Source organism: Calypte anna, chromosome 2 (genome assembly GCF_003957555.1).
Source record: "Calypte anna isolate BGI_N300 chromosome 2, bCalAnn1_v1.p, whole genome shotgun sequence".
Classification (NCBI taxonomy): Eukaryota; Metazoa; Chordata; class Aves; order Apodiformes; family Trochilidae; genus Calypte; species Calypte anna.
The window spans coordinates 31,741,273-31,871,500 of record NC_044245.1 but is presented as its reverse complement, the minus strand read 5'-3'; the positions used below and the strand labels follow the sequence as shown (position 1 = coordinate 31,871,500).

At 38.3% G+C, this 130,228-nt stretch overlaps 1 protein-coding gene across 1 annotated transcript; it reads right to left on the bottom strand.

Moving 5' to 3' along the window:
• Nucleotides 1–8,655: 8,655 nt before the first annotated feature.
• On the bottom strand, nt 8,656–103,989 carry DNAH11 (dynein axonemal heavy chain 11). The gene is given in 43 exon segments (XM_030444624.1): nt 8,656–8,763; nt 9,457–9,684; nt 17,099–17,163; nt 17,166–17,262; nt 18,594–18,631; nt 18,634–18,691; nt 18,693–18,799; nt 22,674–22,679; nt 24,578–24,672; nt 25,933–26,198; nt 28,926–28,990; nt 28,993–29,061; nt 48,979–49,117; nt 64,190–64,353; nt 66,673–66,684; nt 67,457–67,580; nt 74,062–74,153; nt 74,199–74,223; nt 75,313–75,378; nt 75,380–75,503; nt 75,505–75,557; nt 76,002–76,105; nt 78,168–78,230; nt 78,233–78,297; nt 78,565–78,692; nt 88,913–88,957; nt 88,959–89,057; nt 90,125–90,195; nt 90,198–90,251; nt 90,820–90,858; nt 90,861–90,948; nt 91,613–91,690; nt 93,134–93,344; nt 93,474–93,550; nt 95,601–95,736; nt 99,075–99,200; nt 99,978–100,035; nt 100,332–100,428; nt 100,548–100,591; nt 100,594–100,691; nt 101,397–101,443; nt 101,445–101,558; nt 103,981–103,989. Coding segments are annotated over 43 exon segments (3,852 nt in total).
• Nucleotides 103,990–130,228: the final 26,239 nt, after the last annotated feature.

Here is a 130,228-nt window from a genome sequence, read left to right as displayed (position 1 = left end):
CTACTTCAGTCAATGTGTCTGGCACAGCATCACAGAAGAGTGTGGTTTGTAGTATTTCCATGTGAGGAGAAAACGTTAACTACCCCTTTGTTTGGAGAACAATAAAAAGCACACTGGCATCATAAAGAATAGATACTTGTTTCCAAAAAAGCAATAAAAAGCCTGAAGTTGCATAGAAGAATAACAATACTGTTAATAAAAAAGTCACTCGCCTTCAGACTGAGGTCTGACTTCATGAGATGAACTACTGATCTCTGAATGGAGGAGGTTCATTCTCTCACACTCTGGAAGCAAACAAAGGCACAGGGGCTCCAGGCTGTGCTCTTCTGCCTGATTTCTGCCATGTTAAACTCCTCGGGAACCACCTCCAGAATATCATCCAGGATGTTCTTAGCCTTTCCAGGTTAATACAGTCATTAGATATGACACACAGGGGTGAAGGGATGCCATCCAGAGGGGGCTGTGACAGGCTGAAGAGGTGGGCCCGTGCCAACCTCATGAAGTTCAACAAGACCAAGTGTAAGGTCCTGCATCTGGGTTGAGGCAATCCCAAGAACTGATACCCTGAAAATTCTATGATTCTATATCACTGTGATCAACTCCTCTGCTTCCAAGTTTGAATGCTTCTCTAAGTGAGTGAAAAAATACAATTTTCTTAGGCAGATAAAAAAACAGAGAGGGTCCCCTACTTTTGCCATCTCTGGCAACAGTATTGAGAGAAACGACTGAAAAGCAGCTAACACTTTGTAGCTTTTATTTAGCTTTAGATTTTCAAGTAACACTGACCCCCAAAGCCCACCAACACATCATCCCTGATCTTGGGATACTGCTGTTACAAGGATGTACCCTGAGAGTGCCTTCTTTTCTTGTCAAGTGTGGTTGATAGCTTGTATTCCTATAGTACCTAAAAGCTTCCCTCACCTTCTCCACCATCGACGTCCCTTCCTGTCTCTGGCATTAGGCAAAATCATGCACACACGTCTCACCTCCAAAAGAGCCTCTTTCCCTCCCTGAAGGCCAGGTCTGGAACTGAGAAAGAACACAACCAAAGAACAATTTGTAACATCACTAATGTGCAGGAACAAAAAACACATCAATGCAGCTCAGGTTCAGCCTTAGCTTTGGCAGAATTAATGATGAATGTTGTATAGAATTGTTCACATTCCCTAAAGTGGACAGGAAAAAAATGTGAAAAGCACAAGCTTTTCACAACCTGAGAATGCAGTGTGGGTTGGCTGCTTGCATGCAGAGCTCTCATAGCCCTGTGAAAAGCTCCACTGTTTGATGGTGATAAGGAAAAAAACCCAACCCAATAGTGCCCAGAGGAAAGGAAGGGAGTAAAGAAGAGACTTGCAGCTCATCACAGGGAAATTAAGTTAACTGGTAAGAACAGTTTTGGGGGCATCGGGACATTTTCTCAGGTCCTTTCTCAGAAAGGAAGGTGCAGAAGGCAGAAGGGTCTGACAACAGAACAGCTGAGATTTCCAATTACATTTTCCTTTCCTGCTCATCATTTATTAATTTAATCTATTAAGCACAGCATCAGTGTTGTTCCATGCTTAAGCCCCAGGCTTTTAAATTTTTCTGGAGTCAGTTTGACTGTACAAAGATATCTGGATATCTGAGATACTTTGTGAGCAGAAATACAGTGCCCTAGTTAACTCTGTATTAAGTGAGAAAGCTTATCTTTGTATTAGGGTTGGTCACTTCAGCCCAGCATCTGATACAGCATTATTGATAATGGCTGTCACCAGTTCTCAAAAACATTCTTCTGCAGCTACAGAACTTTGTTCCACTGTATCAGAACATATAGGTACCTTGTTCACAGTTTTCAGACAGTTACCAAACTATGTTTAGCACAGTTATTATTTGCACACATTCGCATTTTCTGCAGTATTAAAATATTGTTGCTGCTTCCTTCATGAGGATGCTCTGAGTTTATTTTGAGGCCTATTACTATGGAGGCAAGTGTATTCTAAGTATCAAATTTCTGCATGCCCTCAGCAGACACGCAAAGATTATTATGCCATCCTGCAGATGAGAGTCTGAGACACACAGGACATTAGGTCTTGGCCAGCTAAATACTGAACCAGATACTATTAATTGTACCATTCCTATAGAACAGGCAGGCCCTATTTCTGTAAGGATATTAAAGATAAGATTCTGGACTTGTGAGTAGGTCAAGAATTAAATAGTTAGACAGAGGGCTTTGTGAGATCTACTCTTGGTGGGCTGCCCTTCCTCTGCTGACAGGAGAGAATAAATACTAGCAATCACACTTATTTTCCAGACTCCTCCAGCTTCTTCACTATGAACACTTCAATAGATTAAAAATGTTTCTCTGAGCTTATTGTCATAGAACTGTCTGGGACTTAAACCAGACTTGCAAGTTGTTCTTGATGAAAAGTATTTCTGTCTCTAAGTGGCACTTTTCACAGGGAGCCATTTCTTCATAATGCAGAGTCCACTCCTCAAAAATCACAATAAAATTTAACAGCTTTTGGCATTTGGAACGGTCAACAACAAGCTGCTGCTCACAATAACACCAGCAAGCACTTATTTCTCAAGTAATTTTTCTTCTGCAACCAGCCATTTACCTGTGCCTGAAGCTGCATGACTAACCTCACCCACAATATGCAATGTCCTAAGACACCACTTTGAAGTAGTGCTGAGGTTTTGAAAAAAGCTCTGTTACTCATCTCAAGTGGAAGATCAATTATGACAAACAATCTGTACTTACCAGTCTATCTGCTGGCACTTAAAATGGGTTTTACTCTATTCTTGGGAGTCACATGCACAGAGGGAAGCTGTGGGTTACGGGGGTTCATAGAAGGCACTCGCCACTGTCTGTCCTTGTGATAGATCCCTGGCAAGGTATAGTAAAGCTGACATATAGTGGCTTATTCTAATGCTCCTTTTGCATTAGAATATAAATTAATTAATTTAAAGATGAAAGAACTCATCAGCAATGCGAATAGGTAAACGAGAAGGTAATCTCAGGGAACACAAAGCAACAGCCCTGATGAAAGATGCTGACATCCTGTTTGCATTCACTTGGCTGTCAGTCAATGAATGATTTTCTGTTTTTGCTGGCAATTTTGGGCTCTAAAATTTTCCAATTATGGCAAAAGCTTGAATAGATATCTCACTGTTTAAAATACCAGCAGACTTACGCTCAGGGTTGGTTCCCTAAACTTTCGAAAGGCCATACAAATAGCAGTGATTCTCCTCAGGTTTCACCACCTATACTTATGTTACAATTATTTGAATGAAAGTTCAGGCTTGTGAAGGTTAATGGACTGCCTAAACTGGAAGCAGTAATTCTTTGCTTCTCCCTAGGCTAGAGGCAGAGCTGGAGCCAGCAGGATGAGCTTCCTATCATGCCCCAGCGACCTCAGCTGTCATTTGGAGAAATCAGCCTCCACGGAGGTTAGGAGTACAGTGGTGTTTAGCCTTTCCATCTCCATGGCAACTTACTCTTGGGCATCTTCTTCTGAGCTGTTACTTCCAATTGCCTTCATCTGAGTGTGGCTCTTTGACATATGAAAACCCAGTTGTTAGGGTCTGAGGAGACACCAGCAAGCTCATCTCACTCATGACCGAAAGGCAGACTTCAGCCACATTGCCAAGGGTGGAAAGTGCACTTTCTCCAAGTTAGTCAGGCTTCACAAACGGCCTGATCACATGTAACATGCTATTTTTATTTTTTATTTCCCTCCCAAATAAGCTCTTTACCTTTGAACAATGAAAAATAACAAGTCTGGAAAGGGCACTTGAAAAATCTCGTCTGTTTTTAGTAAATTGGGTACAGAAAATTCTCTAAAGTGACTAGTTCAGTAGCTTAGGAGAAGAAGCCAGTTACTTTTAAAAAAAATTTTTTATACACACACACACACACACACACACACACACACACACACACACACTCTACAATTCAGTAATGGTGTAAAGTGTACCATGTGAGCCTTAGGTCATGCTGTCTTCCTCATCCCTTATACAGAGCTTTTAAGAGAAAAGCATATTTTCACAATGCCACATGATATAAGAGAACATAACTCATTAAGAAGTGCATGCATTTTCCCATGCAGGTCTTTAAAAAACACAGTCCTCGTGAGTGACAGCAAGCTAACCCACTGTGCCTTTCTTGGAGGAGAAATAGAAAACTTGTATCTGATTGCAGTCTTTTATGTCTTCTCACTAGGAAACATTTAGTAAGTGAAAATCAGCATTATTTGAATTTGGGATGTATTCAAGAACTTTGGTAAAAATTGAGTTAATATTAATCCCATTACTACCACATTAGATTAGCAGTATGTTTATTGTAGACCTCTAGTCAAAATGCCACTGTTACAGCATGTGATTCACAGCTTTTATTTGAGGAACTGCTGTCTTCTTTCTGTGTTACTTGGCTTCACAGAGTTTGAAGCTTCTTTTTTGCTACCCTTTGGTTTGCAAAATATGCCAGTTTGTGATGGAAGCCTTTCCAGACAGGAACCTTTGCGCCTTTGGGGGCAGTATTTGCCTTCCAGGAGTTCAAGTAAAACTTAATTATAGGCTTTAAATATTGCATGATGTGACAGAATGGAACAAGTAAAATAGCTGCAGCTATTCCAGCCTTCTCACTACAAGTTTATTTCAATTTGAATATGTTGAATACATCTTTCTTTTAAAATAGCTAAAAGTGCAGGTGATGAGAAGTCTGAAGAGAGAGTACCTGTGAAAAATATCAACAATTTGGATCTAGAATGAAACATTTGTGCAGTTAGAATAAACCTGCACTTCTCTTTGAACAGAAGCACATTTAATGGTTCTCTAATTTCATATACATTTATCTCAAGAAATGGCTTTTTCCTTTGTCTTTTAGAAGAGCATATCAGTATTCTAACTCCATACAAGCTTATTCAGCCACACACTTCCAGGGACACTGACTACACTGTGATAATAATTCTTGTGATATTAAGGCAACATTTTTGCTAAGTGTGAGAAAACTCAGCAGTTTGCATTGGAAATATTTTGGGCTGTTGGCTTTGCATCATTGCCATTGTATTCTGTTGAAAACTGGTCTTTTGTATTCAGAAAAACCACTGAGCCATTGCTCAGGATGGATATGGTGAGGATGGAGCCCACATCCCCTTCACATCATTGAACAATAACTCCATGAACACACGTATGGGGATCAGAAGGCAGAGGAGAAGAGCAGGACAATGAGGCAGGATCAGGCATCCTGCATTTCACCCGAGGACACCCTGACTATCACATTTGTGCTGTAGTTTGTCTTAGCAGCAGGAAAATGGGCTAAGTCAAACTGCAGTGCAAGAATCATAGAATCATAGAATCATAGAATCATAGAATCATAGAATCATAGAATCGGCTGGGTTGGAAGGGACCTCAGAGATCATCAAGTCCAACCCATGAACCACCGTTGCAGTTGCTAGACTATGGCACTGAGTGCCACATCCAGTCTCTTTTTAAATATCTCCAGGGACGGAGAATCCACCACTTCAGAAGATTAAATACTCACAGGGAACCACCATGAACAGGCACAAATGATTATGGAGTCAGGGCAGCTTCCACTAGTGGATGGACTAGCTTAGGTTTCCCAGTTTGTTCATTCTCTTGGATCCCTAATTGTCTTAAACAAAGTTGGCCCCAAAGAGCACTCAATTGGGAGATTATATATATATATATGTATACATACATATATATATATATATATATGCCTACACACACACACAAAGTCATATACATGTATCTACATATTTCAAATCACATTTTAAGAAAAACAGTGTCTCTTTTCTCTCTCCAATATCTATGTAAAAAAAATGCTTCTAAAGCCACAGGGTAATGAATCACTAACTAATATAATGAGAAGGGCCAATAAGCAATATTACCAAGAGGAGAGGAGAAATAATTTTCATTCTTACAGACCTTTCTAGTCCTCCCTGCCATCAGAATCCTCCTTCTCATTAATTATAAAAATTAATTATACAGCTTATGAATTGTGGTTTGAAAAGAACAGAACTTAAAGCAGCAAGATTTATTAGCAAAAAACCTACGGGCTGGAATAAGCTGATTTTATAGACTTGTTTTCTAAATGGGAAGTATTATTAAATCATCACTATAAAATTAAGCAATTATTTCACTATGACACTGAGTACCACAGAAAGGAAAAGCAGTTTCATGTCCTATTAGATAAATAAAGGTGAGTAGGGGGTAAAAAGAAAAAAGGACAATTAATTTTGAAGTGTAAATGCAAGTTGGGACATACGGAGAAAATAATATCATCGAGGGGTTACATTTCCCTCTCTTTTTTTTTCTTTATAAATATCCATTAAATTTCTTTAAATTGCTGATAGTACCTATTCAGTACATCTTTTATCATTCAGCAATAAAAATTATTGCTATTATTCAGGCATTTTGGATACCAAATTTACACAAATGACCTTAACTGAGTATTTAAACTATACAAGTATGAAATATGCTGTAACTCAAAAATAAAATCACTCATCTACCCTTAACTTTGACTCAAGGGGAACATTGCTGAGAAAGTCACAACAAGGTGGCATCCTTAATACATAATAATGACACATGCAGGAAACGCACCATTATTTATATATGTGACGTGCTGTAAATTGCTTCCATCATCAGAACTAATTGTAGTGATTATTAATGCAGTGTTATGAACTGTCAGAATTGCTGTATGTAATTACATTTGTGCAAATGCTTCATTACCTGCCTAATGAATTTGGCATATATGCACATGTAAACCACTGTTTTTGTTAACATAATGAAGGGCATTTTTTTCCCCCCTTAGCTACTGATGTGGAACTGGATTGACCTATATTACAAAGTTCAAGCATCCACTGCCAGGAAAAAAAACAACAAAAAAAAAACCCAACAAAAAACCCAAACAAAAACCAACACCCCTTTTGATCTATTTTATTTTCATACTCAGCAACAGTATCCTATAATACTAGCTACTTCGATAGCAGCTTCAGAGTAGAACTGTGTCTCCCTTACTCACTATGAACAGCTGAGGGAGTCAAAATGATCTTGGTGTGTGTTTACCTGCCCACTACTTCTTACCTTCCTATAGGTCTCTGAAGAGTTGCAGTGGGCTTGGATGCAAATGATGAGATCTCCAGCACTGAAGCTTCCCAGATGCAGCAGTGATCCAGAAATGCAAGTGTGTAAATATCATGGATTAAAAAAGGATGCTGTTAAATTCCCTTTCTCTGGTACACAGTTCAAGGGTATCCTATTGAAATAAAAAAGAAACACATTTATCTAGTTAAAAGCCAGCAGACTTACTGATTGCTCTGCTTGCCTTATCTGCCAAAAGGGAAGCCTGGAGTTTGAAGGAGAATGAGAAACAGGTTGCTTAGTGCTGAGTGACTCTCAGGCAGTATTTTTTGCAATAGTTCCCAGAAGCAAAAGTGTTGATGATAATCTTTTTATTTCCAAATGCCTTTTAGAAAACAGAACTATTGTGCTACTGAAACCAATAAAAATAGAGACTTTAGAACTCTATAAATATTACTCAAACAACTGTACTAGTTTCTCAGCACAAATCAGTTTATTCCAAATAGAAAATTCTCCAGTTAAACATCTACTAAAAAACCATATTATTGCTTCAAATACTTGGAAGTGAAGTTAATATTTTTTCTTTTGCATCTGTTGTTTATAGTATTAGTAAAGAATCTTAGCAAAATGAGATTCTGCCCAGATGTTCAGGTGTTTTTTAAATTACTAAGGCAAACTATAGGCCATTTTCCTACATAACATGTAGAAATTAATTCTTGGTTCTCTGCCAGTTTTCTATATTCTTTTTTTAGTTTAAGAAGTAATTGACATAATAAAATTACTTCTGATACCCATAAAAACATGGATGTGTGGAAGGAACTTCAGAGAGATATATTCTTTGCTGTCATAAGGAAATGGGTCATCCTGAACTGACCAACAGGTAGCAAAGTCTGAGCAATGGTGAAGGATTTTATATCTGACAAAAAACTCTCCTTAAGTCAGAATCCTGAAAAAAACACAACACAAGCTTCTACCTCAAGAAAAATACCAAAAAATTAAATTGATTCCACCTGGATTAGGCATAGTTTGATTTTCTTATTTCAATCCTTTTTTTTCCCCAGAAAATTAAAATACTTTAATAAGAAATGTATTGAAGACAACATCTTCTCAGCAATCTGCAGTAAGCTTCAAACACCTACAGCTCAAAATAATGGAGGAAAAAAAAAGTTTCTAAAGTATCAGGTTTAGAAATTAGCTAATTAAAATATATACTATATATATTTCTCAAGCAGTACAGAGTCTGAAGTTGGACAACAATGCCCTCAAACTGCCTTTGATAAATATTTTGTCTAGCTTTTTCAGCTTTCCATTTAAAACATGTTATAAAAAAATAATGCTGCATATGTAGTTGCCCCTTTAGCCACTGTCCTTTTCTCACAAGAATTTTTCTGATTCACCTCATACCATTAAAACAGATCTATCTATAGCCAAGCTAGCTTTGACATGGCTCCTGTAGCGCATGGCTCTTTTTCTGGGCTTTGGTTAACAGAGTTACTTTTAAAAGCAACTCTTACCCTTTTCACCTCCAAGCCCTGAGTTCAAATAAATTCATGCTAAAACATTGCTGGAAGGCTAAAGTGTAGAGTTGTGGTTGCCTTTATCATGGTCTGCTTTGCGGACATGATTTACAGCTGCAGGGAAGTTGACTTGCACCAAGCTTGAAGATGTGTTGACAAGTTCCTCAGGGTAGAAGACTGGGATAATCAAGGATTCAAAGGGAAGGAGGTTACACATCTCTGGTGACACCCATATTTCTCACCTTCTCTTTCTCATACTTCTTCCCACCCACCAAATAGCCTCACAGAACCTCACGCAGGGAAAGAGTGAAAGACAAAGCAAACGTGTGTAACCCTTACTCCTTAGTTTCTTTCCTTACATGTAAATACAGGAATCTATACACAGGGTACTAAGCCATTGTCTGAACATCTTTGGTATGTAAATCCATTCTGTAGGAGAATGGACACATGGTCAAACCAAATTCAGAGCTGAGCAAAGTTAGTGAGTACCATGAGTTAAATGAATGAGCTCTGACTCAAGATAATGGAGAGTTATTTTCAGAAGACTGCACAGCTGGGTAAAGCTGGTGCAATAAATGCAATCTATGTAAGCATACCTATGCATGTCTGTAGCTAGATATTTAATAACACAAGTGTGTATATTTTTGTCACATTTCCTCCTGCTCAACATGGATGAAAACCATGGAGGCAGCACAGGGCACAGAGAGCTGGCACCCTGAAGCTGCCAGGTTAGTTCGGATGCACAGAGATCCCAAGGTTCTGCTCTCTTACAAAATACTCAACGTTACAACTTCTCCTCACTGGTGAAAGAGTAATAAAAACAAAGTAATTAAAGAGAAGTACACCTTGCTTTTACCTGGTGAAAACTGTAGAGTGAAGCATTTAAATTAGCAAGTATCACTGTAGGAGGTTCACTGATAATTTTAATCAAGCTTCTTAGTATTCCTTGAGGAGTGATGTGGTCTTCTGGGGTTGGATCTGGTTCAGCACTAATAAAGATGTGGAAATCAGGCTGGCTTTCTTCACTGTAATGCTTGAGGAGTTTTTCCAAAATTCCTAGCCACTTGGCTACTAGATGAATATTCTGTTGAAAAACAGACAATATGTTTATTGTGAGAAAACAAATAAATAAGACATTGCTATTGTGTCTTTATAATAAAAATAGATAAGTTATTTAATTCAAAGCACCACTTTATTGCTAAATAAAATAATAAAATGAAAATAAACTTCGAGATTCTTAGCTACTGTGTAATTTCTTGATATCAGTTGCAATAATTGAGGTTTACCATTCGTCCTTAAAGTCTCAGGCCTTGATTCTGAAGGTAAAAAAAGTATTATAAACTCAGGATTCAGTGATCTGGGGTTTTTACCTTAAGTACAGATATGCAAAACTCAGCAGAGAATTTGGACTGAACTTAAAATCCCTGTAGAACTGGAACCTAAGACAAACCACATCCACTGCATACCAGAAGCAAGATTGAAGAAGTGCAAAAAAGAAAAATGTTAAAAAGAAAAAGCTGTTCTACTACTGAAAACATATGTTTGACGACACTTAGGAGAGTTATTGTCTCTATTTAACATGTGAAAGAGTGGAAAGTCATTGATAGAGAAATTAGTTCTAACTGAACAAACAGTACCTGCCTCCAAAGCACCTAGTGGTGAAATAGAGGAATAAGAGGAGAAAAGTTTACAGTGTGTCCGGGGTACAGCTTACTTCACCTTTTCTTTAGCTCACACTTCACTGTTTTCTTACAGAACTAGCATTTCAACTCAAACTACAGCTCAGCCCTCCAGCATCTTTCTGCTGCTGACTGTGCTGCATCCACCCCCATGCAAAGACAGAGGAAATGTAACTCCATGCACCTGCCAAAGAATGTGATGTGTCAGTCACACTCTGCCTGCTGCATCACCTTATCAGGGCACTTGCTGAGGACATTCCCAAATTGTCCCTCAACATGTGTACCAAGAAAGAGGGTGACAGAAAGAGAAGGATACTTTAATATCACACTATGTGGTAGCAGGCTGGCGGTGCCTGCATTTTCATATAGGCTAAATCCATCTGCTACAGCCTTAGTATAATAACCAAATAACTGTTTGATATAACAGATGTCTGAGTTTGAGGAACTAAGGTAAGTGTGGCACAGGAATAAAGCCTGGTACCAAAAAAAATTTCACGTCAGTCTTAAAACCTCTATGCCAATTGGTTTTGCTTGCATTTTTGAGGCTTAGTTATTTCGCAACATGCTTGTCCTGTCTCTTCCTCTGCCAACTTCTGGACTTCCCTCAGCTTTACCTGCAGTAGGAGTTTTGAACGAAGAGCTTGCCATGTCTCTGAGGACTGTAAAAAATTTCCTACTTGCTTCAAGAGCATAGGTCTGAGGCAAAAGCAATTTTTCAAGCATTTCCCAGCTTGGTTGGAATAGCAGAGTTTTTAAAATATGTAATCATAATACACCTAGCCTCCAACAATAGGCATAATAAAGTCATTCATCGCTTTCCTCCAGGACTTTTTTTTCATTGTAAATATAAATAAATATATATAAAGTCTGAAGCTTGAGAAGCAAACTCTACTTGGCTCAGCATTATTTCAGAATTGGCCCAAAATCTTTACTTATTCCCCTTTCAGACTTTATACAATGCTTCACTACCAAAATTCTCCACAGCAAAATTGTCACCTCCCTCAGAAGGCAGACAATAATGGGATGGAAAATGGAGCAGGTCTGAAACACCAGAAGCCTGTCATTTGTTCCCATGCCTTCAGATACACAAAAATGCTTATTTAAGGTCTCTGCCATCTCCCCTTTTCTTGTCCTGTACCTAGAACAGCTGAGAACTCCAAAATGCCCTGGGAAACCAGTTAATCTTTTTCCTTCATAACATTTCTATACTTTCTAGCAGAAAATTTTTGTTCAGTCTGGAGAGGAGACCCCAGGGAGACCCTATGGTGGCATTACAGTACCGAAAGGGGGAGCACAAGAAAGTTGAGGAGGAACTGTTCCCACGGGTGTGTAAGATGAGGAGCAATGATCTTATTGTAGAGCAGGGTAGATTTAGATGGGCTATTAGGAAGAAGTTCCTTGCTTCTGGAACAGGAGAAACACTGGAATAGGTTACCCAGAGATGTGGTGGAGGCTCCATTTCTGGAGACATTCAAGGTCAGGTTTGACAGGGCTTTGAGCAACCTGAGTCTCGATGCGCAATACATCATGGATGGACTAGGTGACCTCTAAAGGTCTCTTCCAACCCAATACATTCCATGAGTCTATGATTCTAAAAGCAGGGTTATTTTCAGACTAGTGTGACCAGCTTACTCATGGAAAACCTGGATAAAGAACACTTCCAGTTTCAGTGTCAATGAAGGGGTCTGTTCATGTGTGTTCACACAGGGTCTAGCACACCAAAGACCCTGACTAATCCCATGGGGATTTTATTCCAGCAGCAGAGTCTAGCCCATCCCTTCATTTGTTGCCAGCAGACTGTTTGGCAGCCAAATGGTGCTGAGGTTAAAATCAGAAGAGGGAATTGCCCCATCTCCATGACTTCCTTAATATCAAGGTCTGGAACATGCATTTCTTGTACGGCTTCAGGGCCGAGGGGTTGTTCCAAATACCCATTGGCTACTTTAGCACAAAACAATGTGAGGGGAGCACCTTCTTTCAGTAGAATTAACAATTGCAGTGCTTCTATCTGCTCTGCCATTGCACCAGGACTGGCAGCTTACCAGGGTATCTCACAGATTTTTATGTCCCTTGCAGTTGTCAGTCCACAACAACGCTGGCGAAAGCTGTGGCTGCTATCTGGGAAGAGCAGGACTCCAGGGCTAATTATACAACTTCCCAAGGGGGAGTTAGACCTGTTTTATTCAAGTCTCCATTATGGCCCATGGTAAGAAACAGGAGCTCTTAATTACGTCAGAAAAGTGTACCCCTGAGGGCAGTCCTACCTACCAAGAGGCTTTCTGTTTTCTCTCTCCTGTTCCTCTTGGGAGGGTGAGAACAGTGTTCAGCAGAACATGACATAGGCTCTGTTAATACCATGTGTACCCTGTTACAGTCAAAAGCAAAAAGGAACAGTATTACTCACTGTTTGAATCTTTTGCTGTCATCTAATGCCAATTTTGTTTGTCTTCCAGGAATATCCTTCCAGCTGAGGAGACAGTCTCCAGTGGAGGGGATGCTTGATAATCACGTGCAGAAGAACCCAATGGCCATCTCTGACAGCCTTCTTGAATGCCTCCTCTGCATCATCTCCTCCCCTTGTCCTCAAGTATGTGATGTTTTGCAAACTTCCAGAATCTACAGTGGAACTACAGCTTTTTCCCTGTTAAAGAAATAATCGGGGAAGGGTGAGTGACAGAGGGGGAGGAGATAGGAAAATTAGCAGAGAAGAAAGGAAAAAGAATTATAATGCCCCCATTAATTTCACTATCACTTGTCCAATGCATATTACTTCTTCTGAAGCACTTCACCAAACCCTTACAATTTCAACAAGCGAAATTGCGAGCTCTCAACAGTGGCCTTATTGCTGGTATTAGAAAAAGCCTGCAGAAATCTGTTCTCTTGGTTTTAAGATAATGAACCTTTTGACATTTTGATAGATGCTCAGCATTGTTACTGAGCTTTAGAAACTCTTACAGGGGGTACAGAGCAATTCGCTTATGAAAAAGAGAGCAACATGTGGTAGATATCACATCAGTTTTTTAACTGATTGGTTCAGTGGGTAAATGCACAAGCCTCTCACCTTGTGAGGCCTGAGTTTAAATTGAGCACAGTGAGGTCACAGCTGTATTAACCTGGTATTCTCACTATTGTCTGTGGGGAATAGTAATCGTAAGTATAAAGCCATGGAGCCTTATACAATTGAATATAGTTTGTATAATGACCATTATTTAGTCACAGGGGGCACAAGATTACATGAGCATGGAGAAAATTGCCCTCTGGCCCTCATCTCGTCAAAAGGTAGAGAACAGCACAAAGGAAACCTGCATTATGCCAAGCAGAGGAATGTTTGGTCTAAAAATGTCTTCATCCTGTAGTGCTTATGGCCTTACACTTTTCATCCACCCCATTTACCACGACTATGCTGGGGGTGGCAGAAACTTTAGAATTTGAATCTTCTGCTGAAAAAAACCTGCCCAACTTTCCCACAGTATTGCACACTCCATTGCAGTGACACACGACTGCAGAAGGTTTTGTTCTGTTCAGTAAAAACACACCCACACACATTTATTTGCATGGGCACACACATATACAAGCGTATAAATGTATATTGATTTATTTGCATTTCTAGCCCTGATGCTCCATTTCACTTTCAAGATCAATTTTTTTTTTTTTTTTTCCCTAATGGGAGGACAACTGAGTGATCCTTGCACCAGAAGCAAACAAGAGGCTTACCTGGTGTCCCAATATGTTAGAGTGGGTCTGTTCCTGAAGAAAGAATGAAAACCATAGGATTGCCTGTGACTGCTCTCTTAATAGAATTTCAGATTCTGGCTGATCTGGTTGATCATCTAATTTGGAAGTTATTTGCCTGCCTCTTAAGATGCTAATACATACAAGCCACACACACTTGTACCAAAAGATATATGTCAGATTTCATACCTCCATACGTCATTCTGTCCAGACAGAATACTCTCAGTATGGTTAATTTATGAAGACACCTTTTTTTTTTTCCTTTTTTTTTTAAATTTTCCTGAAAACAAAAAGCAGGACAGCTTTTCCTTTTGCGGACATTTGGAGTCCACCCACTTCCTCCACCTCTTGGTGGATCCTTTGGTATCTTTACCTTACTCCCTGAACACATCCATCACTGCTATAGCCTGGAAACATAGTAAAGACATAAATACAGACAATGTACCTTCTGTGTGAATACTAAAATTGGAAGACAAATACTGATTATGCAAAAAACTACAGTTTATTGGTTATGTAAAACAACATAGTTTAACTAATTATAAGGGATTCAGGACCTTGCCTTACTATAATAAATGACATTTAAATACACACACATACACACACACAATATAATTGATAGACGTTTTCTTTGGTCAGTATTGCCAAACTGGAAGCCTTATATGGGACATCTATTAAGTAAGGAGTGGCATGAAGATAAAAATTATCTTTCTAGGGGAGTGGAAAAATTATGGTAAAATAGAATTTCCTCTAAAAGTGCAGTACATAATGTCTAAGGAAAAATATATATACTCAGGAGTAAAGGTGACTCCTCTTTGAAAGCATCAATGGTTGTACTGAAAATTACAGTGGACTGTGTGACTTTATCTGAAGTTATCTACTGGTAGCATGCCTCCGAAGGAAAAAAAAAAAAAAAAAGATTTAGAACTGAAAAGCAGTTTTCTCAACTCACCCTAATGGCACTCCATGACAGGGTAGTTCAGGGGTCAACAGAACTCCTGTAAGTGCATTCAGCTCTGCATAGGAGAAGGAAATCCAGGTGAAGTAGTTCTATTTCTTTACTTAGAATCTTGACAGCATAAAAAAAATTAAGGTCATCAGACTTGCTTCAGAGCCACTTCTGCCTTATTCACCGCCCAAAGCATTATTCAGTAGGAAGCTCAAAGCAACAATAATTCCTATGGCTGCATTTTTTGAAACTGTGCTATAATGTTCTCATTAAATTTTACAATATTTATTTGAAATCTCTTGCACATGGAGCAATATTCTTAGTTATTTATCACTGAAGGGTGTGAAAAATTTTTGCAAAACCATTCCTACACACAGAGATGAATTTTCCTTTACCTATTAGAGACACTTTGAAAACCAAACAACACAGTCATCAATCAACAAACACATTTTGCAGAAAATATAACTTCTGTTCATTTATGTACTAACAGAGAAATACACTCGAATTTTAAGATGAGCTAACCAACAACTGTGTTTGTGTGGTTTTTATTGTTTTGGTTTGGTTTTTGTTTGTTTTTTTTTTTTTTTTTTTAGCTTGTAGAAACATAAACCAACATAAAAATATCTTGCATACTTAAGTTAAGCTTAACTCAGTGCCATGGTCTAGCAACTGCTCCGGTGGGTCAAGGGTTGGACTAGATGATCTCTGAGGTCCCTTCCAACCCGGCTAATTCTATGATTCTATGATACATAAACTAGGCCACAAATTATTTTATACTAATACCACTGAAAAGGTACAGATTTCTGAATTTCATCTAATTACCTCTATGTATCCTTTTTATTGCTTGGAAGATAGAGAGAAGGAACAATAGTGCATAGCTGTCTCCATCAGACCACAAGATGACCTAAAGCTTCTTCAGACCACAAGCTGACCTAAAGATTTGGGAAAGTTGCAAATCCTGAGTGGCTTTTGTTGGTTTTAGGGTGGGAATTTTTTTTTTTTATTTTACATTGAAACAGTTCTGGCACATGAGCTGAATGTATACTGAAGAAAACTTAGGTTATATGAGGCTTTTTTTCTAGTCCTTTTATAACTTTAGTCACTTGCAGTGACATGCCTTTGCCATGATACCATATAGTTTCTCTTCTTTCTGATGCAAATTCATCTTTCTCCTTCTATTAAAAGCCTTCTCTCTTTCAGTCTAAAAATGTATTTAACAAAGCAGAAGATTATTTTCCCCTTTACTCCAGTTTCTGTCTAATCTGTAATTGTGATAGAGCTTATTTTTTGGTTGCACTACAGATTTCTATCCTTCATAATCCATTCCAGTACCACTGCTATAAAATGTTCAGAACACAGTGCTAAAAGACAAGGTGATGTGCACAAACCCAACTGCTCCATGATGCAAAGAAATCATCACTAGTTTTCCTTCCCCCCTTTTTATTTGTCTTCCAGACATCTCTCTCTACTTTTAACTCCCATTTGTATGCTGTGTGGAGTGATACTTTTTCCTATCCTCCCCCAAATCAGATTCCTCAATTCATAATTTTTTACCTTCTTCCCAAATTGTTGGCTTCTATTTTAATTCCTCCTCTATTATTGATCACCTCTGTATACAACCTGGAATAAGACTGCTTAAGTGAGAGGTTCTGCCAGTTGAGTTAAGTCAGAAAGCAGAAGGGTATTGCCATTTCCAGCCCTCACCCCTTGTTTGCCAAAAGTGTCCTCAAAAGCCCCTTGGCAGAAGGGGCCTTAGAAGCCTACAGTCAGAAACTGATTAGCAAATGTTTAAGGTCAGGAAACTTCTTTTCTTAGACAAACATTATGGAACAACTTCTTTCTGCAGCAATATGCCTGTTCACTTTAGCAAACATGGCAATTGTACATGAATACATTTGTTCCCATTTCATGCTGATACTTCTTTTGTAACAAGTAAGTCAAGACCTAAATCAAAAGGAAAAAAATGACTGTGACAACCCCTCACCACAGGTAGGGAACTGTGAATACATAGGTGGATAGCACATGCTGGACAGACAGGAAATGGACCATTCTAGCTCACAGAAGTACATCACTAAAAATAATTAATAATACATATTTTACAGGTGATATCAAGCTGCTGCAAACAATCTAACAGTTATTACCTTGCATTGCATTTCTGCTGCAGTTGACTTTGTTGATTTCAGTTTCTCTACAAGTTCACTGTCACCAAAAAAGTTCCCTGGGCAGCTAACAGGCTGAGCAGTACGTCCTCCTCCAGCTGCCTGAGCAAAGTCGTGAATCAGTTCTGTTTCTTGGCCAGGACTGACTAACAGAGGGAATGAGAACACTGTATTTAAACAACCACAGCAAAAAATACTGTTTCATAGCATTTGTGAGCTACATTATCTATTTAATTACATTAGTTGATTTAATTTATATTTCTGAAAAAGACAGTTTACCTTCTGTCCCTGTGCACTAAAACTAAGGTTCTGGGACATTCAGAGCAAGAAGGTCAAGGGAACCATGGACCAGAGCTTTATCTCTCTCCAAGCCTCCTTCCTCCTCAGGCTACACGAAAGGATTGGGATCTCGGCAGAGGTGGCACAGGGCAATCCATGTGGCAGGTGAGAAAACCAACAGTAGCACAAAGTTGGAGAATCTCACTGTGGCAATAAGCAGTGTGGGAAAGCACGACTGCAGTCTGCACTGCTGGACTGTCCTTCTGGCAGTGAAAGCCCTTGACTAGTCTTATGGGGGGCTCTCCATCACAATCTGACCCTTTTACCAAAAAAACCTGGGTGTTGGAAGCATACAGCCCCATGTGGAGCAATGTGCAGATGCAGAGGGAAACAGCCAGCTGTTTTCAGGTCATGCTCCTAAGTATATTGCTTTAATTCTTCAAGGGCAGTTAAACCCTCTGATCCAGTTTGCCCTTGCGTGAAGCAGGGTTACCTCAAAGAGGCTCAGCAAATCTTTGCAGGTGAAGATATTAAATTACATGGGATAACTGGAATGACACACTAGAGAAATAGGAAGTATTCTTATTTTTCATTTCATGCCTCCAAGTATTTTTTCATTTTTTAGCTTACAGATCACAGTCTTTCTCAAAGCCTTTCTATAACCTATACATTATCTATACCTTTCTATAACTTTCTATAGAAGTGTTTTTCTTTGTAAGTTAGTACAGACTGTTATGACTGCAGCAGCCACACAACTGCATCTCTGCAGGAATAAATTATGATTTATTAACCAAATGTCGCAGGTCCTAACAGTGTCATCACATCCTCCTATGGACTGGCATGAAATTTTATTCACACTTATTGGCTCAAGATCACTGAAGCACAAAACACTGCAGACAGCTTCAATCCTGCACTGTAAATTAAATGCAATGCACAGAGCAAACTAAGCAGTACAGAGAAGTGTGGGAATAAAATCACAAGAAATTTATTTTCCAGCAGAGCTTTGGGTCAAGCCCAACCCTCTGGGAACATGGAATTGAGCAAATAGTAGAAGAACCTTCTACAGGTTGCAGAATCTGACCCTTAAAATCTTTCTAATGGATGGGTTACTAGCAATTACTGTACAGCAAAGAGGCATATTAATGCTAGCCTTAAAAGCTCAGAATGGGCAATGAACAGACAAAAATACAGTTTTTACCTTATGTTTTTCTAAATCTGACCTTTCAGCACTAACAATTCAGCCTACAGTTGGTTTTCCAGCCAGCCCCTGGTGCCAGTGAAATTAATGAGGGTGGTATTGAGCCTGCAGCTCTGGGCTGTAGTGAGAGTCAGGCAGTGGAGTGTTAAAGATGAGATGGAAATTCTTGTGGAATTCACATTCCTTGTTTTCAAGCTTGATATATTCTGTGAAGGTGTAAAATACAAAAAAATGGGGATCTCACTGAATTAAAAAACCAAACATAATGTCTTAGACTGCAAAAAATAGGTACTACATGTTTTTGAGAGCATAGGAAATGGATACAAACCAAGGATTATGTGCCTGCAGTTAAGAATTAAAATAAAGATGAAAACACCCAAATTATATGAAGAATACACAGAGAATTTCTCAATTAGCACAGTTTCGTTTGTATATTCAGCAGACACCAGTAGATTATTCACTGCTGTTCTGAAGAGAGTGGCTTAGGGTTAAATATCTAGCTTCATTACCACAACTCAGGAAAGCTTCCAAACAACCCTTAATGAAATAACTGTTAGTTCTTACAATAATTTTCTGAAATATAGCTCACTTTCCCATCTTCTGAAGCAGCCTAGCAGTAAATCCTAAAAAAACAATCTGATGTATACAGTTATAACAAACTGATAGGAGAGGAGAAGAGGGAGAAGTGATGGTCAATGAAATAAAAATAATTTTTGGAGGTAACATACTAAATGTTATGTTCCAAATCAATTATTTGCTGGGTGAAAGAATGAGTCATACTAGGTTTACCTTTTATTTACTGAATAAGATCCCTTGCTGGAGAGATGTCATTTTCTGATCCCTTCAACAAGAGGTGCAAACCCTACAGCAAACATACCCATAGAGCAACACTGCTACTGCTGAAAGTGCCATTTTGAAGCCCAACCATGAGACAACATAAAGTTAACCTTCCTACTTCTATAAACACACACACAAAAAATAAAATAGAAGGACTGCTTATGGACAACAGTGTGTTCTGTGCACCTGGTCTGGTGTGAGCAGGTGGCACAACTTCATCATCTACTTGGACAGTGAGCAGTACACTGGTCCTTAGCCACCACCTGCCACACACCAACTCAAGTATTTTCTCTACAGCAATGGCTTTGATTGTTCTCTGCCAAGAAAGGAGATCCAAACATAAGTAACAAAAATCTGTTTTAAAAAAGTCGGACAGCAGAACATTTCTACAATGGAACACAGGTAGACACAAATTCTTTTCACAAAATTCAACTTGACATTGGCTAAGTCAAAGCAAAGTGATTGCAATAGTATATTAACACCTAAATATTAACACTTAAAACACAATTCACAGGAGTCACATCACAACATGTATAAAACAAATATTTTCTGCACAATTTTTGACATCTTTTTCTTCCTAGGATACCATAGTGAACCGGCAGAGTCAGGAAGGCACATTTCAGCTCTTAACATCCTTGCCTGCTTCTGTCATGACCCTAGCTGGAAAACACAGGCTAAATGAAAAGGTCTGCTGCAAGGACTTCTGCATTTCTACAAGGATCAGGAAGAAATGACAGTAACTAATGATTTCCTCCAAGTAAATTCTTAAAAATAACCTAAAAATAAAGATATTTCTAGTGCTGGGACACCCATGACTGCAAAACTCAGAAGCTGACATGTATGTTGGACACTACTGCAACATAAACTACCAGAGATGAGTTTTCATGGCTTATGCTTATATAATAAATAATGAAATAACTTAGCCATACAGTCATGTCATTCAGTTCAGCAACATGAATTTCAGTTCCAAAACTGTGGTCTCTGCACAGTTTTCAAAACTGGCTTCCGCTGGAGGGAATAAAACAGCACAGCTTCACACAGAGAGCAATTTTGCTCTGCTTTCAATACACACACAGAGGCAAAAAATAGAAGTAGGGATCTGACAAAAGACAACTTTTTAAGTTTGATTTGTCAGTGGAAAAAAACTCTGCTAAGGGAGTCACACTGTATTTCAGGTCTATGTGGCAATATAATAAGCTTTAGCATTCTGGATTCAAGTACTCAGTTTATGGGTTTTCAGATCACAGGAGCAATAAATTACCAATTTCTGTGATTATCATCTATGAAAGGCAAAAACTACATAATGACTCAGTGGGTTTTATTACTGCAGCTATTCTAGGTTTTCTGTTAATTACAGATCTGGGAAAAATAAATGTTTTGTTATTGCTCTCACACGGTTCAAGGGCTATAAGCAACAACGATAAACACAGAGGTGGGGAAACCCAGTAGAATTGCTTCATTTTTTTCAATGAAATCTATCTGTTTAAAGGTTAATTCTGGATTCTGAAGAAATGTAGCAGATATAAGTCCTGTTTATGGAACTCCAGGACAGAAGGGATAGGAAAAAAAAAAAGATTACCAAAGAAACTGCTAAAGACAAGTTCTCCTTTTGGTAGGTCTGGGGTTTTTTTGTTTGTTTGTTTTTTGCTTGTTTTATTTCTGCATAATCTCCTATTCCACCAGCAAAGACATATAAACCAAAATGAATTAATGGGCCTTTCTACCCAGGAACAGATAGAGCATCTTCCCTGTGAGCTGCAGGTCATATGTTATTTTAGAACATACAAAGTAAAAAAGAGATTGTTCTCCGTTGGTTCTTTCCTGTTGAGATTCTCACAGCTCTTGAAATAAAGTTGATTAAAGGATACAGAAGAACTTTTAAGATCCTGGATAAAGCCTGAGAAATAATTGAACTTGAGCAAAACAAATACAAAAATAAATACGTCCCAGAAGCTAATATGAATACTAAATTCTCAGGTCTTAAACATCTAGGAATACTACAACAGCTGATCTGACCTGTCAAATGTGAGTTACTGGCACAAAGAATACTTCTTCCTTACGTCTGCTGCCTGAGGTAACAATGCCCTCGAGTTTCAGAGAGAGGAGCTGAAAGACATGTTTCTGAGTACAGGAACATGACTTCACATCGTGAAAAGGTTCAAGAATTTATGCAAAAACTTTCCTTAGCAGATATTTTTATGCAACTCAAAATTAAAAAGTGTACCCTTCAGAGCAGATGTTCTTCAAAATGTGCCGTGAGTTTAAATGGCAGAAAGTGGGATATTTTCCTGTAGCTAAATGTTTTGGATCAGCTCAACATGAATGAAAAGAAGTGATAAATTATTGGACAGGAAAGGAAAGGCAAACAATATTTTTCAGTGTTAAGAATGACGGATGAACACATTTTCCTAAGGAGCCTTCTTTGAGGTCCTGCTGCTTAAAATGAAATGCTTCTGGAATCCACTTGCAAACCCCAACAAGTAATGGAGAGAATGAAATTGAATAAATCAGGTGAAAACAAGTGCAGAATGGAGCTGTTATTAGTCAATCTCAGTAGGCAAACTGTGCAAGTTGGTCAAACTAATTCAATAGGAAAAGCACTGCCTTAAAAGTTGCCCAGCTGGTGAAATGTTCAAGGCAAGGCAAGCTTCTGACTGTGGAGAATCCAAGCAAATTGTCTTGCTATTTCATTAATAATAGTCATGCATCACAAGAATGGAAACTTGTTCATACAAGCTACACTTACACATAAATCAAATTTCAAGACATCTTAAAGAATCTTGTAACAACCTAATCTTGCAACTGAAGACACATGACTACTGCTTTGTTAACGTGCAAAGGATTTGAGCAGGTGTAACAACTCACATGAATGCAAATAGAGGCCTTACAAACAATGAATTTATTCCTCTGTCATCCATGAATCAAAATGACATTGTTCTATTCCAGTTAATGCTTGTATCTGGAGATCTCCAGAACAGTAGGTTTGGGGAAACAGGATAGGAAGCACAGATTAAAGTAAAATATTAAAGCTTACCCATATCAGCCTATTCAAGGACATTACTATCCCTGCAGGTGTAAAAAAAAAAAACCCTGTAGATGTGGCACTTAAGGAATGGTTTAGTTGGCATGGTGGTGTTGGGTTGATGGTTGGACTTGAGGATCTTGGGTCTTTTCCAACCTTAATGATTCTGTGATCACTCTTCTTAGAGCAGGCAAGGTCCAAAATCCAATAGCTTATAAGACTGCCACCTCTTTTCTTTTGTGCCTTGATTTACGTGCTTCAGAAAATCTAAATATGTGCATTTCGAAACACTTTTGCATACACTGGCAATAAGCTGAACCCAAATTTAACTTACATTTTTTTTTCTTGGGTCTTTCAGGTCTACATAAAGCTAGGAACTACCAGGGATAAGTTTGGGAAATTATTTTATTCTCTTTTGTCTTTCTTTTCTACCAATTCTCAAAACAACTATCCTAACATATTTTAATAAAAATCTTAATATTTTAGAGAAATTTGGAACATAAGGTCACAGCCTAAAGTGCATTTAGACCCTCTGAGCACACCTGGAGCTCCAAAATTGAAATTAAAAAAATACTCAGGCTGGAACATCTAAAACTTGCTAGGCTTCTAAACACATATTGAGGCACTTAAGCAAATCTGATTTTCAGAGACAACAAGCACCTGTAGTTCACTCTGGAATGACCCACATTTTGAGGAAAATATAAATTTATACATACATTTCAAGTTCTCTGAAGCTGAGAGTTTGTTTTGCAGGCTTCAATCATAAGCAACACCAGAAGCTGCTGCTCTTACAGAATATCCAAGAGTACCACACAAAACCAAGCTTGGCAAACAAACACTTTTATGAAGCTGCTTCACAGATCAGCAAGTTCTCTAATATGAAGGCCAGTAAATTTGCTTCGGATGGAGTACAAGTTGATAAATCTTCCTCACTACACTTTCTGTCGATTGATATGATAAGATATATTTTACTTAAAATTAGGATTGTCTGAAGCTCAGTGGATTTAATTATTTGTAATTATCCAGTTGTTGTCAGTATGTGGCCATTTTATGACAGTGGTATCTACAGTGTGGGTCAGGTTCAACTGTATATCTTTTCAAACACAGAATTAATGTACTATTGATGAAACCATTACTAGAACCAAATTAAAGTCTGGGCTGATGTATTGGTCCACAGGGTGCTGTCAGACATGAAAGGAGTAATTAGTATTCATTACTTCATACTCTGCAACATTCCAATTATTAATGAACTTCAACTGCTGGACTATACCATATCTATCACAAATACCTTTCTAGTCTTTCTTTATTAGGAAAAAAAAATTCAAAGTGTCTGACACAACTACTAAAATAAACAAATATTAAAAATGAACCAAGAACGAAGAAAACTTCTTATTGTGAAATAAAGGGGTAAATATAATACCAGTGTCCCAAAAAGGAGACCTGCTGCATCTTCACTGAGACACAGAATGTTAGGTCATTCAATGCTTGTTAAATATTCACCAGAATATTCTGTATTTTAATAGTTTCATATTTTTGTGTTTCTGTCGGTTCAAACTAGAACACGTGGATAGCTCTGTGATGCTGCATGGAAGCCTTTTCTAAGTAAATGCAAAATTATATTGCTTTGACCCTTGTCCTTTTCAATCCAACTTCTTCCAACAGTTTTACATCGTTCTATCTCATGCCTTAAGTCTTGTCAGGCTGTGCAATTTCTGATCTCACTTTCAGACCACTGTAATCGTAATTTTCAGTAGAGTTTTCACTATAGATTCTAAAAACTAAGTTATATGATGCCACTCTGAAATACTTCCAATGCTATTTTAGAAAAACACAACAAAAAGGAATAATTTCAGGATCTCACCGTGCGGGGCAAAAGCATGTTTTCCAGGAGCACCATATATGCAAGGAGATTTCCAATTGTATTTTGAGTCCAATTTGCAAACTGAGAAGAGAATTTTGTTATCTGGCCAAATACTAGCATTTTATTACCCCATCAACACCAGTTTTTAGCCATTGCATTTAAAAAAGGAATAACTTCATGAAGGATTAAGAAGTAAAATGTGGTCATCAAAGCAATATAGATCCAGTTGTCACAGAAAAAATCTGATTACTCAAGTATACTTACTTTTTCTTATTAATCTTCCAAGCAGACGATCAAGTACGGGAACAATAAACTGACCAATGTTTTTGATTACTCCAGTCTCTCCACAAGCCAAAGCTCTTCAGAAACTTAACATGAAAAATTAAAAAAATACCCCCAAATAGTAGACAAATATAGGTCAGCAAAAGATTTCTTCTACATACTAGAATTTAGTTTTTCTAAAAGAGCATGATTAAATAATGCAAAACTGTTCACAAAGAATTTCCAAGTGGTTAAGAACTCAACAGGTTTGAGTTCAGTATCTTCACATCTATGCTCTTGCTAATCCTGATATTAAACAAAAAATATATTGCTTCTTACAGACAGCTCTGAGGAACTAACCTCACATAGAACACTTCGGAATTGTGGTGAAGAAGTTGGGGAGCATGTATATCTTTTAGGTTTTGTTATGGTTTTAATAATACACTTTTGTTTTATAGCTTTTGGTATATCCTCATCTACACTATAAATGCTTTCTTGCCAGCACTGCATCTTGGAAGAATTCTGTTTCAACATGCATAAAGAAGAGAGTAGACAATCATGCAAGGGTAAGTTAGCAGACAACATGGCTTCATGCAGAAGTATCTGCAGGGTACAAATGAAAATGGCATTTATTTGTGAGGGTTGGAAAAAGAAAAAAAATAAATCAGGGCAGGTGAAGCAAAAAAATAAGTCAGACCAGATAAATTATTAGCACTCATGTTAGAAAATTATGAACACACGTTTAAAAATGTGGCATTGCTGTGACCGTTAACTCTGCTATGCAATTGTGTGTTATTTTTGGAATTCAGTAAAATAAACTTTGATAGTCCTTTGAAATGGAGCAGTTAATCACACCTAGGTGTGTCCCTTAATCCAAGTAAACATGAAAAAGAATATGAAGAGACCAAATACATGCAAGTGCTGTCAATTTACACATAATTCAGTAACAGTGACAAGAATTTAAAACATGGTTATCAGGAAAAGGCTTGAAAATTGGCTTTTGCCTTGAGTACTGCATATTGGATTGAATCTTTGCCTCTGTAAGGTCCAGATGCCATGTTCTGCTGACTAAACTGTATAGTATAAGCAAGGTTATATCATCAGGATTTGCACCTTAACTCTTGAAAAAGTGATTTGCCACAAGAAGTGCACCTCAACTTCCATTTAATTTCCTCCTCCACACTTTAAAAAATGGTAACATAAGCACAAAAAAGGTCCTCTTCCAAACGGCATTTAAATGGAAAATGATGCTTTGAATAAGTAAGCAGAAGTGATGTAAAACTTCAAGTCTTTGAGTAAGCCTATTCCAACAAACCCCAGTCCCTTATGAGAACTGGGGGAACTGCAGAGCAGTCAACATACAAACCAGTTCTTCTGCATGCACATACCCTTTCTGTCCTAGATGGATGACTTTAAGGTCAGCTCCGTATTTATTCTTTATCCATTTAATTCTCAGTTGCCAAGGATCCATCATCAGAGGCCAGCACTTGCAGTTTGTTAAAATAGTGGCATTTTCTGTTGACACTCTGCCACCAGGCAATCCCTCCTTACTCCATGCTGCAATTGTAGCATCATCTGTCAGTGCAGCAATTGGGTCCAGGCCCTTCATCACAGGAATGGGAACCTTTGAATCAGAGTGGAATATAATCATCCAGCAAGGTTACCAAGCAGCAAGCCATGACTCAATGAAATGCACAACGGGGCTGAGAGAAATGAAGCCTTTCTAGGCAGAAAACTACAGAGGATCCCTGAGTCTCAGATGCAAAAGACTATACTAGGAAATGGGATGAGAAGTGGCTTGTTATATTTTATCATAGATTATATGTTATATATGTTTATCACATTCATTTAAGGCATTTTCTTCATAAAAAGTGTTTATAGTTCAATAAAGTTAACCCCGCCCCAACCATATATTATAATTTTCATTGTACACAGATAAGTATTTAAGGTATCAAGAAGGTATTTTGGGGACACAAATCAGTATTTATCTACACAAAAATGATAATCTTATTAATATAGCTCAGCTCTATGCTAACAAAGTCAAAAGCCAGAGAATGGGCCCATCTCCAGGGGCAGAGGCAGCCTTGGAGCTCCCAGCAAGGCACCAGCTGTGGCAATGCTCTCTCATCTGAGTGCTCCCTTGCTAAGAAGGAAGCTGCCACCCCCACGTACTGGAGAGCATCCCCCAGGCAGCCACACTTGCTGGACATTAACTTGTTTCAGGAATTGACAAGGCATGAAATAAAGAAGAAACTGAACACCTGAAATCAGTGCTTCCCAAATGGGTGGGATAGGGTGGATGGGAATGGGTGGAATGCCTAACACAACACAACAGAGGAAGAGACAGTGAATAAATAAGTTATTTGGAAAATAAGGTGGCTCGTAGAAGGATAAAACATGATCTATACTGGAAGCTTGAAATTAAATTTTTCCTAGCTGAAGCAAAGGGCAAACCCCTATCAGTTCTTTCATGATGTTACCCCAGGCTTTCTTATTTGTGTTTTATAAATTGAAGTCTAAACCCATAAGTTAAAGTACAGCCTCATCAGTATTTAGACTGAACTATCTTCTACCTCATTCTGAGTGTTTAAAAACTCTTCCATCAAACTCTTCCTCCTCTTGAGACATGTGTGGTCTTTAGTGTTGACTTGAAGACTTGAGATACTTCTGAAAGTGCAAACCAAACTGTAAAGTCATGCAAATCTGTTTGTTTTTTATAAGGAAAATCATTACACGTATTTAAGTTAAACCAAATTTGCATGATTATTATTATTAATAGCAATGGCACCATATCTCTAGTGCAGTTTCTGGGGAAAAATATCATAGTTACCATATTATTACAAAATACATACCACCTGGAAATTTTCTAACCTCTAACTACAGAGCCCAAAGTAAACCTAACTTTTGATGAATTTACTGAAAATACAAGCATGAAAGGACCAGCAGGCATACACTCCCCCTTGCAAGCATGCAATGTATTTATCTCCTATGTGCAACACAATTACCTAAATATAGCAGGAGACTGAAAATATGATTTATCTCTGGAGTGTAAGGCAAGCAATACAGTAATTTCCATGAGCTGAAACACTCCCTTGTGGAAAACACTAGTACTGAACTATTATCAGGATTTCTAATACAACTTTTTAATATAGATACATCTACTGCCCCTGTATCTGCACAAAACTGATACTTGTTCCTGATAAAGGGGGTTATTAATAAACATTTATTTTTAACATCACTTCCCAAAGGCATTTCTCTATTTTCCACTCTTCCCTACTTGCAGAAAAACAATCAAAACTGAAATTAGGTATTTCATCTCACTCCTGCTCAGTGAAAGCATCTTAAAAAGTTACAGTATGGATTCTTTTTATTTACAAAAATCTTCAATCCATTTCAGAGGATACCTAGAAGAGTAAAGAATTACATTTTTTATCAGGGTTCCACTACTGAAAACAAATATGTAGGGATAATTTTTCTACCTATCAGCATTACACTGCAAGGTAGAAAGAGGTTTTTGAGAAATAACTTGATCTGCAGACAAGTTTTTGTGGAAAAGCTCAAGGAGATGTTCCAGGCAAAAACAAAGCTCCACAAAATTGGTGTCTGTTAAACTCTCGCACAAAGCAAATGTCTACAAAAATATGTTCCAACAGTTCTGAATGCTGACCTTGGAAAAATTGGTTTTGGCTTTAACTGTATTTATAGTGTCCTCAGGCAGCTCATCTCACCTGCTGTGCCTTAGCTTTGTGATTTAAAATGGATAAGAGTTCCACACATTACATATTTCAGAGAACAAACTGTATTAGTCATGATATAATGATGTGATCTGTGGCACGTGAGAAATAGGAAAGAAGTAGGAAGAGGTGAGGAACATCTGCAACCATCTAAAGCTTTACAAGGAAGGATGGAAAAAGCTTTGCAGAGACAACTCTAAGGGATAGAGATTCTTTGCATTTATTGAGTGCTATCATAGTTTCCTCTGTGTACAGAGAGATGGGGATTATCATAATTATATGCTCTTCCTGGAGATGAAAAACTAATCAGAATAGGTGGCTCTATACAGCTCTATCACTATCACAGCAATTCCTGTTACACTGATGTCACAAAAGACAGGATTTGGCATTGAGATTGGGAAAGGAAGGGATTTTCTTCTGCCAAAGAAAACTTAACCTCTCCCATTTCCCTCAACATCTGAGGAAAGCTTGTGTGTGTGCACAGACACACACTGGAAAACAAATACCAGCAAAGAATCAGTTTTAAATACACATCTGTACTTCAATTTTTTAAAGGACAGCAATTTTAATAAATCAGGCATTTCGTTGGGAATCCCATTTTGTACTGTAAATTTTACCTTTTGTGTCTTCAGAAAAGGAATCCAGAAATGTTCCATCAGTTTCTGCTAAGAACATTTTGTGTTCCAAAGTAAGACGCAAATGCTGCTGTTGATAAGACATCACCACATAAAGTTTTCTTTTGTGCTTTTTGTGCTTTTCAACAGACTGCATCTTCAACAAATCTTTTCAGACTGCAAAGCAAAATGAGATGATGTTATCTTCTGAATAACTCAGAAGCATTGGAATGTTTAATCTCCACATTAAAATACAGAAGCACACAGAAGTGCATCAGGAAAGCCCACTGTCTGTTTTAAAAGTTGAAATGGTGACTAAAGATTTTCAGAGAAATGAAAATATCTTCTCTAAAGAAAGTTAATCTTGAAGATACGGATCAACTGGTCATCTCATTTCCAATCAGAATTTATGACGCTATAAAAACCAGACCAGCAACATTTGGCACATTATTCTTTAATTGTTCTGTGTATACAACTCCCAGCAATGGAATGAACATATGCACGAATGTATGCTCAAATAGGTTCAGCTGGGAAAGGAAGGTAAAAATTGATCATCCACCAGATTCATCTTCAAACTGCTGAAATTCTAGATAGCAAACTGGAACAGGCTGCCATAACTTTTCTTCCTTGTTTCTACTGTTTGTAATAGCAAGGATAAAATAAAAGTTGTTTCACAGTTTGTTCACTTGCATCAGGGAAACCTCAGAAAATCACTCACCAGTGAGCAGAGGGATAGATGCAAAGAAAGGGCCAGTATGAAACAAGGAAAGCACACTGCTGAACAACCTACAATGACTGTCCCTTATCCACTGCCCATACAGGCATTTAGATTTCAGAGCAATGAGATTAATCAAAACATATTTTTCCAGCCCTCTACATAATGTAATCAAAGTAAAAGAAAATCACTGAATAGAAAGTATCCTCTGTACTTCAAATAATTTAATGTAAAATGCTTGCATTTTGCTAGTGCTAGCTGCTTGAAATCTTAAAAGAATACTATTATTAAAATGTATAAAATCAGTACCAAAACAACTCACTCTCACTTAAAAAGTACATCTTTATGTGAGCAAAAAAACCCCACAAAATAATTGCTACATTTTATATTCATGAAGTATTTTCCACCTATATTTTTTCAGAAGAGTCAGAAATATTTACTGAAATGGTTAAACATCTTATTCTTCAAAGATAGACACAATTCTACAGCAACAAAATACTTGAACTCTTGTTACAAAACAGGAATATAAAAATTCCATTTAGAAAATGGAAGTACATTTCATCAAAGTACTGTGATAGAAGAGTTGCATGAAAATGTTCCACAGTGTAAATGATGGAACTCAGTGTGAGAAGGCCTACAAAATCCCAGTTACATTCACCAGAGATTCCCAACACGTGACAAGTAAGGGACTATTCTTGTTGAAAGCTCTAACAGTAATCCTTGCAATGTAGCAGTTTTGTTTTGAAGTATTTTAGACATCCACTTTTGCCTACAGAAGTCATTGGATTAATCTATAAACCATTAACTGAAGGCAACAAGACAATAAATCCATTCATTTACACGAGGGCTTTTTGATTTATCCATTCTCTCTTCTTGTTGTCACTGACTGGTAAGTCATAAACAATAAAGAGCACCCACCTCATTCTCCAAAATAGCTTTGAAATTTGAAGATTTACTAAACACAGAATGATTGTCTATTTAAATCTTCAGTAATTTTACCATACCCCCCAAGCACCATAAATCACTAGTGACATTGGCTAACAAGGCTTTAAGAGTTGGAACATGCAGTGTAATAAATTTCCAGACAGTTAAAAATCACTATAATTTTATTCTAATGCATTATAGATTGCCTGTAATGTCATCCTGGCTGGGGTGACCCATTTCTAATTTTGAACAGCTGTTCAGCTCGGGAGTTAGTTAATGATTAAATATAAATTGCCTGATTTATTAGTCTGAATGGTTGAGCTTCCAGGTCAATGCTATATAGACAAAATCATCAGTCTTGATGCTTTTCAGAAGTTAACTGTCTCCTGCTCTAGTCAAAAAGAATTTATAAGCCAAATAAAAGACTTGACGTTCTCAATTAATCCTTTAAAATATTTTCCTTCTTAACTTAGAAAATAAGTTCACTAATAAAAACTCAAATCTGGGAGAAAAAGCTTATCATAAGTATGAATAAACCTGGAAATGCAAGATTTGGAGACTACCTATGAACACAGGCCATTGACTTCCCCAGAGCTTCTAAAGGCTCTGAAGGTCTGCAGGTGACAGTCTGAGGTATCAGTGACTGTCTGATGTACCTTGAGTCAAACAAAATTCTTATTTTCAGAGAGTAACACTAACTTCAGTATTTTTCTACTATAGAAAAAATTATGTAGTTTACACTTATAGGCGTATGAACTCCTGAGTCAGGTCTCAAAACCAGCTATGTTTTGGTTGCACTGGGATTTATTTTTATTAGGTCAATACACTTACAATATTTTTTTTTCCAATCTGATTTAATCTTGATTGCCAGCCTTTGCTGAGAGATTTGCAGAAATGAAAGTATTCACTCCCTGATCCTAGAAACAAGGTCACAGAGATTTTATGGAATCCAACTTAAAAAATATCTATTCAAACTGCCCTAGGAACTCAGAGTAGTGTAAATATTCTTTGTACTTCCAATTTTCTGTTATTTACATTTATTTGTCAAAAAGGAATGATTAAAATTCCAGATGACAAATTGAGACAGAATGATTTCTGTAAAGACCTAGAAGAGACCACGCAGCAAGGCTGTGCCTGATGTGAATGGTTACTGACCATTAAATAGGCATGTGTTAGCTTTAAAGATGTTTGTCAGCAAATAAACCTAATAATCACATTGAAATATATATAATTTAAACATAAATACATTTTATTCTTATTTAAAAATTAATACTTTCTGCAAAACATAAAAAACCCCCAAAAGCAAATAACGAATATCTGATTGGTGCCTTCCACTTATTTCCAATCAAAAGTGCAATGGGGGCAGATGCAGGGTGACTCCATCCTGACCTAGAGGATTATTCAGTCTTTCTGCTCATTAAGTAGAGGCTGCCCAAGCTGTCACAATGTGTTCACAGTTGTGTATAAATGTGGTGACTTTGTTATCGAGACTTCTCTCTAGCAATCATGCCAATATCAGTTGCTAAAAAACCCCACATAAGCTTTAGGAAATGCAATTGTTGTTCAGCACATTTTACCTCTTAGGATTTCATTGTGACTTTATTTGTGAGTTTGTTGTTGTTGTTGTTTTTTTTTTCTTTAAATTATTTGTAATCAGGGTCATCTTTTCACCTCCTTTTCACCTCCCTAGACTTTTTCCTCACTCAGTCCTCAAAAATTTAAGTTTAACCTCAACAGAACCTTTCAACTATTTCGAAACTCACACTAGGATGAACACTCAGGCAAAAGCTTCTTACCTTAAGTCCCAGCTGTTGGCCAGCTCAATATTTTTATTTGGCTAAGGGCTGGGTTTGGGGTTTTTTTGGTGCATGTTATTTGGGTTTTGGTGTGGGTTTTTTTGTTTGTTTGGTTTGTTTTTTATTGTTTTTTTTTTTTTTAATTTTTAAATTTGTAATGACAGTAATTGTAGACAGTGCCTTTAAGCCTGATGATACAAACTTTAGAGGAAAGGTTTTGTTGTATCCTATTGTTTCTACAGCTTCTGGCACAACATCAGCTGGGGCTGTTCAGCCTAAAGAAGAGGCGGCTCAGGGGAGACCTCATCACTGTCTACAACTACCTGAAAGGAGGGTGTAGTTGGGTGGGGAGATGACTTTTGCGAGACAACTTTCAACAAGACAAAAGGGCATGGACTTAAGTTGTGCCGGGGGAGGTTTAGGTTGGATATTAGAAAGAATTTCTTTACGGAGAGAGTGATCCAGCATTGGAATGGGCTGCCCAGTGAAGTAGTGGATTCTCTGTCCCTGGAGATATTTAAAAAGAGACTGGATGTGGCACTCAGTGCCATAGTCTAAGGGTTGGACTTGATGATCTCTGAGGTCCCTTCCAACCCAGCCAATTCTATGATTCTATGATTCTATGATCAGTACGCTAACTAACAATTTAGAACAAGATCATCCCTAGACTCTCTTACCAAATATCAAGTTAAATGGTGGCAATTAGATGCTTGAAGATGGTAACAGGAGGAGAAATGTTTCTGCTTGATGATGATGAACTGTACTGTAATGGTCAGATCTGGAGGTTCCATAGAAAAGTGCAAGTTTCTTGTGCTAGATTCAGTAACAAACATCCTAGGACACTTTATTATGTCCTATGCATTCTGCACCATTTACCATTGTAACAGAGAGAAAAAAAAAGTGCAAGAACAGATTTCTTTTTTATTTTATTTTGTTCATGAGCTAGGTGGCTGAAGAAAATCAGCAATTTGCTCTTGGGCAGACAGGATAGTTTCACTGCTGGAAGAGAGCAGGCAGATCTCCTTCATGCTGATCCACACCTTTACAGCAGATATTTAACCACACTTTCATGCACTCTGCTCAAAAGGCAAAAACATGCACTCTCTCTGCTTTCACAGATTTTATGCTGAATGAACCTCAGCTCAGTAGCAGCCAGTGCCCACCCCAAGTGAGCCCCTTCAAATTTTTGTCCTAGACTGCTCTGACCCTTTTTTTCCTTCAGTCTCCATCACTCCAGCCATATAAATGGTAATTTGATGAGTTACAGCATTTTCTCCAGATTCTCTTAACTGAGCAGCTAGGGTGATGAGATTTTTAGACAAAATCATGTTAAATGATTCCCTTATGTCTCTTAAGATAGAAGACAAGCGATGGGAAACAAATTAGGCCCTATATATTCCATGAGGAAATGGTTATGGACCTGCTCCATAAGCTAGACACTCACAAGTCTATGGGGCCAGATGGTTTACAGCCAAGAGTCCAAAGAGAGTTGGCAGATGTGGTTGCCAAACCTCTCTCCATCATCCTTCAGAAGTCCTGGCTAACTGGGGATGTCTCATCGGACTGGAGACTGGCAGATGTGACGCTCATCTTCAAGAAAGGCTGGAAAGAGGATCCCAGTAACTACAGACCTGTCAGTCTCACCTCCGTGCCAGGTGACAGTCAGCTCAATTTGAGCCATCAATGTGCCAGGGTGGCCAAGAAGGCCAATGGCATTCTGGCTTGTATCAGAAATTGTGTGACCAGCAGGAGTAGGGAAATTATCCTGCCCCTGTACTTGGCACTGGTGAGACTCCACCTCGAGTACTGTGTTCGGTTTTGGGCACCTCAATAGAAAAAGGACGTTGAGGTGTTGGAGCAAGTCCAAAGAAGGGTAACAAAGCTGGTGAAGGGTTTGGAAAACATTCCCTGTGAGGAGTAACTGAGGGTGTTGGGGCTGCTTAGTCTGGGGAAATGGAGGCTGAGGGGAGATCTTATCACTCTTTAAAGATTCCTGAAAGGAGGCTGTAGTGAGAGGGGGGTTCATCTCTTGTCACTGGTGATAGATGAAAGGAAAAGGGGAAATGGCTTCAAGTTGCATCAGGAGAGATTTAAGTTGGGTATCAGGAGAAACTTCTTTACAGAAAGGACTGTTAAGCACTGAAACAGGCTCCTCAGGGAGGTGGTTGAGTCTCCATCCCTGAATGTGTTTAAAAATTTGGATGTAGTTCTTGGGGACATGGTTTAGCAGTGGGTCATCAGAAATAGGGTAAGAAGGCTAGGAGGAGGTTGGACTCAATGATTTTGAAGGTTTTTTTCAGCCTGAGCAATTCTATGATTCTAAATTGTTTCTCTTAACACTTCCTTAACTAAAACAACTGGAAGACACTTGGATGAGGAGCTATCTTGTTGAAGATACAACACCCTGTTTTTCTGGAACAGTTTATTAAATGCAGTGAGAATCAAGAATAGTTGGCTAACAAAAGCATGGTACACTCTCCCCTCCCCCAGGTTTCTTCTGGTTTTAAAAATAAAAATTCCAGACTACTGCAGTTGTTCATCAAAAAGAAGCAAAATGAAGAAAACCACTCAAAATGTGTTTATCTCTCTTTTCTCTTTCAGTAAGAAGAGAAACACTTTCTGCTCTACACTACTTTACTCTACTCTAATCAGAATTCTTCCCAGTTCAGCAAACTAAGAACTAATGAAAAGAAAGGTGTTAAAAAATCCAGAAAGTTGAGTAATGAAATCTAAGAAATTAACACACTGAAAAGTACTATCTTTGCAAATAATCACGAGAGGCAAATGTTGAATACAAGAACAGGGCCATTTTGAAACAAGACAAGACAAGGCAAGACAACAGAGGATGCAGCAACCAAATTGCCTGAAACTCTTTTGCTTCACTAGAGTAACTAGAGAACGAAGAGCAGTGAGTTACATGCTTAAGAACAAATTTCCCTTATTTCAGATTTAATAAGGGAAGAACTGCAACAAGAGCAAAGAGTACAGATCTCTGCAAAGGCTCGGTGGTTTTTCAGGATCATGCATATAGAGCTCAACTGCCAAGTTTAGTGCTTGAATTCGTGGTGTGCAATCAGGAAATTAAAAAAAATGTATATGAATTAAACATAAGGACTGTAAAAGGAAGGGGGAAAAGTTTGAATAAATAAAGTTGGCTTGCTTTCTTAGGGATAATGAGGCAGTCAATCCACTTTTTAGTGGTGATTATCTTAAATTAAGAGACTAACGAGGACTTCTGCTCATAAGGGCGTCTTGCACAGATGTCCTGTGGTAAAATTTCATCAGTCTAGCATGCAAGGGATAAGAGGAATGGACACAGGAACAGCTTTCTAGGTTTATTTTGTTTTGGTTCAGTTTTGTTTTTTTAAGATTTATTTGTGGGCATCTCAAGTCTGCCTAGATGATAACATAGACCTAACCCTAGTTCAGGTGCAGCCATCCATCAAAGCCTCCAGGCTCAGGTAGTAAAGATGGCAAGAACATTCCTCTCAGATGAGAGGAAATGTCAGGAATGCCCCCAAAAATCTGTTGGGTTTTTTTGGTACCTGATAGTCTCCTCTATCAGAGCACTTCCTACCTCATGACTTGCAAATGGGAAAGCTGTCACTGCAAAACATGCTATTCCCTTTTGCCATTCTTTCCTAAAATGTACCATGTATACAGTAGGTTTACATATTATACCCCAGTAGTCTAAATTCTAAAATTCTAAGGGATAACTCACATGTTTTAAAAACGCTAGATATTGAGAAAGTTAGTGCCAGGGAACCATGCTCCATGTCTGTTTGTTTGTTTTTTGGTGTTTTGTTTGTTTTGGTTTTGCATATAATAGACATGATTGTAATATATATGTGAACATCAAATCATCAAATCATAATTTTCATATTTTAGCAGATAACTGTAGTTTCTTTAAGGATTGAAATCTGATTGAATTATTTTGCTCAAAATACTTAAAAAATAATTCTGATTGTGAAGAAACAATTTTTTTTAACTTCCTAACCTAATCTTCTTTCTACTTAGTTTAAATATATAGCAATCTGTTTGTCTGAATGAACAAATGAATGTGATCATATAGTACACTTTAACATGCAGGAAAGGATCAGTAGGCATCATAATCCACATAGATTTTTATCCTCTATAAGCCATTGTAAATGTTTAAAATTACATACTCTATCAATATTAGTACCAGTCTGTATATATTTGACACTTTAAAAATGACCATGACATTATTCATTACAATATTGCCTGTGTTTGTTTAGAATTTAATTTCTCATTTAAAGATACATTCTCATTTGAAGATACATGAGAAGGGAAAGGAGGTTAGTTCAAGTGTGTTGTCTAGGCTGAAGATGGATTATTGATTACAAACAGCTGCACCGATTATCATCACAAAACTGCCAGCCACAAAAACCTCCATATGAAAAATATGTACCTCTCTCCCTCTCCCTCTCTTTGCCAATAGAAAGAAGCTGAATTATGAGTCAGGGAGCACAGAATATCTGTGAATGCCAAAGGAGAGAACACTAACAACTGATACTCTGCTTTCAAGTCTATTCTTTAGAAAATTAGACAGAGGAAGATGGGAAAGAGACAGGAAAATAAATGACCAGATGGCAAAAGGGCAAGATGGGAACTGAAGGATAGCTGGGCAGCTAAATGTATGAATTGATACTTGAATAATGATAAAAACTCTTAATGCCACCTTAAAGGCAGTTAAAAGAGACCAGACAGAAGAGTAACAGCTTCATTGCTCTTATTGAATTTGTTTAGCTTCATATTAAGAGGATTTCTTCAGGCTACCATTCAGGAATGTTTTACAGAATACCTCTCTCTTCTTTTCTGCTTGATTTCATGCAGCTTTAGATTAATTTTCACTGGAGTGCCTTCTTCTTGTGGGCTCTATGTACTAGTCTTGTGCAAATTCAGAAGAAAATAGGCTCTTCAGAAGATAACTGATAGGGCTGCACAGCACCTGTACTACTCTTGAAGAAGAGGTGGTGGGCATGCTGAAAACTTCCCCCAGACTGGATCCAGTCATCAGGCATCCCAATCAGAAGCATAAAAGGATATCCATATATCAAGAGTTACTTTCTTTCAACATTATAGGACTTCGTTTTTTATGGGCTATGGATGCATACAACTCCAATAAGGAGCAAGAGCTTCTTAGAGGTGGATGGGGTACAGAAGGTTATCACCTGCGAAGGTAAATAAAACACAGGCACTTGGCACGAAGAAGTGTCTGCATTTTTTTTTTTTCCCTGAAGAGATACAAGTTTGCCTTCTTTTTCTACTGCCTTACAAACTGACACAGTTCATTACATTTAAAAGGCCTGACAAGAGCCAGCTGGAACAGGTTACACTTAGCAGGGGTACACATCACAAAATACTGAATGTAAAAATTAAATGAAGTAAAGGAAGAAGTTTTCATGGTTGGAAGAGTGGAGCTGATGAAACTTTACTAGCTGTAAAACTCCCAGGAAAAGTAAAAGATTTACTTAAAGGTGACATTTATACAGCACTACATTCTAGCTTTAAGAATGGGTGCCAGCAGAAAGTCAGTGTTTCACTCTGAATTTACATCTTCTCCTAAGCTAAACCTGGTTAATGCTGCTGCTGTACCTAACAGTCTTTCCAGACATCACATTGAACATCATGCCCTTTAATGTGTGGATTAATTCAAGTTTCCAGCTGAGAAATTCAAGTTAATTTTAAATGTAAGATTGAACAGCACGTTTCAGGATCATTGAACAGGGATGAAAATCTACAAAGTTATTCACTGTTGACCATGTTGTGCATGTTCAGACAGAGAAAAAACCCTAAGCCTTGAAACCTAAACAGAGGCTCTGTGAATTGCCAGCTGTAACTATGGTTAAAGCAAAACCAAACAAAGTGGTGGGTTTAATGGAATTATTGAGTGTTTCTTCTGTTAAAAAACAGAGACAGGAAAGGATCCTGTGTACCCACCAATCTGGGATTCTATGATACCTATTGGAGAATCAAGAATTACAGCTACATCTCATTAAAAAAGTCTCACAGGTTGATCAGCTACACTATGAATCAGTTATAAACATAGGATTGTCCCATCTTGCATGTAGCAAGAAGCCTGGCTGAACATGCAGAATGGATTTTTAAAGTGGTTAGGAAAAATATTCATAATAAATGACAATGTGACAACTGTTGGGCTAAAACAGGAAACAGAAAGAACTGCAACTTCACCTGTGGTACAGAATTCTTCCTGCTAGGAACTGAGCATAGCTGAGAGAAAGAAAAAGTACTGCTGCTAATGACTTCCAGAAAAATGCATGAGGAAATAAAAGGGGAAGTAAATAAATATAAAAAGAGAAGGCTAGATTCAAAGTTGGAGGCTTACTGAACTGCAAGATCACCTAAAACAGGAAAAGGTTCTTTGAGATACTGACAGGTGAGGAACAGATGCATTAGTGCTCTTTTCTGAGGAACACATTAAAAAAATAAAAGATTCCATGAGTTTCAAGGGGTGTCTGCTGTGTATTTGTCCAAAAATTAAGTATTTATACTTAAAAACATGCATCACTATAGACGTGCAAAATAAAAACCAAAGATTCTTCAGTAAAGCTATCTCTGAGTGTAATACAAACTTCACTAGGAAAGATGCACTTTGATCTGAATGGGCAACTCCAAGGTCACAAGGCTAACACTGTGTCATATGGAGGCAAAATATTTCCTGTAACAGCTGATGGGACTTTTGAGGGAAAAAGGGGACCAGAATAGGAAAAGAGAGAGTAAAAGCTATCTTTATTTACCCATTTAATCTGCATCACCTTTAGAACATAAAAAGCTGGTACTACAACATCAGAAGGGTTAGCAGGAAATTGCTGAAATAATTAAATTCTGAGATACTGTAACTCACAGGTTTCTGAGACTTTCAGTAAAAGTGAATATCTGCCTTTTCTTTTAAATTGGTAGTTTAAGAGAAAATAGTGGGAATAATCTCATTTTATATTTGCTCAGCCTGTATTTATTTCTTGATGTCTTAAGCTGTGAGATTTCAAGTCTAAATAGTACCAACAAAAAAGTCTGAAGCCAAGTGAAAGCCTTCTAAATCAAATTAATGCCATGCCTTTCAAACCACTCAAAGCCTTCTTTGATAAGTCAGGGTAATTAGTTTGCAGTGGAGAAACTCTTTCTATCCACCATCTTCCAAGACATCAGTCTTTGTCTGCTTTATGAATGCTTTGTATTGCAATTGCTCCATTAAATGAACACTTAATAAACAACAAATAACCCCTCTCAAAAGTTCAACAGACACTTGGTGGTAAGCACAGTCTTTGACTCAACCATTAACTCAAAAGCCATTTGTCAGTAAAAGACTGTAATCAAAGTTTCCACTTCTATGTGTATGTGTGTATGTGCTTGGAAGTCTCTCAAAAAAATCAAAGGAGATTTGATGTCAATTGTATGCTGTGTTTAATGACAAATATAAACACAGATGACCATAAGTTTACAAAGCTCCTTCTTGAAGCTATCCCTTTATTCCAAGAGGTCATTACTCATATACACACTTGGCATATATTACTTGTAAAAAGACAGCCAGTTTTTTATATAAACTGTTAATTCAGTTTACTGATCTGTTGGTTATATATAATGTGCTTGGATGGCTTTGAGGAAATTGAGTCATAACATAAACATAACATAAACAGCTTCATATCCTGCCACCAAAACTATGGAATACTCTTCAATAGGTGTGTGGGTAAAATAGTGATAACTCTTACTGAAAACTTATCTTTAATACTTGAACTGAGAAGTAATAAAATTAATAAAAAGAAAAAACATAAAATAAATAAATAAATTTTAAAATAAACCTAATAAAATTAAATAAGCTCAAGATATTAAGAAGAATGCTTATTAATCAAGCAGTACTTACAAGTGTCTTTTCCTGGTGGCTTCTAGTTTTTCTGTGGCTTCTGCTAATTCAGCATTTGCCTAGGCCAAAGCACATTTTGGCTCTTCAATACACCTTGAAAAGGGCATAGAACGTAGGTATATTAGACAAAGAGGTGGTTTCATGCTCACCAAAAAACCCTGCAAATTACTCCTGATGAAAGGCTTCCAGATAAACCTAGTAATCTCTCATTATGGGTATTTTTTTCGAGCCATCTTTCTACACAATGGTAAGACATGCAGAGATCTCTTTCAATATCTAAAGACTTAAGGAGATTCGACTATAGTTTACATAAGGATATCATAAGCAGAACTGAATGTATCTTCAGTGGCTCTCCTGAATAGAAATAAAATAAATAAATAAAATAAATAAATAAATAAAATTAATTTATATGTAGCTCTTTCATGGTTTTAGAACACAGGTAGAAATCAGACAGGCATTAAGCTTGACAAGCTTTCAAGTAAAATTGAATTGTTTTTTACTATTTTGAAGCAAAATTATAAACTGCTGTCATAGTTGGATGAATGGAAGAATCTTACTGCCAGGTGGTCCAGGGAATCACAAGTAGTAAGCTCTATCTCACACTCCAGACAGCCTGGCTCAGATAGACATTTCAAGTGAAATGTATATCTGGAAAAGAATATTTCCCAGCTGTTGCATCGTAATGACAATTGAAAGGTCCTGGACAAGCTCATCTTTTTTAGCATTCTCTTATGAATAAAAAAGTCCTCTATAATACTGACACTCAGGCAGGTTTGTGTCCAGTTCTAGAGTCCATCTGTTCTGCATGGTGAGAATTAGCATCTCCTGTTTATACCACCATACCTTAGAAGAGTCAAGTGAGTTTTGCAGTGCTATGACTTCCACAGGGCAGTCACTGCTCCCTTCAGCCAAGCCCCCATAAGCTCTGTGCTAACACATGCAGCTCCTCAAGAGTGAAGCCTTGGATGGAGTGAGGATAATGGGATAAAGAGCCAGGGACACAGGGATGTGCTGGCAAATCAGCTATTTACAATCATTAGAAGTTAAGAGACTTCTCAGTGACTTAGGACCTCATACTGTACCCGCTGTTTCTACTAAAGCAGCAGTTTCACCTCTGGGTAGCTGAATCACAATTATTCTCATTGCTCTAGAGAGAAAATTTGGTATAGGAAGTTCCTTTCTTCCCTGCTGCTCTGAATCATGAATGAACCCTGCATGTTGCTCTGCCCTTTTAAGTACAATAGCACAAGAGGTGGAAACCTGCTGACTTAGCCCCCTTTGTGGAGAAAACACACTGAGACTAAAAGCTGTGAATAGGAAACACAATAGCTTTGGATTGGTGTACCAGGAATCACTTCTGTTTATACTTATGGACAAAGAATCCTTATAACAACTGGGTATTCTCCACCATCCTCTGCTGTGCAGTTCTGTGAACTAAAAGTAAGAAAGAGGTACTGAGGCTTTAGCTACTAAAAACTTTTCAAATTCTCTTCTTCACAGACTGCTGATTCTGACCTCAACACCTTTGCCTTATTCTTATTTTCATGTTAAATATACATGCAGTAAAACTGATGAAAAAAAAAATGTTTTACCTTTGCCTTACTAAAGAAAATATGGCACTTCCACACAATATTGGTGGCTCTCAACAGGTGAAGATGAAACAAGATGGGTCTCTCAAAGACCAGTTCAGCATATCTAAGACTAAACATCTTGGGTTAATTAACTGAATATTGCTTAACACAGCCTCCTCTCCTTTAGGGTGATGAAGGACAAGATACTACTTCAACAATGGTGTGAGAGAACAACATGACAGCTTTATAAAATTTCTGTTGAGTTCCCTGAGACTGTAATAAATTACATGCTTCTTCTAATGGGTACTGCATTAACAGATTTTATGTGATGTGCAATTTCTTTCTCGCATAGGATACTACAACATGAAATAAGGTAAGTAATCCTTTCTTTGTCACCTTGATACCCAAGGAATATATATATATATATATATATATTGTCTCCCTCGAGATCAGCTTTAAATATGTCTTGCTGAAAATTTGATAGCATGAAGACTGTCCTTCTAGTTGATGTACCTACCTCTCAGGATATGCCAAGCATGTCTCTATGGATGTGAAATATCACCTATCTCTACAGATGCTTTTGAAAAAAGAAGCCTGTAAGCTTGTGAAGACAAATCAAATAGTAAATACTCTGGGTTGCCAACAGGAACCTAGAGATCACCATGTGAGTTAAAAAAATTTAGAAGGACTTCTGTTTAGGACTCTATATAATACTGTAGGATGCAAAGGTCAGAGATTTAGTAATGCACAATAGAAGACCAGGTAAGAGATCTGTACGAAAAAGCTGGGGAATATCAGGGCAGCCAGTTACATCTGAGGAGTTATCAAACACAGGGAAGAACTCAATAGTTTGTGCCATTTCAGTAGGTAAGATGCAAGCATGTAATGATTTATGTTCAGATGCAGAACCAGGAGCTAAACAGGAGATGTACGGGATGAGGTTCAACAAGGCCAAGTGCCGGGTCCTGCACTTTGGCCACAACAACCCCATGCAGCGCTACAGGCTGGGCACAGAGTGGCTGGAGAGCAGCCAGGCAGAAAGGGACCTGGGAGTCTGCATCGACAAGAAACTGAACATGAGCCAGCAGTGTGCCCAGGTGGCCAAGAAGACCAATGGCATCCTGGCCTGTATCAAAAACAGCATCACCGGCAGGTCCAGGGAGGTGATTCTGCCCCTGTACTCAGCGCTGGTTAGGCCACACCTCGAGTACTGTGTCCAGTTCTGGGCCCCTCAGTTTAAGAAGGATGTAGAGGTCCTGGAACAGGTCCAAAGGAGGGCAACCAGGCTGGTGAAGGGACTCGAGCACAGGCCCTATGAGGAGAGGCTGAGAGAGCTGGGGCTGTTCAGCCTGAAGAAGAGGAGGCTCAGGGGAGACCTCATTGCTGCCTACAACTACCTGAAAGGAGGCTGTAGCGAGGTGGGAACTGGACTCTTTTCACAGACAACCTTCAACAAGACAAGAAGACACAGTCTTAAGTTGTGCCAGGGGAGGTTTAGGTTAGATATTAGAAAGAATTTCTTCATGGAGAGGGTGATTAGGCTATGGAATGGACTGCCCGGAGAGGTGGTAGATTCTCCATCCCTGGAGACATTTAAAAAAAGACTGGATGTGGCACTCAGTGCCATGGTCTAGCAACTGCTCCGGTGGGTCAAGGGTTGGACTAGATGATCTCTGAGGTCCCTTCCAACCCGGCTAATTCTATGATTCTATGATTCTAAGTGAAAAATTTTTACTCACTCATTCTACCCTTTTATAGGGCTCCCTTTTAGAAAAATTAGAGAAAATACCAGGGAGGTTGTGGTGAGTTCTCCTGATGCACTAAGGGTTTCCCTGATCAGTAAAATTTCACTGTGCTTTTAGGCTATAGGTAAATAGATCAGATTCATCAAACCAGCCTCCATCTGTTGGCAAATTTGCCTTTTTCTTTTAATTCCTCAGTTCCAAGTGTCAATCTCAACAAGGGAGAGAAAAGGAAAAGAGGAAAAATACTAAAGGAAATGAAAACACTGCACTTAATTTCAGGTTTGGAAATTTAACAGGTAACAGTTTAAGCAGATTTGTCAAAATTTATTTAGGTTTTCCAAGGGCTTGGATCAGTGAATTTACCTAAGTTATTACCAGTTCCAAGTGAAGCCTCCACAACTTTGTGCAACGATTCAATTATCTCTTCAAAAGCTGATTCTGATTTCAGTGGTGCAAACTTAACTGGTACAGCAACCCCGGAAGGTGTTATGTGTCATCTGCAATTGCACATCTGGAAGATTATCATACACAGTTTTAAAATACATTGCTTGGGGTGAAGCCAGTTATACTTGATTCATCTTTATCCTTTGTACCTCATGCTCATCTCACAGGCTTGTTTCCTCCCAGGTACTGCTTTAATAAGGTCTAATTACAGAGAAAGAGAATATTACAGTGATCAGGATGTTAATACCTGGATCAAGCACTGTGCATTGGTAGTAACAAACCTCTGTAAGAATTTAATGTCCTCACAAAACCTGTTTCCACAATTGTTAGGGGCCACTTTCTATCTGTGTGCTTATCACATGGGACACGCAGACACTGTCTGTGGTAAGATTAAAATTCAGTATGCATTACATCACAAATTATAAGGAACTAATGACATTAAATATTTCCCCCACCTCCTGTGAAAGAGAAGAGCAGAACAGAGCTGGTGTAGCTTTAGGATGAAATTTCCAATGTTCATTGGTTTCTACCTAAGTTTTAAATTGAAAACTGCATACTCAGTTGCAGTTCAGGTTTGGTTTGTATTTTTTTCTCGTATGGTTCGAGACCCATGTTACCAAAATTAACTTCAAAGAGTTTAGAACAGCCAAGATGTTCCTTCTGTTAAAGTTTTATAGAACAAGATAATTCTTTTAAGGAATGAAAAAATTACACAGAGCAGGGTGCAGATCCCTTAGGACAGTGTTTCTGAAGTGTTTCCTTGCACAAAGAGATGAAGGAGCTTTTCCCCCTTGTCTCCAGAAGTATGGTCCCCTTCACATCAATAACTTCTATGCTATAGACCCATTCAATGGTGGGCAAATTGTTGGAAAAGCTGGAAGCAGTGTGCTCTTAGCAATCAGCCCATGAGTAGAGTGGCTCAAGTATTCCATGTAAACTAAGAGAGCACTTCCTCTGAGGGAGGGGTAAATCACAAAAGTTGGTCAGTCAGGATCCATCTTTCCTAATTCTTACCTAGTGTCACGGTTCCCCATATACCAACAACCCTACTCTGCATGATTTCTTCCTTTTAAGGGGTAGATCCCATTACAAAAGGCAGTGGCATATGTATCTTCATCTGCAAACCACTCTGGCTGGCATCACTCAGAGGAAACAAACTGCCATTAAAATAAGAGCAGTGTTACTGCCAGACAACTGAAAACCATAGTGGTGTCATTTTCATAGTCAGACCCTTGCTGACTACTGTACAGATATGTAGCTCTGCCACATTTATGGGGCATCCAGACTGACCCCACCTTTCCTGATGAGCCTGATCTAAAGTGACTTTCACTCTCAACCTTTTTTCCAGATGATGTTTCACTCTTAAGACAGTCTACACAAGGTATTTATTGGCTTAATACTGTAAAACTCAGAAAATCCTTATAAACTTATAATCCTTATAAACTCCAGTTTGAAATTTATATAAGAGAAAACAAAGATCATTTTTAAATTTTTTTTTTTGTACGTTTTTGGTTTTTTGTTTGTTTGTGGTTTTTTGGTAACATGAAAATAGAGGATCAATATAAAGAATTCAGCAGCACCTTATGAAATAGTTTTAAATTAACGTAGCACAAAATGGCATTTTCATTTCCAATAAAAACATTTCAGACATGCAATAAAGTCATGAACAGGGGAATACGGTAATCATTAGTGTCGTGCACTGAACTTCATCCCTGAAACAAAGTGGCCCAAAGATGTGATTAACCTGTGATAATCACTCTGTGTGTTTCACCTAGTTGCTTAATGAAGTAATTAGAATTGTGTTAAGGGTGTATTTTGATTATCCAAATCCATCAGAAACATATGGAGCCAATAGAGAAAAAGCATCACTGAAAAGGGTTGGTAGGATGTCGAGCTCGTATATCCAATTTGTGCAAGTTTAATCAGTTGCACTATTTGGATTTTAAACTTCATATGAAATGTTGAAATTTTATATCAGATCTGGATCAACAAAAGGCTGAAATCTGTAATAAACATAATCCAGAGAAGTATAAAGGTCCTGATCAGGCCTCTCTTTAAATCAGTGTCAAAAATCACTTTTCTCTCAGTTAAATTAGAATGAGTCAAAAGGTCATTAGAAAGTACTAAATATCACCTAATAAGAAGAAATCTTTAAGAAATTAAACAGAAGATAATGAAAAAACATTTTCATTGCTCAGACAGTATAGTCTTCTCTGTTGATCAGAATCTGAAAACTGGTTACAAAGTTCTTGGCAACTTGAAGTTTCCATAGCTCAGAATCAGCCATTAACAACTATTACAAGTCTATTAAATTTTTTCCCTGCAGTATTGATAAATGACACAATGTACATCAAATTTCATAGCAATATGCCAGAGCTGAATGTACCCTTTGGACTTGAAAGAAGTAGGAACATTACATTTTACAGCATTCCATACTGCTGGTGTTTTATTTCAAGAACCACTTTTGTAACAGTAAATGAAAATTTAGGAGTTCAGATGAAATGGTGTATTCTTATTCACTGTATGGTGAGGACAAATGCATGTAAATGTCTGTTTCCAACAGGTATGTTGTTTACTAATGCTAAAGAGGCTGAACTGAGAGTAAAAAGAAGAATACTCAACACTGATGACACATATTATTAGAAATGCTGTTACAATCTTGAAATTCAAGGTTTACACCTTGTAATATTGCAAAACACTGGCATGAACTTCTGTATCAATTGAGTTGTTCAATTTACCTACAGTCTCAAAGCCTTTAGAAATCTGAAGTGCTCCAAGATGACTCTCTGACCTTTACTGTATTACAAATAGGTCTGATTCTCAAGATCCACATCCATTAAATGCTTGAATGAGCTCAGTATTTATTGTTCTTTCATCTCATTAAAACAGCTAAAAGGTTGGGAAAAGGCGTAATGTAAAGAAAGGTCAAGTGGCAATCACGGTGTGCAATGCTATTACATGTGTAAGTATAATAATTCTTTAGACTTCAGGCTCCCTAGAGAGGAAGTTGTTCAAAACTGTTCACCTAAAAAGGTTTATTTTGTGCTAAATATAGCTCAACAGCACTAAGTGGGGAATTAGACTGACCTTTTACTCCTCTGCGTCTGCAATAGCCTTTTCGTGGCTCACTTTCTCAGTCTGAAATCCTATCTCAGCAATCAAAGCTTCAGCATCTTGACTTCTCAGTTGCAGTTCTGCCTCTTGAGAAGCAAGTTTGGATTCTACCTACAAAGCAAAAGGTAATGCATTATTCAGAAGCAGGGGTCATTTGGTGTGGTTCTGGGAAGATTACACCACATGAATGCCAGAAAGCTGAACTGAAAACCAAATTCATGTTTTGTGGGTCTCAGTGTTGTCTTTTCCTTGGTTTACTTTGGTTCCATTTGCCAGCATTTGGTTTGTATGTCACAGAATTTTGTTGACATGAAGAAGTTAATAAGAACAGCCTCCCTGCAGCTCTCCTGAGATGCTCAGATGTCTGCCCAGCTGCTGAGGTTGTGTTTGTAACCAGGTGTCCCAGCAGTGCTGCAGCACCTAGCAAAGATGCAAATATAAAAGCAAAAGGAGAGTATGGAAAACACGCAGCAGTCGCTCTGAGCAGATAATTCTGGCAGATGTTTTCTGAAAGGTTAAGACAAATATTAGAGGGATTAAACTCTTATCACGTGGGAGGTCTTGAGAGCTCTTCTTCTTTGGTGGGGCCCCAAAATCTTACAGAACCTACAAAACCTACCTTTAAAAAATGTGATCATTTTGAAAGGAGAAGACAAAGCTGTAACACAGAGTTGTAACAGATGATTGCAAAGATCTCAACTCTCTCCACTCACTTTATTTTTCAATTTATTTAAGCTGCCTTTATTTATTCTGACTTTATGTCCTTTTCTTCCTGAAAAACTAAAGGGTGCTGCTTTTGATATTCTTCTGTAGAGCTCCAGAATACAGGATGAAAATGGCTGAGTGCTGAAATACCTGATGAGGTAGGAGCTGTGTCTGCTAGCACAGCCTGTGGCACTTGAAACTGCCAAATTATCTTGTGGCCTTCATCAAATTGGAATTTGGAAAAAAAGAGCATTTTAATAATTTACGAGCTAGAGATACCTTATTAAAAATGAGCTTTAAAAAAGCACTCCCCCTCGTCTGTTCACCACTTCTTTTTGCGGGTATTTAGCTTGAAAAGTGGGAGTAAACCAACCAGTTCTAATGGTTAATCTCATGCAGTGGCACGAAGGTGTAACATAATGCAACGACTGGAGCTGAGTGTTTCATTTGCAGTTTTTATATAAAACACAAAGACTTTTTATTTTTAATAAAGAAATTGTTGGATTTATGGCTTCTCTTCAGCATCTGCAAAGGGGATTATGGAACATGTGGCAAGGGGGAGGGAAGGGGATAGTATGATGGGGGAAAGGCTTCCATGCAGCTTTCCATCCCTTCTGTCACTATGGATTGGCCAGCCACAAATGAACTGCAGGCAGGGGCACTGACAGGGGACTGGGTGGCACTACCCTCACAAGGAGCAGACCACGACTGATGCAAAGGCACCACACTTGTTCCTCCTGCCTCCATTACCCCTCAGCTGCTCTTTGTCAAGGCATGAAATCCCCATTATCAGAACTGCCTCTTTTCTCTACCATGGTCTAGCTTTTGATGTGGCACTTGCTTCCCCCCTCCAAACCTTTGACTGTGGCCATATTCCATTCTTCCTCTCTCCAGACTTTCTCCTTGCTCAAATGGATGGAGTCCTCTTTCCAAAGACAGCTAAAGAGCTCCAAGAGCTTCTACATGAAACAAATCCCAGTTTCCAAAATCAGGCAATTTCAGTGAAACACAAAAATGCCACCCACAACTAGTCAGTCTAATGAAAAGGAGCTGCAATAACTCTGTTACATTGGTAATAAACCCAGGATTATTATTAAAAAAAAAAAAAAAGGAAATAAAAGGTTGTAACTTTCACATTTTACCTGGAAAGCTGCCTTCAGCTTCTGCAGACCATTCATCAAGTGCTCCAGCATCTCCTTGCTTTTCTTCTCTAGGAGAATCATATAAAGAGTCATTTGCTCTAGAAAACTCTTTGGAGTGGTGTAACTTTATCTCCTCTCTCTACAATTGTAGTTGGCATTCAGTATATTCACACTGGTGTGGGCATAAGCCATAAAATTGTCAATAGAACCCTGGATGAGTGGCTGGACATACCCAAGGAACAAGAAAAAAAATAAACACATGAGCAAATAGATGTTTCAAAAAGTAAGCATATCTGTATAAGAAAGAAAAGTTTATGTTTCTCAGGGTGGCTCATTCACAAAATTATTCTTCAGTCTACCCTAAACAAAATTTTTTCAGCATGTAAAAAACATTAAAGCAAAATAAGCCTTCCCCAACTTTTTTTGCATATAAATTAATTAATTCTGTGCTTGCATTAAGTCTCGGTGCACAGAAGCTTAGTGCATCTACAATTTTTCATATTTTTAAAATAAATTTTCCCAAAAGCTAAAAACAGAATTAAATAAGTCACTATACTGACTGCTATCTGTAGAATTAATACTATATGGATTTTCTATTTCACTGCTGACAATCCAGTTTAAGAAAAGTCCTACATAGCTTAAAGATATACAATAGAGTGGTTACTTCAATCACACCAACTCACAAACCTCACATTTCGTCAAATTGATATTTGGAGTGAAATGCATTTATGCCATTAAAGTTTCAGATTGGAAAGAACTCAACTCCATGATTTAGATTTCTGAAGCTGCACCAGTCCCTGCTGACCTGTGCTGCCAAAATCAGCACTGAACTAACATAAAGTGTTCTGGGGACAGGATTAGAGCTCTGTGGAGTGCTTCTGAAAGCTGAATCTCTACATACTGTAAAATGGCAGAAACCCAGCAACATTTCTGAGATCTAACAGCTTCAAGGGGTAGTTGATCAGAAAAGTGGTTACGACTTAACAGAGTTCAGAGTCACTCCCAGCAGTGACAGGTAACACTCTTTCCTTCATTTTCTGCCACCCAGGCATCAGACCAGAAAGTGGAACTTCAGCTCTGAAGAAATCTCAGCACACTGCAGAAGAGACCCCGGAGTGGCCCTGTGGCCCCTGGGGGCAGCACAGCACTGCCTGCGTGGGAAGTCTCTCAAAATGCAGCCTTGAGACTGAAAAATGCTTTTCACATACTGTCTGATAGTACTGTCTGATACTGTCTGATAAACAAAACAAGCTAGGAATATTTAAAACAGCCCCAGATGGTCATTTAGTCATGTATTTCTGAGAAGACAGCAGAGGTGAGATATATTTCTCTATTCACTTCTCAAAGCAAGGAGAGAGGTTGAATCAGGACTGAAGCTCAAAGGTCCTTTTTCTAATTGTTTTGAAAACAGAACCAGAAAATTCAATATACTGCTATGCTACTTTGAATTAGACTGTACTTGAGATACTTGGGATATACTATACATGGTATAAAGGTGAAATAAGAAACAACCAAAATTAATTTTCACTTGTTTTAAAGGACCTTTTCTACCTATATTACTAGAATATACTCATATATATGTGTAAGTAAAAGTACTGTATGCAAAATGGTTGCACATGGTGATCTTAGAAGTCTTTTCTAGCCATGAGAATTCTGTGATTCTCTGAAAATTAACAGGGAAATACTAAGGAAACCTATTTAGCTCCACCATTGTAACTAACTTCCATTTTGTCCTCTATGACTTCCAGCATACTTAACTTTATAATTTGTGGAGTCACATCTCCCTCATTTTAATGATTATTTATTGCATTCTGTACAAGACGAACCTAGTTCAATTAATCAAGGGAAGCCTAAAAATCAATTAATATGAATTAAATGAGCTACACCAACTCTTTGGAAAGTCACACATAATTTACCAAAGCATTGTCAATAATGCTTAGGGAACTTTGGGAAAATTGCTCACGAGTGGCTGTTGATGCAGTTAAATGCTTTAAGCCTACATCATTAATATTACAATCAGGTTGATGCAGAAAGACTTGCCATTTTTCTCAGTGAGAAACCTCATTATTTTCTTGTGACTTTTAAAAGCTAGTTTAGAAGAATACTCATTTCACTTATGACTACAAAGACAGAAATTAAAACAAGGACTGAACAAAGAATGATTTGCATTTAGGGAAAGCAGAAATAAATTGCTTTACAAATTAAAAAAAAAACAAACAACCAAAACAGCAGAACATCATTAGTTGAGGCAAAACCAGCATAAATTCATCTTAAAAATAAAATTGCTTGTAAAAGCAATGCTAGTCAGCAGGAATGGACATTTTATGCAGATTTGAGCAGTGCTTGGCTTCCAACTGAACCATGTTTCAGCCTTTTGCTCCTTTTTTTTCATCGTTTGTGACAGACATGCACCCTGCAGTACAGCTCTTCCTCACGGAAGACAGACTCCTTACACATGATCCTGAGGAGAGGTCTCAGCAGCCCTGAAAAGCCCTCTAACAACAATTTCATTTGTAAATCAGCCAGGGAAGAAGTGGGTTCCGGTAGAGCTGGAAGTGGCCCGAGACAACTTGTCTCAATGGGGCAAAATAACTATTGTTATCAAGCTTAACAAAATGGCACAGCATGGGAGACACGCCGAGCCAGAGAGCAGCTGGTTGTAATTCACACTGGTTTTCAGAAAACACTAATCGTTCCCCAACAGACCTCTTTGAGGATTGGTCTTCCCTGCATTTTCAATTTGTCACTTGCTCTTATGATAAGGTCAGCAGTGACAGCACTTCCTGACATTAACAGCTGTGGCTTTTAAAAGGGTCATTGTGGAACTACTAATTGCAGTAATTTCATTAGCATAAATTATTTATTCTGCCATTCATTTATCTCCAGAGTTTTGTTTTTTTGTTTTTTTGTTTTTTTAATACTACATTGTACTTTTCAATATATGCCCATTCCGGGTAGGCAAAGGAAATCATTATTGCTAATTTAGCCTTCTTTATAAAAAAAAAAAAAAAAATCAGAGAAAAAAGAGTTGATACAGCAGCAAAATCTGACTTAACTACAGTTCACTAGAAAGCATAAAGTATCTTGAAGCCAGAAATGAAGATTAGTCTGGTAAAATCAAACCCCTTCAATTGCCCTAAAGACAACTGAGCAATAAGCCTATATACAATCTGAAAGAAAATACAAGGTTGAAGCCTGTTCATTCTCATGCAGAGCAAAACCGACCAGTGTTATTGAACCTGCATCCCAGAGGCAGTTATCAAAACTGAGAATAAAATCAAGCCAGTGTTTGTCTGAAGGAAGCGGCAACTGGGAATTGGGCATGGGGAGAAGTGGAGAGCGTAAAAAGTCAGGGGATAAAGCAAAAAGTTAGTTCAGGCTTCCTCTTTTCCATGACATGTGTTGTAAAATGCTCTGGAGCACAATAAACTAAGATTATATTTTATTTATTTTAAGCATGCTCAACAGCAAGTGCTGTTTGGTGATGAGCACCAGAGGACCAGCATACAAGACAGGAACAGCAAAATAGAGAAAGGAGACAGCAGAGATGTACACACTGCTGTTACCTTCAAAGGGATGGATTAAACAATCCCTACGTTTTTCATTCTGTGCTCAGTGTTGATATGTGAAACCAGCTGAAAGTAAGGAAGGGAGATTGTGTCATATTAAATTTGGAGATAGAGGATGCATTTCAAAATACTATAGACTGTGTTTGATACCAAATGAGGTGTTTTTGTAAGTTTGTTAGGCTCAGTATATGGATTTCAGAATCACTGCACACCGTTCATTGGCTGTGCTCTCTTTACATGTAAGTTTAGCAATTTGAGTGCTGAAACAGAAGAGGGCTCTTTTCCTTTCTTTTCTCCCAAGAAATCTGAACTGATTAAATTTCTGATACTCCATTTCTCTCCAAATACCTCTGAACTGCGTCTTGTCCATAACCTGCACATTGCCCAATGTTCTGTTATTCTGAATGAAAAAGGGCTCATGGGACTTATTTTCAACTGGTACCATAATTATGGAAGATCACTTGGTCTTTCTGTTCAGAGGCATTCACACAGGGCAGAAGGGATGCTCACATCATCCTTCATAGCACGTACAGCTCACTATGTCTCTGCTAAACTTAATCTGCTCCCATTCTTGCCCTGAATAAACTGTGCCTTCCAGAAAGGTACCAATACTTGGTTTGAAGATAAAGAGATGGAGAGTCTATGACTTCCTACTCAACTCTCTGTGATCACTGTGATTTTTTTAAATTGGCTTTTCTCTCTGTTTCAACTCTGAAAATTTACAGGTTGTTTCTTTGTTTTGTTGGTTTTTGTTAGTTTTGTTCTTTGTTTGTTTGTTTGTTTGTTAAAGCAATGTAGATATGATGTCAAGCCAGTACTGAACTTTTGACAGGAAAAAAAGATCATTAGCTTAACTTCAAGCTATCCAAATTAAAAATAACCTGCAACATTTTTGTATTATGATGAACAAAAAATAAAATATATTTATATCAATTACTTTCACTGTATTTTTGGAAACTCTGAAAAAGAACAACTAGTAGCTAAGTGTTGATGATGCCAAAATAATAATTTAATTATAGACCTGGCACTTCTCATCATAGGGGACAGCCTGATTACAGTATGTTCCAGGAGTCTGGGCATATCGGAACCCCTACTAAGAACAAACCAAATGTCTTTCCTGAAGTACCTAAGATGGAGCAAATGAAGTGATATATTAACACACCAGCAGTAGAGATGAGAGAAGACCACACTCCATAAATATTCATAGGAAAGGGGCTGGCAAACTGCAGCTCAGATTCCCTCATCTCCAAGGTTGTCCTTTTCCACCCAGGCCCACTCATTCTTTTGATATCCTCGCACACCTCTTCAACCCTCCTGTCCCCTCTCCCTTTATCAACCATTTTTCTGTGTTGATTCTCCTTTCACTTCTCCTCAGACTCTTCGCTGTACACCTTTCCTACCTTTTTGGGTTCAGTTCGGCTTCTCTTCTGCCCCCTCTTCCCCCCCAGTAACACTGTCATACTTTCTCTGTTATTTCTATGTCCCTGTTCTGGGTGCATTTTTCCCATCACTTTCAAATCGTTCCCTTGTCTCCTCCTAGTATTTTTTGTAGCCTACTGTCTTGTTTGTTTGTCCTGTTATTGGCTGCACATACTGACATGACTCAGGCACTCAGTACTGCTTTACATATATTAACCCATAATCCATAAAGTCTCGTGTTAGTTTACTAGTTGTCATTGATTTCACTTGCTTGCAACTGAAGAGGAAAGATATTTACCAGGAGCAATTATCACCACTGTCCAAAAGAGACTCGTTGACAGGTCCTTGGATCAGTGAAATCTTTCCTAAATATCTACATAAGGTATTACACAGGAACATAATCCTTGAATAAAATACATAAGTAAAACGCAAAACAGTTTCAGTATTGAGAGCCTAAATTCTGATGAGCAGATGCATTTGCAAAGGAAAAAGATACAGTTAGTTAAGGATCTGAAAAGAAGTAATAATTAAGTAAAAGCCATATAATCCCAGCAGTTCCTTTCAAATAAATGTGAATCTGCCGATTTATTGGCATCACCTTAAAAATTAACACAAGAGGATATCACACCCCCACAGCCCATCAGACAACCAAAAGCAATCCTCATTACACTTCAGATCTCTTACGAGATGTTAAAATAAAGCGGAAGGTGCTGACTGAACACGTCCATGCCACAGAGCAGCAAAAACACCTCCCTCGCAGCCCTTTAGGAGGCATCCGCACGCCGCCGGAGCTGCAGCCGGCGAGGGTCCCGCTGCCACAGCCCCGCAGCCCGGGGATGCCCGCGGCGCCCGCACCGCCCCGGGGAGGGGAAGTGCCCCTGGGGAACCCTGGCGGCAGCAGCAGCCCCAGGCATCCCTGCAGACTGCCCCAGCCCCCTCGGCTTCATGTCCTGACGGTGTATTTTGTGTGGGTTTGAATGGAGGTGCTACCCTTGACTACAAACCTGAGTTCTCTTCTTGGACATTCCCCAATTCCTCAGGCTCTCATGATTATAATCCCCGATGTAAATAAAGGGCCCCAAATATATAATAGCACTCCAAACTGAAACTACTACCAGTCCAGTTGCTGAAAGAAAGTAATTTTTTCTAGTTTTATGTGAATTATTATTCTACTAGCAAATATGTGAGCAGACTCACTGCTAGCACAACAGTGTTGCCCTCCACTGAATGGGACAACAGAAACAGCTTGTTAAAACTCTTAGAAGAATAAGACAACGTTCCTTTTCTCTAAAAGGAAATCAGAAATGTGTGTGATTTTTTTTTTTTCTGAAAGAAATCATACTTGAGGTCAATCAGAAACAAAAAAAGAAAATAATTGCCATTAAAACCCTGAATGCATTTGGCATGTGTTTACAGAAGAAATTTTCACCTGCTTGGCTGCAGAACAGAAGGAAAATTCTTCTTTAGTTAGCTTGGATTGTGTCCTGCAATAGTTCAGCTTCACTTGCTACAGTACTGGTGAATATATTTAACCATATAGGAAAAGGTTAAACAAATTCTGTTTCTGTAAGATCCTAGCAAGGCTAGAATCAAAGGACTCTGCAAAGACAGTGCTATGAATTGCATGCCTCTCTTTCTGTCACCGTGCTGTACAGCTCTCCAACCTCTGCTAAGGGATCTGAGCGTTGACATGCCATAAAAATCCAGCTTCTAGCAGGGCCAAGCTTGAACAACACTGAAGGCAACAAGTATGCAAAGAAGGACTAGAAAGAGCATTGTTATTTCCAGCTTATTCAGTTATTGATCTTTCAATGATCTCTGTTGCTTTCTTGGAAGACTGACGAGCTTGGAACTCTGTACCTCAACCCCCTTGGCTTCCCCAATGAACCTCCTGCTGACAGAGTGCAGGGCCTCCCGCGGCAGCTCCTGGAACCAGTGCCTGGAAACAGTCAAAAGCTGGGGGGATAACTACGGCTGGGAACTTCCCAGCTCACTCTCACAGCGTGGCACTGGTGGGAGAGAAACACAGAACCAGCTGCAGAGAGGAAGGAGGAAAAAAGAGAGAGAAAAGAATCACATGGCAAATTGACGTGACCAAAGAAAGCCACGCAACACTCCATGGCCCAGCTGAGGCTCCAAACTAAATTTGGCAGCTATTGAACTTCATCAGCTTCCTTAAGCAAATAGAGTTGTTGTGGGGGTTTTTTTGTTGTTGTTGTTGTTGTTGTTGTTGTTGTATTTTTTTTTCACTGTACAAACACAGCATGCTTGCAGCTTCCTTCCTGTCTCTTCACACTGGTATCAGTTACTCGGTTTGATGGCTGTAAATTATAACTCAGCCACAGGCAGTGGCTGGCACACAGACAACCAGAAGGCACATGTTCAGCTGGTCATGGTGACACAATCCCCCTTTTTAAGTTGCTAAATCTATTCAGGTCACTTCCTGCCATTTTAATACGCACTGCAACCCTCTTAAAAGAATGGAAAGAAAAGGAGGTCTGGATCTTGGTTCCTACGTGAAATTTTAGGGACTACTCTTTACAAAAGGGTTGGATGAACAAAGGCAAGATAAAATATTCCAAGAAATATCTGTGACTGGATGTTAATACCACCCAAAGCAACTCATCTTTGGGAAAGAAAAATTATTTCTAGTATCTCAGTTGTATCTGTGGACCTGCTTCTCGCAGTCCACAGGGCTGCTTTTTTGGCCACTGGGTTTGCTTTTGGTTAATTTGCAAAATGACAGACATCAGGCTGCTAGGAATGAGCTACTCTTGCTGTACAGGACTTCTCAAACCATGTGACATCAATGCAGCTAATTCCAATAGAAAATATCCAAATGGTATCAGATCAGATTACCACTTCCCCAGCAGCCACAGAGCCCAGTTAGGCATGCTAGAGAAGTGACAGGTTCATTCTGCCTCTGGGGTAACTGGGAACCAACATCACCTATTAAGAGAAAACTGGATGAAAAATGAAGAGGAGCAGAAAGTTGAAAGAAAAGAAGGAAAAAAGGGATCAAGAAAGAAGGAGGTTAGCTGGGACAATACTTCACTGGATTTTAAAGCAATCAGAGGAGAGAAGAGAAGAAAAAAAGTGATGAGTAGATAGTAGCAGCAAAGCTTCATAGAATCATAGAACAGCTTGGGTTGGAAGGGACCTTAAGGAACATCTAGTTCCAACCCCCCTTAATGGGCAGGGACACCTTCCACTAGATCAGGTTGCTCAAGGCCCAATCCAACCTGGCTTTGAACACTTCCAGGGAGGGGGCAGCCACAACTTCCTTGGGCAACCAGTGTCTCATCATCCTCTCAGGAAAGATTTTTCTCCCCTAATGTCTAACCTCCATCTCCTCTCTTCAAGTTTTAAGCCATTTCCTCTTTCCTCTCCCTACACACCCATGTAAAAAGCCATACCCCAGCTTTCTTATAGGTGCCTTTCAGACATTGGAAGGTTTCTATAGGTAACCTTAGAGCATCCTTCTCTGTAGGCTGAGCAACCCCTATTTCTTCAGCCTGTCTTCATAAGGAAAGTGCTCTGATTATTCTAATAGTTCTTCTCTGGACACGTTCAAGCAGCTCTGTGTCCTTCTTATGTTAGAACAGGACACAATACTCCAGGTGGGGTCTCACAAGAGCAGAGTAGAGGGGGAGAATCATTTCCCTTGACCAGCTGCCTATGCTTCTTTTGCTGTAGCCTGGGACACCATTGGCTTTCTGGGCTGCAAGTGCACATTGATGGTTCACCTTAAGCTTCTGGTCCACTCCACCCCCTCACACCCACCCAAGGCCTTCTCTTCAGGGCTGTCCACAGTCCTATTTCCTCCCAACCTCTATTTGTGCATGGGATTGCCTCGACCCAGGTGCTGAACCTTGCACTTGGCCTTGCTGAACTCCATGCAGTTTGCACAAGCCCACTTCTCAAGCCTGTCAAGGTCCCTCTGGATGGCATCCATTCCCTCCTGTGTGTCGGCTTCACTAAACAGTTTGGTGTCATCAGCAAACTTGCTGAGGGTGCATTCAATTCCACTGTCCATGTTGCCCACAAAGATGTTAAATAGCATTGGTCTGAGTACTGATCCTTAAGGAACACAACTCATCACATATCTCCATTTGGACACTGTGATCACAACTCTTTGGGTACAACCAGCCAGCCAGTTCCCTATCCACAGAGTGGCCCATCCATCAAATCTGTATCATTCCAGTTTAGAGATCAGAAGGTCATGCTGGACAGTGTCGAATGCTTTGCACAGGTCCAAGTAGATGATGTCTTTTGCTCTGCCTTTGTCCACTGAGACTGTGACCCCATCATAAAAGGCCACCAAATTAGTCAGGCAGGACTTGCCCTTAGTGAAGCTGTGTTGGCTTCACCCCTCTGCATGCCTGAGCAGTGCCTTCAGAAGGATCTGCTCCATCTGCTCCGTGACCTTGCCAGACACAGAGGTGAGACTGACTGAGCTGCTATGGTGTCTGGAAAGAATACATGGAAAATGGAAACTTATCTCTGTTTCTAAAAATCTCTGCACTGGAAAGCACAAGACAAAAATTTCTGCAATTAACCTTTGGTAAAAAGCAAAGGTGAGTAAGTTTCAGTAGAACCAAGCCAAAACAAGAAAATCTTCTACCAGTATTCCAAAAATCCTCTCAAAGAGAAACAGGTTCCTGGGACTGTTATGCATTTTTCAAAGCTTGGATTTGATGCTGAACCACATGGTATATCCTTTTTTATTCTCACTCTTTCTAGCAAAATCAATCACGACTTAGCCTCTGGTCACAAGCATTGTTCAGTCTGCATCTCACAAAAAAATTCTTTCTCATGGCTGCACAAGCCACATGGGATTTTGAGATTATTGAAGGCTTCAGATCAATGACAACATCTTCAGACATATGGGTGTGATACCATGAAGCATAACAGCAAGAAGAGCAAAGTAGTCCCTTCTCTTGGGAGCCATGGTGGAAACAGAGAAGATAAAAAGGGAAAAGTGAGAAATGATTGTAAAGAAAAAAATACCTGAAAGGGGCAAGAGGAAGAAGCAAGTAAGGCAAACAGAAACAATGGTAGTCTCCCACATTATGAAAGACAGGAAGAAAAATGAAGCAGACTATAATACTACATGGGGCATAAAATAGAGAAGAATTCACTAAGATCTTTACTGGTGAGTGAACCAGAAATGTTTAATAAATCAGAGCCCCCAAGCCCATGCTTTAGGCTGCTCTGTGAATTAACTGCATGTTGCACCATTTTTTCTTTCTTTTTTATATCTAAATAGAGGGTGTTCACTAGTACCTATTGCATTTCCAACATGCTTACCTGGTTCCCAGAGCTACAAGATCTCACAGTGCACTTTTTCCAATTCATTGAATGGGATGTAGAGAACTATTTCATGTTAAAACAGAGTTTTGAATACCTGTAGTTATTCAGGTCCTCCTACAGATACAGTTTATTGTCAAATAGAGAAAAATACCCCTTTTACATGAACCTTTTAGGAACCTTTCTTCTAACCACAGGCAAAATTGCACATTTGTCTAGGAAGTACTTGAGAATGTGTCAGAAAGAGAAACCACTGGTTTTAAATGTGAACTTTGTCTCCTGCACAGTGCACGGTTCTCAGAACTGCAAGAAGGTAATTTTTCTCCCCCAGCTTCAAGCATCTGGCCAGAAATCTAGACACCCTTGCAGAAACACCAGGTTGTCCAGTGATGTTATGCAGAGAGGAAAGTTGGTCTAAGGTACAGAAGACAATGTCATCTACTTTGCGTGGGTTCAGCATGAAGAGGCAAATGGCAGAAATGTCCATGTAGAAATCCATTCTATCCAATTGAAAAAAATTACACTAAAACTGTACAAAGACCACTGAAAGAGCAATGTTGATACATGGGGCACTTCATTTTCTCCTCTCTTCTTCCTCTAGAAGCCATCTGCTGAGATCTGCATGCTATCCCTGTCACAGCAGCAGCAGTAATGGAGAGCCCAGTGCTATCTGTCCCTGCTTTGATGTGCTTCTCACAAGTGCCCTTGCTACAACAGCAGTGCCAAATGGAATCTATCACACCTCCAAAGCTGAAAACCATACACAGTCTCCCTAGAAGTTTCATCTTCCACACCCTCCTACACTGGTCACATTGCTCATATCTGGGCTTAACTCTCTAAGTACAGGACTGCAAGAAGAGTCCAAATCAAGGCCTTGGATCATCTGTCAAACACAACTCAGAATTTAGTGTTTTCTATGGTCTTGTCCTCTAAGTAATATTTTATCCTCCCTAAATATTAAGCAATTGATTTTACAGAATGATTACTATTTAAGGCCTATTTATATCAATCTTATGCTGAACTTTAGGGAAGAAAGAGCTTTCTCTATCCAATGTCATTTGTTAGGGGTGATTTTAAAGAACTACAATTATCTATAAGGAGCTACATTAATTTATATGAACTGTGGATCCCTAAGAAAACAGCACTGACCTTTCAGAACTATTTACTTTTAACTTCATCCTACCATCTAAATTCTGGATTTACTGAGCTTTATCCATATTCTCTCCTTACCCTTGGCTGCCCCCCCCCCCCCAAATATTTCTGAAAGTTTTAGAGTACATGATGGTGGTATGTTCTAATTTTAATTCTAATCTCATGTTTATTCAGCACAGTACTACTGGAGTTAATGTGGATAACTACAGGACACAGAAGCCTCTCAGCTGTTAACTTCCATAACAAATGAGTATGGAAGAGGAGCTGAACAGTGATGAGTGCAGACAGACAGGAAAGCGATGGCTGAAGCATCAGCACATCTAGCACAAATCACTACACAAGGTAAAGGAGGCCTAGTGAAAGTCTTTGCAAAAAGTGCTAGACACACACTACTCCTATCAGGATTATTTGACTGGAAAGCCCCACCAATAAAAAGGAAATATACCTGAGTAAGCATCCTGCACTCAGCTATCATAACCCTGAGAACAGCTACTTTAAAGCCAGGTGAACTTAACACACATGAAATATAGATGCAACAATCTTTTGCTTGCAATGCAGACATATTTAAATAGCTAGCTGTTATATCACAAGTCCAGATTACAAAGCAAAAGGTAACACTGAAAACAACTGAGAGGGATTAGGTGAGAAGATCTGCAAAAACTAACAAGCAAGAGAACAGCAGCAGATGCGAGTTCTAAAAGCCTTGCAGAAAATGAAGAGAAACAATTAAATCCAGTTTAAAGGTAGCAATAGGTAAAACTACTTACCTACACAAAGACTGTGTAGATTATCACGTCAGGATGAAGTTTAAAAGAAGAATTTTTTAATAAAATACTTTTTTGGATAGCTAGTTCTAGAAATGAAATTTAAACAACTATTCAAAATTTCCACTACTTCTCTCTAAAACACAAAGTTACAGCTGAGTGATTTTTACTAAATGGTATTGTAAAACAAGAAATTCCAGGGTGGCCCTAACAATAATTTAACATCCTGGTTAGATAACCATGTCTTTTAAAATTATTTTTTGGTAGGTAATAGAAAGTAGGATACGTCATATACTTGAAAAAGTAGTCATAGAAAACAGACAACCAGATCCTCACCATGGCATAAACTTTCTCTCTCCTTTAGCTTTAGTGAAGCTTGATAAAATCACACCAGGCAAGGATTTGATGTAGCATGTTTTCAGGGTTCATTTGCATTCCTGCCAGTGAATTCCCAGTATGATAAAGGACCCTGTGCAATGCTTGCTTTGTACACAGAATAATGAAGATGCCATGTGATCTGATAATGAGAGCCGTGAGGAAAAATGAGCGATTATTACTGACTACATTTTGATCAAACTTTGCTTAAGCAAGGAGACCATATTTTCAAAATATTCATCTTCTACTCAGGCCATAAATGTCAGTAGGAAATGCTCCATGTAAGAAATGCTTTATTTCTTACAAGACAACCAAGATATAAATATTGTAGGGAGTGTATTCCATATAGTCATAGAAAAACTTTGGAAGTTCTCCAAGATAGATCTGTCCCTTTTTTGAAAGTAATGTGGACTTAGAGGTACTATGCAGGACTCTTCCATCTGACATTTTTAAGACTTAACTTTACACAACTGAGTAACCAAGACAATCAGTGGGAATGAAAGAAGTGGTATAATGTGAAATTAATATCAACTTCCACGTAGCGTTCATCACTCATAAGAACATAAAAAACCCTCTTTTCTCAGTTGTCCCAACTGAGCCTCACACTCACATCTGACTCTCACTACAGATGTGTCTTTCACACTATATTTTTCAGCTCAACCTCCTCCTGCTTACGCCAGATGTCTCAGCTCTCTAGGTTCACTGAATGCTTCAAGTAGAACAAGACAGACAACAGTGTATCCTCATAAAAATGAATTAAAGAGCATCTTGGCACATGCTTGACCAGTGATCTGACAGGGCCCATTCTATTTAAGTGTTAGCATGCTCACTGGCATGGTTTTCCCATGTGAACCAAGGCACTGGAACAGGAGCAAGGAGCTGTACAAACCAGGAATCATTCCTAACGAGCTTGTCAATGACGCTGTCGCTTTGTGAGCAGATCAAAGGAAAAGCTGAGCCACGGAGGTCCCAGCCATGTCATGTCACTAGTCCTCAGGACCACAAAATATGCCTCATAAATTTACTAATGAAGACGTATCCTTAAATAAAATTGCCTGTCTACAAACTCAGGAAGAGATGGCTGACATCCAGATGAGAAAAGCCTGAAGCTTTTCATAGAGAAAAAGGAACTCTGTAAGAGCCTGCCAACTGCAGCAGCAGCTGTTTTGTGTGCTACAGCACTTAGAAATCCTTGATAGCTTCTTGGCTGTCTCATAGAATAACTGAGCCTTCATTCAGTGGGAGGGCAGTAACTGTGTCAGTCTGTCCCTGATCCACCTGTTTTTCCTCAGTGGTTGTTGGTTGTTGAGTTCTGAGATTAGTCAGGAGTTGAGATTGATTAGGTGACAGACGGTAGGATCATTTGGACCTGTATTTCCCATTGAATCAGACAAATATAATCACATCTAGTGTCAAGATTAGTTTAATATAGAACCAGAAATAATAAAAACATTAATTTTTTTGGCTGGGAGTAAAGCAGTCGGTCTGATAGGCACATGTATTTATGTCCTCAAAGAAAAAAAACAAACCAAACCGAAACACTAGAGCTGGTCAAAAGCTGAGCTGTGATGGTGTTGCACAGGTTTCTCTTGGGTTCACAAATAGAAGAGATGTTCTGCCAGTGGAGAAAGAGACCACAAGGAAATTTATAACATGTCCTGATGAAAGAGAACTTGGAAATTATTTAAAAAGAAAGTAACAGTACTAATATGGACGAAATTGCCTATGGTGATGCAAGGCATCCACCCTGCCTATGTTTGATGTTAATTCTGGCTGAAACATGAAATCACTTTTCTGCTGAGTTCCTTAAGATATGGGGAGACACTTAAATGCTGTTAGGGCTATGCAAGGAGGAGGCCGTTATAAGGACATATTGACTAAAGTAGTCCAGCCAAGTCTACCTATTGAGAGGAAAATGGAGAAACAGTACTCCCCTAAGACCAGCAGACTTAGTTCTGGGACTTCACAATGGCCTCTGAGGTACTGTAACCACTGAAACATGAGGAAAATACAAAAGGAGAAAACTTGCTCAAGAAATGTCAGCAAGTATCTGTAGTAGAGATCCACAGTTCATAAGGAAAAGTGGCTGCACAGGAACTAACACAGATCCAGTTCAGAAGAAAAGCCACATAAGACATATGGCTTCAGAATACATAGTAATGTGTATGAGCATTAAGGAAACTGATATGAGCTAGTAGGAAACGTAGAATTTGGAAAACATGCCATGATGAAATTCTGTAAAGAGTGTGTTTACCTGGTGTTCCCATTTTTGGAAAATGTTGAAAGGTTGCCACAACCAAAAGAACAAAATAAAATCAGATGGAACTCAAAAGATAGCAGGGCTGATTAATCATGCTTCTTCTGCCCCTTACTTTTGTAAAAAAATGTGGTAATGTGCAGAGTATTGAAGAGAGGCTACTGAACAGACATGTGGGATACTGAAAACCTGGGGAGCTCCAGTAAATCACTGTGAGCCTTAGAAACTTCTCAGCCTGTGCAGTGCTATGTCTTAGCACTTCCCATTCACAATGCCTGGCCATCAGCTTTCTATGCTTAAGCAGCATTCTTCCTTTTGAATTTATTTCATCATTCATCACAAAAGCTTTTGAAATCCTCTGGTACCATATACATCCTTGCATGAACTTCATCTGCAGGCCCATGTTTTCTGATGGTGTCATCCACTGTCTTTAGCTGGCATGCTTCCACCTCATACTGATACAAATTTGCATCTCGCTCCATGAAATGTTCTCCATACCTTAACAGCAGAACTGATTGCAAGTTCCAGACTGAAAGAAACAGAAACAAAACCAATACAAACCCAAAGGGCTACGGTGGTTCAAGGAATTGCACTGTACAGTCTGGGTTCCTAAGGTACAGCTTCATCATCATAAACAGAACTGTAGGGTATAAGATGATGTGAGCACAATGGAAAAGTGGCTTAATGTACAATGTTGGTCTTTTAAAATGAAATTGAAAAATAAGATTATATCACTTCACTAAGCTTTAACACACTGAAACTGTGTAAGTTCTGCCTTTTGTTCTCTTTCACACTTTATTAGTCTTTTATTCTTCAAATCTAGGCAAAGTAGGAGGTGATAGGTCACCCAGCACTAACTAAAAGTCCATACAAATATCTGCCAGTGTGTTAACTCATGAAATTTATGTCTCCTTCAGCAGTATAATGTCTCTACTTTGCTTCCCTGAAACTTGAATAGATATTTCCTGCTCTTGCCTCCAGAGTGCTAATTTGCACAGTGGGGGACTGGTGAAGTGGTTGCAAGGCAAAAGGCATTTGAAAGCTGTCTTTCAAAAAGCCCTTTAAAAAAAAAAAAAAAAAGAATAAATTGTTGGAGGGATAAGGAAAACACAATGGGAAAGAAATGAAGAAGAAAATGGAGATATTAGACATCATAATTTTTTCCCTGTTCTTTTTAAAAAAAACTGTACACAAGTGAAATAGTCATGAAACAGAGATAAGTAGCATGGACTAGAAGTATATATACAGAAAAGAAGTATCACTATTGTAATTCTTACTGAAGTCTGGTTCCTGTGCAAGTCTCCACTGGCCTTTAAGCTATAGAAGAAATCTGTGGAAGGACAGCATTGATGGTAACAGAATTAGAGGTAGGGGCAACATCAGCAAAACTAAAGCAGAATAGAAAAGAGAGAAGATGAGGGGGAAAAAAAAAAGAAAGTGGTATGTTATAACGTGTAAGAATTTGAAAAAATCTCATAACCAAATAAGAACCATCTTTAGCTCAGCAGTGGTTAAATACTTATCATAGAATCATAGAATTGGCTGGGTTGGAAGGGACCTCAGAGATCATCGAGTCCAACCCTTGAACCACCGTTGCGGTTGCTAGACCATGGCACTGAGTGCCACATCCAGTCTCTTTTTAAATATCTCCAGGGACGGAGAATCCACCACTTCAGTGGGCAACCCATTCCAATGACGGATCACTCTTTCCGTAAAGAAATTCTTTCTAATATCTAACCTAAACTTCCCCTGGCACAACTTAAGTCCATGCCCTCTTGTCTTGTTGAAAGTCGTTTGGTAAAAGAGCCCAACCCCCACCTGGCTACACCAGAAGCAGAAAAAAAAAACCCTGCAAAGAGGACTACAGTGGAATAATCTGCTACGGGAATGCTCTTCTCATCCCAACTCAAACAGATCAATCTAATATGGGGCATATATTCCTTTCAAAACACTCTCTCTCTAAAGGGCTAAGGGTTTTCAAACTTTTAATTTTATCAGCTACAGACATGCTTCAGATGATGTATAAAATTGAAGCCTGCTTAAACCAGAGGTTCCTCAAGATTCCACTCCAGAACTGGTGTTCCCAAATTCTGCTTTCCAACTTTCAGATGAGAACTACAGTCAACCTCAACAACTTTATTTTTAAAATAGAATTCTAAGAGAGATACTTGTTAAAATAGTGGCATCTCAGTAACATGTATTGTGAAACAGCTTTTGACCTGAAACCAGCTACATGGATGTTTTATTTTCCCAGTTTTAAATGGCCTAGGAAAAGTAGAAAAAAATTCTGTGAACTTTTAATCATTTGCACAAACATGTCAGAACTGACTACAGATAGACAATTACCAAATGTTTAGTTAGGGAACTTACTTCCAACTGCACACTGCATCACTCACTCCCCATCAGCCTCTCACTTCTCCCTGAAACAAACTGCTACATTCAAAACCTAAATCCATGGAAATAAGACACAGAGCAGCTCCATGACTGTCCTGTGAACAAGCAAGAAGCCAGTAGCCATGCCTGGGGGTAACACTTTATGCGTATCAAGCTTCTGCACAGAGAAGGCTATTGCAGGGATAACACAAGAAAGGAAAATTCAGTATCATGTTTTGGGCAAGACATCTTTCCAGAGAAGTGTGCCAGCATATGCAGGGTTATGAGACAAGTGAAAGTAACTGCAAACAGTTTGGTACTTTTTCCCCCCCTGAGGGATACCTTACTTTTAACTGCAGCCGTGCTCTATTGAAGAGAAACCTCCAGCAGCTTTCTCTGGTGCCCACCAGACCAAGGGTTTGGACTTTTCTAACTCCTGTAATCATGCTCTCCACATCTTCACCACTAAACATACCTGGAACCTCTCCTGTGAAAAGACAAAGGGATAGTTAGAAGAAGCCTCATACAACATGACATGAGAAAAAATCTTCTGCAGAGCACACTGGGTTTTAGGCACGTAACTAGAGCTATGATATGATGATAAATCAAGTAACAAACGAGCTACCTCCCGTTTCCCACACCTTTTCACCTATAAAAATTCTTTTGATAAAGGACAGAGAAAAAACTTATTTTAGAAAGAGAAAAATATTCACCCTGATAAGAGGCTCACTCATAAATTATGCATCCCTCCATATTTTGGGTTTTCTTGTTTTTACAGGCTGCTAGAAAATTGTTTTCCAGTCTGGTTGCAAATATAAATAGTAATTTAAAAAAATATCTTTCAAGATGCTCTCCAGCTGCTCACTGTGGCATTATTCCCATTTTTCTTCCACCCTGCCTCCAGATCCCTCCATTCAGAGTCCAGACTCTCTAATTTCAAAATATGGGTGAAACTGCAGTTTGTGCAGTCACAAAGGTATTGCTTGAAGTCAGTGAAATGATCCCAAAGCAAACATGTCATTAAGTCATAGTGAGATTCCCATCTCCCCACAAATGAACACACTTAGCAATTATTTCCTCAGTGGGCAATGCCTTCTTGATGAAGTTGGACTGTGCTCACGTTTGATGGGTTGACTTGGCCTCCCTAAAGGCTCCCCCTACAAATATCTGAAAGAGAAATAACTTCTTTAAAGTTCAATGAAACCACAATCATTTGTCATCAGAAAAAGATCTTTCAAGAAATGTGTTGGTCTAATCACCTGATGCCAACAAGTCATTAATCAGCATAAGAGAGCGTTCATCTGGAACCTGGGCATCTGTCAGCATAAATACTGTGGGCATGTTCTTGGCACAGGTCTTCATGTACAAACTTGTGAGATCTACCTGTAAGGAAAGGAACCAATCACTCATATTCTGCTAAAACATTGATACAGAAAAAAATGTGAGATGCTCATTAGTGGATGGCAATGCATCGCTGACTTCTCACTCTTTTAATTTGATTTACATACTGTTGATTTTCTGCATAAAATCCAAAAGGAAAAGTAATTTGCCTCCATTTTCCATATCAAACACTGAGGTCTTGACATGATCTAGTGCTAAAGATCAAAACAGACTACTCATTAAGGAAATCCCCCATAAATGTACTAAAAAAGAGTTACTGCAGCCACTAAAGTCCCCATCAAGAACAATCGTAACTATACCAGTAATGTCTGGAAGTTACACTGATGAGTCCTACCTATTTTAAACTGTTATTTCTTCAAGGATTTTTTTTTTTTCCTTCCCAAAGCAGATTTGTTTTTGAGAGCTTTCTCACATAAAAAAAAGACTGAGAGCACTGGTGCACTGTTAACCTTTGCTGTCACACATGGGTGGCCCAGAAAGAGATGTGGCACGGAACCATTGTGCTGGCAGTGGTACAAATATGGAATACTTTTTGGCACTGGGTTCCAGAAAAAAAAAATCAAACCCACATCAATTGCATTTGAGTATGGTCGCACTGAAACACAGATGAAGGTCAGTGCTACCTGATATGAACAAGTTGCCACACAACCTAGCAGAAGGCAAATCTTCATGGGCTTGTTGAAAAGAGGCTTAGAGGTTTCCAGACTTGGAAACAGCATGGGGAATATGACCACTTGAGCCCACATGTTACACTTTGCCCATTTACTCAGAGAAGGAGGGCACAGGAAGAACAAGGAGGACACCACGTATGACACTGCAGACCACACAGCACTTTTCTGAAACAGAACACCATGCACATCCCTGATCATAGAATCATAGAATTGGCTGGGTTGGAAGGGACCTCAGAGATCATCAAGTCCAGCCCTTGGTCCACTACTGCTGAAGTTACCAGACCATGACACTGAGTGCCACATCCAGTCTCTTTTTAAATATCTCCACGGATGGAGAATCCACTACTTCACTGGGCAGCCCATTCCAATGCCTGATCACCCTCTCCGTAAAGAAATTCTTTCTAATATCCAACCTAAACCTCCCCCGGCACAACTTAAGACCGTGCCCTCTTGTCTTCCTGAGAGTTGCCTGGAAAAAGAGACCAACCCCCACTTGGCTCCAACCTCCTTTCAGGGAGTTGTAGAGAGTGATGACGTCTCCTCTGAACCTCCTCTTCTCCAGACTGAACAGCCCCAGCTCCCTCAGCCTCTCCTCATAGGATCTGTGCTCGAGTCCCTTCACCAGCCTAGTTGCCCTCCTTTGGACCTGCTCCAGGACCTCAATATCCTTCCTGAAGTGAGAGGCCTAGAACTGGACACAGTACTCGAGGTGTGGCCTCACCAGGGCTGAGTACAGGGGCAGAATCACTTCCTTGGACCTGCTGGCCACGCTGTTCCTGATACAGGCCAGGATGCCATTGGCGTCCTTGGCTACCTGGGCACACTGCTGGCTCATGTTCAGCTTCCTGTCAATCCAGACTCCCAGGTCCCTTTCTGCCTGGCTGCTCTCCAACCAACTCTGTCCCCAGCCTGTAGCGCTGCATGGGGTTGTTGTGGCCAAAGTGCAGGACCCGGCACTTGGCCTTGTTGAACCTCATCCCGTTGGAATCAGCCCAACTCTCCAGTCTGTCCAGGTCCCTCTGCAGAGCCCTCCTGCCTTCCAGCTGATCCACACTCGCCCCCAGCTTAGTGTCATCTGCAAACTTGCTGATGATGGATGCCTCAGGCTGCACAGTTTGGCCACAGCCCAGGGCTAATAGAAGGGCTTTTTTGGGACCACCAGTCACCAAGTTTGTCCATAATCAGGTCCTGATTTACTTTTGTCTGAGACTCAGACTTATTGTCCACATAGAGTGGAAAAGAAGAAGAAAACATTCCCTTCTTACCTGTTTTTTCAGACAAGAGAGGGCTCAGCTTTACAATGTCCTGAAGTCTGTAACCCTGACAGAGCACTTCACTCATCAATATTCCTTATCTTTGCATATAACCAGGTCAAAGGATTAAATGACTTGCATCCAACAATGACAAAATTTTTCCTGGTGGTCACTCACATCAGTTTTATTCCACTAAATCAAAACATGTCCATTGATGTGCAAAGATTTGTAACAGCTAACTTCTGGTATTAGAACTACAGTCACATGCTTGTAATGTGTCAAGTAGCTGGCTTGGAAAAAGTGGAGAAAGTACAAAAATTCTGCGAAGCATATAAACACTAAATACTAAAATACTAAAATACTTTTTGACACTAAAATACTTTTTGAACATCCAATTTTCATAAATAAAGAAAATTAAAGGTACAGCTGGAAACCACAAGAACCACAGAGGTTGTTAAAGTAAATTGCACTGCTTTGCCTGTGAGTAGGGCAACAACAAAACAACACATTCTTTAAGGAGTGAACTCAACAGACTCAGATAATATCTATTCATTTACCCTCGGGTCCTGTATCCCAGTCTTTTGTGATTTGGAAAATCTCCAGGGAGCAGATGTCTGCTGCCAGCCTCAACAAGCTTTGTTTTCCACTTCAGCTTAGTCCAATCAGAAGTGCATAACCCCTTGGGGCTTCTAGGATACCACTGATCCAGCACCTGATGACAAAACCCAATAACATAACACTTCAACAACCTCATTAGCCAAGTTTCTCAGTTTCTTTTTATTGCACCAGGGGTTTTGTTTGTTTGTTTGTTTGGTTTTTTTCTTTTATTTCTTTCTTCTCTTGTGGTAATGTGCTCCTAAACCCTAAAGGCACATTATCATCACATCAGCCATTTTGTTACTTTCCAATATTTGAGCAAGCATAAAGAAAAGCTGCTTTCCTTGGTCAAATACTGAAGGTCTACACTGACCACTACAATGTTCAAATCTGTCTGGTTGCTCCTTCTTTACATTGAGCTCCTCCAAAACATAATTCCAAAAGCCTGATGGTCCCTGACTGGACTCCAAATAAAGATCTAATTAACCTGAAGGGAGGTTGGCTGCACCTAGCATCATATGAGTATTTAATGTCTGGCAGTTTGCATCTCAAACACTGAAGGATGATGAATCATTTCATGAAAAATATGCACCAAATTTTAACTTTCTAATGGAATATCTAGCCCAGACTGTTTAAGATATGCTTTTATTTGCTAACTATGAGATACTGCAGGATGAATGAGACTAGATGAGAATCTTGCCCAAAAATTGGACAAGTCTTAGTTGCTAGAATTTTCAAATGTAAGCATGGAGGTAATTCTTTCCAAAAAATCTGTTTGAGGCACTAAAAGCAATCTCATGCAATTGGTATTTTAATCACTTATATAAGCATCTAAAATTATTTTTAAAATGTCTTTTTAAAAAAATCCTATGCAGATTATAAGGGATTACAGCCTAATATCAGCAGATCAGATCTTAGAGACAGCACGTTACACATTTTGCTTCATTTTTCTTCCATGTATCAATAAAAAAAACCCAGGCAGCAACATCCTCATTCTTTTTATGTCTGACACCAATAAAAAATTCATCCCTGAATAAACTTTGATAAGAACTTTCTTAAACAAAGGGATAATGAGTCTAATTTGGTTGCATCTAATAAAGTGATAGAAACCTGTTCAACCAAAACATTACTGGAACTCACTGTACAGGCTTGTCAGCTTTATTCACTATTTCACAATGAATCCATTAAAAAAAAAAAAAAAAAGCCACAAAAGGAGTGGCAAAAATTTGCAGGATTTAATTTCACATATACTTTTGTGGGACTGCCAAATTGTAAGGCTAAGCCACCCTGCCACTTTGTTTGCCAAACTGGGACACTACACTCAGTCACTAGACTTCAGAGAGAAGATAATGCCTTACCAAGATTTTCAAGCATAACTAGTGACACCCGAGAAGGTTTCTGTCTGCAGTTCTGATGATTATCCCGTCAACCTTCAAATCAGCAGAACAAAATCTGCAGTCCCTGTGAAAGATCTATATGATTATCTCTGTAATTTAAGCTCTTTTTTAATCCTCTTGGAGAGGAACTTCTACAATAGACTGCTTTGTTCAGAGAACCTTCTCCTACATAGCTCCTGCCTGAATATGTGCTAAGTGAAAACTGATGACACTGACATCCTAGTCCAACTCAATCAGGACAAAAAAGGTTCCGTGTTAAATGATTTGACACTGCAAACATTAGAAACTTCTTTGACAAAACTAAGCTCTGCCAGCACGGGCCTTCTGCCTCTTTCTGGAAATCACCAATCTTATACACGACCAGGACAACTGTGGATGTTGAAGAAAGATTATGAATAATGACATGGAGCAGTGACGAAGTCTGTGCCTCAGCACAGACTTATTCAGCAAAATCTTCATCTTCTGAAAATTGGCTGGTTTTCTTCCAGGAAGGAAAACAAAGCTGCCTTCAGATTTCAGAAACAGATTTTGGGCCATTATAGATACTAAGATATTGCCAAACATGAGAAAAACAAATTACATTAAACTATGTGTTAAGAACACATATGGGAAAATATCTGTGGCTATCTAAAATAAAATAATCTATGATGATACTCAAAAGTCTGCTCTGGTTTAGATTTAAAAGCCTACAAGACAAGACAGCAAAGCAACTTCAAGTCTGCCATAAGATGGCATAATTTATTATATGTTTCATCTAACTTTAAAAGCATTTTATCTTTCTTGGAAACAAATAATAAATATCACTTTTCCTACAAAGGCTGTGACATCATTAACTAATTAAAAGATAAGGCATTATAATCCTTCCAAACTTGGAGAATAAGTGGTGTTAATTTCTGTGCAGCACAAAAAAAGGATGAATCTCTCTTTAAACAAATAAAACCGAAGCTTAGCTCTAACACTGGGCTGCAACCTATAGTTCCATAAGAGCATCAATAAAGCATATCTAGCAGGACTATCACTGCATGGTGCTCTTGCTTACATCTTCCATTGTGAATTCGGTGAGTCTGCAGAGAAATTACCTCTGAAGAGTAAAAAGAAAAAACTTTATGGAAACACTGGTTTCATCATAAATTACTTTACTCCACTTGCATGTGCTTCATGTCACCCTCAGACAGGACCAGGTCCATAGAAGCATGCACTTCATTATAGCTTTCTAGGAACTCCTCAAGTATATTCCTGGACCTTACCTTTTCACTGGATTATAGCAAGGATCTGCTCTGTTGTTTGCAAAATGGCAGTAGATCAGAGAAGACTGCAGCAACACTTGGTTTTCCACATTCTACCACACAGTGAGAGAGAAAAATAATAGTTAAAAAATGCCCCCCTTCCCACAGCACATTAAAAATGTTTACATGAAGGAACAGTCCACTCGTGCAGTGATGGATGTAGCCACACACTCTGAGTACGCTGGAAGACTAAAAGTAGGTACAAATATGGGCACAAAACATTGGCTGTCTGGAAGTTCTGGTATAGACTCCAAACAGCTACTATTAAAGCTGTTTATATCATTCCTCTCCCACTTTATGTTTTCACTTGTGGTTTTGTTTTTTTTTTAATAGGTAAATAGAAATAAGAAGTGAGTGAAAAAAAGGACTAGTAAACAAAGCTGAGGCTTTCAAGTTTCCATTTTGTGTCAAAAAAATTAAAATACTCAATTTTTCTTTTTCCTCCCCCTCCTCTCAGCAGCTACGAAATTATATTTTAAAAAATCAAATATACATGCATCAAATATGTTCATCTTAGTTATAGTTCTGCTGCAAAATGACCATGCTTTCAATTGAAGACTTTTTGAAAGGCAAGTAGAAGCAGTATTGTGGTCCTCACTAGTTACTTCAACCTTGGTATTAGCACCAACACAGATCCATTCCAGAAGAAACTATATATGCCACAGTACTGTAAAATAGGTGACATTATTTTGTCAGTTAAAGTACATCCAATTTTACTGACATGTTCTGAGGCCCAAAGAGAGACTGCAATTTAAAATTATTTGAAAAATAACAGTTCAAATTTTTACTATGCATAGATATACATACACTGGCTTAATGCTCAAGATAAATTTTACAGTGAAGGAAAACTCATACAAAAGAAATGAAAAGAAACAAAATCAGGGAACAAAATAAAGACCACAACTTGTTTCTACATATCCACAGACAGGTTGCCACCTCCCTGTTCTAGGGAAGGCTCAACTCTTTGCCTTAAGTTCCTCCCAACACTGCAACAGAGACATCTGACAGTTCTCTGCAAGTCAAACATTACAGTCAAGATAAGAACAACAATCTCTAAACCTTCCCAAGGGGGAAGCTTCTCTGGTTTCTCCTTTTAGTGAAAAAATCTGCTTTTCCTGGGTAAAGAAGATGATTGTGCTGGGGGCTGAAGATAAAAAGACTGCATTCCTGCTACTTATGGTTCCAGTAAATAAGACCTTTCACTACCTTGTTTTTAACTTGCTGGCATTAGATAAAATACTTTCAAGCTGCCAACATACCTCAGAATACTTGTGCATGATATCCATCATCACTTTATGAATGAAATTACAGCTTTTGGCTTCATGAACCAGCACATGTATGTGGAGATAAACTGGTGGAAAACAAAGACACTGAAATTCATTTGGTTGCTATAAACACTCAGGTGTAGCAAACAGAATTCCATAAAGTTAACACAATATATATATATATATATTTGTTTATTTTTAAATGCTGTCTTTTGTCATTAAAATAGGCCACTCTGAAGAATATGTCTCCCTTAAAAGGCATTAATGATGTCTAGCAGTTACCCAATACACATCATGCTTGAAACTATACCTGGTTCTTTACCTTGAACCAAGATGTCTCTAAATTAGCAAGTTCTCCAGCCAACTGAGCATGCAAAATACAATTAACACAAATGTCTGCTCTTCACTCAAGTGGCACTTTTAGGTGACTCATTAGGGTCTGAGGCATTGGTGCACTACAGGACATAGAGAAGGATCAGCACTGCCAGGATCTTACGTGTTCACTAATTCTGTTTGGCAACAGCACCCAAGAACACAGGACACTGTTTATCATGATAAAAGTATCACTTTCTGAACTGACACCTGAAACTTCTGTGCAAATGTTCATGACGGGCCAATGCATCCCCATCAAAATAAGTTTGTGTTATAAAGGGCAGAATAAATAGAAGACCTGACAAATTCTTTGCCTATTGACTAACAGGTCACAAAGATCTATTGTGTGGGCAGACAAAAATAGTCTGGAAGAGAACAGAGCTCAACTCCAACGAACAGGAAAGCAGGTAAAACCAAACCAGGACCAGATTCACCTGATTTTACATGACAGACCAGAAGTTGCTTACCTTATTATAAACTTTCCTCATTTTCCCTCTTTAATTCCTTCTCTGATGTTTGGCAACTGGTTACAACCTCTGCTTCAGCACTTCTTCAATCTGTTTTGGTCGACCTAGTCTCCAGGAAGCAGTACTTCCCTCCAGTCAAACACTGACCTTCTCTTCTCCAAATAATAAGTAAGTATAGCAGCTGTTGCAAACCATTACTCTGTTTCCACTAAACATCTTTTTTTCCCTCAGCTTTTCACCCTTTTCATCTACCTGGCCATAGTCACCTGAAGGTAGAGACTATCTTTTGTCTTGTACAAAGGCAATCTATTCTTCATTGGTCCACTGGCCAATTTACATCATTAAAAAATAAATACAAGCAATAATAGAATGCTCTTGGGTAGAAAAATTAACCCATGATATAGATCTGGAAAACACTGGAGAGGTTTCTCATGTTAAAGATTCAGTGGAACTTAATGGCAGTTGGGAAGTTTTGAAGCACTGAGCATTGCCTGGTGAAGCCATATGTATGCTTGTGCTATAGCTGGAATATTGTTGCTATAGCAAGCAACTGATGGAGTAAAGCACGTTGCTGGGAGTGGAAGCAAACTCTCTTGCTACATTCGGGGAATCTGAGAAGGGGAAGTTCAAAGCAAATATAGCAAAATGTCTCTGAAAGTCAAAAGGGAAAAAGACAAAGATTCTTCAGCACCAGACAGCAGTTAAGAGGCGATGAAGTGCTAAATGTCAGTGCAGCCTGGTGAAAATACAGTTACTAGTGTGTCACAGAAAAGACTTCATTTCTAGCCTCATCCTCAGTGCAGTTCCACAGCAGTTGTATGTCTGGCTCTGAGCCCCAAGGGCACATCTGTTAAGTGAAAGACCCAAGGAAATTACAATTACTATGAAATTCAGTGCAGTCTCAGTATCATAGTAAATATGCTTTTTCTGTTTAGCAATTAGGAGGATTAGGAGGATTTTGAACCTGTGCTATGTTTCATACACTGTGTTTTCTCTTAGTGCCTTTTGTTCCTACCTATTGCAGTGAAAAGCTAAATAGTAATTAGCTCATGCATTAAATACAGGATTGCTGTAATATGACAGTTCAAACCATACCTGGAGCCTAGGGCTGATAGTGAAGCTGCCAGCAATTGGATTCCTACAGGCAATATACTGACAATTATGAATTTCTTTCACAATTAGTTTCTGCCTATCATACCTGAGAAAGAAAATGTAGCTTGAGTAACAGTAGTGACAAATTATGGTACATTTTCAAGGTTTAACCTCAGTAGAAGAATCAATATTTCTGTCCTGTGGGAAATCAGGAATGTAAATGGCCTTAGAGGTATCAAATGAGGCTGGACATTTTAAAATTAAGAAAAAAATCCCAATATTTCCATCACATAATATTTTGTTTGCAATTTTTGTTGAAATGAAGTTACTACATTCTCACAAACATTCTGATGATGATAAAGGGAGATTTTGAATGAAACTGGCTCCAAACCAACTTGGATAAGTACAAAACATTCAAAGTAAGTTCAAATGAGTTTGAGAATGCACACAACCACTACAGACAAGAGAAGACAAAATTCACACATTTCAATAAGGAAAAAACACGTATGAAGAAATACCAAGAGCTCCAAGAGCTACATAAAACACCTGGCATCAAGCAAACCTAAGAGAAAACATCACAAATTAGGAGGTGGTAGGCTTGAAAGGTCACTCCTTTTTTTGCAGCACTATCCAACATACAGCATTTCTGGCTTCCCAGATATGTCTCAGGTGAACTAAAGGGAGGCCATTTTAAATAAATTAAAAACCAAAATAAACAAAATAAAAATCTGGCTTTTTAGTTCTGATTGCTTAAATATATAGAAAAAACTCATAAATAATGCAGGTACTCACTACTTAAAATAAATAAATTCTTCCCATAACTTCATAGTCTAATGGAATCCCTTTCTTTCCATGCATTTGCAACAAATATTCCTGTTTTAGAATTCTTAAATGTTTATGTTCAAAATTCCTGACTGGCATGATTAACTTTATTAGTAATATATTTTGGGGTTGTTTTGTAAAATGGAGATTTTTAAATTTTGATTTTGTTTCAGAAGAAACAAGTCAACACAGTTCAAATGAATGCAACTGAGTTGATGCTTCAAATGAAGCATCAACAGTTCTAAGCAGTAAGAACTTTCAAGATCTAAGGTTTGAAAATTTTGTGAGAAAACAAAAAAAAATGCCAGGATAGAAAGCTTATAGCTCTGGGTAGAAAGCAAAAGGGCACTGAGACATTAGCTTTGCATGTCACTGAATTAGACTTGATTGATTCATCCAAGATTTGAGCAGTCACTTCCTTTTTTCTCTTTATATCTCATTCCTTAACAAGATATTCAGCTGACACCTGGTATCATTCCTTCAGGAGCTGAAGCAAGACCTAGTGAAAAGCTTGTATGATTCAACTAAATCTGCATTAAATAATGCAAGAATAATATAGATGCTGTTGCACTGGTCACAGTTGTAGATAGATCTTACCATAAATGCCAGTGAAAAGAAGAACCCTTGATGAAATAATAATTGTAAGGCTACAAAGATCGACATGCATTTAACTTTTTAAATTATTTTTATGTCTGATTATTTTTCTCCTTTACCCACCAGGTTATTCACAATGGTTTTCTTGGTATATCACACAAGTGACATGCTTATATATGAAGATGAATATTATAGGCATATATAGTAACAACTAAGTACTTACAGAAGATGAAGATGCTCCTGTAACAGAACAAAATGAACCACCAGTCAGTTGATTTTAAACCGAAGACTTTCTCCTTACATAGACCCTGATAAAAGGATAATAATATAGTTTAACTGCCAAAAATTTAAATTGTCCTTTAGAAAGTAAGAAATACCTTAATTGCCCCAATCAACTAAATTATCCCTCAGTGATCATCTGTGTTTTTCTTCTCATGGCACAGAGAGATCATTCATTTGAACCAGTACCATGAAGTTTCTGTGAATTTTGTCTGCTGTCTTTACAGGATGATGAAAAGACAGATAATTGTATAAGATGAACATCTGGCAGGCTACAATTCAGAAATCAATTTCTGTTTCTCATACATCCCTGTTCTCATCAGGTCAGTCAAGGGCATCAACATCCAGCAGCTCCATCAGGAACAGCTGAAGTATACTTTCTTTCCAAGACTCTCTACAGCCCCTTCACTCTATGTCTGCCTTTTCCAAAAATGTTTATAACATTTCCACAATATAAAAATTAGAGCATGATGCAGTGTCTGTCATCTACATACTGTCCAATCAATGTGTGAGGTTGAAATGTTGCTTATCTATCACTTCAGGCACATGCAAATCATAGATAATATATTTCTTATTTCCTACTGGATCACAGGTATGACCAAATCTTTTTCAAGCATTTCTGGAGTGTAACACAAAAATACATTAAAATTATTACCATATGATGGAATATTGAAACTTAAGAATTAAAAATCATGCTAGGTAAAACTTACACAAATTTTTCACAGCCTACAAGGATTTCTGAACTACTGAAATTCTAGGTAATCAGTGAAACTCACAGAGTGCCTTTGAAAAAACATCACACTGGGATTCTGAATTCCAAAAGAGTCTTGTTGATTTAGCTGGTTGACTTCACAGCTTTTGAAAATCTCACTGCATATCCACCTGCATCCACTGGAACTGAATTGCTTTGAATATGAAATCCTCAGCAAGTTTATCAGTGAAACAGATTATTTTCTTCTTCTCTTGGACAGGATTTAGCAAGGGCTTTCCACATGTAAACTGCAAAATTTATGAATGATAAATATCATTTAAACAGGATATTTCATCAGGAAACTAGTTTGGCAGCTTCCATACTAAGGAATATTAAGCTGATTGTATAAAATATCAGCCTACTCCCCAGTATGAGGTGTTTAATGATACTGAATGCAGATCATCAGACAACAAAATTACAACAGTTTTGGAAATTATTTCCAATACCCTTACAAATCAAAAATGTAAAATCTGGAAGCATAAAGATTGAGTTATACAATTTTTATCCAACCACACTGCTTCTCTTAGAGATGTAAGGGAAAGGATAACTACAGAGAGCTGCTAAATGATCTTGAAAACACAGAATTACACAACTTATTTTAAGCATTATAATATTTAGCTTTAGTATAATGAAATCCTCAACTTTTCTCACTTAGTGAAATATTCCACAGATTCACAATAAAAGATTAATCATCTGTGGAAACTTGTTTTCTAATTTTACTATTTCTACTTTGTGCATGGAAATAAGGGTCTGCAGAAATCATTAGGGATTTATTAAAGCAGGACTGTAAACTAACACTTCCATTTCACTCCTTGCCTAGTTTACATATTTTTCTTGCCTAAAAAAACACATAAATTTTTTGCACAAAATGAAACCACAGTAATAGGTGCACATCATGTGTACCTGTTATTAGGACTATTAGGACATTTCCAGCATGTCCTAATGACTGGGGCTCTCATATTCACTGAACAGCCTAATTTCAGAAACTCTCTCTGCCTCATTCAAAGTAGTGATTTGAACCAAAGGTGGCTCACAAAACATTTGGGAAAGATGGTGGTCACAGCCACCACAACTTGCAGCACAGGAGAGAACTTAATTCAAATTTTACATTATGGTTTCTCAGTGCTGCTGAGCAAGAGGAAAGATTTCTCAGTTTTGTCCATCTAATCAATTTTTTTTAAGTCTAGTCAAAAGTGTTGTGGATTTGGGCTACACCTGCCATTGGTCTTGAGATGAGCAAGACCTGAATACTTGTCAAAAAGAAAGGGTGATGGGAACAAAAAGAGCATCATCACTTCCAAACATAATAAGTAAAGTAGGAAAACAAATGCAGGCTACAGACTTTATTTGTTCTATTGTATTAGGCTGTATTTTTAAAAGCTTTGGGTTACAAAAAGAGAGAGTGAAATGTAAATGAGTGGTTTTTAACTTGCCTGGTTTTTTTTTAAAAGCTGACAACATGTTCATGGCAGCTCACAGAAAATGGAAACTGCACTTGCTTAGTGAGAGCTGAACACTCTATATTAGAGCCCTGGCAAGGCTCTGATTTGCAGCAGTCTTCTTGGTTTCTTAGGCCAAACACTATGAACAAATATATCAGTGCAAAGAGTTTCCATTAGGACAAAAGGAGGTTGTTTGTAGGTCAAAAGGTGTTGTCAGCTTAGATTAATCAAACAGTGAAATAAATAATCTGCAAACTTCAACAGTAATTCTGTCTGGCCAATTCAAGAAGGTAACATATAGTTCTAAGGTATATTTCCACCTGGTCACAGAAAACTAAAAGGATGGGTACTGACTGCGGAGAAGAAAAGTAAGCAAAAGTGAAGGAGTGCTGGAGGACAGTAAAGAAATGTAGAACCTCAACATATCTGTAACTGGATGATTTTAATTATGGGGAGCAAAAAAGATGTGACAACACTTATTCTGATTTTCTACCACAAAGAGGAAAATCTTTTTTGCAGGAACTATGAAAGGTTTGAAGTGTCTTAAGTACCTTACAATCTTACGTAAAATAGGATTTTCTTCTTTTAGTTGAGGTACATATGTATCTATATGTTTAAAACCAAAATAAAGAATACTCCTTCTTGATCCTTAACCTTATCTAAATTTTAAAATGTCCACAAATATCATCTATTACTCATTATATTTTTAAAAAATATAACATTGCAGTACAATAAGGAAATATATCATACCAAATTTCATTGTACATAAATGCTCACACAAATTTATTCTCTGTGACACTGCTCCAGACCTTAGCCCTTATTGAGGATCCCACACTTGATGTACCAATGTTAGTTTGCATCAGTATCTGCCTCCAACAAGTAACATTTTGAAATTTTCTGCTGTTCTAGAGACAGAGTGGGTGAATCATATGCCTTGGGGGAATGCTAAATAAAACCCAACAGTACATGCTAATCTCACCCACTCTAGCAGATACCTCAAAGAAAGTTAAATAGGCAAAGATAAGATGGAATCTGGCAGAAAATAGTGCAGACTATAAATGATGGGATATGTAACAAAATTTTTTCAATATCTAAACCACAGTAGGAGAATGCCAAGGTAGTGAATAACTGAACTTCAACAAGTTCAGCTCTTAAACTCTTCTTTTTGAATGGAAAATTTAAATTGCTCATCTGTATAATGATGTGAATGCCTCCTTCCATTAAAAAAAACAAAATCCAACAATTTGATTGTTCCAAACAACTGTTGGTAATTGCAGCTTAAACATGTAGGGAAGGCATTTTAGTGTGTCACTTGGATGAATTTTGTAGGAAGAAGCTTTAGTACACACAAAGATACTGTCAGAGGCACTTCTTTTCAGCTGTACGTGGCAGAACAAAATAATTCCCACAAAGCTCACTGAAAAAAAAGTAAGCACAACAGAAAGCCAACACAATATATTTTGTTTCTGAACTGTCACGCTAGCAGAACACTTAACAAGAGCTGGGATGAAAAGCAGTGGACAGAAGGAAGCTGCAGACAACCAGAATCCACTTCTTTGTTAACCTTTTAATATTTTTAGAAGGAGCAGTGGATGTTTTACAAAAGACTTGACTTCAGATTTGACAGAATACTACTAATACTTCATAGTAGGTCCTAAAAGGGTCATACCTTCCCAATTTTATGCCACAGTACAACTGGTGGGTGTGAGACACTTGGAGAGAAAGCCCCCATGATCCTGACTTCACCTGTTTTGTTTAAGAAGGCTTTTGCTAGAAGAATGGACAACCTTTGCTGTCTAGGAGCTCCTTTTATTTGCTTCTGTTTGCATTGGAAAGTGTTATTATACCTTTGTGCTACAGTGCCTGGGTCATGGTTGCTGCTGGAATGGCAATCATAAGCTAAAAAAACCCCACAGGAATAGCTGAAAACTTTTTTAAGGCTGATTCCCCATTAAAGAAACTATAGCAGTTCACATCATTTCATGATCATGCAGCAGACTTCTTTCCCCCAAATCTCTCCATTCATTTTGAGGGGAAAAATGGTGATTAAGCTATGTTAATGTAGGAAAATTTTTAAAAGAAAGAAATTGTTTTCTCTACTTTCAGAAAATCGAAAGATAGGAGAGCTGTGTTAACTCCTTTTTCTAGTGCTTTTTACAGCTGTAAAAAGCTGTACAGTGAACAGGGCATATCCTCTTTTTCTTTTTTTTTTCTTTTTTTTTTTTTTTTCTGTACAGTTGTATCAGTTCAAATTGCTGTAAGAATAAAAATAGAAGGCATAACCACAGACAACAGGGCTCTGCCTTGATTGGGTTGTTCATGAAAAACTGAAGAGACACAAGAGTTTTTATGAGCCTATTTTACTTTGACTGTATGACTCCTTATTTTAAAACCTACCACCAGTAAAATTTTCAGACAACATCCATCCCCCTCTCCTAGTAAGCTACATCAACATTTCCTTTGCTCTTCATCCTTTTCACTCATGGAGACTTCAGACTTCCCTAGGAAGGCACTGCTCCTCCCCAGGTGCCTAGCAAAAACAAACCCAATTCCTGACATCTTTCTGGAACATCTACAGGCACGATGCAGAGACACCCTGGCTAGCCAAAGCTGGCTCAAGGCTCCCTTGCTGACACAGATACAGCCAAATTTTCTCTTCTCCACAAGCACAGAGCGTCTTATGGGAGCACATTACCATTGCCAATTTTCCCCCAACAACTTCACCTTCCTCCTTTCCTCCTGCCTGCCTCAAATTCAGTGTGTGTGCCAACTGGCCAAGCAAGAAGCTTGCCAAGACCCAGGCGATGACAACAAAAAACAGCAGGATGAGACTGTAGTAACCACGTAGTATTTTTCCTCTTTGTTGTTGAAGGGAGACAAGTTTGTTGCATCTGTATGGATCTCATACTGAAGCACTGCTGATGTTGGGTAGTAGTTGAAATCTTGATTAAATGAGTTGGATGTTAGCCAGGAGGAAGTCTGAGACACCTGGAAGGCTACTGCCTACAAACACCGATTTTCTGATGCTGGCATTTCCAACAAGCATGGCCTCTTTTTCTTTTGTTAAGAGTAAAGCAGTAAAATATTTGAGATGTGCAACCTTAGATGTGTGAACAAAGATTGCCTGAAATGGAAAAGAAAAAAAAATTCTAACACTCACACAACACAGTTCAGTTTTAAAAGCAAACAGTAATCTCTCTCTCTATCTCTCTCTCTCTCTGCCTAAGACTGAATTCTCAAAAGCACTGAAACAGGACATATCATCCTCTTGCTCTTAAATATAATTACTAGAACAAAATATCCTACTGGATTACTTTTTACACAGCAATTCTACTTTAAAATTTGTATTCAAATTCTTCTGGTAGGAAAATTCTGGAATCAGATTGTACCTGATTCCATGTTAACCTTTACAGAATGTCAGTCTCCCAAAAACTTACAGGGAAGCAAAGGCTGGTGCAACAAGTAATTAGTTTAATTTTTCAATTAGTATTGCCAGTATATAATACTATTTTTCAATTAGTATTGCCAGTATAAGCCAGTTTTTGTTCTGGCTTTCAGAATACCTAGAACACTTTGGACAAATAATTGGCAATAGTTAGATTTACTTACTCTGAGCACCTAAAACCTTCCTTTCCTGAAAATGCTTTCTTTTCTAAGCTCTGTATTTTCCTACCAAGTATTAACTCTTCAAAAAAACTTGTTACAGGAGAGTTGATGATGGATAATGTCTTTTGATCATCAGCTCCATGTTTCTTCTCCCCAGGAAAATTTCTACTCATCTAAGCCTTTAAAAAGCACAGGACCTAGCAATTAATGCAATCAAACCACCATGAAGTGTTTAAGGCTATTTAAGGCAAATTACACTGAAAAAAGAGCAAAACCAACCAAACCCCCCGACTGAGGCGATTACAATTAATAGCTCATCCTTTCTGTGTCTCCACTGACATATATATATATATATAATATTATCATAATTTTTACAACTTCTATTCCACAAATACAACTCTAACTTTCTAAGCTGATCAATAGCACAGCAGAAAGGTGATAAAGCGACTTGCTTCCCCTGGACCTCCTACTGTGGAAAAACCTCTCAAGGTTTATATCGTTAGCTAATTAAATATGGGATCCACATCAGGACTTGGAATTTTATCCACCCTGGGCAGGAACTTCCTCACCTCTGCATCAAGCTAACAATCAAACACTATGTCCTGGTGAACTGGTTTGGGCCAGGATAGAGCTAATTTTCTGTCTTGTAATTTTGCTTAAAATTTAACCCAGTGTTAAACTGTGACACCTGGGATAGAAACTTCATTGCCTTAATCTTAAGCCACTAGCAACTGGATTCGTTTTAGTAATTTGAAAGCTATCAAATGGTGTGTTAATTGTTTACAATTCTATTTCCAAAGCAAGGCATTCATATAAATACATATGAAAAACAGACATACACACATAGATTGTGATGAAATAGCCAAGAACATCAAAGCAGTATCTTAGTATTGCTGCTGTTTTAGAGGCTAAAGTCAGGCCTTTTGATAACAACTAAGATTAAGTGTAGGTGTCAAGATGCTGACAGCAGCTGGCTGCAGGGTGGCCTCTGCCAGGAGAGGATGGGGTCTGCCCCATGCTGGACACAGATAGTTCCAGATGGTTCCAAGAGACCCACTGCAGGCCACAGAGGGGCCCTTCAGCTATGGGTGGGATGCCTCTTGGTATGTGCATTCGAGAAAGGGCAGAAAGACTGAGAAAGAGCAGAACACCAAGGTCAGAGACGGAAGAGGAGGAGCTCTGTGCTGCTGAAGCAGGCATCCACACTACAGCCCTCTGAAGACCCAGTACTGGAGCACTGAAGGACACTGTAGCCCATGGAGGGTCCATCCTGGAGCATGGGTAGTGTGTGGAGTGGCAGAGAGAAACTATTGTGTATGGACTGTAACCCTCCACCTATTTATGCCACTTGGAGGGGGAGGCACGGGTAGCACAGCCAAGTGAAGGAATGAGGTGAACTTGAGGGATGGGAGGGGAAAGAAAAGTGTTTTTTAAAATGCTTGTTTCTCACTACCCGAATCTATTTTAATTGGCAATACATTAAAATTACTTTTCCCCAAATAAAATCTGTTTTACCAGTGAGAGTAATCTTACTAATCTCCTTGTCTTCATCTCAACCCACAAGGTTTTTTAGCCAGTTTTCAACTCTACCCTGCTGAGACAGGAGAAAGAATGAGTGGCTGGGTGGGTGTTTGGCTGTTTGCCAAGATTAACCTACCACACATCCAGCCCAAATATATAATTTCCTAAAGCTTATAGATTCAACTTAGATTTATCTAGCTGTGAGACCACAGAGATGACTTGCTTCAGACAACACATTCCTCAGTAAGGTCCATAGAACAGCAAGTCTTTTTCAAGGGCAGGAGAACAGATATGACCAAAAAGATCTTCCAAGTCTCTTGTTGCAGTAACATGTTGCTTCTGTTTCTTCAACTTATCCTAAACACTGCTTTACCTATGGATGATACATCTAATTTGTTCCTCCACATGGACTTCATCTAAACAGCAGCAAAACCAATAATATTTTTTTAATATTGAACAGGCAAGTATGAGTAGTTATTTCTTAAGAAATCAAGGTGTGTCTCAGCAAAACACTGACTAGTCTCAGAATCTTCTTCATCAAACCTTTTGTAGCATCAAAAAAGGTATTTAAATTTAAGTAGTGAGAATGCAACCACTTAGCTGTGCTTCCTTATTGTCTAGGAGGTTTTTTTAGAGGTCAAAGGCATTAAGAGGTCTTCTGCTAAAATGTATAAAAATACCTTCATTCTGTACTACTTAAAAGAAGCTGTACAAACACAGTGATGCTGTTCAGGCACATACATTATGGCAAATTTTAAAGATTCATATTAAATTATTTTTTCCTTCTGTGTTGACTTATTTAGAAGCAGGCAAACACTCAGAAAGGTTTGGAATGACACAGCGGTATTATATAAATTTAAAATGTCAACATAAGGATGTGCAATTTCAAATTATTTATGTAGGGAACAAGCACACCTCAGCTTCATTCCTAAATAGCATTTAATAACGTAGGGCCTCATTACCAGAGTATGAGAGTAACTAATGCTAATGAATTTAGTGAGCATTTAGAGAGCATTTAGAGAGGCAGAATGCTTGTGTAGAGAGATGAAATGGCTAACCCTTAGCTACCTAAGATATTATTAACAGAAGCAACCCAAGAACTGAGAAGTCAGGTTATTATGTGCAGTGCCATAAACACACGGTTTCACTGTGTTACAGTGTATTGCTCTAATATGAAACCTCTGAAGCCCTGCAGGTCTCCAAAAGAAGGGTTCAAATTTGACATGCAAGAGACTCAATTTCATCTCATGTACTTCTCATACACACAGTAATTTCAAGCATTTTTACTCTTGCATAGGACCACACACTCACTGGATGTTTCAAAAATACTTTTTCTTCAAATACACATGGTTTTAATCCTAATGCATACCTGAACCATACTATTCTCAGGAATAGGAGTAGCAGTTCTAAATCTTGTTCTGAGTAGTTTTAAGTAGGGAGGCACGTATTTATCAAAGAGAAGTCAAGTTAGTTTATCAAAGAGTCAAGTTAGCCTTTTCAGATTGGTATCTCCTTGTTTATATCCAGCTGGCAACACACCTGCAAAAAAAATTGGAAAGCAAACAATTTTTCATCTGAGAGAAGTGGAAAAAATTACAGAAGTTCTTTCCTCTAACTCTGAAATACAAACATTTGTTGACTTTTGAGAGCTGTTTGCGACTGCCTTTACTGAAATGCACAAATACTTCTGCACTGGCTGTAAGTCTCACCAAGTGCCACCAGCCTTACAACATTTTTATTTGTTCATGCAAAGGTCACCATGCTGATGCATTTCTAAGAGCTATTATGACAGCTGAGCACACTGGCCTCTGGCAATTCTCAGTTTCTTTTACTGCATCTTTTATTCCAAGGAGGACAATGAGAAAAGAGCTAGATGATAGTTTACTCCCACTTTCAGAAGGCTGCAACACCAAAAGAGCAATGATTCTGTTTTTATTTTATGTTCTTTGAGAACAGACTATTTGAAATACCAGTGTGTAAGTTGGATGTAACACCCAAGAATTATATGACACCGATGTTCAACATAACTTGTGTTGCAGATAGCTACAAAAGATACATAACAGTCTTGCTGAAAAGTCTGGATGTATGCAACTGCAAACATAAAAGAAACCCTTATCTACTAGTTCCTACCAAAACCAAGATTAAAGATCTTTACCATTACACTAACTATAGCTTCATGTTAGCAGCCTAACTGTTCATATTCCAAAGGATTAGGCAACTTTATCCCCTGTTAGTGTTCACACAGTCAAACACAGTCTACACTGATTATTTACTCTTTCACAGCTATTGCATTTGGACAGTTGCTTTCTGTTTCCATCTCTATGGTCCTGTTTGCTTTGAGTTATCATATATCCTCTCTATCTTCACCCATCCTCTGATCCTTGCTCCCCTCTGTGGGCAGCTTCTCCAGACTCCAGCTGTTGAGTTAAATTCTCCTACTGACAAGACTTCTCTGGGAAACACGTGCACTGGAGGCTTCTTGTTCCACTGGCACACAACTCTAACACAGACAGTTAGCACTGGCTGAGATATTGAAGACCTATTGGAATGCTGGCAGAATTGAATTTTGACATGAAACAGCAATAATGCTGCTTGCAAATAAAACCACTGACCGACAAACATCCAAAAGATTAATTTCTTCACAACATTTGTGAGAACTGCTTTGGAGCAGCTCAACACCTGCAAAAGGAAAACATCACATTAGTTTGCATCAAGCAAATGCATTGTGCCTTGACCAGCTAAATTCCCTTTTGTAGATGAGAACCTGTATTCTTTAGAAAACCTTGCTCTCATGATTAATTGTTTAAGCACAGATATAGAACAAGTTAAAAGACTAGTACTATCATAGAATCATAGAATCATAGAATCATAGAATTGGCTGGGTTGGAAGGGACCTCAAAGATCGAGTCCAACCCTTGAACCGCCGTTGCGGTTGCTAGACCATGGCACTGAGTGCCACATCCAGTCTCTTTTTAAATATCTCCACGGATGGAGAATCCACTACTTCACTGGGCAGCCCATTCCAATGCCTGATCACCCTCTCCGTAAAGAAATTCTTTCTAATATCCAACCTAAAGCTCCCCCGGCACAACTTAAGACCATGCCCTCTTGTCTTGTTGAAAGTCGCCTGGCAAAAGAGACCAACGTCCACCTGGCTCCGACCTCCTTTCAGGGAGTTGTAGAGAGTGATGAGGTCTCCCCTGAGCCACCCTTCTTTAGGCTGAACAGCCCCAGCTCTCTCAGCCTCTCCTCACAGGGTCTGTGCTCGAGTCCCTTCACCAGCCTGGTTGCCCTCCTTTGGACCTTCTCCAGGACCTTGATAGCCTTCCTAAACTGAGGGGCCCAGAACTGGACACAGGACTCGAGGTGTGGCCTCACCAGGGCTGAGTACAGGGGCAGAATCACTTCCTTGGACCTGCTGGCGACGCTGTTCCTGATACAGGCCAGGATGCCATTGGCCTTCTTGGCTACCTGGGCACACTGCTGGCTCATGTCCAGCTTCCTATGATCTAACAGAGTAAGACAAACAAAAAGTCAAGTTGTTAGAAACCAGTGTCCTTTACAGTATCAGAGGTTGAGTTATTAAAATGCTGTCAGAGAACAGTAGCCAAGTTATTTACTTCTTGCTACTGCCAAATTTGCATTAAAAACACCAGACAGTCAATTCACTACTGCCCCGATTAAGCAGTATACATAAGAGAAGGAAATAAAATATTTAACTTATGGCAAAATTTTCCAAACTGCATATTACATGGCCACCAAATAAATTACCCCATTATTATCAGAATAAAAAACAGAAGGCAGAATTAATATAAATAACAGATTTTACATTTTCCCATTAAAATTCAAGATACATTATCTTAAAATATTTATCTTAAAAATGCTAACTAGTATGATACTCTCGGGTCCTGGATGTGCAGATAGAGAATGCCCTCTCTGGCTAGTGACTGTAGCTGAGGTGGCTGCTCTTAAATGATGCACCTCAAACAGTGGCCACACCAATGGAATGATAGGCACACATTCATTGCTTGTAAGGGTCAGAACCTAAAATTCATCAGTAGATTTTTCAGAAAAAGCAAGCCAGGATACACTAACAAAGCATGAGTTTATAACTGCCCCCCAAAGGAGCAAGGATTCCTTGCAACACCATGCACATACACTATTTCTTAAACATAGCTAAAACAAAATTTCATTTGAACAAGATAATAATGTTTTACTTCAGAAACACAGAGGACAAATTCAAAAGGTTGTACTTGGTCTTGTAAGAGTTTTCCAGTTCAATTAATTCAAAAGATGACTAGCTTGCTTCACCAGTGTGAGATCTTCTGAAAGCTGCTAAAAGCAGGGAAAGCAAATTCTCTCCCATCGTCAATGGAAATAAACAGAAAAGGAAGAACAGGAGCCTAAACTTAAGTGCTCTTAAGTGTCCCTTGAAAAAGCCATTTTCTGTTCATTTTCTAAATTTAGGCTATGTGGCTAGACCCAAACAGGCACCTTGCTGACTAATCAGAGACCACATTACCAGACAGGTTTAAGTTATTAAAGGTTTAAGTTATGAAAGGAGGAAAGCTTAATAAAATGGACTGGACTGCAATCACCTTCATAAGGTTACATCCAGGTTTTAGATTTGGATTTTATTACATTACAGCATTTTGGACAGCCAAATAAGACGACAGTAAGATACCTGGGTACTACAGCTAGTTCTTGAACTGATGTATTAAGATTTCTTAACACTACCCTTCCTTACTACAGTAAAGTGAGGACTTCCCTCATGGAACCTTAAATCTACTTTACTGAGAGGCCTGCCAATGCCAAATACCAGTTTCAATAGTTTTGTGACTGACCTCTGGAATGACATCACTTCATACACTAAGAGACACACCCACCCTTGCAGCATACTTAGGCTACTTTAAGCCATTTTTTTACATAAAATAGACAAGACACACTGTGTTTCTCAGATGTTGAACTATTACTTAGCAAAAAATCAAAGAAATTATAAGAATGGAAGAAAAAAGAAATGTACATTGAAAAGCTATCTCCAGCAAAATAAAAGAAAAAACCATGCAAACAGGTAGAGGGGAAGATACTATACTTGCTTCTCAGTTTCCCACCTTGCTACCATCCATAACAGTGCTGAGTGACTCAATCCACACAGGATCTCTATCTCCATCTAAACTAACTATTCTGGCCCCTCATGGGTAATATTAGCTTGCTCTCTCAGAAGAGATGACAGGAGACCTGCAAATTGTTTTTCAACAGAATCCCATGAGTTTAGTGCTTAAATAACAACACTGCACAGCAATTAAAACTTCAGAAGACTTAATGCATCACTGAAACAAGAAGCTTTTGTAGCATCAAACCCATGCTTTTTTCCATGCTTATTAGAGGGTTATTCAAAGTAAAAATACAAAAAGAAATCAATGAACACTTGATTCAGCAAAATTACAGCATTTTAAATAATAATGACCTATTTCTGTTTTGATTATAGGAGAGTATTTCCTTGGTCTTAATGATATGGATGAGATATGGGAGGTTTCAGGGATCTGGGGAGAAAATTGACTCACCCTTTAGGGCCACTGAATCAGTAGCATTCAGGCTAGTACTTTTTTGTCTACTAGCATCTTCCCCTGCCTCCAGTCTTTCCATGATTTCCAGTGCTCTGCACCCATATCTCATTGCATCAAAACACAGAAAAATGCAAGACTTTGGCCTCTAACACCTTCTCTGAATTCTGGCACTGTTGATTTCAGATGAAGAACAATGCTACCGGAAAATGATCCCAATAAGAAGAACATGTGCTACTTGCCATCTTTCCAGTCTCAGGTGCCACGATGTGTGAAACCAGTTTATCATCTGTCAGAGCTTTCAGATTAACAGAATTCCAAACTGGGTTTTGTTCCATGTTCATATGCATGTGATGCAGACCTTTCAGCATCTGAATAGGAGGAGGCAGAGGCTGCACTTCAGCAACTCAATTTTGACACAACTGGAATCTTTGACTTTCTTAATGAACTGGGTCTCTGACTGCAAAGCCCTGCACTCAATCAACTGTCCACCCTGATTTACTCATGGCTTCTGTAGTAGATTAGCCCCAAACTTCCATTAAGCTGAAGGACAGGAAAGGAGAACCTTATTCTGAAATGGCTTTCCTCAGCAGTCGATCTTCTGTAACTGAAAGGGTTGAATAGGGAAGCAAATCTACCCAGCTGACAACATTTAGTAGCAGAAATGGGCAAGCATTATCAATTAGAAGTATTTGTCTAATGTTTTGGCAATACATTCCACTACTTCTGTCTAGAAGCCTAATTAAACCATCCTGCTTCTCTTTCCAGAACAAAGTATCACTTAGTCTTTCTGTCGAATTGACTGCTCATTACTTGGTGCCATGATTAATTTTCCTTCAGGACATGCAAACAATGAATAAAATGTAGAATTTGCTCGTAACAGTTGAGTTTCACCACCGCACATCATGTGGCTGACTGGATGGCCTGAGCAGTGTGTTATTACACTGCAGCCTAAGGCAGGAGGTTTTCTGCAAAAAACAGGACAATTTCTTGACAATATAAGATAAAAAATGTGGTGTGAAGGTAGGCAGGTACCTTACTCTCTCCAGTCCCTGCATTTCCAATGACAAACACAGAGAGATGCACTGACAGGAGCTCCTCCAGGTGAACCACCTGCAGCATATAAGGGATACATGGTGAATGCCCTTCCTCTCCTGTAGTGCTTTAAACAGGCACACAAATATTCACAAAAGTTATCTCCCCCTTCATATTCTTATTCCTTTTAACAGGATAAAGGGACTTACTTCTTCCTGGCAGAGAGTCCTCAGCTGAGCTGGTGCTGCATCAAGCAACATCATCTGTCTTCTAGAAAATGGGAAGAAAATTGGCTTAAATTAATGAAAAGCAGTTACTTTAATAAGTGAGAGTAATAAGTGAGAGTAAATCTTACTGTGCTACATAAGCCATATAGTCCAGTAGGATTCTGCTAACAGAAATATAGAACAGTTATACAATTTTGCCATCAATTTAGCAGAGTGAATTCCATGCTCAGAAGAGTTATGTAGCTATAATTTGGTAAAATACAAAATCAGTCCATTAAAGTACTACATTTCTTCCATGGTAATAGTTCTGTGAGCTGCACAATGAAAATAGCTTGGCTGCTTATGGCTTTCTGTTTTAGCAAAGAACATCCACATTGGTTTTCTAACCAATAGGAGCAAGTCTGTGTTCCTCAGCACTTGCCTTCTGATTCACCCAGATAGCAGCAATCAACATATTCTCTCGAAGGCTGAGAGTGAAGTTTGTAATACCCCAAGGTATAGCTTACTATCTTTCATCTTTCTGTCAGAATAATGGAACAAGATAAACTGCAACAGAAAATCCTTCATAAATCCTGAGATAAGTCACAGTTAACCAGATCAGCCATTTTAGTTTCCAAAAATACCTAATAAAGGAAAAGAGTGTGCTATCACACACAGCAGATGGGGATGATCCTTGAAGAAGGGTAGAATATACTTTCTTAGTTGCTTAGTAGAAGCACATCTTTTATTTGATTAATTTAATCACTATTGTTTCTAAGTTTCACTTTTTCACCCTGTTACTCAAACTAAAATCAGTGATTAAATTTAGCTTACAAAGAACTAATTTTTACAAGTATATACCTACATTTACATGCACATTCTAATGTATATAGCACAGTGTGCATTGTATCATAAAGAAATACACAAAGTCGTGTGAAGCCATGCACATTTCAAATCCACACCTTCCTGTGTACATTTTTGCTCCCTTAGTCTTCTGTTTGCCCTATAAATAATCACCAATAATTAATTTCCTACTGAGTACAAATGCTTGGTAGCGTTCACAAACAAACATGTTTGTCAGTGTAGACAGGTTTTTTTTGTTTTTAATAGGACAAGTGTTTTCTTATGGGCATATTTATCATCCTGATTGCATTACTGCAACAGAAAAATGCCTTTGAAAAACCGAAGGCATTGAGGACACCTTATCAATACTGTAGCATACTCAAAAATAATCTTCATGTCTAATACAACCCATTTGCAATTATTTTGATTAAAACTCTTAAGGGGAGTAATTAAAGGCAATGAATTCTTTTACTTGGAGAATAAAGCTCTCTTCAGGCTGCGAGAGAAGCTCCAAGGTAGATTGTTTAACTATCTGTTCAAATTGCAGGTTCCTCTTCCTCAGAATATCCAGAGATGGGAACAGGTCACTGATCAAGCCCATGAAAATTTGGATATCATCTGTCACTTTTTTAGGCAAACTGAAGTCTCTTAAGGCTCACATCAGCACCTGGAAAAGGATGGCAAACAACATATCACAGGAGAATTAAATCCTTCAGGTTTTAGCATTCTGTTTTTCATCAAAGGCAAAACACCAGAAACAGCTCCTACTCCCTGATGATTTTAAGTGAAGATTTTATCTGATCCTCAGTTTTTTCTTGTTTCCTCTTTCCAGTGAGCCAACAGCTACCAAAACTGACTTGATAGCACAGAGTCACCAGTCATAATGCTCCTTTAAAAAGATTAAAACTGTTCATGTTAGCACAGGCAATAAAACTAGAGTGGGAGTGTTTAAGGAAGAGCCAATGGGTTTACATATGGATGAAAACTACACCTATTCATTCCCTCGTAGTCTTGCAGGGATTTTAGGCCAATGGTGAAAGAGTGAAAAGGAGAGATGGAGAAAAACCAGTAGCAAGCCTGCAAGTTAACAATTGTCCTAGTTTGAGCCAGGATAGAGCTTATATTATGTATTGTAATTTTGCTTTCATCTAAGTCTCTTGTAAGGAGCTGAAATGAACAGCAAGTTTCTCAGTCAGTATCTGCTTCTGGGACTGGTAATGCTCGATGTCTATAGTTACTGCTGGAGAATGTTCTGCAGAACCAAGGACACTGCTCAGTTCTGAGGACCATCTTATACTCTGGAAAGAGAAAGGGAGTAAAGAGGTCACACCTGCAACCATCCTTTAGGGAGGAGCAGGCAAGACAAGTAACCAAAACCAAAACTGGCCAGATTATTCCAACCCAGGGGCTCAGAATTTTGGTTGACGGGATTGGATTTATTCTGTTTCCACTGAAAGTAAAACAAATAACATAAAATAATAATCAAACAAGAAATTCTATTATTTGCTTCAAATGGCAACATTAGTATTATTACTGTTATTGATATCAAAATGGCAAACACTTGTACAAATAATTTTTCTGAATTAAGAAGCAATCATTAGAACAGAGGACTCATTGTTCTAGAAAAGCAGACAACATTGCTGTCTTCTAATATACAACATTCAAATTCATTATATCTAGAAAAATTGCCAGAATGTGTCAGGAAAGCTTTGGTATATTTAGAGATAATGTCAAAATTACACAGGCATGAAAATAAAGTTGCTTTTGCTTTCATAATCGTCCTTCTTGATAGAGTTTATGGCTTAAAGTTGAAGGGTCCTCTTGAGTTCTTATTACACTAGCAAAATTAAATATTAAGTATGTCTTGTGAAAAAATCTACAGCTGGAAATGAGTAAAAAACCCATGCATATAGGGGAAATATAAATCTTATAAGTCTTATATTTTGCAGATTTTTAAAATAATTATTCTGAATGAACAATTAAATGAATATATTCATTATTCATAGTATAATAATTATTTTTTTTTTAGGAAAGCTTTATTTCTGTTTTCCAAATAATCCTCTGCTGCATTTACTAGGGAAAGGTTAAACAAACTTTCACCGAAATAGACTACATTATTTGTTATTCATAGTGATTCCTACTATCTTTTAAGGTTTTTTCTGATCTCCAACAGATATTTATATTTCTAATGTAGATGCTATACAACAGCACAGTGCAGTTCAGCCATCTCAGGTATGAGGCAGTGATATTTACAATTATTTAATGCAAAATTAATGCATTACAAATGTCCCAAGATCAAAGGAAAGGGCACTTTAGTCAAAATTCATATCTGGCAATTAAATAAGAATGGGCATGCGAGTTAAAGTGTCTTGAAAATAAAAGGTAAGACTATACACACGAACACTTCGTCCAAACCCCATTATCATAGAATCATATAAAATCATAGAATCGACTGGGTTGGAAGGGACCTCAGAGAACATCAAGTCCAACCCTTGAACCACTACTGCTGCAGTTACCAGCCCATGGCACTGAGTGCCACATCCAGTCTCTTTTTAAATATCTCCAGGGATGGAGAATCCACTACTTCCCTGGGCAGCCCATTCCAATGCCTGATCACCCTCTCTGTAGAGAAATTCTTTCTAATATCCAACCTAAACCTCCCCCAGCACAACTTAAGACCGTGCCCTCTTGTCTGGTTGAGAGTTGCCTAGGAAAAGAGACCAACCCCCCCCCGGCTACACCCTCCTTTGAGGGAGTTGTAGAGAGTGATGAGGTCTCCTCGGAGCCTCCTCTTTTCAGGCTGAACAGCCCCAGCTCCCTCAGCCTCTCTTCATAGGATATATGCTTAAGTCATACAGTATAGTTATTATTATTCATACCAGTATGGAATATATGCTAATTAAAAGGTATTAAACCCAGAAGCCTACAGAGAACCTCACTTGATTAGAAAGCTCCCTGCAGAGAGTACACAAGGTAATAAATTTTCTGGCTAACAGACATGCAGCAATAATCCCTACACCAACCAACAGAATTTCAGAGATCAGTTCAGCATCAAGGACAACCGTGGCATAGAGTCTAAGGTGGAAAACAAACCCCATAATCCAAATCCACATATTACAGTTTAAACAAGCTACGAAGAAGTCACTGAAATCAAATTAGCGATGTGTGCAAACACTTTCTAAAAACAGAGCTGGAGAGAGCCACAATTAAGAGTGTCAGTCAGTGCTAACAAGGACTTCACTTCAAAGTAAAATGAGCTAATTAGGCACTGTTGATTGTTACTATTCAGTAACATCTCATGGTAACATACACAGAGGAGGCAGCTGAGAAACTCAGGGTTTAGGAAACTTAGGTCCTACCAACACTCTGAGCAGGCAGTGTTTGCAGCAGTGTCACTTGCCACCAAGGACTGGAGGACACTGCCAGCAGCTGTACAGGGACTGGAAGTCAAGTGCAACCCCCTGCCATTGCTAAATATGCCATTGTTTTAAAAAGGACTTCAATTTTTGGAATTCCTTTGTCATTAGGCTTTCATGTGAAATTTCGGTTGCTTTTGGAGACTGCACTGTTTGTGTCTTCTTAAACATAAGTATTAGAACAAACCCACAGCCACTTCAATGATATAAATGAGAAAAAAATCTCCAATTAAATCTCCAAATTAAAAATAATCTCCAATTAAAAAGGTAATTAAAAGCAATAATGTGAATGCTAAACAATTTCCTCTTTAAAAATCACTACTTAAGTTAAATAGTAGCAGAGAAGAAATCTTTAGATTTGTCTTCAGGTTTTCTAAAAACCATCAGATTTGCCTCTTAGAGATTTTTTTTCTTCTGACTGACAAATACAAATACTTTTTTGTTCCCCACTCATGTATCAATATGACAAAATTGAGACCCATGGTTTAATCCAGCAGTGTATTTCTGACAGAAAGCAGTAACATATAGTCTAGGAAATGAGTAAGTGCCTTTCTGTTAAACAAGTTTAACTAAACACATAAGCATTTCTTCATAAGCCCAAGCAAGGGCTGCTACATGCATTACACTCAACTACAAAAATTATATACTCTTCTACCTACTGTACCCAATATCCTTCTTACAAACAGAATAACTGTTAGCACAAGAAATATGAGGCTTGTAATATTCAATGAACCTTCTCTGCTCTGTAAGATTTTTAGATGGCAAACATGTGGATGGCTAATGGTTTACCAGTTAACTCCTGTCTTTCCTCTGAATTGCACAATGACTATTACAGACATCAGCCACAGGGCTGAATTTCTGAGTCCTAGGTGCAGCAGTTCATACTTTAATTCCAACAGCTTCCTACATTGCTTGACAACCAAATAAAGGTCACACTTCAGCTCTATGTAGCAAGTACATTTTGAAAATGTAAAAAAAAAAAAAAATCCACCAAGGCCATAGAAAACCATAATAGAAACTACATCAAATAAAGTAATAGTTTGACTTCGCATTTCAGTAGAGGAATTGTTAACTAGTATTATTTCACATCCCATATTCTTCTCTTTCCAAATGAAAAGTATAGGAACAACAAAAATAATGAACAAACAACAAAAATATTTCACATGCATTTACATCATTTGGTTGGCCACTGAGAACTGACACAGGTAATAGAAACAGGGGGTGATCCCTCCCTCCTGCTCCATTGGCAAACAGTGCATCAGGCTGGCTGTGGCCACATCTGGCCACCATGGTAGCTGACCCTGAATGCAGAAAGGGTGGCAGCCAAACCTCACAGACACAAGTGGATGGAGTCCCCCTCATTCTGCGCCTCCCTTATGTGAGTTTCCGAAATGAGGGGCTGCCCAAGAGCATTCCCTTAGTGTGGGCCAATCCAACTTTTCCTTGAGGAGTTCTTAGATGGCAGTTAATGAGATGCCATGGTAAGGCAGTAACTAAGTTGTGAAATATTTGAAATATTAAAAACACAACTTAAGGGGCAGTAGGATGCATCAGTGATCAGTGGTATGAGGGTCTCCCTCCAATGTGCTACGACCCAATTATATGGTCTTACTCAATGACAGTCTCTGCAGAGACAGATGAATTCAAATCCTCACCTTCTCCTTGTAGACAGATGTTATCACTTGTTTGAAATGACTGTAATTTAGGCTTAAAGAACAAGAAAGCTAACTGCTGCTACTGCTTGGTCCTTCCATCTGAAGCAGTATGTTTGGCTGGCAAAAGGATGAGATGTGCCTGAGCAAACAGCTTTCTAACTTCAGCAGACTTCGTGTCTCTCTGCAGGGAAAGCATGAAGGAGTATGGTACCAGGCACTTCATGGCTAAAGCAGAAATAATAAAATACACCAAAATCTTGATGTACCTTTCAATAGAGAAGAAAGTAGTACTTGTGTTTCAACTTGCCCACAGAGGCAGCAGTGATGTTCAGTTCTGCCTTAAGTTTCTATCTGTTAAAAATAAAAGGGATTTGCAAATCAGAGCACCAGATCCCAGATAGCACAGCTATGCTTGTGGTTCTCCAGAAAGCCTGGGAATGCTTTGCAGTTTGCCCTACTGAATATTAGTATCTTGAGAAATGAAATCACAGAATATTTTTTTTCTCATGTGTTGATTATACCAGTGAAAAGTGTTAATGCAAAAGCAAGTATTTCAAGTGACAACTCTTTTAGAGCAAGCCCTGTACCACTTTAGTCAAAGACCATTACCACATAGTTGAAAGTGCAGCTCCAACACTCTGTTGGAATAAATTGGCATAATTTTATTGTCTATCATGATGAATCAACTGTTTGTGGAAATCAGTCACTCTAAGAACACCATTTTGATACAAACTCACTGAACACAGCATGCAAAATACAGTCAAGTCTTTTAAATTCAAGAATTTCTTCCATGAAACGTTAATGTTAAGATACAAAGCATAAATGGGCACTTTAAGATAATGGGGTGTCCTAGAGTGTCCAAAAGCGTAAGAAATTTCTTGCTCTGCACTTTACTTTTCCCAGCTTCTGAACAATCACATATCCACTATTTTCCTAGGTAAAAGTATACAGCTTCATTTCCAGCTAATAGTTATGAAACATCTATAAATGCAAGCCTGCCACTATCCACGAGAAGAATGTGATAACTAGACACTCAAATAGTTATTTTACTAGCTTAAGCCACAAAACAAGAAATATATTTGGTATACTGTGTCTTCACAGGTACACCTTTAAAATTATATGCAGATTTTAAAAAGACAAGATATAAATTTAATTTCCCTTGTCATTGTGTTGTATGGTCACACCCAACTTGAATACTTATTTTTTTTTCCACAGGAATTATGAAGCAAACACAAATTGTACTTCACTGCAAATCAAGGCTAGTAACATTTGGTGATGTACATTCTCTAAATGTAGACTTGGTATACTTGTATACCATAAAAATACATTACAGCATAATTGCCTGGACAGAGCTTTGAGGTTTTCAGGTAGATTGGTTCAACCTGTGTATCTTGGGTTCACAGTAATAAATATTCCAACTGATTTCAATGTAACATGTTCAACAAGGAATAAAAATCTGTTATAAGAACAATAATGCACGAAATTTACAGTTGATGAGATGTAAACAACTGCATCATACAAAACCAGCCATCATGGGTCAGGTGACAAAGGTGAATCTCAGCCTGGAGCCAGTTTCTCACAATGGCCCAGAGCAAATGCCTTGGGAACTTCTTTGAGCTCAGCAAACAGAGGCACTTCCTGGGAGGCACCAGCTTTCAGTAACCTGTGGCTCCTCTCGCCAGCAATGAATTTAGAAAGAAAAGATTGGACTTAAAGCAACAAAGGGAACATATGGCTGACCCATGTCTATAGGAAGAACTGATTTTTAAAGCACAGAAAATAAATGAGACTGACAGGGATGTGATGGGCTTGAAAAGGCCAGGAGGCAGCATAAAGTAAAGGAAACAGAGGAAGGAGAACACAGTACAGTGGAAACACAAGATCTGTCGCAAAAAAACCCGGAAACACTGGAACCCTTGAGATTTCTTGCAAGGTTGAATCTCACCAAGCTTCTCACCCATATAGTGCAATGATTTCACATGGTGTGACTTGAACAGGACCAGAGTTTCAACAGCAGAGCTTTACTTGGATTGCATAGGGACAGAAATTCACTCACCTTAATTGCTACATTTTGGAAAGAAAGCTATTTTAAGGTAGGATATTACACAAGTGATTTAATGCTACCATCTACTCCCTCACTGCATTTAGAAAGAGTTTCAGAGGTACTCCGGAAAAAGATTTTGCTGGTTCAGTATTTAGAGACTGCAAAAGACAATAAAGATGCACTGGTAAAATACTGACTCATTTTTCTTGTTCTCTGTGCATAGTCTTTCCTCGTATTGCCACCACTGACAGAACTTCTACTGAGATCATAGAATCATAGAATTGGCTGGGTTGGAAGGGACCTCAGAGATCATCGAGTCCAACCCTTGAACCACCATCGCAGTTGCTAGACTACAGCACTGAGTGCCACATCCAGTCTCTTTTTAAATATCTCCAGGGACAGAGAATCCACTACTTCAGTGGGCAGCCCATTCCAATGCTTGATCACTCTCTCCGTAAAGAAATTCTTTCTAATATCTAACCTAAACTTCCCCTGGCACAACTTAAGACCATGCCCTCTTGTCTTGTTGAAAGTCGTCTAGGAAAAGAGACCAACCCCCGGCTCCAACCTCCTTTCAGGAGATGTGACTGAATTCATCAAAGCAACCTCAAGCACCATTCTGGACCAAATCTTTACAATTATTCCCTATAGACTAAAATAAAAAGATTTAATATTGTGGGGTTTTTTCTTGAGAGCACCGATTTCCAGAATACTTCATGTGAAAAAGAAAGAAAAACAACATTTTCCATTCTGCTCAGCTGAACATCTCACCTTGTAATCCATTTGCTTGGAACAGCTGAAGATGTACACCACATGCCCAGATGTTTGGTGGTCTCTGTTTTACCTGTTCTGGCTGGTCCTGCAGGAGCACTGTTAATTGTTAGGTGGAGAGACTGGGTCAGACTAATGTAACACCTGAACAGAAGAAAAGTGACTGATAGCATTACAAAGGACATCTCCAATGTTGGGAGGTTTTTCTCATGCCTTATGTTTCATGGGAGACTTATTCTGTTATAATTTTACAGTCTATTCTCATGAAAAATCATGATGTGGCATTACTTGGAAAATACTTATTTCAGATATGAAAACCAAGCACACCAACATTCTTTAGCAAGAAGGAATATCCTGAAGGTGATAGGTCACACAGGACAAAGAACAGGAGGCTTTAGTTGCTGCTTTGCCTGTTTCAAAGACTTGAGCCTCAGAACTGTCCTCCTCAACTGAGGGTCAAGCATTAAGCCTGCCAGGGTTGCTAGGTGCATCATTCTGGATCACTGCTCTTCACAAGAAATTCCATCCTGGAGCCAAGACATTTCCAGAAAAAAGCTGTGTTGTATGTGGTATGGAAAAAAATACTCATATTCTTCTTCAAAGTAGACTCTGAATATGTAAATTAAGTTATGCAAGAAATATTTTATTCATTTGAAAAGTAATGGACATTAACATCACACCATTACTTCAGTATGCACACCAACCTGCATACACATGCTCAAAGATACAGTGTCTTAAGAAGCTCATGAAATAAATGAGGAATGAAAGAACATTGAACTTTTTAGAAACATTTAACTTTTATTCACTGAAACAGATAAAGCAGACACTGTTATTAGTACCAGTCATTACCTGTCAGTCAAAGGTGTAATAACTAGCTTATGGGTATTTCCCAAGTACTTCATAGAAGTACGGAAACCGAGCATTGCAACTGTAGGCAAAACAGCATTTCTGGGTGTCATCCCACCGATGGCATAGCTGTGACAGCCAAGCAAAACCTTGGCAAATGGTGACCTACAAAGCCATTGCAGAGCCATTATGCCAGTTAGGAGTTATTCAGATCAAAGAAATGAGACTCATCACAAAGCTACAGCTGTCATCAGTAGGTCTCACACCTCATTCCTAGCCAGTTATGAATAGCAAATACAACCAATTATAAAAGATGAGACACAGCTTGAGGCATTTGTGCTTTAATACAGATGCAAGTGTAATATAAAATCTTTTTAATAGAGCTATTACAGCAGAACACCACTTATTAAGCCAAGACCTCTCCTCACGAAGAATGCAGTCTTTGCATGGCAGCAAACATTACTTTGACCAGAATGAGTTCATTTTGCTTCTTAGGACTTGTTTTATCTTGTCTTAATGCAACCTTAGAAATTTCCTTTATTTCTGAAGCTCAGGAGGTCTGAAAAAAAATGAGACTTTTTTCCAATTCCAGCCTTCATCCAGTGAAATTTTCAGTGCATTCGAAGCAGCAATATGTGGCAGCCACCTTAGTTTTACCTGAACAAAGTTAGAGCAAGCACTTTGGTTTAAATAAACAGTCAAAATTGTAATTGCATGCACTTACATGGTGCCACCAGGGCAGTTGGAGTACTTTTCTCTAGAGATGCACAGGTATGCATCTTAAAAGGAGAGAAAAACACACTTTGAATGACTGAAGATTGAATCATTAAAAGAAGAATAACTGAAGACATTTAAAGAAACCACTCAGATTGCCCAGAAATTGACTGCACTCAGTTTTGTGATCTGAAATTTAAAGGAAATGTCTTGATCCTCACAGAAAACCTACCGAAGCATTGAAGTGCTTCCAGAAGCTGGGTAAAAGGTGTCAGATAACTTTTTTTTTTTCAAGTAACCTTTAAATTCAGAAGGCAGTAGCCCATAAAAAACACAGGCACAGACAGAGCTCTGAAGTTGTCTGTCTTTCCACCTCAGCCGTCCTGGTGTGGAAATGCACATCCTGAACCAAACTTGGGTTAAGTACTTTCAGTTCCTATCAAAACCACTAAAACTGGATGTAAAATGTAACCAAGCCAAAAAGACACTTTCAGAGCCACAAGGCCTGCTACAACATCTCCAGTTTGAAATCTATGGCGCAAAAATTGTCATAGCTTTCTGTCGATGACCTGAGGAAAGCTCTCCAAGCAAGCAGCAAGGTAATAAGAGCATTTGCTTAGTGACCTGAAAAGGTGTAGGTAATCCTCTAAGACCATATGGATCTCAGTACCATCCACCATTATTGCCACTAGAAAATAGTTCTGCCTCCAGCATTAATCAAACTACTACAAAAACTGGCTTGTATGTAGAAATATACAGATACTAAACATGAGATATGAGAAGAAATCCTGGCTTAAAAAGACACATGAGCTACCTCCAACAAGACATTTAAAGCACCTCCAAAACTTGTACAAATTGCTCCAGAACATTTATTGGCAAACTGTTCAAAAACAGACTTTAGGAAACATCAGTGGCTTATGTTTTACAAACAGGCAAAAGCAATGAAGAAGAGATCACTAAATATGATATGATATGTATAAAGAGGTAGTAGAAAGATCCAATGGAATAATTCAGGTTTCCTACAAACAGGAATGAAAAGCATACACAGCCACTACCTGTAATTCTAAGGATGCAAATATAACTTTATTAGAAAGATAACTTATTGGGTAAGTTAGTGTGAGACAGAACTATGCTTGTTCATGTTTTAAACCTCTGGCTTAAAAATGTGCAGTGAATTAGTGAGACCTTAAACTCTACACTTTCTGTATTATTTTCATATACTACACAAAACCACCTATTGGTGCTTCTTTTACTAAGACAGAGATAAAGGTCCAGAAGCTAATGCTTCATGCAAACAAATTATTTGAGAACCACAGTCCTATGAAATTGAATATGCTTGCAAAATAGAATCAGAATGTAATTCCATTGGGCTCCCTATTTTTTCTGTATCATGTCACAAAAGGAGATATTAATAGCAAGATTCTGCATGAACCTGTACAGCATCATGAAATATTTCTGACATACAAAGCTCCACTTCTTCATGGCAGTGAGCTGCCACCTGCAGAGAGGTTCAGATGGTCTTCCCGAGTCCTCTCTTTTGACAGCAGAACCACTCAAAAGTCCCCATCATAGGTGCAGGAAGCAGCAACAGCTTTGCATTACTTGCAAAGTGACCAGAGAAACACAGCCTGCCTTTCACAGAAGCTAGAAGTTTTTAAAAACAGAAAGGAACATGAAAAACAAGTCCAGGAGTAGAATATCCTGGGAACATGTGCCCTAATTTGCCACAGACACCACAGATGGAATGTACTAAACAAACCAAAAAAGAATCAGTGCAAGAAACCCAAACCCCCAAAACCTCTTTCATCATCTTGTTTAATAGCCAGCAACCAGACTAAAATTTGGCTAACCCTTCATTTGACCTTTTTTATACTTTCGTCATTCTGTAGCCAAAAAGTTCCATTTTATTCAGGTGTACACTGTGTGAAAGTATTTCTTTTGTTTAAGGTCTGCTACCTAATAGCTTCAGGTAGTGCCTATTAGCTCTTGTATTATGAGAAATGGCAGACATAGACTAATCTTTATCCTCCTTCTCTATTACAGGGATAAGTTTAGACACACCTATCAGATTTCGTGCCCCTCTCTCTCCTATTTCATATTTCCCTGTGGCAGATTTTCTAGGTTGGAAAAGAAAACCAAAACTATTTAAAGTTTTCACAAAGAGAAACCATTCTACCTCAGAACAAAAACAATTAAAAAATAAATAAATCTGGAGGTAAACAAAGGCAAAGCAAAAATCAAACTGTGGAAAATAGGCTTCTGAAGTGGGACTAAAACTAATAATATTAAAGTGTTAGGTTTAACACAAACCAAACCAACACTTTTGTCTTCCGTACTCAAATATATGGGTCTAATATTTGTGTATTTATTGACTGCACACTCTGTTCCTGCCACACTCTTGTGGTTGGCATTTGGCAGTATTTCCACTTTTACCTTTCATCTCAGTCCAGATTAATCACATGGAAAACCCAGCAATTAAGAAATGGAAGAAAAAGGCAGGCTTTTTTCCAGTAGATAACAGCATCTTATCTACTACTGGATTAAAATTGTTAAATATGCCACTCATATCTTTTTAGAAGACCATTTTCACTGAATTAAACAAAATTAATATCCATAGCTGCCTCTTGGGGCAGTCCTTCAAGGTGGATACCAAGCCCTCTTTCCAGCCTACTGCATGCCATTTCAACATCTGAAACCCACCAGGTTTGTAATCCCATGAGTGCAACCTGGGCTGGGGAGCCTAAACCCCACTGTTCCCTTTGCCTCTCTTCATAGGCCAATATTGCCTCCATGGTGTAGAGGCTGTTTTCTGTACAGATTCCTTTAGGTATTGTAACCAAGACTCTACCTTTAAAAAAAAAATAAAAACAAAACACAAACCAAAAAACAAAAGACCCACACCCAAATATGCATAAATTTATGCATGTAACATGTTACATTTTATACTAACAACATAGGAAGCTCATCTCATTACTCTTTCCAAAGGCTTTGACATTCTTTACAAACTTGTCATGAGAGTGGGCTTATTTCTTCATTTTTCTCTCTCCCATCGACTCTTCAGTAAGATTTAGCTCAGAGGAGCCCTTCCCTGATACTGAGATACCTGACATTGGTTTGGTTTGTACATCCATTTGACTTGGACACACAGGCATACAGTCTTGAAGCTCCAAATATGAAAATCTGGGGATTTTCTGTACACAGACACGGAGCAAACACAGACAACACAGTGTTTCCTGTATCTCTGTACCCTCAAATGTAGCTGTATCTTGGAGAAACCATCTCTAAGAGGCAAGCTGCATATATTTGTCCATTCAGGCTGAGGCCTCCCTGCTGAGACAATCAATCATTAGAACCACATGCAACATTGATTTTATGCAATGTGAATGCTTATCCATTCAGCACTGTTCCGAGAACAATAAGTTATTGTCTCAGAAGCTGCTGATCTGTTCCTTTCTGACCTACCACTACCCAGTTAGCACACATACTGGCTGGCCAGCTAGCAAATATGAGGCTCAAAACCAGATACAAACCCGTTCAGCTGACAGGGGACATGGGAGAGAGCTGGCAGGCTGGAGAGGTGTGTGCTAAAGGGTAAGAGAAGGAGGGATCTGAAAGTATAATGGAAGATGAAATAAAGGGGCAGAAGAAGAGAGGAAGTATGAGAAATGCAACATCCAAGCATAGGCTTCTGTGGGTTTCAGTACATCTTTTTTTCTTCTTCATTTCTCCTGAACACTTAACTCTCTACACTTCTTAAAAAAAACCTTACGTATTTGGGGTAGCTAGAATATTTATTAAGTTGTTTGGTTCAGTTTCTGGCCACAAAATGTTTTGAAATTTAGAAAAGAAATAGTTGCAAGGGGATTTAAATTATTTTTTTCCCCTAAATTCACATTTTGAAAAGTAGCACTTTGTGCCACTGGAAGTGTCTATTCAGTCAACATCACAAAGAGGGGGAAATCCATGAAGGAAATCTCACTTAATGCAATAATTCTGACTGCTGCATCTACAAATCTCATGGAATGGGAACACACTCCTTTGCTTTGCTGTAGGTACCAATGGCAGCATTTATATATTCCTCTTTACTCTCTTCAAATTTAGGCTCAGCAATGTTGTCAAAGTTTGGTGAGATGATGGGCTACCTGCACCCAGAAATACCTAGCAAAGTTTAGCACAGTTCTTAGCAACTAACTGGATAATGTGAAGTCTTTGCAGTAAATCTTACAATTGTGTTTCTTATTCTAAAGCTTTCAGCACAGAGTGCTTCAGCTGGTCTTAGTAAGTAAGATTCACAGAATTACCAGGTGTTCAGTGGGCATTTATTAAATATTAAAAACAATAAAAAATTAAACCTCAGTTTTTCTTTGTTTTTGTTTTGTCTTTTTCCCCCCCCCTATAGTATTATAACACTTATACGCTAACTGAACAAAGAAAGAGTACTTCTGATTTCTCTGGTGGCATAGACTGACATGGCAACACTATCTGGCAATTACAAGATCATTATATAGGAAGTTTTTATGGGAGAACTACACACCTCTCCAAAGACCATGGAATTTGAAGATCACCATCTACATACCAGCATACTCTGTGCCTGATGACTAGAACATATTTCTTTTTTTTTTTCGGTTGCACTTCTTGTACGTGGCATATAGCAATGACTGGATGAAACAAATCACTGAGACTACCACCTTGCTTGAAAAGGCACAGTGTTCAAACCTCACAAGTCCTTTATCCTCTTGGAAATTATCAGTTCTTCTGCCAGAAGTTCACATTCCTTAAAAAAGGTTTTGCCTGTGACACATCAACAGCTTGAGCACCCAGAGAATTAATGGCTATGGCCAGATAGTCACTAAGGACAAGAGTATTTATCTGGCATGTAGATAACATAGTCTTAAGCTTCTGAAATATATCAAAATACCCATGCTTTTATGTAAATTGGTCTCAAAGTGTCACAAAAACTACCAGGTTATTGTTCAAGGGAGGAAAATAGAAAGATAGCTACAAAAATATTGCTCATACAATGCTCAGCAGCTCAGTTACAGCCTAACAGAGACCATAGATCTTTCAGCCTTACTTATCATCACTACACATAGCATGCCTAAAATTTGAACTATCTGTGCCAGAAGGAGAATAGATTTGATGATCTCATTGACCTTTTCAATTTCTAGTTCCTGCAACCCTACGATCCAAAACCCCAAATAAATGTAAATCGCACGTGGCTGAATATGAGACATCACAGGATTTGTAACATTTCTCAGATTGATGAGTTCACCTTTCCTTGCTGAATGCCTTGCGTTTACCCTGGCTGAGGGGCACAAAGTGTTCCTATTTCTAAAGTAAATTAACACTCAGAAACAAAGGGCACAAGTCTACCATACTATCACCTCACATGGTTAACTGGAACACTTGCCTTTCTGTAGACAAAATGAAGTACAATAATATGCAAAGAGGCTCACCTAGCTTGGATATGTTTCTTTATATCTAGCAAGTCTACTGACAAAACAAACCAGGAGGGATGAAAAGCTATGTGCTTGGTTTCTGAATACTGAGACAGAGTTTTTTCGTAAAGAGAAAGTCTGAAAATAGGACAGAGATTTTATTGACACCTTTTAATCACCTAAAGCCAAGAATTCCCTCTCAATTAAGATAAAAAAACAGACCAAACAGTAGAAGAGAACAATACAACCCACTTTTGATTTAAAATAGTAAAAATAAATACAGCTGTAAGGAACAAAGAAGATGGTAAACCTTACACATTTCCTCTCTGGAAACTGAAAATGTATACACTCCTTTCTTTTCTCATTCAGACCACGAAACCCAAGAGAATGGAACTGTGCCAGAAAAGTCCCTGCAAAGGTCAATCTGGCTAAGTAGATACCTTTCAATCTTCCAATGAGTCCAGTTGTTGTATTCTTTAACTTCCTATTACAATTATTTCCTACAATAAGAAAAAAGGCTGTGACTCCAAACATCACTGCCTCTACAGGTAGGAAGAGTGAACATCAGCAGGAAATTCCAGGCAAACTGTAGTGTAACAAGGCAACCAGGTGCCCCTAATTGCCAGGTAGTGAGCATGAGCTTGTGTCAAGCCCATCTGTGCCTAATTAGGGTGAGCCCCCACTGCGCATGAGCAGGACCAGGGGGCCAATAAAAGGTGAGGCCTGAGACACAGGCAGGGCTCACTCCTGAGCAAGCCAGCAGAGAGATCAGTCGCTCTCAGAGCAACAGCACTGATCCAGGCTAGTCAACCCTGTGGGCCATAGGCTCAGAGCACTGTTCGTGAGTCTCTGCTGGAACACCTGGTTGGACCTTGAAGCGCCGTACCCTAAAAGAGGTTCGTCTTGCTACAGCAAACTATTTAATAGATAAGTGTTTACCTACACTGAACACAATCGACTATCTCCTGCTGTAAGTGTGAAAGAAAGATTCTGAACTCTTAGGTTGTGGGTGGGAAGAAAATTAATCTGATCCAAAATGAGTATTTTTTTAAGATCTTCGGCAATTTTTACATCCTTCAATCCACAAATAATAAACAAAGTGCTTCAAATGTAATTGATCATACAAAAAGCAGTAAAAATCCAATATATCAAATAGAAACAAAAGACAAAAATATCATCAGATCAGTTCATAGAAAAAACAAATGTGATTCATTTCCTCTTCCAGAACTACACTTGAAAGCAAGTCATAGTCATACTTGAAATTTTACCTGTGCTTCAAAGTTTCAGATTTTTCATACACCTTTGGCTTGGGTGTAGCATCCATTACATTTTTAGTATTTTCTATGTCAGTCAGAAACTCCTGTGCAGAAATGTAAGGAAGTTATTGCAACATGTGCAATTCCTCTCAGATTTTTTTTTTCTACTCCACATTGTTTACTATACTGGGACAAGAAAAGCACTGGGAAAAAATCATCACCTCATCACTACCTCATCACTTTGTTTTATATTCTACTTCTTAAACAACATTATATATATATAAATCACAAACACATATTTTGATAGTGTTTAGATTGAACATGAAGGAAATGTGAAATGAACCTAAAGAACACATTCTGTGAACTGCACTGGAAGAAATCAAACAATACTGATCATGCTATTAGAACTCTCCTAACAAGATAAAAATGACAGATCATAACAGAAGCATTACCTTGTACAGTAATTCTGCTCACACATGCCAGTCCAATGCCTTTTTCAACATGCAGCATGAAGAAAATTATGCATGCTAAATGTTATGTTATTGTTCTCAACAAGGTTCTCGACTGGTACAAAGGTGTGAATACAGATATATTTTTTTTTGCATATAGTCAGAAATGCTGCTGCCTTGTTTGAATTGCAGATTTGAGCAATTAGGACTTGAAAATTGAAACGTAGAACCTCTCTATAGAACATTATCATATCTTAGCTTTTCAGGATTGCATATAATGAGAACTTTCCCCGATATAAGTGGATTGAATTGCAGGTATATGGATAATACACACTCTCTTTACTTAGCAAGCATCCAGTGACTTTCTTTTGATCAGAAGAAACAATTAAGACACAATATTCTGTGTAGGTTCAAATGTTCAGGTTGATTGCTGTAATTACCTTTGGCCAATAATAGACCACAAACTTGCATTTCAACTATCACTGTCCTAAATGATAGGGAGTTTGGCAGAAGGGATTTCTGTAACTCCCAAGTATCAGATTTCTGCATGACTTCAGGAGGTTGAAAAGCTTTATAAATAACAGAAGATACTGAAGTCATGTAAAGCAATGACCTGCAGAATTTGGTCACAAATCATGGTTTGTGACTATGTGTCAACCAACAGCTTCCTGTCCATGAAACAGGAAAACAAGGAAATTAACTATTTTCATCTAAATAATAAAGAATGCAAGATCCACTTCTGATATTCTCCCACGTAAGCCTGAGACTCTCAGAATAATGTTAATTCAGTGGGTTAGAAAGAAGCCTATCCAAGATATACCCGAGCTAAACTCTCAATATGGTATTGCATTAAAAATATGTATTTAATTAACCACTCTAAGTAATGCAAAAGCAAGACAGTAGAGTTAGTGTTTTATGCCCATTTATAACTTTGAAGTTTCTGTTGATTTCCTTAAATCTGCTTGCATCTTCAGGCAGCTGGCTTCTGATATCTTCACAGCCAGTGAAAATGCTTTCTAGAAAAGACCACCTACATTGAACTGCCATCCAAATGATAACGACAGAATCTGCACTTTTTCATCTATTTTGCCAATCTTCCAGTTGTTCAATGAAATATGTTACATATTTACTTTTCAGAATCATTTTCAGCTGAACCTAGAAAACCAAAAAATAGTGGAAAAACTACACTAATCAAAATAATTTCTCATACCACAGAAGTGGAGCTAATGAGAGTTTAATGCTTTCTCCTGTAACTTGTTATTATTGTATATCATAACAGAAGACATCTTTAAACACTGCAAATGGACAGCATATTATTAAATGATTTTTTTTTAAAACTAAGGAAATACAACATTAGAAAGTTGTAATTTTGGTAACTCCTACATGGAGATAGGATCTTTTTTAAAGAATATATATATAGTCATGCAGCATACATATAATTTCCCAGAACTAACATCTGGAGAAAACATAACTCTGTGATAAAGATGCAAGAAAAAAGTTTTGACTAACCAAGTGAAAAATACTGGTGTACAAATAGTATTTATATTAATTAAATCCTTACTTGATTGTTACCTCAAGTTTCAAGCAGCTGTTTATCTGACTTTAATAAAGGAACTCTGTTCCTGTGATGCTTTGTATAATAAAATTCCACATTTGGCTGTTTGCTGCAAAAAATCTAGGACCAAGAGGAGTAGCATCTGTCACACACATTTCATAATTTAAATTATGAACTTAAATTCCATTTAATTGACACTGGTGGCAAACTACACTACAGACAAGTTTCACTTGGACGTGAGTTTTTCTCCTTAGGTAAGTCACATGAAAATGTTTACTTCTGCCATGAATTTCTTGATATGAAAAGTAATGAAACAAATAGTTTTTACATACTGTTCTGCAAAAACAGAAGGAAAAAACCAGGATCTCTGTGTTTCTTCTGTGTTTCTGTGATTCTTTTCTCTTGTGTTTTTCTCTCAGCGTTCCAACTTTTTTCAGTTTGAATATGACTGAAAAATGAAACTTCAATTTTAGTTGCTTTCAAAAGGGTTAAAGTATTTTAATTCAAATTTTCAAAACCAACAACTGGTCTATGTTATACTACAGGAACCAAACCCACTGAGATTCTTTTTGAGATACTGAAATAACATTTGAGTTTCCAGCCATAAAATGAACAGTTGGGTAAAACATAGCTCTCTCTCCCCCTTCTGGCAGCCCCTCTTATTTTTACTTTTTCTTTTTCCCTATCTACTGCCAGGTTAATAGTCTCCCTAGGCAAGCATTCTTAAAAAATTTATAAGTAGGCTGATCTTTCACGTGGCCTTTCTTTCCTTACCTTTCATTTCCCTCTACCCATCATTTCCTCTGCTCACTATCAAGAAACATTCTCATTTGCTATCCAAGAAAGTCTCTAGCCACATTGTTTGGTTTTCTTATAAATATTTAATAGAAATTATTACTGGGAAGTATTCCCCTGACTCAGACAAGACAGGGAACATTTCAAGCTTATTGCTATTTTAAGACTCACCAAGTAGAGAACTAGATATGGAAGAACCCTCTAATTTAGCAAGCCAGCTCTGCCTTCAGGGACTTGCGTCCTTTCATCTGAGAAGAGACCACAAATTCACTTCTCACAACATGTCATGTATCTGTTTGAAGCCTCAATCTCTCCTCTACTTATAGAATAACAGAATCATAGCACGTCAGGTTGAAAGGAACCTCAAGGATCATCTGTTTTCAACCCTCCCCAGACTGGTTATGTGAGATGTCTCAGCACCCTCATGAGCTGAGACTTCCAAAGCAGGAGAATCCACCACTTCCCCTGGGAGACCATTCCAATGTCTGACTCTCTCAGAGCAAAAAATTTTCCTTGTTTGTATTCAAACAAAATCTCCCCAGGAGCAACTTGTGCCCATTACCCTTTGTCTTGTCCATGTGATTCATTGTAAACAGGGAGTCCCCATCATTAAATACAGGAACATCATAATTAGGTCTCCCCTAAGTCTGCTCTTCTCAAGGCTGAACAGAACCAGTTTTCTCAGCCTACTTTTCAGTTGACTTGTTGGCAGCAGAGGCTCTACCACATTCCTGAGAGTATTGTTGCATCTGTGCATCTATTGAGCATGAAAAACCATCACCAGGGTGTCTTTGGCTGAATCCTTACTCCTGTCACATTCATGACCTGGTACCAGTGTCTCTCTGATGGAAGGATGTTGCAACTCCAATATTGCCCTCAGTAGTGTTCACTCCAAGCCTCTATATACATTCCAGGAATGAACTTCTTTACCCAAAGACCACATTTTCTAAGGAGTATAATTAAAATAACTGCAACAATTATTTGCCATTAACAGCCATCTTGTTAATAATTTTAAGAAAAATTCAGGAGGTTTGTCAGAAAGCTCCACTTTCCTGTTTCATGTGTGCATGTGTGAGATGGTTGTGGGTAGCATGAAATTAGGGAAGATTTCATTGGGGTCACTGGTTTATGCATCAGATAAAACAAAGGTTCTGGAAATGTACTTTCCAGTATGACACTTAAAGTAATGGAACTGTATTCACACTACACATACACAGTGATTCTATGATTACAGTTGGATCAGAGCCATTTGCTGTACCTCAGCCCTGATTATCCAAGTCTAATTTTCCTACTAATTATTTCACTTTATGGATATTAAATTTAATAAAGTTATCAATAAATTTAAAACATTCAAAACCACCCTTCAGAGGTGTATGAGGGGAACTCATATACACACAGGACAGGGATGGACATGACATAAACAATCATCTCACAGGCAGCAATCAGACTCTTCTCTGTTCCACAACACATGTGCCACAGTGAATGACACAAAAGCAGGAGGAGAATGGAGTTATCTCAACCCTCTCTTTTCTTTTACCACCCCTTCACAGCATGACACCCCCAGTATCAGAACTGCCTAAGTGGAGTCTGTAATTTTGAAGCAATTTAAGCCAAGACCTCTTCTGTAAGCCTGATTTTCCTCTTCAAGCATGCACAATCAGTAAATAAACCTGTTTATCCCTGAATGAAATAAACATGTAAAGAAGAAGAAATCCCTTAGGTCCAAATTTTCTCCCTTACATACTCAACCACTATATTATTTATGAATCAGAGCTATTCCTTCAGTGTTGTGCAAATGATCTGGGGGCCTTTGTTTCTATTTTTGCTTCACAGTTCCCTTGTCCCACTGGCACTGCCTTCTGCTGGGATGCTATCAACAAAACACTTCAAGTGCAGAAAGTGTTTCCCTCTAAAAATGAGCATCTTCACTGTAACTCCCAGCACTCTGGAGCTATATCTAAAAGCAGAGCAGATAAACCTCTGCAAATTCCCACCTGTCTCTAAAAATAATGGCTTTTATCTGGTGAGGCCTGCCATGGAACCCCTACTTCTTTATTCTTTTACATACTGCTTCAGGTAAGTGGCAACAGTTTTACCACAGGGACTGGGAACTCATTGAGAAGAATAAAGTTTTAATGAAAATTACCTTCCCCCCCCTAAAAACACCATGTTCCAGAATATTCAGTTTGGACACAAGTAACAAATCCACTGAGCCATCAAAGTGGGTGGGAAGAGTGATGCAGGCGTGGCACTGAGACAGAGAAATTGCAGAAACAGACAGCTATGGAACCTGCCTTGGCAAACCTACTGAGCTCCACATCCATCTGTTCCACATTAATCTGTCTCCACTGGGTTTTAGGCCAGTCATCAATGCTGCTCTGAAACAGAAAATAGAAATAAAAGTGTCAGCTGCGTTTCAGAACAACAAGTTCCTGCTATATAACAGAGAAATGGATGTAGGGGGAAAGCCCATCACACAACAATAGCTCCTGGACATTATTTGTTCCAACTCTATGCCACCACTACGAAGAAAGCACACAAAATAATCCATCTCCTCAAAATGCAACCCAAAACCCAAGCACTTAAACAGTTTCCTATTTCAGTTTCTGATAGGCATCTTGTGATACTAAACATCCGCTTCTTTCCCCTGGTAATACACAGATGCCCCTGAGAGATGTGGCAAAAACTGCCCTGCACCCCTTCCTGGCAATACCAATGCTAGGCAAACAATTACAGGAAGAAAACCTGGTACATAAATTTTTAACCTTGCCTATGAAAAACAACTTATTAGGGTAAACAGAACTTCACAAGACTTGTTTCCCATACAGGTCTGTACACTGAATTTTCTGGCCTCTCGCTCCTGGCCTTCTATGGCTTTCTAATGTACAATCTTTATTTCTGAGGTGGAATTTTCTGGCTTGCTGAATTTTTCCCTCAGTGATTTTAATTATTCAAGAAAGTTATTGGTATTTTAAAAGCTCAGACCAAAACTACAAAGGCTGTTTTGCTTTGGGATTATCTTGAAATGGTTTAACTTGAGAACAGAGATATTTTTACACAAAGTATCCTAAAACATAATAATTATAATTTCAAAACCAAAAAGAATATTAAAGACTTCATTATATTTTAATCAAAACTATAAACACTTCCATGATCAAATTAAAAGTATAACATTCAGAATATATTATAACCTGAATAATTTAAAAAAAAACAACTTACTTTAATATAATTATTAAACCAAATTATTATAAAACCCCAAACTTTGAGTAAGTGCACTTCTTTTTGACATAGTTTCATTTGCTTGTAGTCTGGCATAGATACTTCAAATAGCTTTGTAGGTTCCTGTATTAGTGATATTTCCTTCTCCAGCATTTCAAACTGTTAATTTGCATTAAAGAGGAAAAGAGCACTCAGTAAAGTACAGTTTATAGAGTATAATGAGCTTACCTAAACCTGGCAGTGAAATCTGTGGATCCTGTATCTATGATTCAATGTAAAATAAGCTGAGATAAGTTATTGCAAAGAGGTTAGTAAGTGAAAAAACTGTGTTTGCATTGTCTCTGAAAGCACCCAAAAGACATACAAGGCTCTACATTTGAGCCATCAATGTGACTACAACCCAGTTAATTTACACTCTTATAATTAATCTCTTAATATATTAACCCACTTCACCTTAAAGTTCTATGTGTTAACAAAATCCCTTCACGACTGTTTAAAAAGACCCACTAAATCTTCAACTTTGAACTACTGTATTCAAGAGCATATTATGTTGACTTTTTAAAAGAATATGAATAAAAAAATTTTTAAAAATGAAAACTTATTCCAACTTTTTAAAATTTTATCAATGAGCATATGCAATACTGGATGAGAAGCAAGAAGAAACCTTGATTTGGTGGTGCCAGAATTATACCAGCTTCCTGGAAAAAAAAAAAATAAACAAAACCCCAAACCAAACCAAGAAAACAAACAAAAAACCCCCAACAAACTAAAACCCCTCAAAAATAATTCAAACCCCCTCTAAAACTGCCAACAACAACAAAAACCACAAGCCACAAATATTGTAATATGTATATTGAAACATGATTAGATTTATACTGAAAGATGACAAGCTTGGAGAGGAGTTAACTCTGTGCTTTACTGGCCCAGCTCTCTTCTTAACAGCTTTTCATTTTCCAGGCAATTCCTTTTAAACAGAGTAAAACTATCTTGGAGGAAAAATATCACACATGGCAGAACAGAATCAGTAAAATTGTGTATTAACAGTGAGGATTCCACAACACTTGCCTATGAATAAGAAATTATAGTAGGGATTTATTTAACCACAAAACATATTCTATGTCAGAGCTTTTACTAGAATTTTTGTCAACTGTAAAATAATAATTTTTATGGATCATTGGTAACATAAACTACTTGAACTTAATGAACTCTTTTATTTTATGTATAATCATATAAAACTCCATTCAAGAATACATTGGGAATCTTTCATGCAGTAAACCAGGTCCACTCCTGCTGCTTTACACATTTTCAGATCTATAAAGCTGACCTGGAAATAGCTTTCTCATTGTACAACTCTCCCCAGGAACTCTAGAAAAAACATTCAGTAAACCATGTGAAAAAACCAAACAAACCCAAAACATTTCATCAGAATGAAAAAAAAATACCTTGACAGGTTTTTTGTCTGTGTCATAAGAAAGCACAAAAAAGAGAAGCCTGAAACCAAGTGACAAAGTGGAGTATAAGAAAGTATAGAGGAGACATCTTTTAGTATTTAGTATTAGTATTCAGCAATTTAAAGTAGATTTAAGGGCTATTTGAAGTTTTATGACTTAAGGAACCACTGCATTTTACATGGGAAGAGCAAGCTCTCATTATTATGTTCTTCCATGTATCTGGGAAAATCATTTACTAATGCAATAACCTTCTTTACTGTTTAAAGTAAAAACTCTTCCCTGAGCATGTATAGAACAACTAGATTTCCAGGCTTGAAAACAAAGACAGCAAAATAAATAAGACTTAAAATCTTAAGATTTATCTGTATGATAGACTAGAATTTCATGGATATGAGGTCAATTAGATGCATATTTAATTACAATCATACATATATATCTTAGGATCAAAATTCACAGTCAGGAGACTACTTTCAGGATTATGCTTAATTAGAGGTTGCTCTAAATTTAATTGACAAATTTCATCTGCCTGAACTTTCCATTCACAGTAGGTCTGCTCTTCATATGGGTCAAGGAATTTCAACATTTCCGCATGTTTCTGAGAAATAAAAGCACCTCCTGGACTTTCCAAGACTGCAAGGAAAAAAACCACATCCAATCTGTATTTTTCTTTTAGTAATAGCAATTCACAAACAAATGCTGGTGAAAAGTTTTAGTCTCCCACATTATTCATTCAGTGATCCTATCATGTAGTGATACGACAAGGGGGAACATTTTAAGATGAAAGATGGTAATTTTCGATTAGATATTACAAAGAAATGCTTTTGTGTGAGGGTGATGAGACACTGGCACAGGAAGTTGCCCAAGGAAGCTGTGGCTGCCCCCTCCCTGAAGTGTTCAAGGCCAGGCTGGATGGAGCTTGGAGCAACCTGGTCTAGTGGGAGGTGTCCCTGCCCATGGCAGAGGGTTGGAACTAGATTGTCATTATGGTCCCTTCCAGCCAAACCATTCTATATTTATTTCTGTGGCCATTTTTAAGCTATCCATAGCTTTACCACAATTGAACTAGAGGGGAAAAGATGTGTAAAGTGAGAAAATGAGAACAATGAGAACAGTTAAAACTCTGGATAAAAAGAGAAAGATATGCCTCCCTTGCACAATAGTAGCTATGTCAGTGGTTGATAGATGGATTTGCTCAATAATTTAATTCAGTTTTTTCTAATGTTCTACAGGCACCTTCTATCCTTTGTGCTGACACCTAAAAGCAGGCTTGCCGAAGGACCAGGAATAGCGGGGGAGATGGGGCACAATTCTTAAATAACTTGGACATCTAGATCCCACAGAAATACTTTTAGAAGTCTTTTTACCATAGAACAACAGTACCATTTACATTGAATGTGACAGCGTTGTCCTGAAGCAGAGAAATTCCTGGCTTTGCTAGTTATTGACTCATCCAAGCAATCATCAAGCAAAGCTCTTGCAGTTATTAAAAATCAAGTCTGAGAGAACTACTGAGTGAATTTCAATGCAGAAACAGGAAGTCTTCAGAATATTCCAGAAAAAAATTGATCTGTGTGCACACACAACATGGATGTTAAATTTACTTGAGTAATACACCATGTTATGCAGCTCACACTTGTTTATTTGCCTTATTTAAAGGCAAATTTATTTAATAGCTGTCCCTTAAAGCAGTGACTGTGAACACTTGTGAGTCAGGCAGAGATGAGAAGCAGAACTAAAATGCCTCTATTTGTTCCTTTAGCCCTTTAGACTAATTAAGGTTTCCCAGAATAACAGTTATAATTTTTGTTAAGTATTTCATTCCTCATCATTTAATCTGCTTACTAGAATATAAATTAAGCCATTATGAAAAAACAGGAGAATAATTTTTTCTTTTTTTATTTTGGTTTACCTTTTAAATTTACCCATCACGTATATGTCTGCAGTTATACAGTTCTTTATGAAACATTTCCAATAAAATATTGTAATTTGAGCTAAATATCTCTATGATGACAGAGTTTTTTTTAGAAGGCTTCCCAAGACGATTCAAAGCTAAAAAAAGAAAAAAGAAACAGGAAAGTAAGCATTAGAGATCCCCTTCTGTAATATTCTTCCCTCAGCTTGAAATACTTCAGAAGCACAAGGACTGGAACTGTACCAAGCTATACTACATGTGCCATGTGCCAATAAACAGACCACATATTTCCAAAAATGCTCTTAAATTGTGCTAAACAGATGAATTCTAGAATGCTAAAGAGTGACAGGTTAGCTTCAATCCTAGAAAGCAGGGAGCTGGGATTTCCAGGTCCAGGCATATACCCCACACTCTAGATACTTTCTAAATCCTGCCCTGCGTGGTTTTAATCTATGCATTTTCTCTCCTTTTTCCAGAAAAATCTTCCCTTACAAATCACTAGCCTCTTCCTTCAGTATCTCACAGAAATTCTAAGTCTTAATTGTATGTTAATGGGGTTTTTTTGGGGGAAAAAAAAAATTAAAAGGCTATTGCTGTGAAAAATTACCAAACATGAGGTAAGAGAAAAAGACTTATTTTAGGATAAGCCATCTTCAATTCTCCTTGCTATGTTTAAAGTTGAGAGAAGCTACTTACCTTTTGAAACACTAGACTTAACACTATATGTATTATTAGAATTAAGTGCTAAAAGTTTGGAAAGAAACAGGGTAAAACCCAGCATTAAAAGCAAGATATTAATTTGACTGCTAATGGTGCCAAAACTGACAAGCTAAGGACAAACCATTTGCTCATAATTTGTATAAGCAAACTTAAACTTACACAACTACTGTGACAGAATTTGTGTGTGATGTATACAATGTAACAGAGATGTTTGTCTGAAGAGGGACTTTAAGAGCAACTAGACTGTGCTCCTGGCCCAAGAGAAGGTCTGCTATACCTGTGCTATTTTGTCATTTCCAAGATACATTATTCTTGCCCTGTCTGTAAGATTTTTCACTAACAAAGAGCCTGCCACTTCCCCTCTCAATCTATTCCAGCAATTCATCTCACCTTACATAAATTGTTTTTCCAGCCATTAGATTTGAACCTTCTGCACTTGAAATTGAGCTTATTATGTTCTGAATGTAGAGACCAAACTGTATTGTCTTGTATTCAGAAATCTTTAATGTATTTGAAGATTTATGTCTGTTGTCCATCTTCTTTATCCTCAATAACCAACAACAGCTCATTTTTCCCGAAGTGTAATGCTCACCCCTGGGTACCATACTCCATTGAAGGCCTTATGAAGAGTGATTAAAATGTGAGATTTCTCCTTGTGCCTTTCAGGACTATCATCCATTTGACCATCTTACATACTTACCTCTTTCTCCCTGACATGACATCTCTTACTCAGGTTCTTTGCTAGACAACTTTCAACAAGACAAGTGGGCAAGGTCTTAAGTTGTGCCAGGGGAAGTTTAGGTTGGATATTAGAAAGAATTTCTTTATGGAGGGGGTGATCAGGCACTGGAGTGGGCTGCCCAGGGAAGTAGTGGATTCTCTGTCCCTGGAGATATTTAAAAAGAGACTGGATGTGGCACTCAGTGCCATAGTCTAGCAGCTGCAATGGTGGTTCAGGGGTTGGACTCAATGGTTGGTTTTGGGGTTTTTTGTTAAGTTTGGGTTTTTGTTGTTTTTGTTGTTGTTGTTGTTGTTTTGGTTTGGCTTTTTATCATAAATTAAGAACAGTTTTACTCATATGGGTAATGACCATGAACATGGATTCTAACCCTGAACAGTCATGAAATCCTACACAAAGAACTGAGGTAAGATGTCTGTCAAGATCCACAGTTTTGGCCTTATATTCAGTATAATAATCTTCAAATGTTAAAAAAATAAAATTGTATAAAGTGCATGCCCCCCCAATGGAAAGAAGAGCTAAGGGGCAGTATGGTTGTGCTAAAAAAACAGCTTGTTTCAGTTACTGAACAACCTGCCAAGATTTTTTTATTTCAGGTTTTTCACTAATACTTTTACTAATGAGCAATGATCAGTGCTATCCAACAGTGATGCTTTCCGTTTGCCTGTGGTTTTTTGTGGGTTTTCTGAGTTTTGTTGTTTTGTTTTTCTTCTGTGTTTTTTGGGGGTTTTTTGGTGTGTTTTTTTTTTTTGTATTTTGTTTTTTGGGGGGTTTTGGTGTTGCTTTTTTGTTTGTTTTTTTAAATTTGTTTTTCGTTTTGTTCAGATTTTTTGTTTGTTATTTATCTTTTCAGAAACTGGATAACTAACTGAAGTACTTGCTTAGATACAGATTGTTCTTTAAAAACCATGTAAGATCAAGACACTGTTTTAAAAAACGGTGTAAGGAAAGGAAATTATCAAAATATCTTGTTTGGAAAGTTTGAAAAGAAGGATAGCCATCTATGCCAGGTAATATTACTCCTTACTTTTATGCTGACACTCTTAACCCTCCTGTTAGACAAAGACCTTCTCAACAGGTTTCTACAAGCCCAAATTACCTCTGCATATTTTCATTAAGTAGGAGATAATGAGCGCCAAACTTCAGCTATCCAGATACCTGAAGCCAACTAAGTAAACAGTATCTTTTGACTAATTGTTACATTTAATTAGATTATTTTAGGAATCAGCAGCTACCTCATGTATTAGGCAACAAAACACGTGATTTTCTATAGCAGAGCTGTACTTTCTTGATACTCAAGGTAATTAACCATGTTCAGAGATGAGGACTTTTGGAAAAATAATACCAGAGCAGACAAAGCAGGTGCATATTAAGGCAAGTCCATACTGGCTCTCTAGGGAGATGTCCTGCTTTGTCCTGTTAGCAACACAAACAGTAACTTGGACATGTAAAGCTATGCTCTTTTCATTTGTTAAATGTTAAACATTTATTATTTCTGAGAAAATATACTTTTCTTTACAGCTTGGTGACATCTCTTTCCTGTTGCAAGCTATTTGAAAAACAAACAAAAGAACAAACAAACACCCCCCCAAAACAAACCAAACCAAATCGAACAAAAAACCCCCAACCAACAACAACCACCACCCACCACCACCAACAACCACCACCACCAATAACAACAACAACCAACACCACCACCAACAACCAACAACCACAACCAACAACTGCAACAACCCAAAAACCAACCCCTGCCAAACACTAGCCAAGCTGGACATTTAAATAAAATCCAGCATCTTCGAAAAGGCATGTTAAATCAACTCTCTCTGTTCCTTATTTATGTGGTTTTTTGCTTGTTTTTGAAACAAATCACACCCATATGCCCAAAACACAACAGGATGAACTACATGCACTCCTCCATAGCCAATAAAAAATTCAGATTTAGTTCTGTGACTGAGTGTGAAGTGTATTTTACATATATAGATATATGTGTATATATATACACACACATATATATATATATTCAGCACACCAGAAATTCATTAAGCCCGTATTTATGCCCTTAAAGGTAAGCATCCTTTGGTCCTCTTTGTGGTCAGACCTACGAGTGATGCCACAAACCAGACATTGCTCTGTTCTGGATTTTGAGCAATTCCATCCACACATTAACCAAACACATGCTGCACGCTGCCTATTCAGAGGCATGCAAAACTTATTCTTGCAGACATCTGGCATCTATTCATATACCATACATTGAACAGCATGAACCTTGAAGCATCTGACAAAAAAATCAGCTTTAAGATGACAGCTGTTGTTTGATAAAGCTTCTGATTAGTACTGTAAAACTCAAAGGCAAATAGTTTCAGAAGAACCTGGAAAAACCCATAATATTTTAGCAATGACAGCAAAACCAGCAGAATAATTGGTGCTTGGTATTCCACTTGTACTTCTTCTGTCAACACTAAGCCCATATACATGAGTAAGAGTGGCTCAAACTTGAAAACTAACACTCATCAGCTGTGCTTTACTTGGCACTAAGCTGCAAAGTCAACAAGCTGACAATACAGAATGATGGTTCAGAAAGAGGCTACAAAGGTTGCTTTTGTCCTTTAGTCAGTCAAGTCCACTAGGACTCACTGCCTCAAAAATGGATCAGCTCAAACCATTTTACAATCCAGGTCTGGCCAAATGTGATAATTCCAGTACTTTACCAAGCAGCTTAAGACTCTGTTACTCAAGTGTCTCGCCAGCATTTACATTTCCATGTTGAGTATGCACGGAATCCTTCACAGAGGAAAGGAATCCTTCATAGAGGCAAGACCAGAAAATCTACATACAGATCTGAGAAAGGCTGTCTTGAAACCACATCTCCCACAGGTGCTTCAGTGCACCCTGAGGCCTCAAAAGGCAACCCCTCCCTCCAAAAAAACCAAACAAAACCAAAACCCAAAAACAAACAAACCAACCAACCAAACCAAACAAAAACAAACAAAAAAAATACCCAAAACCAGCAGTAGATTTCTGCTGCCAATCACTTTTTTCTTTTTTCCTTTTTTTTCTTTTATGAGGTGCTTTGTAGATTTGTACAGGGATTAGAAGGAATTTAGCATGAATTGTAAGGGATTTGATTGGCAGTAATGAAATTTAGAAGTAGAGAATAGCAAGTATAGTAAGTCCTGACCTTAAGACATGGGAAGCGTCGCTATGGATTTTAAACCAGTGCCAAGATTTTACCCAAAGACATTAACAACGTTGCAAGGCTTCTGCACAAATTAAACCTGTACCACTCATTTAGTTCAAATCCAGTTTAGGAGCATTCTCTTAGAATTTTATTTACCAAGATCAAACCACATATTTGCAAGAAAAAGGTGAGTATGCACACAAATTATAATCTGATAATTGTAATTATCAGATCTGATAGAACAGGAGATTTGAAAAAAAAAATTCTTCACTGAAAGGGTTTTCAGGCAGTGGAACAGGCTGCCCAGAGAAGTGATGGAGGCTTCATTCCAAGAGGGATTTAAAAGACATCTAAAGATGTTGTTTAGGGACATGGTTTAGTGGAGGACTTTGGCAGTATGCTAGGATAGAGTTGGACTTGATGACCTTAAAAGTCTTTTCCAACCATAATGACTGGTTCTATGATTCTGTGACCAGAGGCTGCTCTGGAGGCAGCCAAGTGCTCTAGACAGCAGGCAGCAAAACCAACCACGTAATACAACAGGGGACTTCTTTATTTGAATTGATGTCAAAAGTGTTCGTTTCTTTGATGATACCAATGCAAGTAGGGTTGGCATGGGAGAGATGGGGGAAATCAAAACCTTCTACTGATCATACTTCTTGTTCTATTTCCTTCCCCACCCCCCATCATATTCTTCTAGTTCATGTTGCCAACCCTCCTAGGTACTTCTTGAACTTTCTTTCTCTCAGCCTTGTAAAGTAAGAATTACATATGGTTTCATCCAAATGTTTTAGCACCACGTTGAAGCCTGCAATTTTGGGCTGAGATCAGAATGCACAGCCTCTGTCCTTCCTCAGCACTTGCCATCTAACAGAGAGCAATAATTTGCCAGGCCTTGGGATTAATTTCATCGAAAACTGTAAATTAGCCTGTTTATATCCAGCTTGGACACATGAGGAAGGAAATGATACAAAGGGGCAAATGGGGCCTCACCATATAAGACAGATGCCTGACAAAATAATGTAAAAATGCAATGTAAAAAAACCCAGATCTGATAGCATAGTGCTTTGTGACATGGGATACAAAGATTTCTTCAGATCGTGTTTCCTGCCCAAGCAAATCTATGAAAATTTAAGCACAAATCAAAGTTTCCAGCTCCCATCTTGACAGAAAGGGAGTTCCTCCAGTGCACAGAAGTCAACAGCACAGGTTTTTTTTCCACATGAAATAGAGTGAAGTGCCATGTACCCACTCATCTTTTCAATACTGCTGTAAGCCTGTAACGGAGAGAACAGGTTTATTCCTCCAGGTGCTCTCCTGAGGTTCCTGTTCAGCAACAGCCTTTCCAAGCATCCTCCTGCTTCAGTAAGGAATTGTTTGTCATGAGAGAAGAGAATGTGGTCTCTTGTCCCACTCCTTGGTCACAGGTCACCCTGGAAGCCACACACTCGTCCCCTCAGGCAGGGGCAGGCAGGGAGGCTTTGAAGGGAATTATCCTGTTTCTTGACAAGCACAAGTCCCTGCCAAACCTTGCATCCTACAGAGAGGCTTAGCTCACCAACATTTATAAGTTCCCATGCTCCCACCAAAGAAGTGGGTTGCAGTGGCACCATGGGGAAATGTAACTGATGAGAGGAGGACAGAAAATGCATTAAGGTGGCTCATGGACAGCTTGTTTGAAAACCTCCTTGATCAGCATAGCTAACCTATGCAATACATTTTTTCAACTTGCAAAAGGAAACATCTACCATGAAATGTGACAAGAGAAGATGCAGCAATCTTATCCCAACAGGGAGGAGGTAAAGATCAACATCTCAAACAACCCATTCCTCTAGTCATACGCCAACAGAAAAATTGCTTAAATGTATTTCAATTCACCAATACAAAATTATCACCCCCATGAAGCAAGCAAAATTTTAACAGGTGAGTACTTTGTTTTACTTTAAAATTTTAACAGTGATCTTCAACTACAAGTAAATTAGGTTAAGACAATGCTTGTGAGTGTAAGCTGTTTGCAGAGCTGTATCTCCTAAACTGAATAACATTAAAGAAAAAGCTGGCATTTCACTATATTTCATTAAAGTTTAATTTTATATTCAAAGTGGTATATTAGCTAAACACCTTATTGCTAATTGCCTTATTTGATAGCTTTTAGCAGTAGAATGTATCTATCTACAAATTTACTACAGCGAAAGAATCAAAACCAATGCTGAATATATGTACAACCTAATTGATTTTGCTACTGCTGCATCTCTGACCTTTTTTTATGACAGGAAAAGTATCCACATAAAGTTTAAAAGAAAAACCAAACCAAACTAAACAAATAATGAAGCAGCTCAGCACACAAGGAGCTTCATTTAACATGTGTATAACCTTCCAGCCCTGATGTATCTCCCTATCATGATTTACACTGTTATGTCAGGACAAATTATAGATTATTCTGTAACACACACATTCAAGCACAGACAACATATACATCTCATTCACTCTACCCTTACTGCCTTCTACTTCCTGGAAAATGTCCTGAGAAGCAGGATAATAAGATCTTAAAAGCTAATTAAAGCAGCTAATCATTTTTTAAGAGGAGTCTAAAGCTATAATTTAATAAAGGAAAAAACCTTTAAAGATCATAATCACCTCTCAAAAGAGTGGAAAAAGTAGAAGAGAGAATTTAAGCAACTTGCAATTGCACTCAGAGAATTAATAAATGTGTCTCAAATCTTCTAGCAGATAAAGAATGATCCATGCCAGCTGAAATCCACAGAAAGACCTGAAAACTTTTCAGAGTGGAATGTACTGGGCTCTTCATAATGTTCACTTCCATGCTTTTTATTAGTGATGTTGTGATGTCAGGTAAGAAGCAGAGGATTAAATACAGCTCCCAACAACATTTCAAGTAACTTTGCATAGCTTCTTCAGTTAAAAAGGGCTATTTCACTTGTAAAAACCTGTGTTTATTATAATTAAGTAGCCCTTTAGTTTCACAGCCAAATCTGGCAATAATTTTCACAAATACAAATTTTGTTCTCAATCTCATTTTCTTCAGAGTTTGAGACTAAAAGCAACCAAAGGACGCTCTTTTTTTGCCTCCTCCTCCTCACACCATGTTGCATAATTCACACAATAGTCTTTCCTTACTTATTCAGAGCATATCTCTGATGCAATTCCAACGATGGGAATGTGAAACTGAATTCTTCCTGACATCAGCCCATTCATAATTTGTGCTTTATTTTTAGTGACTTCTACATGATGCTCCATATCTTGGGAAACACATCCTTGGCAGGACTTTTGGAAATTCCAAAACAGAAACAGCTTCTGAGAAGAGGGAAAAGGGAGCAGCCACAGTTCTATATCCCCTGTACCCAGCATTTTGCAAACAAGGGAAACAAATCTTATTAGTAACACAAACTCTCCACGATTTAATAGCCACTAATATATACAATTTATATCCAGTTTACTTGCAGGCTACAAGTTCACATCTAAAATTATTTCTTAGAAATAGGCATCTGTGATATCTTCTGGAAAGGAATTTTTTTTTTCCCCATGGTTATTATTCATTGTGCTGATCATGACTTCTGTTTCATTTCAAACCTGTATTTAAAATCCATCACCTTATTTCATTACATAAACATCTACTAACTTCACACTGTTTCTGAAACTACCTCAATACAAAGTTTGGCTCAAGACAGCAAGTAGGAACTTGGAGTATTTTACTTCAAGTTTAGTCTCATGACACAATTAAGCAAGTACTCAAATCAAAGTACTGCTAAAATCAGGTCCAAGCCATAGACAGATCAATTAAAACTCTACACCAGCATCCCAAGTGACCTTCTTGTAGGAACGTCTTCGTCAGTATATGGACTTCAGTCACTTCAGACCTTCTTAAAGCTCCAAGTAATTTATATCTAAACATCAACATTTATGAGTAATCTTGGAGTTACAGAATTCAGGGAGATGGACTCCTTGCTATAACTCAATAGTAGGGCTTAGTGCAGTTAAAGATGTGCTGCTGCATCCATACTGCGTCCCATTTACTCCTCTCTGTGACAGAGTGATTTACCAAAAGAAACTGAAAAATAACAGAAATCAGGAAGGGAGCAAATAAGGAAAGTAGTGATGCAAGTCTGCTCTTGCATAAACTTGAGGTTTGCTTTTGGGTTCATTTTTGCTCATTTTGACAGTGAAGATGTAAAAAGTGCAAGAGCAGCCTCAACCCGCTTTTGCTTTGCATTTATTACTCAAAAGCAATGCATAAGCAAAGAGGTAAAATACGAGCTAGAGAAACTAGTATGAGCAGCAGAGTCATTCTATTTATCTTTTTTAACCCTCACCCCTCTCCTGAGATCTAATTTATTAGGCCCTTGATAGAGTAACAAAGAGTTCCGTCAGCACTTTGAAGCTCAGCCTTCATCCAAGGCTGCACCTGAGCACCACCAGCTGCCTCAGAGCTGCAGAGCCTTCCTTCCACCCCTAAAAGCCTTCCCACAATTTCTCCTTTGGGTCAGTTCCCATCTCTTCAATGAAGAGGTCATGTCTAACACTGCTTATATGCTCCCTAGAGACTCATAAGGCAGACATTAATTTAAAGATACAATTTGTGGCTTTATGGAGGAAGTTATGCTCCCTTAACATAATAAACCACATAAACTTCCCAGGCTTCATAAATCTGATAGCACAGAATCACGTAGCATTTGGGTTTCCTTTAGTATGGAAGAGAGGAGTAAAAATGACATTTTTAGAAGGGTTATTTTTCTGTTGTTTAACACTAACATCAAGAGTATGGGATGTCACTGGTGCTAAGACTAGATTTAAATATTAAGGCTATAAATGAGAACCCTTATGCATACACTGAGAAAGCACTGAATTCATGCACAAATATACACTTCTATTTTTCATTTAGTCTCTCACATGGGAAAGGTTTTAAAATATTTTAATTAATAAGCACTTTTTGCTCAAGACTTGTTTGTTGATAACACAGATGAGCAACGCATAGAGACTGGTAGTTACATGGTAAGTAAATAATAAATTTTGGTTACTCTCTACACAATATGGGATGTAAGTGTACAGCCACAGTAGTACTAGATATGGTGTGTGACAACCAAATCTTAGATACTTGTTGCCGTAACATCAAACCAAAGGAGAAATAATCCCATTCTCCTTTTAAGCAGAAATACCAAGCCAGTTGAATGCCTGTATCAGGTTTCACAAAATCAGCTTCCTTAATGAATATAGATTTAGCAAGGAACTGTGAACTTAGTTGTCAGCTTCCTCTTTTCTTTATGCTAGTCACAATTTGGTGTCAGTCTTATTCTCTTCCTTACTAATCTTTAAACAAACAAACAAAAACCAAACCAACCAAACAAACACAAAAAAACCCAACCACAACAAAACCCCCCCACCTTGACTGACCTTTCCATACTGCCCAACAGTGGATTTCAAATGCATTCAGGTTGCTGTGCTTGAGAAATCCTTCTCCTTTGAAGCTGATGGGAGTTTTGTCCATCAGGAAGAGATTTCCTTCTCACCAGGAGAGTTCCAGTTCTGCCCCTGCCCCCCCAGGGACTCTTCGTCCCTGGAGACATTTAAAAAGCGACTCGATATGGCACTCAGTGCCATAGTCTAGTGACTGTGGCGGTAGTTGATCAAGGGTTGGACTCGATGATCTCTGAGGTCCCTTCCAACCCAGCCTATTCTATGATTCTATGATTCTATTCATAACTGCTGCTTCTCAAGATCAAACCACCCAGATACTGACCAGACTGAAACCTGAATGCTGCTAACAAAGTACGAATGGACAGGAAAATGAAAATCATTCTTTTGCTCATTGCCATCAGTACTAATACATGATACTTGTAACACTGTGGCAGAAAGGCACACAATTATTCCCTTCTTCAAACATTGACTTTTCATAGAAATGCAGGACTAATAACTTAAACTGCTCTGTGAAACCTGTTTGATTGCCCTGGTTTTAAATTTGGGATTCCTGCATCCTAGCTACAGACAGTACTGGATATTGGTCTCTTCCTCAATCCAAAATTTGATCCTGGATCTGTAATTACAAAAATTTACTCAGAACTTCAGTTTCCACTTGAAAACGTGTTACTTTGATGAGATAACGCTTCTTAAAATTTTGGCAAAGAGTCTCAGATAATCAGGGCCTGGACCACAAGTGTGACTCAGGACCTGGAAAGCACAGCGCAGCACTTTCACATCCATAATGCTGCCTTTTTGTAACAATAATAGAACTGTCATCAGTTTAAAGTAGAGCTTCAAATGCGATTTTAAGGGAAATTTTGATTGCAAAGGTAGGGGTCTGGTTTAGATTGTAGTCACTGTAATTTTTCTTTAAGATTCTAATGGAGATTCAGGAAGTATTTCATTCTGAAGCATAACTGTTATTCCCAGAACTCTTAGAAGACAAAAAATACCCAGGCATTTTGTGCCCAACCTTATTTCTTAGTGTCTACTACATATCACTGTTATAAAGTTGCATAGAAACTTCTTTCTATATAATATGCACACTGAAAGAAATTGCCCAACTATGAATTTAATTACTGATGCCTTAATATTTAAGAATATCTCATGTAATTACCTTTTTTATAGCTTAATGCTAATAAGGCTTATAAAACTAGTTTTGAAACCCTGTAGATGAATCTCTTACGAATTCCATTCCAAACACAGCAGAATTCTGAGAGAACTAAATGCTTCTGGTTTTTATGACCTTTTTATGAGCTTTCCTCCTTTATGAGCTGTGAAAGCCTTTAATCATTTTACTTGATAAACAGCTTTTACATCATATAGTCAGCAGAGAGCAGAGTGCTGGCGACTCCCTGGGTGCCTGCTGGTGTGGTAGGTTTGCCATGCCATGGGTCCCAAAGGAGAGGCGCTTGGTTTGTCAGCACTGCCCACAAGGGAAGTGACTCATCCCTCAGCTTTCACTGTGACATACACTGGACAAGAAGTACACCACCTATCACTGCATGAAGAATGACTCTAGAGACCTAAACAGCAGAAAGAATACATATTTTATGCTGTAAACAATTCAGATGACAGCAGTCACATCCATTATATAACAAGCAACAAAAAGAAAGCAAGGGGACATGCCTACACAAAACTAAGCCTTCAGCTACAAGCCATCTCTTTATGTATAGTGGAGTAGATACTTTTTTTAGAGAGGTATTTTTTTCCTTTCATAGGACTTATTTTTCACCACTTGTCTCCGGTGTCAGCTAAAATCTCAGTGGTGTTTTCTGCAGGTTTATTAGAAGTATTTGGTTATAAATACCTCTTCTATGAAAGTTACTTATGCTGGAGCAGTCTTGGAGACACCTCCCCAAACTTTATTCTTCATTCCATGGCATTCTGTGCTCTTTTTCATACCACAAACAGCCTTCTGCACCACCTCATGT